Below are 109,321 nucleotides of genomic sequence, written 5' to 3'. Positions count from 1 at the left end.
ATTCATGTCATATTACTCCATCTACTCGTTTCGAGCTTGAACATCTCTTTCTCCTCTCATGGACAGAGGAATGATGTACTGTAGCCGGACCTTTTTACAATAGATCGGCCAGGTTTGACCCCATGGCAAATTAAGGTGAGGCAAAATACACTCCGCTTTATTAGGAATACCTGCACGTTCATGCAGTTATCTAATGAGACAGTCATGCAACAGAAGCACAATGCAAAACACCATTCTGTGTAAACTCTAGAGACTGCTTTGTGCGAATTTCCCAGGAGATCAGTCATTTCTGAAGTACTCAAACAAGCCAATCTGGCACCAACTTTCATGCTTAATGTCACTGAGATCACAGTTTTTCCCCATTCTGATGTTATGATGTTTGATGTGAACATTAACTGAAGCTCTTGACCTGTATCTGCACGAGTTTATGCATTGCTCTGCTGCCACATGATTGACTGATTAGATAACTGCATGAATGTGCAGGTGTACAGGTGTTCCTAATGTGTACTAATGTGTGAGTGTACTAATCTGCATCCATAGAAATTGATATAATGTAGCTACCCATATCTGTGTATGGCCTGACATAAAATGCACGCACCTAAATAACATCTGTTGGTCATCAAACAAAGGAATAAAAAAAATCATAGCTAACATAACATTAGGCTACATCTTTTGAAATATGCTAGACATATGAATCCCATTTCACTAGCTATCTATTGTGAATGTGAAATGATTTACCAGTGTTTGCTCACCTGTTTGGTGGCAGGTGGCATAGTGGCCTAGTGGTTAGCACTGTTGCCTCGCACCTCCGGGGTTGGGGGCCCTCTGCCCTGTGTGAGCAGTACTTGCATGTTCTCCCAGTGCTTCCTGGGGTTTCCTCCAGGTACTCCAGTTTCCTCCTCCAGTCCAAAGACATGCATTGTAGGCTGACTGGCATTTCAAAATTGTGTGGTGGTGTGTGCAGTTGTGCCCTGCAATGGGTTGGCACCCCGTCCAGGGTGTCCCCCGAGTCCCCTGGGATAGGCGACTACCCCGCGAAATGGATGGATGGATGCTCACTCGTTTGTCTGCTGGGGCCAGGGAATAGTTGGCTGTGTTAGTTATGCTTGCTTGTTCCATTATACAAGCTGCACTGTCTTCTACTACAACTACTAATAGTCTTACTTTGGTGGCTAAGGGTCCACTCCTTAGTTACTTATTCTCATGCTTATGGAAAGTAATTATTCGATGGAGCTTTGTACGCTTGTAATGTTTTATGGTATCTTCACTTAGCCGCCATGATTTTAGTCCAGAATTCCCCACAGTACTTGAATCGCCCGTATGTGTTTAATAGTAATATAAAGTTATTCTTTTCTGGAGAAGCATTAAAGAAATATAAATAGTTTATATTTCTTCCATGGGTAGGACTCGTCGGCAGTTGCATATTTACACTTCTCACCCTGGATGACAAATTTAAGGGAAAAAAACAACATGAAATGTCTTAATAAGATGTTGGAACATATAATACAGTACAGTGCGTGGCATGAAACACAAAGTTGAGCAGCATTTGTATTCAGATTTTTCCATTTGTCACCCATCTGTATATATACTACAGTTAGAGAATAATTTACAGTAGTTACTGAATAATGTGCTTTTAGATGAACAACTTAGTTAAAGGGGTGAAGCAAATATTATATAATACATACATAATATTCAAAAGGAACATTTGTGTGGTGGTTGTGAGTATGCATGTCATTTAATGTGATGCTACATTTAATAATGTTACATTCATTTTTTTTTCTCTTTTTTCCATGTTCTCTAGAGTGAGACTGCAGCCAACACAGCAGATGTATTTACAACGGTGTGGGCGTAAAAGTGGCTGTGTAATTAGTTGTAGGCAATCTGTCAATTCAAACAAATAAAAACAAACACAATTTTTTTTAAAAAATATATATTTTTCCCCTCCTCAGTACAGTAATCATCATTGCAGTGAAATCTTTAGCCTAGTTAAGGAGTGATTCCAAATATGGACCTGTTGGGACCTCCACTGCTTAAAATATGCTTTCTAATTAATGGCCCTTCAAAACCTTGCTCAGAGTTTAGCTGGCTACTACCCGGATGTCTATTGCCTGTAAAAATGGAAAATGAGAACAGCTGTATATTGTCTTAGCAAATATTAACATAACACTATCTCACCATCACCCTCATGAAGATAGGATTCATTAAAGCAGTTATCTAACACCTCTTGTCTTTTCCGAACTAATGCAAGCACAAGCATATTCCTGGGAAGAAGCAGAGGCACTGCTTTTGTAACTTCCAGGATGATAGATATTAAAAGAATATCTGCTAGTGCTCTGAGTACAGCTCACTTTAGAGTTAATTAGCCCACTTCCTGCTTGCTGGAATGCAATGAAGGCTCGGACATTGTCCGTTACATCACCATTCAAAGCCTCATATAATGACAGAGAAAATTGCTAAAAAAAAAAAAAAAAAAAGGAAGGCAGGGATGAGACTTGGATACACACATTCACACACACAACTCATTCAACTTTTCAGATTAATTTCTTCAGTTAGACTCAAAACCAAGATGCCTTAAGGCTTGACACCATAGTGAACCACAGTGTCTATAGTTTCTCTTCACATTCCAAGAAATCATGAAAGACCATCTGAGTTGGGGTAATCATCTTATTTTTCTGTCCAAGTGTGATTATCCTTGCATTAAAAAAACATACAGGGGAAACTGTTGCCCCATGAATAACAGTACGGAAGCTATAGAAAAATCCCCTCCAGTGGATGGACGCATGTGGTTTGAGCTTTGATACGTATCAGAGCAAAGGCCACAGCTGCACAGCGATCACAGCCGGCTTTCGCTTTGAATTATTCTCTTTCATGTGTGCTGTGTCTTTCTACAGCCATTCATTCCTATCTCTTTCTAGCGATCATTTTTCATGTCTTTGCTTATACCATACATCCGCATAATCCTAAATCACTAATGTCAGGTGCTTGGATTAAGACTTCAGGATGTGATTATAATTACGCATTACATAAAATCTGTACAGCAGCCAAATATACACACACTGATCAACCATAACATTAAAACCACCTGACTAATATAGTGTAGGTCCCCCTTGTGCCTCCAAAACAGCTCTGACCCGTCGAGGCATGGGCTCCACAAGATCTCTGAAAGTGTACTTTGGTATCTGGCACCAAGACGTTAGCAGCTGATCCTTTAAGTCCTGTGAGCTGCGAGGTGGGATCTCCATGGATCGGACTTGTTTGTCCAGCACATCCCACAGATGCTCGATCAGATTGAGATCTGGGGAATCTGTAGGTCAAGTCAACACCTTGAACTCTTTGTCATGTTCCTCAAACCATTCCTGAACATTTTCCACATGACGTAAAACAAAACATGATTCATCAGACCAGGCCACCTTTTTCCATTGCTCCATGGTCCAGTTCTGATTTCACGTGCCCATTGTATGTATATATAATATATAACCTGAAAAAAATGGGCCATGAAATCAAAAACTACCCCCAAAAACTATACTTTCCTCATAAGCAAAGTTGGACAACATTTAAGATTAAAAGCAATGAACCATGAAGGATATTTACAGGCCACACACACACGATTAGCTTTTCCCACTTTAACACTGACAGAGCAATCTGAAATATGACTGTATGATTTACTGCTAAGAGGAAGTCCCATTTCAGCTTCACTAACATATCAAGGTCGGCTGCTACAGCTCCAGCACTTTCTTAATAAAAACCTGGTGTATATATCTGATTCCCAAACAAAGGGATTAGTTCTGGCTCACTTCATTCACAGATTTACAGCTGATAGGACTGAGAAGCCAAGCAGAACTCCCTGATCACAGTGCTCCAGATATATGCTCACTAATGCAGCCATTACAAAGACGTTAAAGTGGTTTAATCCAAGTTTAGTTCAAAAAGTCAGACTTTTTAGGGATTTTGGAAATTTTGCATTTTAAATTACCAACAAGCACAAAGCTGTAAGTTTACATACAGAACCAACATTTATTTTATTTACAAGCATTTCCCCTCTACTCTAATTATCCTTTTAACATGTTTTTTTTTCTGCTCACATTTTCCAAATGCATACAGTATATCCAGTACCTTTATGTCTAAGACAGGAAACAGGCAGCATTGAGAAAACAAAAGTCCACCACATTATTTATAGAACATTCCTCTGGAATACTGCTAGTCACAAACTTTACTCAGTAGTGTTATGGTACTAAAAGTGCACATGATCTATTTAGCAATTGACATACAGACATTCAACGACACATAGTCCTTATAATGACATTACACGATGCATTTCACACATTCAACAAGGCAAACCTATAGAAAGGCACAGGACTCACATCATGGCAATAATCCCTCAAAAGTAAAAAAAAAAAAAAAAAAAGAAAGAAAAACGAAAAATCATTACTGTACACTCATTAAGTCATTTCAAGTCTGTTAAAGGTTTCAAACTTCATCAAATTTGTTTGTGGCACAACAGGCTATAACTTCATTGTATAGTAGTCTAAACAAAAAGACTTCCACTGGGCCAATATTATGATTAGTAAACATCTACTACAGAGCATCTGAATTATTGTTTTGGGAATCTAAGCACTGATACACACGTTTAATTTTTTTGTGGTTTTATCTACCTATCAAGAACCTGAATTAATACACAATTAGTTATAGTAATGATAAGAATTTTGCTTAATAATCTTTACAGATGAAAATTAAACTGACAATTGTAAGGACATTTACAGCAATACATATTTGCCATCAGTTAAACCTTACACGTGTGTGAGCAGTATGTGTGACTCAAGACATAGGACAAGATAGGAAGGTTAAGGATAAGGTTAGTGTTTGTACTTTTTGAACAAAATCCAACCAGATCAACCTTGTTCATTTGAATTTGTGCACATTTCTCATGAAATCAGATTGATTACACCAGTGTTGTCAAATAATAATAATAGTAATAGTAATAGTAATAGTAATAATAATAATAATAATAATAATAATAATAATAATATGTGTTGAAATAGTAGTGCATTCAGTTTAAATATGGCATACTGTCCTTGCTCTAATGTAGATACACAGTTACGTTTGTACTATTGCAAGTTATTTGGGGTTTAACATATCAACATGCCACAACAATTATGCCAATCTATATCCTATGTAGATTTTTGAGTATGATTTTATACCAATTTAATTGTGTTTCAAACCTAAAATGCCATTTAAATAACTCTGTGATCACCCTATACTGAGAATTGTGCATTGTGTATTGGTACAGGAGATTGTTCTGTGGTTATCATATAACATTTCTCTCTTTTTCAAAATTACCTGAAGATACTGAAGGGATATGTGCATGTAATTTGCCTTTCACAGCATGTATGTGTTTTGCAATAATTGCTATTACATTAAAACAGTGATTATAGACCAGATTACAATTTAAGTAATAATAACATTCAGTGCCAGATAACATTTAACAAATGTGCTTGTAAGACATCAGCAAAATGCAATCAAAAGATCATCTAGTGACACACACAGGAATATGGTGAGGTTTTTTTTGTTTGGCACAAACATTTTACCACAAAAGGGGCAGGTTTTTTACTCTAAATTGTCCATGCTTGTCAAGGTGATCTGGGCTGAGTTTCCCAAAGCACTGTACGTTAAGATCATCATAACCTGCTCACTCTACCATATAACAGCGATCTTTGTGCTTTCTGAACACTTACATTTTTGCTATAGCTTTCTTTATGCATATTAAAGTTATTATACTCACTTGGTCACACGTTGACAGCAAAACCAAAGACCTTGACATGTAATTAAAGTATAATTAAAGTACAATAGATGACTAATGAGCAGTATATGACAAATATTCTTCATACACTTCTATCACTGTGGTCACATTAACATAACTGTCTTTCTGGTCTTTCTTAGCTGACAAAATGTTATAATATTTACATTTAAGAGTATGCATTTTTTTTCAATCTCTGTGCTACATACGTAACATTTACAAGTGTACAAAACCATGCAATTGACCCCGCATTCCTCAGGTTACATTAACATGTAGTGTTTGTAGTTCTATTTATAGGTATAAAAAGATAAAAGAAAAAAATAATCAATAAAATATTCAACTTTTTTTTGTAAAACAGGCTTGTTGTATTTTGTGTTCTTTTAAAAGAAACAGTAGCAGATATTGTAGTGCTGTGGTGAATATGGGACAGAGATCTCAAACCCTCTACAGTTTAAAGCTATTTATACAGCCTTACTCTGAAACGATTTTCATAGTTTGCCTTGCAAATAATTTCCCAGGCTGGGGTTGATTATTAATGAAAATATAGAAATAATCCCTAGAGCTTAACTAAACTCAAACAGCAGCATAATCAAATTTGTCAGTTTACAGTAACAGATGTACAAATTAAAAACCTAATGTTATGAAGAAACCAGAAGTATTCTTGCTGTTGTTCAAGTATGTTATCTCAACATTCTGTCAAACACATCGTACCTTAGTATTATAACGCTCTATAAGCATAAAGAATGAATGGCAAAGAGAACTTTGTTACTCAAGTCACAAAATCCTACAGATAGGTGGAAACTGTCAGACACAAACAACAGCCAACACCAGGAACACAGATGTTACAAAATCTTTACATATGCTGATGTGAAACCCAGCGTGTAGTTCAGAGAGAAGTGTCGAACCCCTTCTCTGCAGAGTCCTCATCTGCGTCCTCCTCTGACTGGCTTGCTTTGTGGTTCAGGTTCTCAGCGGTGGATGAGGTGCTAAGGCAGCCCGGTTCCCATTCGTTACTTAGCTTGCCTTTAGCGTTTTCCTGTACAAACTCTTGGATCTCCACTGGGAGTCGTCGGAACTTGTCCTGGTATTCCTGGTCCAGCTCGGTTTGATGCTATGGAAATAACCAAAACAAGATTTTAGCTTATAGGAAGCTATTAATTTCTATAACCTTATACATACCGTGTGATACCTACATCTTTAACTCAGATTAACTCACCCTGAGTGGTTTTTAACCATCCCCAGAGAGCTAAATACAGCCTGAAGTAAAATGTTAAAAGGTTTATAAATGGCATCTAACAGCATCGTTTGGGTGATTTAGCAGTTTAATAGTTGCACAGCGTGAAAGGAGCCTGGGTTCTGGGAGTATCCTACAATGCAGCTGAAGAGCACTGAAATGGCAACAGAAATCAAACTGAATTGAATTAAAATGATAGTTGTGTCACTATATCGCTCTGTCCTGTACCAGCTCTCCAAATTCACTTCTGCAGAATATGTTTTTTCTCCCAGGCATAGACTCCCCTAATGATTAAACATGACGGAATTGTATTCATTCTGACCCAATAATTGCGTTAATGCTTATTCAACTAGTTAACTACCCTGCTCAGTCTTCTGGGAGCATTGTAATTAAAGAAAAGCACCAAAGATGAATTGTGTCAGAGGCAATGACTGCGAAGCACACTCACTGTTCTTTTGCTTTTTGAGACTGTCATCATGTTTAAGGATACTTCAGCTGAAATCTGAGACAAAACTAGAGCTACTACTGTGCTTAATTATCTTTGAAACGTCTAAAAAAAGCATATTGTGAAGGCCTTGAGCTTTCTAAGGTCTTTATATGGTTTCATAATCTCATACACAGTAAGTCTTATAATATGCACTGAGCCTGTATAAAAATATTGGTAACACTTTCAGTAAAGGCCATATCTATAAGTACATATGAATACATTCATAACATACATTCATTTAGGCATTATACACATCATTATAATTATTCATGATACATTTTATAACAGTGTTTATAAACAATGCTATATATGTATTTTTGTGATATATCATATCACCAATGCAAAAGAAACCTTGTTTGCACAGTGCATAGTGTTTAACTGTAGACACACTGAGCTCTGCCCTATCTGCCCTATCTGTTTTTAATCGCTTAGTCATTTTTAATACAGATTGTAGCACCTTTTAAAAGCATCATCACATAAATTTTATCCATATCATTTATGAGTGTAGAATATTGAGGAACCAACTGTAATAACTTCCCACATGAATTTGTGTGTTCCAAGTAGTGCTTTGAACCAAAAAGGTTTATTAAACCCCCAGCATTTCCAACATTTTATTTATAATAATTTTATCAAGCCACAAACTACACAGTTATTAATAGTTATAATCATTATTGTTATTATATAGTTATTAATATAGTTCAAGTGTTCAATAAAAAAAAAAAAAAAAACAAGCAATGGCAACCATTCAACAACTAAGGATGGACACTGGGTGATATCTGAAGGGCTGCAACTGAATTTCTTTACCATTGGTCATGTGTTATGAACACTACTTATATCTTACTTATGTTATGTAAGGAATAAAACATGATAGGGCATGATGTTATAGGAAAAATGATCAACAGTGGGGTGGTCTGATAAGGCCTGACACAAACCATGTTGAATATTTATCAATAACATAACATCCCAAAGTGATTAATTCATCTAATACCACAGCAATTTGCCAAAGATTACTATTTTTATCGATTAAAGAACTTTAGTTCTAGTTACATTTAATGTCACATTTAATGTAACATTTAATGGAACGTTTGTAAAACATCTGGTCCTGTTATCACTTAACACTCTCCAGCCTACCTTTTTTCTCTTTTGTAAAGTTAATAAAATGGAAAAAAAAAAGCAGAAACTGCAAAGCCCTCCATCCTGAATACTTTCCTATGTTGGAAAACTTGAACAGTTTTACCTCTGATTGTCACAGTGCTGACGCCGGAGTCTTTTTCCAAAAATGCTAAACAGGTGAATAGAAACCTTCACCGTGTCAACAATTAAACACATTTTTTCAATCTTTTTTTATTTGGAGCGTCTGCCATACGATTTAATATATAGGGGGGCATGGTGGTTTAGCGCTGTTGCCTCACACCTCTGAGGTTGGGGGTTTGAATCCTGCCTCTGCCCTGTGTGCATGGAGTTTGAGTGTGCTTCGTGGGTTTCCTCTGGTTTCCACTGGTTTCCTCCTCAGCCCAAAGACATGCGTTGTAGGCTGGCTAGCATTTCCAAATTGACCATAGTGTGTGAATGTGTGTGTGCGTTTGTGCCTATGTGTGATAGCTCATTCACAGGGACTTGTATGGCAGATCCTCCACATAATCTAAGCCTAGTAATAAACGGATAAAGAAAATTTGTTGTTAGTTAACAAAAAAATCTGTTAGAAGACTTTTATCTAAATTTAAGGAAAGAGTCACAAATGTCAGCACTTTGCAAAAGTCAGTAAGTTTTCCACCACAGGTGAGCCTTCAGGACAGAGGACTTTGTGCTTTCCAGTTTCTCAGTAACCTGATAAGCTGCATTTTTGTTGGATTTTTTATCTTATTAACTTAAAGAAAGGGAAAAAAAAGAGAGGCTGGTGAAAGAACATCTGCTGCTATAACATTACAGGAACTAACATGCCTTGTGGACATTCAATTAAACAGTTGTAACTATAACCGGTTAAAAAGTGTGATGTGTAGCTAATTAATAAATTATTACAAATTGCATTTGTTTGCAAATCACTGTGATACTAGAGGAATAAAACACTCCAGGAAAATCTATAACAGGAAAGCAATTCACTTCAGCGTGGTATGATACCGCTTCATGTTGGGCCGTATCACACCACCCCAACGTGGATTATTTTTCTATAACAGCAGGCCTGTTGTGTTTCATTCCTTACATAATGTATTACATACACTGCTATAAAATGTTATGCTTTTTTTTTAATAATTTTTTTTAGAAATTATTTACAATAATGTGTATAATGCCTTATGAAAGCATTGTAACATGTACATAATTTGTGGTCTCTTATCCTCTCAGGTCCCTTTATCGCTCAAGGTGCCTTGTAGAAAATCATATTTTCACACAGCTGACAGTGACAGGGAGCATCCAGATGGCTGGAGATAGATGCCACATAGACGTCCCGCACAAAGCGTGACCTAGTTAGGTGAGGGACATCTGCTGTCCCCCTGCCAGCCTGGGCACAAAGACGATCGGATTAAAAATGCCACCTCGCCACTTATACCCACTCCTTAGCATGTGTGTGTGTATGTGTGTGTATGTGTATGTGTGTACATGAGCTGTATCTGTGTGTGGAGAGGGAACAGAGTGAAGCAACTGACTGCCAGGATGCCCAACTGTGTTTGACGGTAAGCTGAGTCACCTGCAGGCTTGGCTGTCCATGGCAGGCTTTGTGCGTGTGTATCTGTGGGTGTGTGTGCATGCATGCCACCTCTTTATCGCCTGGGGTGGTTGTGTGACAGCAGTGGTACTTAAAACTCAAGGGGAAGGTGAAAGGTTCATAGCCATGTTGGAGACGTGTGGGAGAGAAGTTACGATCTATGTTATAAAGGCAGGCATTGTACAAACTGTGTGTCACACCATCACTCCTTCAATACTTAACTGTCATTTTTTTTTAATTTCCAAAAGACTTTTAGACTTTGATTCCCTATTTTTGCCAAAACAGCTTGCACATTTTTTTCTATTTACTATAGATTGCTATTCACAATAGGCTAAGTCAATACTGGTGAGGTAGTAAACAGCTTCAAAATCATCTATAATGCAAACAGAATTAAACAAATGTAAACTGATCTCACCTGAAGGCATACCTGTTTTAGACATTTACGAGTCACAAGAACCACAAATACCCCTGTTTATATTTAACTTCTAGAACTTAATAATGACCAGAATGAAAACACTTCACCCTCATAAGCCAGGCTGCTTTAAGGAAAATGCTCAAACAATTAATCAGTCTGAATATGAGCTTAGTTGGTAGCTAGCCTATGTATCCATGTAGTCATTAGGTAAACATGAAACAGACCAGCCACCTGTTTCATATTTACAGAACGCTCAAAGTGGGGCTTGGCTTTACTTCCTTGAATAAAGTCTCAAGCCAAAGCAATTGGATTGTGACAGGTTTCTATGATTGATATGTTTGCATGCTCATACTGTATTCCTACAGTGTAATGAACATTTCATGGTCACATGAATGAAAGAAAAGCTCTAACCTGAAACAGCAGCTGTTAAATAGCAGCCTATGGGTAAAAAGCCCAGCGCTGAGGCAGCAGTCTGCAGGGTGTTGTGTTCTGGACAGGATGAACCAAATTAACTTGCTCACCTAAAGTGATCTCGAGCGATGAAAGCGTGACACAGTCTAGTTTCCACTCCCTCTTGAGTAGGGGATGTTAAATGTGTCTTCCCTCAAAAGACTTGTCATCTGTCAACTAACCAGCCTCAGATCCAATTCTTCAGATCGCCTAAAATACTTTGGGAGGATGATGACCTTCTTCAACATCTGTCCTAATTCTAAGCTACCAGTGAGTGAAAAGAGGCATTTCCACACTACACTGAACTGCAAATTAATTCACTGCCTTTTTTCCCTGGGATTATACTAGCCAAGACCCTAAAACTCTCACATATATACAGCAACCAAATTTTTTTTTTCTGTTTTTCATTTTTCATATTGTTTACATATTTATAGGCAAACATGTCAGTTGTGGACTAAAATAAGCAGTCCACCTGATAGATGGCCTCTGTTTGCTTCCAAGAGAACCCTAGCACAGTTTGATTATAGTCAGAACATGATCTGAGAAACATGTTGCGTATTTTGGGTTGTGGACAGATTTTTCTTCAGATGCAAACTGGTAACTAACAAATAAGCCACAGACTGAGCCAAAGAACATGCTGGAATGCTGCAGAAATATGAAGTGTTTTGGATATCTGGACCAAATAGAAAAAAGGTGTTTGACACTGTACAAGATTTTTGTAAACTAGTTATTGATATTATTATTTAATCATTTATTCAGTACTGGCACCATGTCCTCTGTGCCTGTTTGATTTCTGTAGCCAAAAGACTGTTTACATTTTCCGTCACTATCTTTCTGACCAACTAACAAGAGTTTTATGGTTACATTTCCATCCTTGCCCATTCCAACACTCCTCACAGCAAATGTCTTTTTTCCTTATTGGTTAGTTTAATTATTTTCAGAGTTAAACCAAACAGCAAACAAACCAAAAGCATTAATTTTCCTCTGATTCACATTCAGTAAACAGACTAATAGGTGAGAAAATGTCCCAAGTGTATCCGAACACACATTTCCTAATTGCACTGGTTAAATAAATGCATGTCATTTACCAAATACTTTATTTTCACTTTTTATTATGAATCAATTATCCAAAAAGTTATAATATATCAGTATGAGTCCAAACAGTGATAAAAAAATGTTAACAACAACCTTACTTGAAGCTGTTTTTTTTCTGTGGCTGAATCTCTATTGCCATTATTTTATTGCTCTACATAGGTTCAACAAGACCCTTAGGTCATTCTGTATGTAGTGACTATATACAGGAATAGAAAATCATTTGGGATTTGGCCTAACTGAGTGTTGGAAGGCCTTAAATAAATAAATAAAAAAACTCTTACTGATGTTATTTTTATGTGGATTACTGGTAGCCTATAAGAAATGTAAAGATGCCAGCCAATGGTCAGCATTATATGGCAATATACATTATATTGCCATAAGTATGTGGACACCTGATCATCACATCCATATGTGGGCCTTCCCCAATTTTTGCCACAAAGGTGGAAGCATGAAATTGTCTAGCATGTCTTTGTCTTTGTATGCACTGGCACTAGGATTTCCCTTCACTGGAACTAAGGGGTCCAAACACGTTCCAGCATTACCCTGTGCACAAAGCGAAGTCAATAAAGATATGGTTAGGCTATCAGGGCAATGGTAGCCCAGTGGTTAAGATGTTGGCCTACTGATTGGAAGGTCATGAGTTCAATCCCCAGCACCACCAAGCTGCCACCACTGGGCCCTTGAGCAAGGCCCTTAACCCTCAGCTGCTCAGTTGTATAAATGAGATAAATGTAAGTCACTCTGGATAAGGGTATCTGCTAAATACGATAAATGTAAATGAAGAACTCGAGTGGCCTGCACAGAGCCCTGACCTCAACCCCACTGAACACCTTTTGGATGAACTGGAACGTTGACTGCACCCTAGACCTCTTCACCTGATATCAGTTCCTGAACTCACTAATGTTCTTGTGGCTGAATGGTCAAATCCACACAGCCACACTCCAACATCTAGTGGAAAGCCTTCTGGGAAGAGTAGAGGTTATTATAGTTGTAAAAGGGGCACTAAATCTGGATGTTCTAAAAGCACTTTTTGAATCTAGGATGTTCAAAAAGCACACAAGGGTGTGATTTTTCAGGTGTCCACATACTTTTGGTCATATAGTATAGTAACATGATTCCCAAACATTTCTGATCTTAAATAAATAAATAAAAAAAAGCCAACTATGTTATTTTCCTGTAGTTCCTGAATTATGCACATCAAAGTTTCAAGGCAGTCATTAAGCTCTGGCAACTAAACTTCAAGTCCAAACACATTTACAGCTATTGCTATGCAAATAAGCTGCATCTGTAAGCAATCTGGATAGAAGTGATGATATGTATGCAAATTGTCTAATATTTGCTTCTAAATGAACAGCCTTCATGCCTTTTTGCTTTCTCTCACTTCTTGTCTTTTGCGATTCCCAACACTGCAGAGGGAGATGCTCATATAAATCCAAGTAATGTATATTGGAAGGGCACTATTTGAGAACATCCAACACAAGACTAGGGCACAACTTAAGAGTCTCTGATATAAATATAAATGAGAAAAAATCTGCAGATGAATGTATCTCAGTCTGAATCCCTTTGTCAGTTCCCTCTGCCTTTCAAATAAATAACCACTTGAGCCATGGCAGAAAATCCTCTCTACAAAAGGAAGGGGATTGAGTGCTCTCCTCACAAGCAATGGAATGAAAGCAAAGTATTTCCAGAGCCTCCATCCCTCTGTGGGAATGCCAATCATGGTTGGCACAGGAGTTTAGGTTCCACTGGTATCTATCGAGCGACAGTGGTTCCCCCAGTGTGAGGAAGAAGGCAGGCCGTGTGCATTATTAATACTAACCAGCACACATGAAACAAGCCTGGTGAGCACTGTTGAGGAAAAGCATGGCCGAGGCAGAACAGAGGACTTTAGCTGCTGGCCAGGAAATCTGTGAGGCCTATGGAAAACACATGAAGTGTGTGCCAGTCTTTATCTTTCTGTTTCTGGATGCATAACCAAATGCAAGGGGTCACAAGCTGTTCTGTGTCCATGTCTGTGCAGAGACGGAACACTCCATCTGTCTCCCTTGATACTGTCAAGCCATAAAAAATCCATTTTTCCCCCTCATTCTCCATATGACTCTTTGATCTTCGGGCAATCTCATATTTTCATATCCATATTAGGCTATATCTGTGTATTAATGCATTCATGTACTTATAACTATGTACTGGCATTATTTCAAGATCTTGAATTATAAGGTTATCTGATAATCATGTGATTTTAAGATACTGAGCCACACAATTTTTGACCCTCAATAAGGTAAAGGTTTTGGTGTAAACCTTCTTACACAAACTGATATACCGTAAGGTCCAAAAGTCTGAGACTATATGGAAAATCTGGAATTTTTTTTATATTTAAAATTTTGAAAATTCTAAAAACAAAAAATGCAAGTGTGCAACATCTTGATTACTCAATATTCAAGATGTTGCACAATTTCTAGGTCACTATTTAAATGTAAGCAAATTTGTTGTATTGACCATGTTAACTACTTTGTACAAAAGGTCAGATTTTTCATGAGTCTTATCCCTTCCATTGAAGCACATATTCAGATGACACACTGATGGATTTGATCTAACATGGATCATCAGGTTTTACACAAACTTGTGGAGTCTGTGTCAGCTCGAGTGCATACTGTCATTAAAGCAAAAGGGGTCTAAGACTTTTGGACCCCACTGTTACTAAATGTCATATTTAATTTATAGTATTAACTCACTTTTTCCAAAAATAATTCCAACCTCTCTATTTGTTGCCTTGTATCTCTGCTACAGTGTTAGACCATATTTAGTTCTTAAAGGGAACCACAGCTGAATTTTAAAGGCCAAAAGTCCTAGAAGTGATTTTACATGTTGTATATTTCGAAAAGGCACTTGATTATGTAGAAATGGCATTTTATGTTAATGGCATTTAGTGGCATTTAATGCATACATACATCATTTTATGATTATGTACTGCAATGGCATTATGTTATACCCCATGTAGTGTTCATATTGGAATTATTTGTGTTAGCTGGGGCTTAACATGTCCTAGCATGTCCTTCTCTGAGGTCAGAACATGCTAACAGTGCAAGATCTCAGTGCGTCAGTTTCTTGGCAGCTCAGTGGAGGAACAAGCATCCGTCTCCACTCCAAAGTGCCCCATGTGTCTATTCCTTCAGTTCTAATCTCTGTGCTGGACTATCTGTATTGGGCTGTTTATGTAGGCTTGTTTGGGCTGGAACTTTGTGACTTTCTGTATCAGTGTGTTGAGCTGAATCAGTGTACTAGACTATATCTATCTGGACTGTATTCCTCTCTGTTTGCGTTTAGCTGTGTATCCATGTTTGTTAGGCCGTACGTCTCTGTGGGTATCTATGTATCTACCAGTGTATCTTTCTGTATTTGCATGCTGGACCTAATCTGTGTGTATTATCTATCTGTGTAGGGGCTGTCTCCATGCTCTGGCCTCTATCTCCAACTTGGGTCAGGGTGTGTGGTATCTTGTCCTAGAAGCCAAGCTGTTGAGTGAAGAGGGGTTCAGGGCCAGGATGAGTGTTGCCATGGAGATGGCACAGAGCTGCTGTGTGTGAAGACGCACAAGCATTTTGTGTCAGGTTTTGTATTTGTATCTGGCCTCTGTTACGCAGAATAGGGCTGAGTAGACCATGACATTAGAAAAGAAACGTGGTTGATAAACTAATCTTGGTGTGACTCAGAAGCTCTATTGCAGAGTCACTTAAACTGTCCATTAAACAAACCAACAAACCAGAACAGAGACCTTACATTACGTGTTTCAAGAAAAAAAACACCTAAACCTAAATTATGTGCAATTAATCACATTTAATTTCATATTTCGTAGTAAATCTGGAGTATTGTGCAAATTTTATTAGTAAAATATCCCAATAATGTTCATTTGGGAAGTCAAGTTTTGTAAAAATCATAGAAAATTAAACGTCAGCACTGCAGATCACCAATAAAGAGATCAGACCAGATTTAACTAAACCCTGAGATCAGATTAATTTGGCTGGAATTTGAACTGTCTTATTTTAATGAGGATCAAAATGCTTAGCTTGTCGCAACCTGCTTGTCTCTTTCACATTTTCAAAGTGCCGCTGAAGGTCATTGCTCATTAGTTTATGCCACATGCTGTGCAGCTGGGAGCCCCGGTGGCCATTTTGATTGGAACGTTAGCAGGACACTGTCACCTGTGTGCACACACACCGAGGTGTGACAGCGTTCATCTGCCATTCCCCATTCCTCCTCCAATCTCACTCTGTCGGGCACTGCGCAATACCCGCAACACTATGGTTAAAGGTGTGATAACGGGTGTAGAGATTCAAACAGGAACATGTAATTGATCTGTAAAATGCTTTCGAAGATATCTAAAAGCCTGTGCTAATAGAGCGACTGCAACAGATATTAATTTGCAGTGTGCAGTCTCACTATATGAGCCACCCCCTCCCTCCAACCCCCACCTCCTCCTCTCTCTTATCTGCTTTCCTTGGTGAGCTCAAGGCAAGCAGAGTCCAGAGACCGTTCTCCAGCAGGTCTCCAAAGACCCAGGGATGGTTATAGCTGTCCATTAGTGGCTGCTCTGAGGCGTGAAAATGGGTCGGGACTACTTCTCTCTCTCTCTCTCTCTCTTTCTTGCTCTCTCTCTCTCCCTCTCTCTAGGATATTAGCTTTGCCCTGGTTAATTTTACTCCCTCCTATTTCTGCCTGCTGATGTGGGGTTCAACCACAAATAAACAGCTGAATTTGTCTGACCTGATTTGGTGTGAGGGAGATTTTTTTCCTCTGAAGTAAATCCTGAAAATATCTATGAAGTTAGATATTTGTGACCTAAGTTTTAAAGTGTACATAGGGCTCTACCCATATCATCAAACCACCACTAGATAACAGAAAATATATATGTTAAAAGCAATAGTAGCTATATTAAATAGCAATAGCGTCCACAGGGGCAGGTGGGGTAGATATACTACTATAATTACCTCTTTTGAGTAACCAATGGTTTAAAAACATTGCTATTTGACAGATATAAGCTAATGTTCCATTGATTTGCTCGTCTTTCAGGGTGGTCACTGTCCCATTTAGCTCAGTAGAATTGGCACCTAGTGGTCAGAAATGGGAACTGCAACAATCACTAATTGAGATCCAGTGTGGCAGGAATCACGCTGCCCCATGCTCGCTCTATGGACATTTTTAGTGTAGGAGGAGCAGTGGACAAGACAGGTAATGACAGTGTTACCAGTCACGGATCTTGTTTTATAGCAAATAATCGGAATTAAGTCTTAATCGTAATACATTTCTGCAAACAAAGGCAAAGTGTAAGTACAGACAGTGTGTCTGTGATGTACAAAACCATTTCTATTGTAACATACAGTATATTGCAAAAATTGGAAGAGCGCAAGGGGAATTGTAGAGTCGATTATGTTCGTACATGAGAAGTGCATGTGCACTATGTTGACCCTGCGTCCCACACAAAGGCTGAGTCTCCCTTGTTCAATCCCCAGATAGTTTCAGTTCTTTTGTGTGGTTTTGAGATGGCTGGATATTTACTTAAACCTGGGAACCCTAGTGAATTATATTATTTCTTCTGCATGCGCCTTGCTCACTGTGACATGGCAACATAAACACACCTGCTGTATCACACACAGTTGCACGATCTACAATCACTCAAAACAAGCTGCTATAGGCTGTATGCTGGATGACTATATGTTGTCCACTATCAATGCATATTATGGGATTACTCTAAAAATTCCCTAGATAGCAGCCTATAGTCATCTGTGATAGCCTCTCTACTTATATTTGTTTGAGGTTATGTAATTTTCAATGTCATTCAGCCCCACCAAAACCTATGGTCTCTAGCTGCTGCTGAATAAAAGATACTTATAAACTGAGTGAATGCGAATAATCCATTTACACATTAGATCACAAGACGAGGAATTAAGGTTGCCCACTAAATCAGCAGTAACTAGACTAAAATCTAGCTTACGCTTGCATAATATTGCTATCAGTTGCTAAAACAGTGGCCTACATGGACCTTGTTGATACATCATTGGGCTGAGGAAGTAAGGCTTTAGCACCAAAGTTGTGCTGTAGTGCCCTCTTGAGTCTGCTGATGTAACTACTGTCCCTCATCTCTTCCTTCACAGTAGAGTGTGGTGCAAAAGCACTAGATGTTGAAACACTTCAGCTCAACGTGAACCAAAGGAAACTTAACTGGGAATGAATATCCTTATTTTCATGACACTTTAAGCAAACAATGATGGCATTAGCACATGTAGGTTTGGCAGACATATTACTGGTATTTTCATGAACTCTAAAGTAGGTGGTAACCTGGTGGAGACCAGCATATGTCAAAAAAAGTGCTTGGGTTTGAAGGAATACCTTACCAAGAGGTGTGTTCAGATATGCTGCTGCAATATGCAATCAAATCAGCTCCTCTTAAAAACTCTGTGCCATTTGCTCAGTGCAGTGACATTTTTGTAATGACAGGATGAATCCAGATTTTATATTAATGTTTTCTGTGGTGGAAATGACCAGCTGGCTGTCCTAACACACAACAAATGTATTCTGTCTTTTTGTGTGTGTTATTAGGTGTTCACTCATGTGAGACAGTCTAAGTCAATGTTTATATCGGATCATTTCTTGTCCTTATTATGACATACAGTTGGCAAGTCTAGTATGAATTAATTTTGTTAGACATTCTGTTGAGTCTGTTAATTACATGATGTTCTGTACCTAATCACACATCAACTGCTTCAGTCGTATATTGTTAGTAGCTGGGTGAATTAGCCTATTTACACCTTTGGCAGTGAGTACTGACAAGCTCAATTTTAGACCAAAGTGGATTGGAAAATGCATCTGTGCTGGCAGATTTCAAATGCCACACCTCTTGTTTGTGATGCTCCACCTAGGTTAACACAGGCACATTCATTTGTGTCCACAAAAATAGCAACAGGATGAAAAGACGAAGAAATTATGGTAACAATTTATATGAAGCCCATATTTATTAATCATAATTGTACTTATAAGACTATGTAAGTCTTATAAGTAATTACTTAACTAATTACTATAACTAATTCATTGATAACCTATAATCATGTTGTAATGCAAGTGTTGATGTGAACCAGGGTATATTCAGATACATCATGTAAAGTGCACACTGTAGTATCTTTATACATTCAGTGTCTTAGGACGTTCCTTACTATATCCTATTTCACACATCAACACATTATTTACACATAGCGTTAAGCTGTACAAAATCTCACCTCATGCAAATATGACCAAGACTATTTTTTACTATATTTTCTTTGACCATCACTGTTATTTGTCTCCACCATAGTTTGTATGTTTCCTATTTTTATTCTATATTCTTGTTTTGCTCCAATATTTCACTACATCTTGCACGATATTGCACAAAGCTTGTGCATATGACAATCTTGAATATTGGTGTATTCCACCACCTTTATAAGTTTTAATGACCTGGGCTTTTTTTTTTTTTTTACTTATATTCTAGCCGTTTTTTTTTTTTTTTTTTTTGGAATTAATCTGAAATGAAGCGTTTCCATATTTCAATACAAAAATGAAGTTATAACTAATGTTTAAATAGTGTCTTAAAACTAACCTACAATGAATAACATATTCTTTACTCTACAAACTCAATTATGACATTTGCAATGTTTTATAATTGTTAATAACGATTTCATTTGCTTCATAATAATCCAAGGGTCATTATTTTATTTTTAATAAATCTTGTGCAGTAGAACCCATGGCATTATAATGAATGGTGACACTTGTGTTACAACATGATACTAAGATATCAAGGAATTACTTACAGCACATTATTAAAGCTTTATGAGCCTTTATTAGAGTTTATCAGAATGTTTAGAAGGAATTATAAGCACAGTTATAATGATTTATGAATATTGGCTTCATAGAAAGCGTTACCAAAATTCAAATATGTGTAACTAAATTAGCAATATGCCCGAGTTATACCATTAAATCATGGCTGTGTCCGCATGAAAATAGAGTTCTTACATAATATGTACCATGTATTAAATTAAACAATGGACAGCATGGCGGCCTAACCATAAATGCTCCATGAAGCAAAACACTAAAATGACTTTTCACAATCCATCCAAGACTTGTGATGGAGAAGTCATTTAGTCAGCAGGAGCATAGGACATCACAAAACTCACCTTGCTTTGGTTAGTCAATAATGTTACGGTCAGGGAACAAATAGATAAAAAAAGAAGACAAATTAAAGGTTAAACTCAACAGTGTACAAAGACTGGTCTTGCAGAATGTTACAAAACAGGCACTATAGATTTACCTATAATCTAAATATGCCTGTATGTTAGTATGTTACAGGATATTTATATAAGCCAGATCAACACAACCCAACCCAACACACATACACACCAGCACCACGCAGACACAGCCCAACTAATGACAGCACCCAGGGGTTGTCCCAGATGTGCCACAGCCCAGCATTTTAGAGAATGGTTTTCTAACAGAGCAGAGTTTTTATCACTGGGTTAATGTTATACCGCTGGTAGAGGTTAGGAGGTGGAATTGGCACTATGCTTACTTACAGCAGACAGAAAACCTCCACTCATTCTGAGCCTAAGAAGCAGTGCAGGCTTTTTTAGGATTGCGTTCAGTATTAGAGCTTTGATTTATGATATGCTTGGATGCGAAGCGGCTTACCTTCTCCATCTTGCGAACAGTCATCCTAAAATAACAGTGACAATGAGGTGATACACACACTGTCCGTGTGTGCTTTGGGTGACATGCAGAGTGATTTCATGGCACGTTTAGTGTGATGGTGAAGAAAAACAGATTCTCTCATACCTTCGGCTTCTCCTCCAGGATTTGCTGCCGAATGAGTTTGTGTGCTTCGATCAACTTCTCGTGCCTTTTGCTTTGAGCGTCTTCCAGCTTAAAAAAGACAAAACAAATATGGAGGAGATGAAGCTGTTAATATCTACACCACGTGATTAATAGTTCTGTTTGAAGCTTGTGGACTGTGTAATAATGTTTCTTTTTACTCACCCTTTTGATATACTGTACAACCTCATTCACATGTGACCTGTTGATTTCTAACTTCTCTCTGTAAGAGACACAATGAATACTGTAACAAAAGCAGTCTGAATTAAAGTGCTATGCAGCAACTACCTGACTAACTAGGAAATTATTTGTCCACTGGAAATGTTACATAAAAATGTAAATACAGCCTCAGAAAATAAGTAGTGAACTATACCTTTTCAGATATGATGCTTGTCACTGGGGTGGAATACTAGTTTTTGTATATTTTTAAATCTTTCACTTCTTAGTTCCTTTTCTGACTAATGCCCTTCTTACCTGGTCACTGATTTAGTGGAATTTCTCTAGGCACAGTGTTGGATTGTGCCATATTCTTTCCATTTTTTAATAATGGATTTAATGATGCTCAGTGGGATGTTCAAAGTTTGGGATTATTTTTTTTCCCCTAAATCCTGAGTGATATTTTTCCAGAGCTTTGTCCCTGACTTGTTTTGATAGCTTCTTTGTCTTCATGATGCCCTTTCATAAAAAGTTGGGAATAGGGAACAAAGAGGGTGGATTGGGGAACAAATATTGTTTATAGTGCACAGAAACTTGTTGCTGGAGTAGAGAGTCAAAACAACAAAAACTGGGTCAGTGTCTAATTACTTGAACTGCGCTGTACTGTATATCTCAAAGGGCCGTTGTAATAGTAGTGAACCCTCTCAAACACAGTACAATGACTTACTCCTCTGTTAGATTCTTCTCTTTCGATTTTGCCTCATGTATCCTCTCCTGTCTTTTCTTGTCCATCCTTTTCTTCAACTCTTTCTTTTCTCTACAGATAGATCATAGAAAAGTGTTGCACAGGTCACATACAATAATGATACAATATAAACTAATTCAAGATTCAAAGCATTTATTGTCATGTGCACAGTGAGGAAACCAAGTTTCCCTGTACAATGAAATTCTTTCTTTGCTGTCCACATTAAATGCCACATTAAAACAACGTAATAAAGTGTAGACTTTAAAAAATAAAATCTTAATAAAATAAAATCTTGCTTGAATCCAGTCTATTTATAGTGCAATGCTTACTTCTCACACAGCTCCTTAAGTTTCTTCAGCTGGTTACTCTGACATTCCTCAGCTACAGTGGTCAGCTTCTCCACCAGCTGGAAGAGTAGATAGTTCAGAAACACACACACACACACACACAAGCAAATGAGGAGAGTGAGTCATACAGAAGTAATATATTTAATGTAACAGTACTTCAAGCTTTATCTCTCCTGCCTGACTGCATGTTATGCTCTCCAGGCCTGGTCCTGCAGGACACTCATTAATTTGGGATTCTGTCAGCTCTGAGGCTGCTGCTTTTAATGAGGAAATTTACTGAGGTTTCTGCTCTTAATGAGGAAATATATATAATAGAGATCTTAACACATAAAGCTATAAAGGTATACAGGTAAAGTCCACATAGACATCATAAGGAAAGACCTGGTTAAACGCTGCATCAGTCCCTGTGTGACACAGATCCAAATACATGCTGCATTAACTGCTCAGCAATGAAGCAGAAATATATCGTACCGCTGAGCTCAACAACCTTTAGCGAAAAAAAAAAGAGATGAGCTTGTCTTGCACAGTTAGGAGAGTTTAGTTGGGGAACACTGTGTCCACTGTAGTTGGAAACTGGCCAATTTTAAGTAGGTGGGTTCAAGAGCATGGGAAAATACTACAAAAGTTATAGCCGGACACACCACCCCATCGTTGCTCTGCAGCCCTTGGTTTAGTTGTCAGTGTATTTGCCAAGGCATTTTACAACCTCAAACTGGACTTTTGTCTCTGTTTCAGTCACTGCTGCCAACCTGTAACCCATTTGTCTATATTTCTCATATTATTATATCCTTTGAAGTTCTTGTTATTTGATAAGATGTGTCCAAAAATGGTACTTTAACTAACATATAACACCGAAAGTCAGCCACGACAACACAAGAAAGCGATGTACTTTGGTGTGTGACTTAACTCGCAAATTTCGCTTATTTTGTGCACATTTGTTTACTCTGATAAGCAACACTTACTAAAAATCATAGTCATATGTCTGGTGACATATGAACACATAAAATACTATGCCTGAGTGTCAGTTCAAGCAATATCGTTTAACTATAGACAACTATTGGCTATCATTGTCTATGGTCAGCTGTGGCTGCAAAGCATGTCTTACTGACAGAACTGTGGTGGGCTATATGCTAAATTTATTTAAATAATAAACCTGAAGGTGATCATTCGAGTGCAGCCGTTAGTGCTGTTTGCAGTCTGAGCTACATTAGCTATAGGTTGACTTTGCTCAGCTTATCAGCAATAGCTAGCAAGTTGTTAGCTGGCTGGCCAGCTCTAATTCTTATCCCATCATTACAGCTGTATAAAGCTAAATAGCTAACCTAGTATATAGTAACAGGTATATAGTGCGTTTTGTATGTACTGCTGTCTAGCTTAGGTAGCTTGCAAGCTAGCCCTATTTTGGAAATGACAGTAGCCTAAATGTGTGACAGTTTGTAATAGTACGTGTCGGTCCTGTGCTATGTGTGAAGGCAGTGATGGCTAAAGCTGAATGTAAGTACCTGTTTGATGTGTTTGCCTTTGAGGTACTGTTCACTGTAGTACTGGTCTTGTCTGAGAGTGAGCAGCTGATGCTGCTGTTGCTCCTTCAGCTCGCTCAGTCTCTGCGTGTTCTCGTCCTCCAGAGCGGCCAGTTCCTGTTCCACAGCAGACAGAGCTTGCTCCGAACCTGATCTACCACACACACAAACTGAGTTACTTCACACTGGATACTGACGTATTACTCAAACCTACTACACATATTATTCAGATTACACCACCACTCTAGGTATCATGAGGCAATAATGTGATAATGAACCTGTGAAGAAACCCAAAGAGAAGCTGGAAGAAAACGGTTAGTAAAAATAATCACAAGAAAAACCATAAGACTGGAGGGTGAAAGAGAGGAAGGGTGGGAAAGAAAGAGTTAGTAAAGGGGAACCTACCTTTTCTTACCGTCTCGTTTGGCGCTCTTTTGCAGGGCGGACTGCCGGCGTTGATATTCGCTCTTCAGCTCACTTTGTCTGGCTGTGTGCTCTTTGATCATGTCTGTGGTTTTCTTATGGTGCTTCCTTACTAACTCCTTCAGCTCTTTATACTGTTTCTTCTGCTCCCGAACAAAAGCCTTCTGCTGCTTCAGTTCCTCCAGTGTCTGAGCTTCCACCTCTACCACACACACACACACACACACACACACACACACACACAGCATATTTTATTGATTAGAAAGTTTTGCAGAAAATCATTACATTTTCTGAGAGAATTTGTTATCTATGGTACCTGCCAAAAAACTCTGAATCACATCTTCAGTCCTAACAGCTGGTTTCACAGATCCTGGAATAAACATTACATATAAAATGCATCACAAGTGTGCATATGCACACACACACTCACACACACATACACACACTGTCATGTCGACACTGGAATCGGCATCCAACTACACATCCCAGAATTCAGCGGTGCCCACAAACATGGCTGCTGAGGACTACAATACCCAAACTCTTTCACGTTCATGCTCACTAGATTACTGATTACACACACATGGACTCGATCACCTTCACCACACACTCTCACAGTATAAAAGGACTCTCAGCACACACACGCATTGAGAAGTATATGCTCAGTGTTTCATACCTGTTGATACCAAGCCTTTTGATTCCTGTTTGTTCCTCTGGTTTTTGATATTGTTCTGGTTTCCTGTTTTGTGATATTCTGCCTAGCGCTTGAACCTGACCCTTGCCTGTTTTTTGACCTCACTTTTGGATTATGTCTTTGTCTTGTTTGCTACAGATAATAAAACCACTGAGTACCTTCACTTGTGTCCTCAACTGTTTCCTGACACACACACATCTTTGAGCTTTAGTTTAGATGTAAGAGTAAATTAGAGGGATGTCGATTTTGCTGAGCCTAAGACAAGTATTTAGTGGTCAGAAATGAACATGGCAGCACTGATGTTGTTAGAGGGCTGCAAAAAGGTGTGTGACGTTTGTAATATCGTAGACTGGAAACTCACTTTGGTCCAAAATTGTGCTTGCGTTACTGCCTGCTGAGATCCTGAGACCCGATCTTAGCATAAATGTAATCCCAAAACTAAATAAAAATTACTTCCTCCAAATATTATCTACACACAACTGACTGAATTATTTTATCTGCAGCAAGAGTAAACTGTCGTGTGCATAAAGAGTGCTTGAACATCTATATACAATGAAATTCTTGTACTATAGTTGCACACATCTACCCATACACAGCGCAAAAATAATAAACTATGTCTGAGTAGGAGTGTGCAACTGTAGCACAAGAATTTCATTGTATATAGATGCTCAAGCTCTCTTTATGCACATGAAATAAACTTTAAACTACTCATTACTGTCAGCTAAATGCGAAGGCTGACACAAAAAATCATTAACAGAATCAATAAAATGTCTAACAAAACTAATTCAATATCATATCACTAATTCATAAAACTTATTGCCATCATAGAGACAAGGAATTAGGTGATGCACAGGGCAGATATAGTGAACACTCATGAACTGCATTAAAATATGACACATACTTGTTTTCACCCAGATGGTTATTTCTCCTACTAATCCCCTAGAAGATCTATAAGTGAAATCTAATTGTATGTAATTGTGAAAATGCAACTGAGATGAGCCACTATAGCACATTCAGATTTTAAAAAGAATAAAAAGACAAAAATTCTGATGCCTAACTACACCTCTTTATAATTTATTTATTCTAACTGTACTCTTGAGCAGGTTAAAACTCGTTCTATTGGTATCAAAAACACAACCACATTGGCCAACACCATGACGTGCCTTATCTTTGAATTTGCACTGTAATCCACTAAAACAGGGCCTTCTATCTAATACAGTTCGCTTACTGAATAAAAAAAGTTGATGTTAAATGCTACATTGATCACAAAGAGCAGAACATTTATTTCTTAATATAAATGATTTCTGAAGCTCTAAAGTGAAAATGCGGCTTGTGTACCTGTGGAGTGGGCATGATGGCTGACCAGTGAAGGCGGTTTTGGGGAGATGAGAGGAGTATGGCTCGTTCCATTCTCAGCTGGAGGGCGTTGGGCCTCGCTGTTCGGTTCTGATACAAGCTCCCCACACGCATCTATCTGCAACACACAAAGGAAATCAAAGAAATCAGAAATCTTGGCAAGCTTGATGACAATTCATGAGACCAAAAAGATGGAAGCCTGATCTGTGTTGTGCAGACAGCTGACTCATTGAGGGCTATTTTGACCACCATGAAAATACTAAATAAATCTGTTCTTTTCATTTTCAGAACATTGAAACATGCTGAATATCTCAAGACTGATATCAAAACTTCTCAAATTACCTCCAATCCAGTGCAGACTTTGTAGATGTAGCGCTGGTACCCCACTCTTATCATGGCTAACTGTAAGCTTGGATTGTTTTCTACTTTTCGCTCCTTACCCCTGTCTCCTTGGCTTTACTCTGCTCTCTGTTTAAATGTTTGTTCGAACTGCAGCTGGTATGGTTCAAAAGACTGAGCTAAGACTACAACTTCCATGAAAACTGTTGCCATAGCATTAGCCCAGGGTAACCATTAATTGCCTCTTCCACTGCTGCATCAGCTTGATTGGACAGGAGTGAAGGACAGAGAGGTCCCGCAGGTCCAGCCAATCAGCTCACGCTTCAGTCGGCAGAGTGCTGACAACTGTTTTGTGACTGGGGAACTGGATGGAATATCTCACATGCACACAAACACACTCTCACACACAGACAGTATAATAGAGACACACAGGTACACACACACACACACACACACACACACAGCCACACAAATCAATGCACATTTACACAGTACTGACCTCTTTGTTGTTCACCTCTTGTCCTCCCTCCTCCAGGGTGAGAGCTGCAAGCTGACTGGCTCTCTGCTCCATCAGGTTGATGTAGCGGATAGGATTGGACAGTGCCTCAATCACATCTGCTCAGGTGATATCAGACCACGACGTCAAGGCAGTGTAATTTACAATTAGACTCGAGTACAGCAGATTATTAGAAAAAGCGTCTAATTTTTAGAAAAACCAATAGTGCAGTATTTCAGCCTGAACTCATACCTGCAAAGGTGTCAGGGACATAGTCTTTGACTTCGGTGTAGACAAAAACAGCAGGTAGTGTTAGTGTCTGGTTCTTCTCATTTCTTAGCCCTATGTAATGGTAACCTGAAACAGAGTGGGGGAGAGAGAGAGGAGACAGACTGTTTATCACTGCTTTTCACTATTTATAACAATACAGTGATATCCTAAGATTAAACATGTGTAAGCAATATCTTGCAGACAGAAGGAAGTTGTGATGTGTACAGTACAGAAGGATTGTGAGAGCAGTGTGATGGCCTTATAAGCAGAGCAGAGTCAGGGCATAAAACAGAGCTACGTACCAGGCCGGATGGCGTTCACTGGGATGATGCGATGGCCAATAATCTTCCCGCTGTCCTCGTAGACGGCTATTCTCAAAGACGCAAGAGTGGGAAGAACCACCTTGAAGAAAGCACCAAGTACAGAATGGAATGGTGACCATCATTGTGACCATATTTGAAATGTATCTATGAAGCACCAGTGTATAGTAGATACAGTGTGTGTATAGTAAATCCACATGCTTTTGGTTTACCTTCTTAAAGACTATGGGCTCCTCATCCCACACAGGGTTCACGGCGTTGCCTGGGGATGTTTTTGTCCGAAATGCTTTCCTTTTTGTGTCCACTGGGAGGCCAAACATTTCCACCTCCACATAGGTGCCAACCTTTTTATCGGACAGGAACTGTCCTGATATGATCTGTTAGAAATATTGTGAGACAATCATGATGTGCTGTCTGTCTAATTGCGTGTCTTATATTTGTACTTAATACATCAGGGAGTCGACCTCATGATTTCATCATTTTTGACTGACTCTTTGGTTTGGTAAGTAGAAATGTGGCCAATTAGGTGTGAACCAAACAAATAAAAAAGAAATTAGACTGAATTTAAAAAGACAGATAAAATGTTGGTATTTCCCTAGTATTCAAAAAATATAAACGTCTGAGTCAAAACTCGATGACCACTTTTATAACACACTGAACAAAAATCCCCCAGATAACCACGCTTTATTACAACAAATATTGCTATTAATTGCTATTGGTAGTTTTTAATGTGAAACGGGTTTCTATGTTTCTGATGTCTGTTTAGGAAAAATCTGAATATCCCTCCAAATCATATTTCCCAAATGGAAAGTTTGTCAAGAGCTCAGACTTCTGAGAGTTGAAATTCAGTAATGTCATATTAATATGGATGCTCATATAATACAAAATAAAAACAAAAATAGTAGCATGTTTTAAGCCTATTTGTTTAAGATTTACTTGAATAGTCACTAAACACATAAAGATAGATGGATAATTGAAAGTTTAGTTCATTTTTAGTGAGATTGTTTGATAATACTGCACATTTGCTTGTTTCTTTTTGTCAGTGCTACTAATGGTGAATAACCATAGCACACTTGCATCCACTTTTCACTACATCCAAGCAACTCTTCTTTGGCATTTTGAAAGTTATCTGACCGCTGACAAATGCTAGTTTCCTGTAAGCATCCATTTTTCCAACCTCAGCTGAGGCTGTGTGAACAATCTGACATGGAAAGTATACAAAACAGCATGCTCTGTACCCAAAATAATTCAAAGGGTTACCTTCACTGAAAGTGTGTGCGCTACAATCCCATCCACTGTGCTCTCAGTGAAGGGGTCAAAGTTTTTATCAGGCCTCCTCATAAACTCAGGCTTCAGCCTGTAGCCACATTTTCCATTGTACTCATACATGCCCAGGTTCAGCTGCATGGCCAGATCTGTCAAGCAACATACAAGAGCAATGAGTCATGACTTATTTCCAACTGGACTTCTCACATATTCTCACAGATTGTGTTCACATCTGGAATAAGATCAGAAAAGTCAGTAAAGTTTAACCCAGGCTTGAGGGGAAATAACTTGGCTGAGAGACTGATACCCATAGATATAAGAATGAGCCCTTACAAGTGATTACAACATTGAATGGTTGACAGAATATCTAATGCCCATGTTTTTCTGAAAATATGATTGTAAAAATCATGCACAAAAATAAATACATAATATATACATACATAAATACACAAATCTTTTGCATGCTATTTGCTTATACTACTTTGCATGTACTAATAGTGATGTAGTGGCACTAAAGTCTAACAAAAAAGTGAGATATGTAGTTTCTGTCATTTAAAAGTGATTTTCGGATCATGTGGGAGAAAAATACGAGTTAACATAAACTGAAGATGAATCATTTGTATTTGACTAGCATCATTAATAGTTGCCTAAACCCTGAAACATTTCTGCTATTTTTCAGGCTTTAGTTGCATTTATGCACAAATTATGTGAAAAATGAAAATTATTTGATTGACAAAGAAACACATTTAACACTACCATGATTTGAATAAAAATAAGAATGAAATTTTATTTATCTTTATCAGTACCATTATATATGCTATACAGGAGCAAGTTTCATATACTTCAAAACTTTCCTGCCATGCATCGATAGATATTAAGGCTAAATACATACATGTTATGAAACCACGATTTAGTAATCTTATAGAAATATCAACAATTTATACTTTCAGTTGAAATTTGACTATTAGTTGTCTATTATATCACAAGTTCTGATTAACAGAACATATACTACTAAACTAAAACCACTCCTTAAAAAAATTATATAGCTGGTAACCTGTTCATATTCTGAGAAAAGTAGGCCACTTAAAAAAATGTAAATAATAGTACATAATAATAAATAGTAAATAATAGTAAATCATTTCCTAGAAGTCACAGGCAATAAATTTTTGATTTTTGCTAGCAAATGATATGTTTCCATTTACTAGCACGATACTATTTGTGTACTAATATTTAATCTACTGATTAATTAACATTTACTTCTACACAGGCTGACTCTACAAGTGACAGTAACAGTAGTTTAATTATGAGCATCCTGTTACTGTAACCTTAATGAATTACTGACTGTGATCTGCTTACTTTGACTTTTATAGTTAATGTACCTATGGTCTGGAAGTTCAATGCCACAAGCTGACATCCAGCGTTCCAGAAGACCTGAGGCATGTAGTTGGAGGAGTCCACCCTAGTGCCTTTGGGGTAGATTCGGCTAAGCTGGAGTTTGTTATACCTGTGTGGACTTAGTTAAGGAACAGCAAGCAGTAATTTCTTTCACTGATTAATCTTCATTATGCCACAGAGCTCTCAAATCTGAGAGAATGTTTTTAACCTTTTTGTCCTAACCTGCTGCTACCTGCCCCTGTCCTTAGCCATGAAGTTACTTATCCGCAGTTGTACCCAAGGTCTTGTATTTCTGATGTTACTGTTCACTAGTGGTGTTGGTGCAGAGCCTCCCATGTCTCCTTTTCTCTGGTGGTGTCCAATATAGCGCTGTTTTGGGGATGCAGTCTTGTGGCATTTTCATCACATGTCCTAGCCATCTGAAATGTTTGATTTCAGTTGATATGTTGGTACTGCTGAAGATTTTTTTTTTCTAAATCTGTCTGGGAAAAATATTCCACAAATTATCCTTAGGCACATGTTGTGGAATGCCTCTATCTTCTGTATGCTGCTTTTCACTATTTGGCAGCATTCAGGACCATACAAGAAGATGGGTTTTACATTGCTATAATATATTCTCAATCTGGTCCATAAATTGTATTAGTTCGATATCGACACTGACTGGTCAGATTCACAGATTTATATTAATGTGCTCATAATAATACTTTATTGTTTCTACAGTAACAACTCATTCACAGGAACTTGGATGAAGTATGTTCAAACAGACTTATTGAAACTGAAACAAATTGATTTCTTGGCTTTTTGTAAGTACACCGTTCTCAGCGTTAGAACTAAGAAAGTATTTAGGACAGAAGAATTTGTGCTTTGTGGTTTTTTGGTAATAAAACAAGCTGCATTTTAGCCTTACTATTAATTACAGTATAGTGTGGAGAAAAAAAGAGAGGCTGGTGAGGGACTGACTATTTACAGCCACTGTAACACATGATAGCTTATCACGTGTTATATTTCATGGACATTCCATAACACTGAATGTAACTATAAACAGATAAAAACGATCCTAAATAAATCAAAATGTGTATTCATTGGTGAACTGCTGTGGTATAAAAGGAATAAAACACTATGGGAGGTACTATTATTGGAAAATAATCAACTACAGGCTGGTAACAGCCATCTACTTTGCATCAAGCAGCATCACGGCACTCCATCGTTGATTATTTTCCTGTAACAGCACGTTCTGTTTTGTTTTATTCCGTGCTTTATTCCATCCTGGATGCCGGAACTGGGAAGCAACAGCATGACACCCTCAGTCACAAAACTATCTCGGATAAAAGTTTCACTGTAATTAAACTGCAAAAAGGATACTCCACAAATTCCACTGGTGACTTTGTCAGCTGCTCTAGTGCCTTTGTCTCCACAAATGATGACATGTGATAACTTTTATTTGACTCTGTAAAATAAGATGTCATAGATGTGTCCGTAAGATTAGGCTTATAACACATTGTACTTACAGCATGAAGCATGTTGTGTGCCTGCTAAACTATGGCACATGATGTAAAATACTGCATATAGTCGATTATTGTCTTATTAAAAACAAGTAACTTACTTTTAGATGCTTCAAATGAGGAGAACTTAACCGGCTGGACATAGTTTACTAAGTTGGACATCTCCTCAGTGGCAAATGCTTCACTTCCTGCTGTCCCCTAAACAAGGTGCATAGTAAGCAGAGCACCCACACGTACCTCCCTGCCTAATACTGATCAGTCTTGGAAAGTGAACGCAAGCAAATTCTTGCTTTTGGAAAAATGCAAAAAGCTGGAACGCAGCTAGTCCATGTTTACAGGAACCAGCTGAATGCATGTAAAGTAAATGTCCTATTCTGTGTAAGTGAGCTGGCAGTTATGTGGGATTGACGGCAGAGGGTTATTAAGACATCTTTGCCATAGAGTAGTGTGTAGTAGTAGGGCAGAGTTTTTATGCCATGCCAAATCCATGGCAGAAACTATAGTGAAACTAGCAGAAACTAACAGTGACAGTGCATGATAGTACATACTGTATCTTAATATACTAAGATCTTATAATAAGCCCTTTATATACATAGACAGCATTGTCTACCTCATCCATGGACTTTTTACAGTCGTCATCTTCATCATCCTCATCCTCGCTTTCTGCATCAACCTCACCTGTTGAAATAGGATATCAATTAAACTGTTAGTATTTCTTTGTAATCTGAATGTCAGGGATCTCATAATGCAATGTAACACCTAAAAACAAATATTCTAACAATTAAGTTAATACATGCACACAATGTAAAACTAATAAATACATAAATCCTAAACACATTTCAAATGAGTAAATGTTTTAAATCCAGCTCGATTTACATCGTACCAACATTGGGTCTTCATAACACATTTATAAGCCTTTATAAAATAATAAAGAAACGATGGCTAGATGGTTAATGAAAGGCTTGTCTCAAAACATGTGAGGCCACATTAAAGGTTTTATGCAGCATGGAAAAATAGAGAAGGAATATATATTATCATTATGGGTACATTGTTTAAGATTGTGAATTCGTAAGTATCATTTCCATTCCCCATTTCCATTCATTCAGTTGACATCTGAAATAATTTACAGTAGATTTGCACTGGTGTTTCATAAAAATGTTATAAATTGTTATAAAGTTGTATAAGCTATATATTACAATAAAATGGCACTTCTTAATGGTATGTAATGCAAATGGACCACCACCACCACTTCAGTATAAAATCCCATTCTCCTATATTAGTAAATACATTTGGTATTTGGTACATACAGGTGGATACTTGATGACTCAAACCTTCATAAACCTTCACAAATGTGCTGTTAGTTAATAATATGCCTCTGAACCTTAAAAAGGATTTAAAAATGTTTACATACAGTAATATCACACAGTCAGCTCATAATAATACTTTTCTATTTTTTATGTCTGCTCATGTTTTCAGATTTCTAGTGCTTATAAATGTGTTATAAAGACTCAATACATGCACCCTTCCAATAAAGTGTTATTGTTTTATGAACTCAAAATGTGATGCTTCATATTGCACACTTCTAGAGTACTCTTCTTAGTGTAGAATAAATAAACAAGTTATTTTGGTGTGTGTAGCTCAGTGGCGTGTGTCTCACCAATATATTTTCTCCCCTGCAGCCTGCTGTCACTGCCCGTCTCTGAGCTTGGCTGACTGGAATCTGGCATGTCGTGATTTGTGGAGCCTGTGAAGAAGTCCAGTTTCAGTCATTCCCAGAGCAAAGGCCAAAACCTTTCCCTCAGGATACTCATCATGTGCCTTCAGTACAGATTTTCAAAATGTTGTTCCTTTTGTTTTTAATCACATAATCAGTTTATATTTTTACAAAAAATTAACAGTGAAATGAGGGAAAAAAAATAAACAAAGTAAGCCCTGAGTGAAGGGAAAGCTGGAGGCTTTAATATGATGTCTGAAAACTCTGTTCACAAAATGTTCCCATCTGTGTCCTCATTCTTTAGGGACACAACTTCTGCAGTCAGCTTTTTGTTTTTCGTTTTTTATTTTAAACTGCCATTTGTTTAAACCACTTCTCTTTGGAGGACAATAACGACTTTGTTAGCAGTATATAAGGGTTTTTGGTCTATTAATTCCACTCCTAAGAGAGAGAGAGAGAGAGAGAGATTGAAAAAGGAAGAAAGAAAGAACAAACAAACAAATATGGAAAACAAATAAAAACATAAAAAATAGAAAAATAAAAACACAACGTGACAGCAATACAGAAATGAACACATGGGAGAGCAGCAAAACATAAAAAAGATTTTAAAAAAAATACAGAGCAACACAATAAAACAGGGACAAAAACTCTAGAGAATGAAAGTTACTGAGGAGCAAAATTTAATTGCGGAAGAGAGAGTCATTTGGCCCTGATCTTAACAAACTCTGCTTGTGCATTTCTAAGAGCATGACTTACATTTCTATTTTAATTTAATATTTTGAGTCAATCTACAGACTGATCATCTTCTAACTAAATTCACTGGAAGTCTTAATTAGTGCATACTGGAGCACTTGAGAGACTCTTAACCCATTTGAGTGGCTGTTTCTTGGTTATGTGTTGGAGCTGTTTGTCCAGTAGAGGGCAATATCAGTTCAGGATAATAGATGATTAGATTCAGCAGGGAAGCTCCAACTGATTGTGGATGAAAGCTAACGGTGAAAATATCGACCAGGCTGCCTGCTATCATTCACCCCTGAGGATGAGCAGCACAAACAGCAGCCAAATGCATCCTTGCTGAAAAGTAATTACAGACTCGCTCTACAGCGGAAGCTGAAATATAGATAACCTAACTAGTAGGAGGGCAAGTGTGTAGAACATTTATTTCCATTGGTTTATTTATTTGCAATTGTTTTAATAGCTTTATTTTTTTAATAAGATACTCACATATTATAAAAAAAAATAAGATTTCTGTCCTGTCTTACAGAACAGTTGTATTTCTGAACAAGAGAAAAAAAAAAGAAATTTAAGAATTTAAGCAGAGTTTATTTTTCCACATGTAAAAGCTATAAAGCTATTCTGGTGATAAAGATGCCATTATGTCATGTGACCAGTGACTAAGATTCACTTACCAAACGTAAGTGCTAAGGCATGTTGAAATAAAGAGGACAGGTACCTGCACTTGGAGAGGACGGCTCACACACGCTGGATGTATCGCTGCAGGTATTAGAGGTCTGCTCACAGAGCTTCTTCTTTGTGCTGCTCTCATCCTTGTGGGAATTCTTCTTGTTCTTGATGAGAATTTTTCCCAAGAGGTCCATGGGACTTGGCAGAGGATTTCCTGCTTCCAGCTGAAAACAGAGGTATGTTAGTACTTACTGGATATTAATGATATCAACTAACCAATAATTAACATGGTTATAAATGCATAACACTGCAATCTAGCACTCTATGTACAATCTAACAATTAATTTAGGGAGTAAATGAATGTATTTTGTTCATCTTTTGTATTTCCCATGAACTCGTTTGAACCTTTACAGGCTTGTTATATGTTTATGATGACATTAGAGTGAATATATGTTTCTTGTAAGCAATTTATTGACAACACAGTTTAAAGCTTTTTTTCCAGTTATGTTTTGTTTTTGTCATTATTGTTGCTTCACTCATATACTGTATACTTACACTGTGTATTAACATATTTAGTAAAGTTCTAGACCTGGAAAGGAAAACTAAGACAATTTCATTCATTTTCACATACTCGCTTCCTCTTTATTTTAAAATACATAAATAATTAATAATGAAATAATAAAAATAATCTATTCCTATAATTTGAAATGGTTCTGCAGACTTTGAGCTGCTATTCCTAACAAAGTTTAAAACATGCTAAAGGATAAAGTATGGTATAGAGTCCAGGACACAGGCCACAGTACAGGTGAGTTTGGGGGCATGTTTCTATAAAAATGTTCCATGTGTTTGCTGGACATTTTATTAGAAAAATACCTTTAAATCTTATTGTTTACAATCATTAATAATATATTAACAGAGAGAGAGAGAGAGAGAGAGAGAGAGGTCAGGAGTGAATCATGTGACTCAAAGCAATTAACCTTATCCTGATCCCAGATCTTTCCATGATGATTTCTAAAGGAATAATAAGGTGCAAAATTCTGTGCCCCCCTTCAGTCTTGCTTCTCTTTTACGAAATGCATTTTGTGCTTTCTCTTCCCTTGCTCTTGGGAGAATGGAGATAACTTAGATCTAAAGCCCAATAAGCTTTTCACAGTTGGACAGTTGGTCTGGCTCTCACAGACAAAGCTAACTTCACATGGTCTCCTACACAAAGGCCACAGTGACACTGCAGCCAAGATACAGGCCTTTCCTACCGCAATAAATCTACCAGCACAATGAGTGTATTACCGCAAGTCATTCACAACCTTCCCTAATGATTGAAAGAGTGGGGATGAAAGGAGGAAAGCAGTTACGTAAGGACAAGTGACGGGGGCTCAGAGTTCCTCTACAGGAGCACAAAGCACGCTTTTGACTGGTTACTATGACAACTGTTGGGGTGGGGGGGGTGTAATGGGGTACAGATAAAGGTTTGCCAAGCACTAGCATTTAGATCAGTCACTGGCATATTTCCATTTAATCTGCTTCAAGTGACAGCCCTCTGCAATTTGATAAACGTGTGGCTGATTGAGTACACCGATTCTAGGGAGCGTATGATTGGTTGGAGATGAAAACAGAACTAAAATAAACGGCATGATTTTCTTCTCCTACTATTTTTTTACTATTTTAACCCTCATTTATGCATTCAGATGCATTGTGTGAAGTGATAGAATAGTGGTTAATGCAGTGTTTATGCAAGTAGAGTGTGTGTATGCTAGTAAAGTGAGGGGTTTGTGTAAGTGTATGTATCTAGATAACTTCTAGAATAAATACAAATTCAAAATTCCTCCTGAAGTTAAGTTGAAGTTTGTGGAATATGGTTGTGAACTCACTGCATATTTCTCCAGTGGCTCTGTGAGCAGGGCGTCTCCAAATATTGATCTGCAGTATTCAGCCATCTTAGCTTGCTGCTTGGGGCTGCGGAGACAAGACAAACAGAGAGAGACAATCAGCGCCAAGGCCATGACCTCACATACATTTACATTAACTCCCCACTGTCTGACAAAAGACAATTCAATTTCTTGTCTTTGTCAAGGCAAAACCTATTTACACATATGCTCTTAAAATTGCATCCCATGAGCAATGTACCTGTCTTCTATGATAACTGAGACATCTTTCACATTGCCTCTATGTAATGCTGATCTGGGAAAGCATAAGTACCATAGTCGAGTCATTGAAACCATCATTATCAGCTTACTTCTGCCTCTTCAAATGATTTTGGAGGAACAGCATGGTCTGAGAAACTGAGAATTGCGTAGTCTGAGTGGTGGGAGTGCTGCTTTCACTTACGAGTCCACATGGTTCTCAAATGAAAGGATGACAGGAAAAGGAGATGTCTTGAAAGCACTCTCAGCAATGGCCTCAATCACTTCCTGAAAAAGACATGTGGCATTGCACAATCATCATCAAGCCACAAAACACTTTCAGGACCCACCACGGACCTCGTGCTGCAGTGATGAATGCTGATAATGAGATATTTCTAATGCCACTCCAGATGGAAATGCAATCTTATTACAAGTCAATCTGGGTTGCTTTAGCCATCTCATCAGAAGTGGGAGATTAGCTATGATGTCCTAATAAGAGAGTGCAAATTATCTTCAAGGTTTTTTTTTCCAAATCCATTGCTTTTGCTAGGTCTAATTGTGCTTAAACAATTTTTCCAATTTCCTCTGGCACTCTCCTCTTTGCCACTGTACTACTTGATCTTTTTTTCTCATTCTGGCTTATCTTGTACTCAATATGGCTGTAATTCTTTTGTCTCTGGTTGGTGAAGAAATCAGAATCTTTGCATATATTCTGCATGTGTGATTGTGTCACAATACATTCTGAGCAACAAGGTGGGTGTTGTACAGATTTGACAAAATTTCAATTAAAATTTGGTTGAATGGGGGTTGTGATGGGTATTGAACTAACTTTTCTAAACAGAATGACAAGAATGGCAAGAAAGATTCTTATCCTCACTCTCTGTATACCAAATTCATTTGAGGCATGTTTTGCTGAGACTTGCTAAAAACTTAAAAAACACAAGCAAGGTGGTTGAAAACCACCATTATGCTAAACTGATAGCAGCTGCTTTTCACACTCTGCAAATTTCTTGTTGTTACAATAAAGTTTTTACAGTAAGGTTGTTACAGTAAGGTTGGCAAATACATGCATGCAGAGATTTTCCATAGAGTGCCGAGTTTTGGTGTTCATTAACACCTTAGGAATTTGCAAACAGAATAAATGAAACTGGACCAACAAAAAACGTTGAATGCACAAAACGTTGCATCCCCCATGGTTTTTGAATGGAAAAAGGCATATGAGGTTTAATTAACAATTTACCTATATATTTTAAAAAGATTTTTTAAAATATACAGATAGACATATACAAAATGAGACTACAATCCTAAACATGTGGCAACATAAACAAAACGCTGAACCGTTTCAAAAAACTTTTCAAAAAACCTTTTTTTTTCTCCAGACCTGATCTGAAGAAGGCAGTGTATGAAAAAGCAGCTGCTCAGAGTATACAAATGACATGGAAGTCAGTTGTTAGTTAGTCTACAAGTTATTAGAGAATTTTCAATCATATTCAGAAAGGGAGATGCAAACATCTGATCATTTGGATTTTTCACTATTGTTATCTTATACTTTATTTTTGTCACTTGGTAATGAAGTAATGTGAAATATAAAACACTAAAGGGCTGGTTGGTGTAAAATAAATTACTTTAAGGGTATGCAAAATTTTGCACTCAACTGTATCCATAGATAGTGTTTCTTCTTGCTTGTCAGACCTTCATTCATTTACAGATCCTCTATTGGCTTCAATATCTCTCAGTCCAATCAGTGCCATGGTTACAACATTCACCTGTACCCATGTTACTGTATCCTGCTATCTGCCCCTGTACCCTTCCTGTCCCAATGTCCCAGCACACCAGAGTGCACCTTCCTCATATCTCACTCACTGTCTCATAGGTTTCTGACCATCTGGCTAGTGTCCCCACAGTCACTGCCAGTGCTAATTTACCTTAAAGGAGATCTCGGTGGTCATGGTGAAGCCGTGGGTGATAATGGGCTCCTCTTCTGCTGTGCGTCCCTTCCAGCAGTCCAGCTCCACACAGCGGCAGCCTGACAGCAGCACCTGCCTGTACATCTCAACTGAGGAGTTTCCCGCCAGCTGCCCCGCTGCATAAATCACACTGACACTCAGAACCCAGCAGAGCCGCCGGACCACACATCAAGTGTACACAGCATCCGAACACAAGGCTGATTCAATTTTTTGAGAAAAATCATCTCTGAGTGAAAATGCAGTCTGTTACATAAAATACCACTGAATTTAAATATTATGCAGTGCTGTGCATCCAAGATAACACTGCTCTCAGGATTTTAACAAGTCTCGGCTGAGTTTGTAAATTCAAACAGACACTTTATTTGCTGTGAAAGAAACAGTGCATTGTCTAAAATTTCCAATCAAATAGACCATATTACATATGCTACAATTCTTGGAAAGAATGGGAGTAATGGAGCTGAATCTGAATGTATTACCATCATTAGCAAAGCAATTATGTCCCTATTAGTAGCACAATACTACAGCAGAGTGAGAAGCCTTAGAGACATTTGAGGGGTCATTTTCCAGGCAAAAGCCTCTTAGATTTTATTATTTATTTATTTATTTCCAGAAAATGCATTCTGTCATTTCCAGAAATGTCTTATTTTCTGATGCATTATCTCCTAATAACTGTCTGCAACTGCACATTCTTTTAATGTCTTTATCTAGGACTAAAACAGTCCATTAGAACAATCATTTGAAGTATTTAATGACACAGTCCATTAGAAAAATCGTTTGAGGATTATTTTTTTTATTAGCTCATTTCTTTTTTCATTTTAGTCATTTTATTCGGATTTCCTATAAAGAACAAAAACACATTATAAGCTTTGCAAATATAAAATGATTTATTATAAAATGTTAGATGTTTAGCTGCCGATTTCCGTGCATAAAATGTAATTTGCTTTGTAGTCCACATTTTATGTCACCTGTCATTTTTAAGGGAGTGTCCTAGATGCAATTAAAAACCCATCCCTGAGCTCTACTCAAGAAAATTCTGGAGGCGTGAACTACATGCCGGGAATTCTCAATGTCACAGAAAATCAAGTTAAACGCCTACAAATCAACTTTCCCTACAAATGTTTCTGGTAAGACGTAGAAAAAAAACAAGCTTTGGGGTCAAAAGAGGGCATGTGCATTTAAGTTTTCTCTCATTACCATTTTAAAGGCAAGTCTCTGAGAAGGACAATTATCCTTATCCTAAATGTGCATCCTGAATATTTAGCACCTACTTAGGTACTTACGTAATTATAGGATAATTCTAGAATTTAAAATAATTGTACTCTTACTTAAATAAATCACGATTCAAATCATGATTGTTTTTAATTTTAAATTTTAAATTGTTTTTTTAAATACTTGATACAATTCTCAGAAATTATGACTCAAATAGCTCATGCCCAGCTACCAATTCAATCAATCACATTTCTGTACATTTAAATATTATTTATTAACCATATTTAAAATGTCCAATCAAAACAAATCCAATTTCTATGATTTTAACCATTCTGCAGTTGTGCTATTACAATGATACAATAAAGTTACTGCAATGAAAAAAGAACCTGATCTCATAATACATTTCTACAAATTTATACAAGCAACAGTAATGTGGTTGGATTATGTGGATTAATCTACAATACCCATACTCGCATTTAAGTACAGTTTAATTGTACTTGTTTACCATGTACTCTGCAATGCTCACTGGGCCCTAAGAGTTTATGATTCAGACCTGTAACATTCTACACAGGAGAAGGAGAGAGGATTTGTAATTACAGAGGACTGGGATTGCAAATGCTATGGTCAGACAAAGCTGACAAAATGTATATCTAATAGAACAAAATGAGAGATAAACCAGAGATGCACACAGTCTACTTCACTGACCTGTGAGGTAAGTGTTATGGGAGGAGTTGATGAAGTAGTGGGACAAAGGAAATGTCATGTCCTCACTTTGGTCCAATTTCTCAGGAGGGATGATGCTATTCTCTTCTCCATTCAGATACCTGGCAAAACCTTCCACAGAGATCTGCCCTGAGGAACAAAACAGTGTGTTTACATACTGTACACATTAAAGAAATTCTCCAGTGTGTAGCATACTGGTTTGTAACTGCGTGACTGGATACTACTACAGTTATAACAGCACTATCTGCAACTAAATAACTATTACAAACAGTGAGGCTAAAGTGCAGAACTTTAATTCAGTGGTATTTACACATATACCGGGAAAGCATAAAGGAAGCATGGCTCTTTTTAAAAAAGAGTTCACTTATTTCAGGAGAACATTAACATTTGGATGAATTAACATTCTTTTAGCTGTTTGCTCGATGCTTGCTTGTTTTGCAGATTCTATGCTTTCAGTCTTGTTTTTAGTGTGTGTTCACGTCAGGTAAATGCTTTGGCCCACCAAGAAAATTCCAATTTTTGGTTATAAGATGCTTCATAATTATTTTGGTAGTAAGTTCTGGGTTCTTGTCTACCTGCAAGACAAAAGACTAATACAGGGAATTTTGAAACTTTGAGTTCGGTGTGCTTCTGAATACCTCAGAATTCATGCAGCTATTGTATTTTATATCAAATTATCAAGACAAGAAAGTCCAATGACAACCATACATGCAGCATGTTCCTGATACAAATACAGTACCATATACTGTAGCTGTCTTGTGTGTAATTATTCTGATATTAAGTAATACCTGACTAGACTGGTGGATTATATAAAAAAGAGTTGTAATTTCTATATACTTCACCTTATATGAACACAAATGAAAGCTGACAGTATGCACTTTATAATAACCTGACAGTGACATATTTTCTTACAAAGCCAAAGAAAAAGCATAGTTTCTACTAGATACAAAAATCACAATCTAGATAACATTTCAACAGCAACCAGAACAAACCTATCTCAAGTTATAAACCAATTAGTGTGATGGTCAGTGACAGCCAAAGCTTTTTGAACATTTGGGTGTCTCGTCTCCTGGGAAGATAAAGACAGCTGGTTTTCAACACCCCCAGTTCCTCAGGTAGAGTTCCAGTCTATGGGAGATCTCCTCAGTCCCTCTGGCCACTTCACACTAATTAATCGTGCCATGCACTCGGAAGACTTCCACAGCCTAATTAACAACGTTTTTCCTCTGACATATGAACATAGTCTCTATAATGAGGCAACGGTGGGTGACTTTCATCTCAGCAGGACCTCACCTTTTCAGCCTTGCAACAGAAGAACCTGTGGATGTAGATCATACTGAGAGTGTCATTGTTTGAATGTACTAACCCTCATTATGGAGTAGAGTCCTGAAAATACTTCTTCCAATTATAGCTTTTACATTTTCTTTTATTCATTGGACAGGTGATTTTTATCCAGATCGACCTGAAGGTTAAAGGCCTTGCTTGAGGGCCCAATAGTGGCTTTGAATTTAATTCATCTTCTGATCACTAGTTAAGAACCATAACCGCTGAGCCACTCCTTAGATCACCTTAAAAAACTATAAACTATTTAGCACAAACAAAAAGTCTTTTTAACTCTCATCCTAATCTACACTGGAACAGCAGGCATAAACAGCAAGTAAACCACTCTTTATTTGCAATGTGCTTTTATTAATACTTTATTAAAGTTTTTGTAGACCTTTTTATATGAATATTAATAAATCTACTTCTTCTGTGGATAAATATTTTTACATGATAAAGTGTAAGTTTCAAGTTTTATACTTTTCCATTAAAATACATTTTACAACAGTTAGTTCCAGTCCACTAATTTGATTGGTTGAGCCGTGTCCCAAGAGTGCCTGTATTTCCTATAACCACACTTTTCACTATAATGCACACTTTTCACTGTGTGCATCACTCCACTCGTCTGTGTTTCCCCTTCCTAGAACGAAACGGTTGCTACAGTAGTGTTAGCGACATAATCAATGTAATAATCAAAATAATAAGCTGCTATAAATTGAGTGTGGCTTCTTCTGGATCTATTTTTCTAACAAAGGCAAAAATAAACTGAATATTTGTCTATATTGTGTCCAAAATGTCACTTACTCGATATTAATTTTTTTTTTTTTTTTTAAATTCAGGAACATTCAATTAATTAATGCGTTACTGCGTAAATGAATTTGAATTCCATGTGTCACCTGCTGATGTCTTCATAAGCTTTAAAGCTGAACAATCAGCAGCTTTGCTTAAAACTCACTCATATAACACACCTGTACCTTGTAGGGCTCCCTTTCTCTCCCTCATTCTCTTTTCGTCCTTACTCTCTTCCTTTTTCCTTTCTCTTTTCCTCTCTCTCTTTCATCTTACATTTCTTTCATTTTTGTACTAGATCTATATAAGTTCTACAGATTTCTCTTTCACAAGTATGGATAAAGGCACAAGTTCATGTAAAGACTTGACAGGACTTTCAGAAGAGCCTGTGGAAGCACTGTTACACAGATGGCAGTAGCAGTGCCTCCAGGAGCAAAATTAATTTTCAAACATACTTCAAACCGCTCTGTGGATCATGAGTGATGTACTCCTGGCCAATATTGCTTGTCTTAACAGAAACTTTTTTTTTAGTATTGTTTTATGGCCAAAGTGTTTCGTCGGTTTTGGTTGTGCAATATAAGCTTTTGGTTCAGCAGCTGCTGAGAATGAAATCAGACACAAAACATAAACTGAAGGCATTTCTCTTTCTGCACCATTCAATTACTGAAGGAAAAAGCACACACTGAAAAAATGAAGTACTGGCCCTTGTACGTTTTAAGAAAACAAATCAAGTTCATAATAATTGAATTCATACATTTTTTACATGTGACTCGAAATATTTTTGTTGATGGAACATAAACAAACCAATTATTAAATCAACAAAAAATGCTTACGCAAAATGAACACAACTGTGGCAAAGAAATCTGCCAAAATCTGCTAAGGCATGTCACACTGCAAGCGGTGTTGCCTGGACAGGCGTTTTGAAAAAGAAGATTTACTAGTTGATGAGTATCTTACTTATTTATTTGTAGGCTACAAATAAGTCCTTTTCTCAGACCTAGCCCTCGCTTACACTGGTAAATAAAAAAACATTTTTAATTATATTATATATATATATATATATATATATTATACACAGTGTATAAAAAAATGCTTTTTTAAAATATAAGCTGTTATATTTAGTGTTATAAAGTTAGTGTGGAATAGGCTTCAATTGCCATAAATACTGTTAAATGTAAACTGTTCATGTATTTATTCACACTATTTGATTTGTCAATAATGTGATTTTAGTGTGTGTGTGTGTGTGTGTGTGTGTGTGTGTGTGTGTGTGTGTGTGACAGTTTTAGTATGTTACTGTAAAAAACTGCCCTTCAGGACATGTCTTTGTACTGCACTTTTAAAACACTTGATTTTACCTTGAACACAGTTGCAGTTATTCATTCATGACATGGAAGTATTTTAGGGGGTCACCATTATTTCAGTGGCAGGTGGCTGCTCTAACCTCTTTGATAGAGCATGGTGTCAGGTTCATACTTCTCCACCAATGCCTGCACTTGCTCGGGCTTCAGGGGAGGGTACAGGATCTCGTTCAGCCGAGGGTCCCGCTGCTTGTTGTTGATGAAGTCAGTCATCTGATCTACTGTGAGGTATGGCCTGCTCTTAGCACCACTACAGAGATAGAATACGTGACAGAGAGATAAGTAATACAAAGAGGCTTAAGTACAGCAGAGTACCAACAGGAAGCTGACAGGAGAGATGAAGAAACACAGTCAGGAAAGAGATTGCTCAGGGAGAAATACATTACATTCAGAATTTATATAATTTTATACCACATCATTGTCAAATTCTACTGTAATAAATTCAGTTTGCTCAGAATGTGTTAAATAATTTTTTTAATAAAAAACATAGCTCAGACAATAGTTCTAGCTGTAATTAAATTCATTCTGAAACATTATCAGTTCAACAGTAAAAACTCATTAAGAGGGACTCTATAGTGAACGCTCCACATAACTAATAAAAAATGGTTTAAATATGTGCTATTTAAGAAAAAAAAACTCTGGTGAGGTTTTCTGTAAGGAACTTTTATTTAACATTTATGGAAGTAGTCTCCAGTGTTAGGGCTTTGTAAGTTAAAGAAGAATCTTCAGTACAGAGTGCTTTCCGGTTTCTCTGTAACGTTTCATTTGGGAAGAAGGTGAGGGAACGACTATTTATATCTGTTATAACTTGTTTCAGGAGCGTTCCACAATACTAAGTGCAACAAAAACCGGTAAAAAGCATGGCATGTTCATTAATAAATTAGATTTTTTAATTGTTCGCAAAGTGCTGTAGTATAAGAGGAAAACACTTTGGAACATGATTCCACTGAAAATTAAGAACTTTGGGGTGGTGTGCACCACCCCATCATTGATTATTCTCTTGTCAGAGTCATGGTGGGTCTCCAGCGGAAACACTACTCACTCCCTCACACACTAATTCACACCAAGGGCCATTTTAGAATAGCTAATTTGATCATAAGATCATTCAGCATGTTTTTGGGTAACTGGTTATAACCAATAACTGATTCTAAGCAGGATATCAGATAGACAGGAGGGTCTTTGTCACCTTCAATTTGTCATGCAATCTCATGCAAGACTCTCCTTCATATCATTCATATCTCTCATCCAGTGCTCAATTTGATGGGTTTAGTTGATGGGTTTAATTTGCAAGCTTGCTCTGTTCAGATTGATGGGAGTGTCTGCGTTTCTTTCTTGGGCTATTGCATCCTCCTAGCTGACTATACATCCCAATTTGGAGGGACACAGCAATAAACCTGGACTCAGCATGAACCATGAAAGAGGCTTACATTTCTGAGAAGATGGTATCGATGTCCTTCCGGGGACAAATGTTATTGAGGAACACTCTGAATATATCTGGAGTGAACTGTTCCTGGGGAATTAAGTCACTCTGAAAGAGAAAAAAAGAGATCATAAGTGCACTTAAGTGCTATTTCTAGAGCAACGTGAGTGGAATTTAATTGAAAAGAAAAAGAAAGACAGGGAAAAGGGAACTCAGCATAGCCAGTTACATGAATAATTTTTCAATGTAGCAGAATTTATTCACTTTGAAAAGAAAATATTAAATGGATTTTATATTTACATTTAATTCTGGAAGCCACTGTACATTATTGTATAAAAAAAATGAATGAATAAATATATAAAATGCTGTATTCAAATTATGTCTCAAAAACTATTCGAATTATGTTTCAAATGATGTGCACTCATTCATTTGCAAACTCAGAAATTCAGAAATATTATTATTATTATTACACAATAACTAAGGTAACTAAATGTATGGTTTATTAAATTGTCTTGTAGTTTAGTAATGTTTTGTCATGTCAATGCCGGAAGATCCCAGATCACATAACGCAGAGCGGCCTACAAACATGGCTGCCGACCACAACTCCCAGAGTAGAACGCGGCCTACAAACATGGCCACTGAGGACTACAACACTCATCCATCACCAACTCTCTCACGTTCATGTTCGCCCTCATTCTGATTGCACACACCTGGACTCAATTACCCACACACACTATTTAAGGACTCTCGTGCCATCAGTTCATTGTGAAGTACACACTCCGTGTCATGTACCTGTCTATACCAAGCCTTCTATTTCTGTACTGTTGTGTTTATGGACTATGTTTCTGACCACGTTTCTGGTTTCTGGTTTATGTCTTTATCTCTTGCCCTATTAACTCTGTTTGCACATCGCTTTACTTCTTCCTGTTTGATAACTTCTTTGATAACAACCAATCAACTTCTTGATTCTGCTTCTCGATTTCAATTTGTTTGCCATTGTTATAATAAAGCAACTTAACCTGCAACTATCACCATCTCCGCCACCTGGCACATTTATTATGTAGAATCTAAAGAATGTAACATTTTAGCAATGTAGTTCAGCTAAATTAAAAGCAGTGGCAACATGTCTCATCTAAAGTAAATTAGACTATAACTATAACTAAATGGAATCTACAGGATTAGTATTTCAACCATTAATTACTTTAGTCACTGTCTAATAGTGCTTGCTTTTATCTCATCTATTTTGGAGAATGTAGGACTTAACAGAACATGAAAGAAACAGCGCACGAATGAAAAAGAAAGATTAATCTTAACAGTAGGCAAAAAAACAAAACGGATCTCGCACACTTTGAGCTGTTTATGTGATGCTGCAGCCATGCAGGGTTTTATCAGAGCAAAAGCAGATGCGCATATACATACAGACGGCGGGGTTAAAGACAGAGCAGAGGGAATAGCACTGCTGACATTTAACTCTAATTAACTTAACATTACAATAACAACCACAACAAACACAAACAAATAACAGTAGCCAGCCTCTAACACAACAGTGCACTACTCTGTTGTAGACAGAGTGTGTGTGTGCATGCTGTATATCAAGTTAGGGTTGTTGCAAATCAGATACTAGTGATCACAGGAGCAGATTTATAGCTCCATGGTAACCATAGCATGCATATACGGTATATATGCAGTATATATATACTGTACATATACTGTATGTATGTGTATGGATATTATATTTGTATGTATATATGTATGTATGTATATATATATATATATATATATATATATATATATACACACACACATTTACTAACATTGGGTATTTTTATCCTTTATGAATGGGCTCTCCTACGTAATTTGTGGCAGCATCACAAATAATCAGTTTTATAAGGGTTTATATATTATTTAAAGGTATATTAAGAGGCAATGAATTCAGAATATCATTCAAAATCAGTACCTAAAATATTATATTTGATTAAATAATTATGTTTTAAGGTACTCTTAGTTTTTGTGTAATTTGCAAATCTGAACATAATCTCATAATGTATCTGCAGAATTGAAGCTGAACATTGCAATTATATAATTACACATTTACACACTACAGTATCTCAAAGCCAGTAAACAAACCCAGCAGCACTGACAGACATAAACCAGGGCTTACTCTTCCAGATGGAAGACCGCAGATTTCCAGTGCATTCTCAACCCGCTTCCTGTCTGCCGAAAACACACGGAAGATGCTAGAGCAGAGCACACAAGAAGCTCTCTTAGGGAAGTGTAGAACATGGCAACAAATAGTTCATCAAGGTGTGGAATCTGTACAAATCTACACTGTCTGCTACAAGTTTTACTTAAATAAGCAGCAGTATAAATTCTATAGAGTACTGAACCCAAATATTTACACAAAAAACCCTGAAACACTGTGTAACCTAAGAATCTGTTATATGTACTATCCAATTAACTATTTACTCAATTTTACTTTATTTTCATATTATTCTTATTTCAGGCAATATTAAATGTGAGGTGGACTGATGGAACACGTTGGGTGAATTCTGGCAAACAGCCAAAAATAACGAAACATCAGGTTTTGACCAAAATATGTTTTTTCTGCTTATAACATACACTGACACCGCTGACTTAAGAAAACTTAAATATATTTCCATAAATATATTTCTAAATCTGCCAAGGCCTTCTGCAAAAATCACATTTGATAAATAAGGACTGTTTTAAGTTCTGACTAAGGATGTTTTAATTGCGTGCTTGCTAGCTAAGCGTGATATTCCGCCCAAGCTGCCACACAGATGGGATTAAATGATTTTCATTAACTGTAGGTGCATTTGTTACAGATTCAGTAAGTGAGCAACAATCATAGACAGTTGCCTGAGCAGGTTGTGTTACTTATGTTATGTACTTAGTTTGGGTTGTGTTACTTACTTCTTCACAGGAATAGATCCCTCAGGAGTGAGCTGCAGCACTAGTCTAGTATACCTGTAAAAGGAAATGAATTCCTTTCAGAATCGGTCACTTTTTGCAAATTACAAATAGTCCTATCCGTTGAACAAAACCATAAACTGTAGAGGCATTTGTTGCTTCACTCTATAAATATTACTGACATTTTGTATATCCCTGTGCATGAATATCAGCCAGCCTCATTTGCCTAACCTTAACAAGCCTTCTGTCAGAGTTTGTTTTTGTGCGTGCAGCAGTGCATATCTGTCCCCACGTGTTTCTAATTATAGCCCGTGTGTGAAAGTGTGTGTGTGTGTGTGTGTGTGTTTGCACTGCAGGTATTTACATTTTATGCATTGCTCCACACTCATAGCAGGATGCTCTGCATCAGCACTGGACCACAAGGACATACTAAAATTAGCCTAAATGCAACTTGAGCTATTGTTATGGATGGTGCATAACCTTTTTTTTTTTGCAAATTATTAATGACAATTATGCAGTCGCCCATGCTAGCATTAAAGACTACTAAGGCCAAAGTTATGCAGGTATTAATTAACCATCAGGGTGAAGGTTCTGAACTCAGCGAACTCTTTCTCAAGCCCCAGCCCTGGTCACACACTGCATGATCAGATGAATCTGGTCCACAGCACAGGGACATGCTGCTGTAGGGACCTCAACAGATGATCACATGTTTTTGCTGTGACTCTGTACATATTTCATCGATGAGAGTTGTGCAGGAAAGGGAAGAATGACTGTTTTACGTAAATAGAGAAGAAGTTATAGCATTTATGAGTATTGCTCAAATCTGACTTGAAAAAAAGTATGTATATATATATATATATATATATATATATACACACACACATACACACATACACACATATATATATATATATTCATATTCAAGTCAGATTTCAAGTCAGATACTCATAAATAAGTATTGCTTAAATCTGACTTGAATATATATATATATGTACACACACAAATACTTTTTTTTTTCAAGTCAGATTTGAGGAATACACATAAATGCTATAACTTCTTCTCTATTTACCTAAAACAGTCATTCTTCCCTTCCCTGCACAACTCTCATCGATGAAATATGCACAGTCACAGCAAAAACATGTGTATATATATATATATATATATATATATATATATATATATATATATATATATATATATATATAAATAAAATACAGTGTAATATTTTTGTTCTGTACTCTAACGACACAGTGTTTATCAGTTTTTGCTTTCATAGTCATTTTTTTAAGTCTCATCACATTTTACATATATACATTTAATTTCAGGAATGCCAAAAGTATTTGGCTAAACATTTCAGTAGGTTTGTACTGTACATGTTTGATATCTGGCTACATGTGCTGCTTATAATATTCTAAATGCTGTAACTCCTACAGATTCTCAGATTCTCTGGTTATCTTCCACAGCAGTGTTACAGATTTTACCCTTCAATTCATTTCTAATTCTTGAGTCTTTCTACATCATCAGCGTGAAAAATGCACACTCCATTGAATTTACACGAGGTGTTCCTTTGACATTAAGGAATCTTCCACTTTTAGCTGAGAAAGGAGTATTTTGTTGCCAGAGCTATGCGTTTGCTGTTACTTACAGAAGCAGTCAGTAGGTTTTAAGGCTGTTGGTTGTATCTGGGCACACTAAATCTTCTCAGACATAGGTTATCCAAACTAAATGCAGGTGAGGTTGGCTTGGTGTCTGCCATGTATACAGAAACCTTCACCCTGCCCACATGTTTCACAGATGTGCTACACTTCGTAATGGAGGTATATCCTAAAAAATATTCTAGAACTGGACAGGTTCCTTCAATTATTCCTTTTAGAAAATAGCAATCTGAGCTGCTCTGTTCTTGAAATCTATTGTTCTTCCTCTCATCATGCATTGTTTATATACATATATGGTACATCATTTATGTACACATGTTAGTGACTGAGAACTTTGCTAGACATCTGGCATTGTTATGTCTATTCACATTTTCTCCATGACACACACTGGAATTTCCTGCACTGGTTATTCTAGAATGCAAATAATTGTGGCTTGGTACTACAGATGGATATGCTGGAAAAGAGCATGGGTGGTTTGAAACATGATCTAATAAGTCAGAGACTTTCCAGGCCCCAGTGATTTTATGTTTCAATACCGATCTTACTTGACATCAGTGTAAATGTTGTTATGTCACAACAGGACTTAATGTAGCAAGCTACCGCTGCAGAGACTTCAAATTCATAACCTGAGGTAGTAGTGATTCAAAGTCAGATGTTTAGGTCAAATGTTTTGCTATGACACTTATTCATTTATTTTGATCATCACTTACATTCACCACTCATCCACTTTATTAAGAACACCTGTATACCTACTGATTCATGTAATTATCCATGTGGCAACAGCTCAATCCATAAAATCATGCAGATACAGGTCAAGAGCTTCAGTAAACAGTCACATCCAACAAAATGGAAATAAAATGTGATCTCAGTCACTGACCATGGCACGTTTGTTGGTGCTAGACAGGCTGGTTTGAGTATTTCAGAAACTGCTGATATTTTGGTAGTTTCACGCCCTAGAATGTCTGAAGTTTAAACACAAAAAGTATATAGTAGGTAGCAGTTCTATGGGTGGAAACACCTTGTCGATGTGAGGTCAGAGGAGAATAGCTAGACTGGTTCCAGCTAACAGGAAGGCCATGTTAATGCAAATAACCACTCTTTGCAACCATGGTGAGCAGAAGAGCATCTCATTACACACACTGCTGTCAGCCAAGAACAGGAATGTAAGGCTACAGTGGGCACAGGCTCATCGAAACACATGGACAGTTGAAGAACGGAATAAGATCTGAGAGGAGTGGAACCCGATGTGGTCTTCCTCTGTTGTAACAACTCTGTCTCAAGGTTCAGCATGTTTTGCATTCTGTGATCCTTTTCTGCTCACCACAGTTGTAAAGAGTGGTTATTTGAGTTACCATAACCCTCTTGTCAGCTTGAACCTGTTATTCACTGGATATTCCTAAGAAAGCATTCCTAATCAAATGTTCCCTTCAAGGGAAGGTGCAATCCTTTAACAAAAGCAAATATAGTCCTTATGAGCTTCCTATTAATAGTTTTCCAGAAAATATGCAGCAAAATTTGTGACAACCTTAAAAAACTTTTGAGAAAGAGTGTAAAAAAGAATATTTAAATTTCCCTCAGTTTACAGAAATTATATTGTTTGATTTTTTCCCCCAATGATTTTATGTGTGGAAAATACAGAGCCCCCCTTTGATTATGGTTAATTTTTTTTTATTGCACGTGCCAATGATTCTAGACTTGTATAAAGAGCTATATAATGAATGGTGTGAGATGAATACGTTGCTAAACATTTCCTTTAAACATTTCACACTGGGGTTACTAGTTGAATATATAGTCCTCATCCTTAATCTCCATTTCTTTAGGCCAAGTATCGATTTATGAACTCTTGCTGCTCAGCATGGATGTGCCTTCTGTGTAGAATTTTTATTATTATGGGGGAGTCAGTGCAGTTCTACAGGGTGCATTAAAATGGTGGTGAAGTGACTGATAAATGTGAAACTGAGGACAAATCACTGGATCCAGTGAGAATGCACATTTCTCATGTACTGCATGCCTCAGAAGTACCTTTATCTGAATAGGTGATTTCAAGGAGACTGATAGCAGACAGCTGTAAAAATGGTGAAAGAAACATGAGGTATTGAAAAGGGTGCACTTACACTTTTTCTAGACAGGACTCCCGGGACATGTTTTGGATCAGGAGGTTGGAGGCCAAGCTGAAGAGCTCGTCTGACCACTCCTACATATCAGACATAAAACTTACATTGGTCCAAAAAATGCTTTTGCATGCAGTATATTTAATGTTTAACAGTGATGTATCTGTAACATTTACCTGCAGGCATTATACAACGCACAGATAGCAATCTATATTACTCCATGTTACTATATAAGAAGTCTTCAACGTGATGCCTTTTAGTCAACAAATTATTTTAAACTGTTAGAATCTTAAACTAAAAACTAAACTAAAATGACTTTCATGGGTTTAATGATTTTTTTTTTAATGTTTTTTGTTATTGTGGATTTTGTCATCCTATTAATTATTATAAGTGTAAAACACTCTTTTATATTAACACAGGGGTCTACAAATCAGTAACCCAGGCACTCAGGACAAGCAGATTTCATGTCTGGGCTATTTGTTTTTTTATTCATAGTTGCCCAGTGGTCAAGTCAGCTCAGTAATGGTCACCAGTGTTTTTTTTTTTTTTTTCTCTCATTCAACAAAAAGAGAAAGAAAAAACCCTATTCACGATTGACTTTTGCATGTTCCTGATTCTGAAATATCTGCATGGTCCTGATTCTGAAAAGGTTGTACATCATCTAGGCAACCTCATTACAAACCTAATGTCATCCATGCAACCCAGTAAAATGCAGATATGTGGAAACACAGACAACATTGAACAAAATAATGTCCAATGCAAAGCCATTATATAACTCTCCCTCTATAGAACAACACACATCACCTCATAGTTAAACATGTTGAGAAAAAGTAAGATGCTAACCAGACTTTAATAATATCTTCTATATTCAATGCGAACACCATAGCTCATAGCTAAAACACTGGCCAGAGACTTGCTGACTTTTTGTTGAGGCCAAATTTATATAATGTGTGTCTACGAAAGTAACACTCCATACTTTAATACATTATGTTAGCTGCTATTTTTAGCCTAATCAATTATATTTCTGGGAAACTATAACATACGACTGGGTAGCACACTGGACAGCACACTTTTACTTGCCTGGTGGGCTACTGAATAATGCTATGATCTGTCCACCCCCGTAACATATTAGTGATATAATGAACCATGTGTATCTATATCACATTCAAACTGATGTGCTAGCTTTCAGATGATCAGATTCAGCCCCATTACACAAGTACTAAAAATCTAAATAACAAAACATACAAATAATAAAACCTTTTGTTTGCATTTACCTGTGTTTCATAGGAACTTGATTATGCAGTGTTTACCTTAGCCACCTCATCTTGGAAGGCCATGAAGTTCAGTAAGGTGATGTTCACCATATCTGGACCAGTCACCACTGTCAGCATCCTGTTCTCAATCTTTCCCACCACACCGGCCACACCCAGCTGCTCCCGCACTTTAGCATCCTGTAAAAACAGAACAAACTGGATTATACATGCAGTTGAGTGTAAAAGTTTGCACACTCTTACTTTACAATGATGAAACCCGCAAGACATTTCACTGTTATTATTTCATTTCTTCATTATCACAATTAACAAGAATGGTCAGAAAGTGTATGTTATGATATTAATATTGAAATAGTTACAAAAAATGTAATTATAAAAATGTGATTTCAGTATGGACTTTAATTGCACTTGCCTCTAAGGGCTTCTTTATGAATACTGCATCTTTGTTTTGGATTTTTGCTGATCTTTCTTGCAATTTCTTTTCAGTTATTTTTCTGCCTTGGTTGTCTCTTTGTGGCTGTGTTTCCTCCATTTTTCAATTATGTTTGTCACTGATAATGGTACCCCTCAACACTTTGATATATATTGTAGTTCTGCGCAGTGTAAATATTTTTTTGAAGTCTTATGATAGCTGTTTCTAGACTGTTCACAGAAAACTACTTGAGAGTTTGAAAGTGGGTGAACTTTACAAAGTTAACGTGCTCTGACATCTTAATGAGGCACTCTTAAATATATTAACTAGAGCATGTCAGTGAGGGTGCACACTTACAGAGCTTACTCAGTGATCTGTACATTTCCCCCTGAAACTAAGTACAGGGTGCAAACTTTTGCACTCAACACATCAGAATAACAATGTTGATGGAATTATAGATCCTTTCATTAATTGCTGCTATAAGAGAACTTTAAATGAATAAATACGAAGCAAAAAAAAAAAAAAAACATAAACTGTGGTTTTTCTTAAAAAAAGAACTAGGTAAAATCTATTTAATAAAATATTTTTTCATAGGCTTAATATACTATATTTTACTTTTCAGTGTGGAAGGTAATGACTACAGATAGCTACAGCTTTGTCATATGCCCAGATGATGAATCATTTAATACCACTAGACACATCTAATGTGACTTGTTACGTGTGGTCCATCTTTCAGACACCAGGCCTACTTTAAAAACCGAGGATATGAAATGAATGTGAATGCTTTAATAACCGTAATGATGAGTTTGGAATTGACTTATGTCGGACTTGTTATTTGCGAAATGAACTGAGCATTTGAATTTAAATTCTTCTCTGTCCAATATGACCGACTAATGAAAGCAAAAAAAAAACAAACAAAAAAAACTGAGTCATACTGAGTAGCCATAAAAATATGCATGTTTTTTCCCCTAGCACAGGCAGTGAATAACATTGCCTTTTCTTTTTCTCCTCTACCTTGGACTAGCATCCATGGGGCATACTCAGTAATTCTTGTGTTAATCAACACACAAAAAATCTGTGAAGGATTCAGGAGCAGAAGCAAATTAGCTCCCACTAATTTACTCAATCAAACAAAGAGTGTCGATGTGCTGTGCCATAGTGATAAATGTCCTCTGTGTGCCCCCCAATCACGTCAGACTGTGGCTTCAAGGCGCTCTGTTATATTAGCATGAACTTTCTGCAAGTGGTGATTATTTTGTTTTCCTTTCCTCATTTTCAAGGTCTCAAGTGTGATTTTAGCTCCAAACTTCTAAAGTACAGAAAAAATGGCAGAATCCAAACCTTTTTTGTAGCTCGTTATACAATATATACAAAGAAAAAGCTATATAATCAACGGTGTGAGATGAATACTTTGCTAAAAGTATGGCTTTCTGTTTGATTAAATGTTACCTCTCTACCTTCTTAAACATTTCACTTTGGGGCTACTAGTTGAATATATAGTCCTAACCCTCAATCCCTATTTCTGTAGGCCAAGTATTGGTTTATGAACCTTTACTGCTCAGTATTGATGCTCTTCCTGTGTAGACTTTTTATTATTATGGGGTTAGTCAGTATAGTTCTACTGAGGATACTGAAGACAAACTATTACAGCCCATTAGAATGCACATTTCTCAAGTACTGCATGCTGGAAATGTACCTTGATTCTGAACATGAGATTTAATATTTTGGTGGCAGTGGCTGCTTAACCCTAGAATAGGTTTACTGTATGACTCTATATGACAGCTTAGTTTATTCAGGCTGTAAATCGATATCAGAAGGCTATTGTAGCCTATTTTGGAGAGTTTCAATGGTACATCCAGCAGCGCTGCATTGCAGAGGTTCCGATGCAGAACCAAGCTCCATTTTCATGCTACAATCATTCCTAGCAGAGCATTGCTGCAAAGCTCCAGCCTCTGATCCGAGAGAATGTAAAAATTAGCCAGGTGGATATGGCATTAGAAGTCCAATCAATAAAGAACAAACTGACAATTTACATGCCAATAAATCACACATAAATATGTACTATAGAAATTTGGATTGCCATCCATTTCTGTCTGGAAAAAATCAAAGCAAGTTCATTAGAGAAATGAATGAAATGAGCGGGAGTGGCTGCAATAAATGATATTTCCCAGTAGATAATCAAGCTTATCATGCACAACATCAAAACCCTCAAAGAGCAAGAACCATAAAAACATCACATCTCTTGTTTATTACTAATGGCAGGATTCAGAGCAGCGCTGCTCAAAACCACCTTGAGCATACTGCTTATTCCTCTGCATTAGCATTTTCATCTTTCTTATTGATTTGTATGTGACTGTGAGGCAAGGGAGGAAATGTGTGAGCAGACCCAAGGCATCATGCCTGACTGCTCATGTCTATGAATTTTGTCACTGTCCAAATGGCAGATCACAATGATGATTATTAGATGAGGGCTGAGTAAAAAACTACTTTGACTGCAGGAATAGAGTCACTCTCTGGCTCTGTGGTTTTGTAGGCAAGAAACACTGAAAGAAAGATGTAGAAAAACTGTTCATGTTTCAAAAGCCTCCTTCTGGAAAAAAAAAAAAGATTTAATTAGTGTACTGGTGCATTGTGGAGCCTGCTGGTTGTCCACCTCAAAGCCCTGGCAAAAGAAACTCCGATCTCTGTAGGATTCCGGTGTCTCGCTGTCAGCAAGATCCTGCCAAGGTTTTTTTCAAAACTGAAAGGGGAAAACCATTTCTTTGTGGTAACTGAGGTTAACATTAGGGTTAGATTTATGTATATGTAGTTACATACATACAATATATAACCTACATCTGCATAATCCTATGTCCTGAAGTGTCCCAAAATAATGCCGGCATTTAGTCAACCCATTTGTCTTATGATAATACACATATTACTCTACTACTTGAAGAAAATTACTTTTCACAGTTTTTTTTTTTTTTTTTACAATGTTCGTGCTACTGCCAAATATTTGGTCACTGTTGAATATGAAAGAGACCACTATTTTAGTACTTTGGTGTTTTCCCTATAACAAAGTCAGTCAGTTCATCAAAATGTGTATACATTTAATTATTACCCAAAACGACCCATTTGATAGAGTCAAGCGTGTAATCTTCAGGGTGGACAAGGGACACTGGTGCTTACTCACTCTCAACACAGCAGATCTGCTGCTTTGCTTATACAAATTGCTTACTCAGTTACTTCACTAACAGGTCACACACAAAACAATGCATGTAGTAGTGTAAATAATGAGTATTAAATGAGTAACCTTGTACTCTGTGTATTAAATATGGTGAAGGAAATACGTTATATACTATCTTTATGTAATCTTTTGGTTCCCATAATTATACTACAACTGAATGCTGTGTTTCCTTCTTTGCACCAGACGCCACCAGGTCAATGTCATTCATGGCTTTCTGCTTCATATATTTACATAATTTAAATCCTGTTATTATATCTAGAGGTGAAATAGAGTGGAATACAAGGGCATCCAATGAATTACAGGAAGTTATTACAGCCCTGAAGAGACTGGGAGCACACAGATTTTGGTGAAAGCTCACGATCCGTTCTCTCATTTTGGATCCCGTCCCTCCAGCAGATTGCACTGCTTAGCCAGGCATGTTTTATAGATTAGCATTTACTGTGAAACCATTAACCATTTCAATGCCAATTAAGTGTGATTCCAAAACCTAAATGCTTGCTATGATAACTTTCATACTTCATATAATAAAATTAACATAACATAAAATTCTCTTCTTTCCATTCTAGAGCATTTAAATTCAAATTGAATGAAAATAAAGCATACTTAAAATCATAAGAGGTTAAATCTACTTTACAGAGAAACCCCTGTCCCATTACAACCATGTAATATCATGACCGTCAGGCTTTTGTATTTTCAACAAATGCCTCTAATGGTCACCTAAATGAGATAGAAAGCAAAGCCAGAGCTAATGAACACAGAAAAACTCCTGAGAAGTTTTAACAAACAAATAAACAATACATAGAAATAAATGTAGTTTCACAGACCAATATACAGTCATTACAGTGCATATAAATAATACCTTTTACAGATACTTTTACAGTTACAAATCTATACAATAATTTGAATAAAATATAAAGGTCTCATTCAACCTACACCCTAAATCCAAACATTTTTCCAAATATGTTTATCTAACCCTACAATAGTGCACAAATGTTGTCACTTTACCACCAACAGACTCACAGCCACCTTGGGAAAAAAAAATCACAAAAAATCAGCTGAGCTTTTTCCAGCTGCAATAACTTGACATTTACAACCCCAATCAGAAGGTGTTACACAATATCTTCCAAATGTATCCACCTCTTGGGCTGGTGAAACGCATAATTACTTGGATGTAACTGTCCATTCTGTCAGTTTACATAAGAAATAAGAACAGTTTTTTATACATTCATCTTTGGATTAATCTAAATTAATTGAAACCTAGTGTTAGCAAGGACCATTGTATTGAAAATTGAAACATTTCACAAAATTTGTCCCAAGCCAGGTTAATATCATCCAACGGGGTCGGAGACAGATGCAAGTGCAGGTTAGCCTTTTATAAAAAAAGACACTGGCAAACAATTCCAAAACGTGAGGCAAGGATCAAAAAGTGACATAGACAAAAGGTCAGGCGATCTGCAAATAGTACAATGTAGACAAAACCAAAATCCAGGCAACAAGGCAAGATCAAAAACCAGAATTGCGAGATACAGGCTTGGTAAGTTAGGTGAAGGCACACTGAGCGTTACTTCGCAACTGGGAGTCCAAAGTCCATATACATAGGGTATATGTGTAATTATAAACACGTGTACGAACTCGGGAGCTGGTGAACGTGCCGGTGGAGTGTTGTGCTGGGGATGTGGCGGCCATGTTTGTAGGCACAACATGTTTGTGGTGTGTTCTGGGAGGTGGATTCTCTGGTAGATTTTGGGGTTTGTGTGACAGAAACCATAACCCCCACACCCACCAAAGAGCTCCCTCTGGGAGCTGAACTCTTCCTAGGTCTACCTCTGGGGCGAGGACCAGGGCCTTCTGGATGCTTGATGTGAAATTCTTGGCAGAGCAGGGGGTCATGAATGTTGTGTGCCACAATCTAGCACTGTTCCTCTGGGCCATAGACCTTCCATTTGATGAGGTACTTCAACTTCCCATCTTTGCAGTGTGAGTTCAAGATGTTCTTGACCAGGTAGGTGGGTTGTACTTCTATGTCCAATGGTGCGGGTGGTGTGGTGAGGGAAACGTCAGCTGCAAGTGGTCCAGGTGTGACAGGCTTGAGGTGTGATACATGGAATGAAGGTGCTAGTCTGCTATGGCATGAGAGATCTAGCTTCAACATGATGTCATTGATGTGATCTTGTAAGGACCTATGTGTCAGGCACTGAGCTTCTTGCAACCTTGTGTGCTTCTAATTTTTGGATTGATAACCATACACGGACACCTGGTAGGAACTGTGGGGTTTCTCCTCGATGTTGGTCAGCAAATTCTTTGTTTCTCTGACCCACTTGTTCCAAGTGTCTGTGTGCACTCTCTTGTACTTGTTCACTCTGGCTAAACCATCTGTTTACTGCAGGTGAGGCTGTGGGGTTAGTGTTACAGAGAAACAGGGGTGGCTGATAACCCAGTACACTCTGGAAGGGTGTCGGTTGCGTGGCTGAGAGGCGCAGTACATTCTGGGCATATTCGGCCCAAGGAAGAAACTGAGCCCAATCCTACTGGTTTTCAGAGCAAAATGTCCTCTGTAAACAACTGGTTTCCTGGTTGGCCCGTTCCAAGTGAACAGCATGCCTCAATCACTCACAATGTCTTTGGGCATCCCAAAGTAACAGAACACATGTGTGAAGATAAGCTTCGCAGTTTCAAAGGAGGTGGGTAGGCCGAGCAAAGGGACAAAAAGTAGGGATTTTGAGAATCAGTCTATAATGACCATAATCATGGTGTTACGCTGTGACTTGAGGAGGTCTGTGATGAAGTCTATTGAGAGGTGAGACCAGGGTCGCTGTGCTGTGCTGGGAGAGTGTGTGGTACCTTGGCTTGTGCACATGCAGTGCACAACAAGATGAATTTATGAATGTAATCATGTTAGGCCACCAATACTTCATCTTCAGAAGGTGATATGTTCGCTGTGTACCTGTTTGTCCTGTGGCCGGGATCATGTGTGCCCACACGAGTGTGAGTTTGCATCTTAGCCTGGCTGAAATTGGCGTCATAGGCTTCGCCAATGACAGTTCCATTTACTACGAGTCCTCCATGAATAGTGTGAATTTTCAAGGTGTGTTGAAGTGGCTGTTGTGGGGATGTTGAGCCTTATGACTGTGTCGTGGTCCATGAAATTCCCTGCTGCTCTGGAATCAATCAGCGCTGGGAGAACAGAGACATGGTCTTAGTGTTTTATCTGCACTTTTAGGGTAAAGGACTGGTGAGAGAAAAACTGACATGGACTGACCATGGAGGTATGGGTGGATGTGGAGGTTCTCTCAATGAGGCTTTGGCTGACTGGAATTCTCTCCCAAGAGGGGCACTGTACTACAAAATGATTGGGGTGGCAGCAGTAGAAACACAATTTTTCTTTTTGATGTTTCTCACGTTCTGCAGTGCTTAGTCTAGTCTGACCCAACTGCAAGGTCTCTGAGTGGTCAGGTTAGGGAGCAGGATTAGTAGCACCCTTACACCCTTGGTGGTTGCAGTTGAGGTGATCCAGACAGATAGCCAAATCAATCCAGGAGTCAGGGGACATTTTATCTTCTTGGCAGGCCAATTCTATGAGCACTTCCTGTTTTAACTCCTGGCGGAGAGTGACTTTGAATGCTGGCTCATTCTATCCACTTCCTGCAGCGAGTGTGCGGAACATTAGAGCATATTCAGCTGCATTTCATTTCCCCTGAGTGAGGAGTCATTCTCCAATTTCTTTGCCTTTGGGGGAAAAGTCAAAAACTCTTTGGAAGAGTTCAACAAAGCGGTCATATGATGTTAATGGCTCCCCTCCATGGTACCAGACCGCCGTAGGCCAACTGAGAGCTTTACCAGTGAGCACGTTGAGGAATTGTGCCATTTTTTTTTGGTGGTCTGAGACACCCTTTTGGCCTGAGAAATACAGTGAGCACTGCAACAAGAAGCCCTTGCACTGGGAAGTCTCTCCCAACTATTTATCGGGACAGGAGATAAGTGAACTGGGGGAACTGTTCACAATGGTGTTTCGCAGGTTTGATTCTCCTGCTGCATCCATGGGGATGGCAAAGTAATCTGTCATGCAACAGAGATAGATGCAACTGCACCAAAATCCAATAGTGAGATACAGACACAAGGCTTGGTAAGTCAGGTGAAGGCACACTGCGTTAGTATCCAAAGTCTGTATATATAGGGTGTGAATGTAATTTTGAACAGGTGTGTGCGATTATAACTGGGGAGGTGGTGAACGTGCCAGTGGAGTGTTGTGCTGGGGATTGTAGTCCATGGCAGCCATGTTTGTAGGCCACAACGTGTTCTGGGAAGTGGAGTCTTTGGTGGATTCCAGCATTTGTGTGACAGTTAGCAACATTTATTTAAATAGGAGGGAAATAAATTATATTTAGCAATTTTTCAAATTGCTTTGAGTTATAAGCTTTGAAGGTGAGCACACATTAAAGCATTGTTTACCTCTGCTGAATGCCATTTGCTGACCATTTGCCCTGCTCTTTATGCATTAATCAGTTTGGCAGTGTGGCGATAAGCGATGAGGAGCAGCAGCATCACAGCTCACACAGGCAGGTTTCTGCAGCACTGTGGAAAAGGTCAAATCTTTATTGGTTAGCTGTCAGCTAAAGCTTCACTGACCAAAGAGCAAGTGGGAAGGCAATGATGGCTTAAGGATTACTCATTCTCCTCCTTCATTTAGACTGTTTAATTAAACTGAGGGCAGTGGCCGGAGGAATCAAGGCACACGCATGGACTCTTCCTATAACCGCGGAAACATTTCTGTGTTTTGACAGTAAAAGGCAAAGCTTTGCAATAATTTTAATTGTTATATTAACTTTAGTAATGCATAGTGATGATTTAAAACACACTACAGGCACATTATGCATATCAGTACTCAGACCTCAAATATAGCTCCAGACTTAAGAGCTATTTAGACAGCTGTGTGATAGTTGTGCATATGGGGTGGAATTCACCTACAGCAGAGGTGTGTCAGTTTTGTGCAATTATGACTATCAGCCTAAGCAAGGAGAAGTATTATGTCCAGCGCCACTGTCTGATTGTTTGATGTAACCACAATATGACACACTACAATTTATGTTTTGAGCATTTTAAGTGCACTTAAAAAACTATAGATTGCCTTATTAAATACAATATTAAATACAAAAATATGACATTTAAATTAATTTATGGTATTGCACCTTTAAAGACCACAAAAAAATTAATATTGAGGTTGTCAGAGGAGACAGCATTTTTATGGCAGACAGTGCTTATCTCACAGACCGAATTTTTATGGATAAAAACCAAAAAAACTAAGTTTTATGAACTTAGTTCATTCAAGATAGCCGTTAGTGTAGCAGATTAGTGCTCAGTCAGCTTATCCTTCAAGCTGTCAGCACATTCTCTTTACAAGAGAACATATCAGATTAAAAAAAAATATCACCAGTGATGACTTAATTAGCTAATGAAAAGCATGATTAAATAGCATATACCCCAATTTCATCACCATGATTTAGTATCTCATGGCTTCAATAAGTTGTGTGCACATGATATATAAAAAATTAAATGTAAAATAATAGGATGTGCTGGATCAAGTGCTATTTTATGAGCTGGTGAACAATGACAGTGCAAGTTGTGTTGGTAAATTAAACTAAATTTGCACTGATTCCTGTGATAATTCAGGGAGTATTCATGCAGCAATGTACTAGACTACTATTTGATATTTATTTCAGTGCTTGCCATCTTCTATTCCTAATTTTTTTAGGGGTCGCTGGGGGGTGACAGTTTAAAAGCAACTGTTTAAAGGTGGTGGTCTATGCCTATTGAAAAACCTACTGACGTGTCCTTAAAATTGACATTGCTTAATCTCAAACTGAAAACATATAACTTTACCTGCGTAAATATTGACACAACCTTTGGATTCTGAATACAGCACTGTATTAGTATCACCACACCACACCTTTATATATTTTTTCTTGATGAATTCCTAATTCTGACAAACTACAGATCCATTACATAATTTATAATTCCAGTGTATATATCTCTTTTGATAACCACTACCCAAAAAATTCAGAGAATCATTTATGGCATTTGGCAGAACACCCTTATCCAGAGCGATGTGCATTTATCTCATTTATGTAACTGAGCAGTTGAGGGTCAAGGGCCTTGCTCAAGGGCCCAGCAGTGACAGCGTGGTGGTATTGGGATTTGAATTAATGACCTTCTGATCAGAAGTCCAATGTCTTAACCACTGAGCTACCACCACCCCACAAGAATCAAGCAAAACTTAACCTTCTGTTTGACATCCTTCTTAGAAAGTGTTAAATAGAATGAATATGCTACTTATCTGAAATACTGAATCAACAGAATCACAGCTGTAGCTATAAATCATCCCACTTGCCAATGCTTTAACCATTAAATAAAGGTACAAACAAAGGTATCTGGCTATCTGCCATATTTCCTGTATGTGGACAATAAGACATGGCTCTTTCTGAATGATGAAGATTTGGAAGCTTCAAAAATATGTGATAGGCAAATTTTATTGAGTCATGAAAATAAGAGATAATCCTCCAATAAGGAAATGCCAGGTGAAGGGGGCGGGTGTGTGCTGGGGGAATTTCAAAACTGTATTCATAGAGTCTGAATTTCTTGATACAATATGTGTAGGAACTTCTGTGCAATTATCTGCTGTCTAATAACATTGTGGTGGAACTATCACATCATTTCTTTTTCAAAATATTTTAGTGCTTAATACTTTGGGTCTTCAATATGTTATATGCTCAAAATAGGTTTCCCTCCAAGAAGATAAGATAAGATAAACTTTATTAACCCCTGAAGGGAAATTCAGGTAACTAGAAGAACTTCACTAAACGTAATAATCTTTGAGCTAGAGGAGGCAGAAGACCAGGCCAAATTAAATGCAGTACATAAAACCGATACACTTAGAGGAAAACCTGAGTGTCATTATGCTAGGGGAAATGCACACACACTGCGACAGTGTCCCATATGTCCAAACAAGCACTGCAGAAAACCTTTGCGCTAGTAATGAATCTTGGCACCAATCCTTGCTAGCCTGTGAGAAAAAGTGTGTCCTCTCTGGTGCCATACAGTGACTGAACAATACCAGCTTAAGAGGGGGAAAAGGTAGAGGAAAAAAGTGTTAGAAAAGGTTGAGGTGAGAAAACTCATTCCAACAAAGGAGATTATGGAAAAATGCCAGCCCGATGACAGGGCAATGTGCTGACTGATCATTAACCATGCATCATCAGCAGTGGCTAATGCTGAACTCAGTCCTCAGGACACAGTGTAGAACATCTCCTACAGGGAGCAGCCTGGTCCCATGCCAAGCCATAACCCTGTTTATTCTGGACATTCAAAATAAAGCATCCATCTTTCACAGAATACAGCACTAATAACCATGGTCATATCTAGGACTATAACAAGAAATAACCATGGTCATAGCTAGGACTATGTAAGAATTAAAACACAACAGGACATGCAGTTATAGGAAAATAGTCAATGACAGGTTGCTGTGTTACCACCCCTAACTTGACTATTTTTCAATAACAAGTGTTTTATTCCTCTTACACCACAGCAATTGCCAATAGTTACAGTTTTTAAGTTATTATTTAGAACAACACATTCAAATGTGTAACCATTTGTAGTTACTTTTAAAGCTATGCAACGTCTGTGAAACAAGTTCCTGTTATGACTTACATTACAGCAGCTATAAACAGACATTCCCTTGTCAGACTCTCTTTTTCTCTCTTTTGATGTTAATAAGACAAAAGAACACAACTTGTTACTGAGAAACCGCAAAACCTTCCATCCTGACGAAAATTTGCTTCTGACTGTTACAGCGCTAGCACTGGAGACTCCTTCCGAAAATGCTAAATAAATATCTCCTTCCAGAAAACTTGTCAACAATTACACATATTTTTAATCTGTTTATGTGAAGTGTCCACCATAAAAGTTCCTGTGTAATTTGGAATTACAGCACTTGTTATATGTTTATATGTGGTCGGCCCCTCACCCCACCCCCTTTTGTTTGACCAAAAGTAATATCAGACATATTTTAACATAATCATGAACTAAATTGTCCTTTGTAATAATTGGTTGTAAATCCTTTGCAATCAATGATTGTCTGAAGTCTGGAACCCATAAACATCACCAGATGCTGGGTTTCTTCGCTGGTCATGTCTGCCAGGCCTTTACTGCAGCTGTCTTCACTTCCTGCTTGCTCTTTGGGCATTCTGCCTTCAGTTTTGCCTTCAGCATTTGAAATGCATGCTCACGCCTTAAAAAAGCCTCAGGCTGCTTTCAAAGTATGCTTTAGGTCACTGTCTGACTGCACTGTGAAGTGCCATCCAATGAGTTTTGAAGCATTTGGCTGAAACTGAACAGATAATATAGCCCTATACACTTCAAAATTCATTCTCAATAAATACAAGGGAACCAGTTCCATTGGCAGTCATACATGCACATGCCATAGTATGATGTGGTATGCTTCGGATCATGAGCAGTTCCTTCCCTTTGCCTTTTACTCTTCTCTTCCCATCATTCTGGTACAAGTTGATCTTCGTCTCATCTGTCCATCGGATGTTGTTCCAGAACTGTACAGCCTTTTTTTTTTTTTTGTAGATGTTTTTGGCAAACTCAAATCTGCTCTTCCTGGTTTTGAGGCTTACCAGTGATTTACATCTTGTGGTAAAACCTCTGTATTTATTCTGGCGAAGACTTATGAATTGGCACATATAAAAAGTGCTGCAATTCCTACACCATTCATCCACTCAAATTAAAGCTGAAAGTCTGGAGCTGAGCTTCAGCTCCAATACACTTTGGTCAAAAGCTAAAATAACAATAAGTTTGTCAATGTCCAAATATTTGTGGACGTGACTGTATGTGAAATGTATACGGTATATCAAATACATTTTGAAATATATTGGGCATTGCCTTAGACACAAATTTGAACTGTAGGTCTTTATAAAAATGTAAGAGAAATTTAAGACAATAAAAAATTATATATTCAGTCCAGGGTGTCCATACCTTTGACTGGTTTTGTATGTACTGTATGACTACTGTATGTATTTTATTGATGCAATCAGATTGCTTCACTATCATGATTTAATACTAATTCTTAGTCAAATGCATTGATCTAAAAACGAATTGTAATTATTTGTCATGAAATAGGAATATTCAGTGGTAACAACACTCACTAACTAGCCAATGTTATATGGTTGCCTGTACTAAAGGTCCAATATGCAAAATCCATTGTTTGCACTGCTCAGGATTTTTCCTTTCACTCCCACAAAGATGGCTCCCTGTTTTCTTGGATGTGGCCCCAAACCTCTGCAGGATAATAATTCCTAAAGTTGCAGACAGTTGCAAGAAAGTAGCCACAGGCTTCAGAAGAGCTGCTTTGTTGAACAGTGACCTACTGCCAAGATTCCAGAGAGCAACGATGTAACGTGTCCCTTAAAGTGGCTACCTGGTGGCTATTTCATTTCTGTAGAAGTAACTGAAGGAAATAAATCATTTATGTAGTGGTACTATGAACAACTGAACACAGTGCCCCCCTGTTTCTACTCAGCAAAAAATAAAACAGATCCAAATACTTATTGAGATGTGTTACAGACTCCAGCCTCAGGAGATAGTTTAAATGGTTTTGGACATGACTGTGGTTTATTTGAGAAATTCTTTCAGGAACAAATGGGTAAAAACAGGAAACAGATACAGAATAACATGCAAGAACTGGATAATATCACAATAAAGAGGACGACTGCTGCTGCTCAAACTCCATTTACTACTGAGGATAGATATTAAACCCAGTTCCTGTATAAACAGAACCTTTTTAAAGGAGAAGTTGGAAATGAATTAGAAAATAAACAATAACTTTAGTTTTACCATGTGCTTTGGACTGTGATAAATGTGCTGTCATTGGAGAAAAAAAACTTAAAAGCTGAGCGTCGGCATTTGGAAGTGTTTCAGTTCTACATGTCGTGACCTTTGCTGAAATGCTAGTGAGAAGTGAGGCTGAAGACTGACAGGAGAGGAAGAGACTCATTAACATAAATCTTTTGCTACATATATTGCATACATACTCTTAGAAAAAGGGCACTCTTTCTGATGGGGAAACAATCTGTTCTACATAGACCAAAAGGTTCTATATAACGGTTCCGCCACAGGGACAAACCGAACCACTGAACCACTGTTTCATTAACCTTTGACATCAGTGACATTAAATCATTATTAATTGGTATATGTACAATTAAAATCCAATTTTCATTTCCAAGGTTAATTTCTGATGACTTTCTTTTAACATTTTGCTCATATTTATTAGCTCTCATAATCAAGCGACCCTTCTGTTATGAGAGAGGACATCCATCTGTAAGCATACCATGCCAGCTTCACACATATGAACTGCGTTGAATATGCCTTAATGGGACATCTGTGTAGGTGAACTTGTGAGTCTCTCTATCAGCCTATGTGCTAGAGTGATCATTAGAGATTCTCTGGAAACTAGTACACATAGTGTACTAGTACACAACTAGTACACACATAGATGTGATCAAATGGTTAGATGTATTCAAAATAAATACAACTGTAAATATAAATATTAGTAGGTATAGAAGTAAATATGATTCATGATTCAAGGTCATGCTACACCTCTAATTTTCCTTTTTCACATAACCAGTTTGTGATCAGTTTGTAACAAATCGCAAAGTGCGAACTCTATATCCATCAGGAGCCAAGTTTAATATTTCTAATTAGTGTAGAATGTGCCTCAGTCTGAATGGAGCTGGAGAATAAGAGAATCTATTACATTTATCAATGTTTATGAATGTGAAAGTTCCACACACAGATTGATACACGTTTGTTGTAACCTATGATACCTGGAAATGAAAATAGTGTTGATAGCCAATTGGTCAAGCATTGATTTATTATTATTATTATTATTATTATTATTATTAGTTGATATCCAATATGCCAAACATTGATTTATTATTATTATTATTATTATTGGTGTTGTTGATTACCTAGCTGGTTAAATAAAACTTTTGATGGCTGTATTTTTAAAGTTAAGTGTGTAGCTGTGTGGTTTACAAATAGAAAAGCAAAATTCCTGTGACGGCATGCAGTGTACAACATATGTAAATTGTGTGCAATAAATTGGCTGCACAAATGACTGTGGTATTATTTTATCTCAGCTTGTCAGAGTAGCTTCAGCAAAAAACAAAAACGAAAAACAAAGTAGCTTCAGCAGCTACTTTATCAAAAGGGTAGTTTGGCTGTAGCTTAGCTCACGGGTAACTTGTAGCTTGACAAGTATTGCAAAGTAGCTTCCCAACACTGCCTAGCATCTTGAGTGAGCTGAGCTCTATTACTGGCCCACATAAACAACTGCCTAGCTTTCAGATTTGCACATGCATTAGTTGTACATAGAGTACTGAAGGATTTAGAGTGCAAGATAAATTGGATGTTGGGAGGTGACAGCTGTTATTCTCAATTCAAATCTATATAAAGCCCAGCTCTGCTGAGCTTGGTGCATTCCCTCAATTTATCAGCAGTGTACGTTCCAAGAATTTCAAGTTTGCTTAGAGCTATGACTACACACAATTTGCACCATGAGGCTCAATCTATTTTTTTTTTTTTTTCAGGGGGGCAGCAGAAACATCAGACATATATGCACTGTCCCACAGTGTGGAGTGTGTTCACATTTTTAATCAGTTTATTTCCTGTGAAGAAACCACCCAATAGAACTTATATGAGAAAAGAAAAAACCTGGACATGGCTGATTGCAAAGAACAATGCCTTAGACCAGTGATCTAGCAAACCAGTGAAGTCTTACTTGTTAAGAACCACACAGATACTTGGTGCAAATACACAGTATCCAGGTGTTAAACACTGCCCCTGGTGGTTATCTGTTGTTCACAGAACCCTAGTTACATTCATAGCTATTATTTTTCTACCTATAACATACTTTGATACATCAACTGTAAGAAACAATTATTAATCATCAATCTTTTAAACTGTTTTATGCTTTCTGCAAAGGTCACAATGGGTAAACAAGAAGCCAGTTTAACAAAATAGCTGCAAAAACTGTAAAAAAGGCATGTAAAATTGTACTGTAGTTTTCATGGTCATATTTATTATTTTTAGATTGTATTTATTACATGTTAATTCAGTTTATAACTGTTGGGGTAGATAATCAATTTGTTGGTGTCTTTCAGTATAAATGTTCATTTTAAAATCCAAATTTCTCCCCTTTCACTTTTGGGGTACCCAGACATTAAAAGTCTGTACTTGTGATTGAGATACGCAAAAAATATTTCGGTTAAGGAACCTGTAGTTCTTAAAATTTTATATAGTAGAAAATGCCTCCATGTTAAGGGATTTACCAGGCCACCAAAACAAATACAGCAGGTAGTAAGGGAGGCAGTAGATTTCCAAGGCATCTATGTGCCCAAGAAAAAATATGCAACATGGCATTTAAATTTCTGTCATTACATTTCTGCACTCAGAGATACAGATACTCATTAACATTATTCATTATCATTCATTCCATTAACATGAAGAGCTCAGAGGCCCGAGACTATATTGTCCATGACTAAACAGCACTATTCTGTAAATCTGCTGCCTAAAACTGCTCCCCGGGCGCTGCAGCTAAAAAAGGCTGCCCACTGCTCCGGGTGTGTGTTCACGGTGTGTGTGTTTGTGTTCACTACTGTGTGTGTGCACTTGGATGAGTTAAATGCAGAGCACAAATTCCTAGTATGGGTCACCATACTTGGCCACAAGTCACTTCACTAACAGTTATAATAATAACCTTTATTTAACCAGGTAAGTCAATTGAGAACCAGTTCTCATTTACAATAACGACCTGGCCGTCATATATATTCATATATTCATATATATGAATATATTCATTCATGCCTCTCACTGGGGTTCCCAAACAGCACAACAGCAAAACCTTTGCCCTATCATCCAGAGATTGCAAGTCCGAATCCCAACAATGCCACTCCAAAAGAGTCTCTGATCTATAATCTCTGCATTATCCATCACAGCAACATTAGCCAACTGTAGGCGTCTGTGAGCTTATGTATGCAGAAAAGAAAATGGTGGATAGCATAACAAGTGTGTTGAGTAGCAGTTTAAATGATAGGAGAACATGGGGTAAAAACAAATAAATTAAAAATAAAATGAATATTAATCTTCATTAACTGCTTTATCATTTGGCATGGTGAATCTGGAGCCAGTCCTGGTAACATTGGTCATGGGCAGGAGAGATCCATCCTGTCAATTGCAGGGCATATTCACAACTAGGGGCAATTTAACATAGCCAATCCACCTACCTGTATATTTTTGGAAAGTGAGAGGAAAGTGGACAACCCAGAGGAAACCCATGTGAACATGGGGAGAACATGCGCAGACAGCACAGATGGCAATCTGAGCTAAAGATCAAACTGAGGATGTTCCCAACTGCACTACCGTGCTATTTCTTTCCTTCTCTTCAGAGATTTCATACCAGTTAACAAAACGGACTAGTCTATGGAAATGGTAAGAGCAGCTCAGCTCAGATATGGAGAAGCCCAAGCTGATGTTTGATTCAGTCAGAACTGTGGCCATTTCTAGGAGCACTGAGTGCCTAGTCTTCCTTTTTTCCCCTGTGAGATTTATGACTGGAATTGAATCAAGGCAATGGCTAGCCGCTCTGCATCACTGAGCTTGATAGAAGAATGGAAAAAGGTGAAAGGTCACACTACTGCCATCATTACACGAACACAGCAGTGCAACCATCTCACAGTTAACTCTCTCCATGTGAAATATGGTGTGCTGAAAATAGATGAAATAATAGTCGAGGTTTACTGACTCTAATAAGCCATAAGCTACAGGCAATTTCAAGAGAAAATGCTTTAGAGGGGTTGAGCGTGGCATCATAATTTGATGTGTCATGCTGGATTCAGAGAAAATCAGAGGTGAATCACTTAAAAGAAAATTCACTTAATTAAATCATTCAGAGCACTCAACATATAAAAACCTCTGTGGCAGCTGTTTTGAAGCGTTAACTTGTTTTAAGACATTTCATATTTTAACATGATTCTTGTATCAGAAGTGGATCAATTATAAACACACAACTAAGTTAATAGTCCAGCATGCTCGCCCTGTACCGTGTTTTGGTTACCTAGAAACTGTATAGTTAATATTGCACAAATGTAGAAGAATTGTCTTGCAGTTCAAGTATTATCAGGTGATATCATTGACTGCTTGATTCTGAAACCCTAAGGGGGACTGGATATGTATTCATTTATTCATTCTTTCATTCATTCATCTTTAATAACTGCTTTGTCCTGACCAGGGTCATGGTGGACACTATGCGAGGAACTCTGAACATGAGGCAGGATGCTAGTGCATTGCAGGGTACCATGCACACATGTAATCAAACACATGCTCACACCTAGGAGCAATTCAGCCAATCTGGTTACTGGTATGTTTTTGAGAGGTGAGAGGAACCACTCTTAAAACAGCAAAATACAGTGCAGTGCATGTTTGCAGCACAAAACGATCACATAACACAGAATTAGATCACATTTAAATGTGTCGAGAGACAATGAAGATGGCAGTCAGACAGTCAGAAGGTTAGTTATAGAATTGATACTATTTTACATTAAAAGCAATAGAGGGTGCGGTTTTCTTTTCTGGTTGATCGACTGGAAAATAAAAAAGAAAAATCCCATGACACTATATCAGTAGGTGAATAAATCAAATTAAAAAGCCCGCATACATAATCTGCTTGTCACATGCACCCTGCCTAGTGACTTGGCCTCCCTGTACTGTAATGTGGAATTATTTAGAATACTGGACTGCATATATTACTTATAAATTAATGGGTCCCAAACCAATCATCCAAGTGTCATCCATGCTTCATACACCTGCTATCTTTGTTTTAAAGGAAACATCTATCATCAATACCTTGCTTATTAATATTTATAATTAATGCATGATCTTCAGTGGCATCCAAGATTTATTTTGTAACGAAATTTTCTTCTTTTTTTTTTTTTTTTAATTTTTAATTTCTTTCATGTTGGTGTATTTTCACTTTGTTTAATGCCTTCCTACATTAGTATATAGTACAATATACTAGTAGGAATTAGTCCTTGCTTCATCTGTACCTAAAGAGAGTGATGCAGCAGTGCTTTAATCCTTTAGTCTGTCCAGCTCTCTCACCTCCTCATCAGTGCACTCTGCTCAGATGAGAGATAAACCTTCATTCTAAAATCGCCATTAACAATATCGTGCTTGTCATCTCATAGATCGCTAACCAGCTGAACCAAGTCTCTGCCATAATTGCGTTGTTTAGCTGCACTGCATTCTGGAACTTTGAGTCCAATAGTTGCTGTTTCCATTTCTTCTACATTGGATTTCTCATTAATATGTGTATTAACATACAGTGGATGCCACTGTAAAATGGTGAGTGAGAAAAAAATCTCTTGCTCTTGTGTTTTTAACTGCTAACGGTAAAACTTGACTGTTATCCCTTATGTTTGAGACTGTTTAAAGCACCAGAATCACTGAACACATCACAAATATTTCAATATAGACAAATTTAATGTATTTTATTGGTGTACCTTTCCTTAAAGAGTTTTTAATTAGCTGAGTTTTTAATTAGTAATTATTATTACTTTCCTTTTCTTTTAATTAGCTGTGTGGTGTCCACAGTGCACAGAGGCACCTCAAGGTTTAGAGCACTCTTCTGCTTGTTGAGTAAAGACAGAAGTGGACTGAGGCTGCGGTTGGGACATGGATTATAGGTGTGAGAAAGATATGTGCTTTCTGACGAATTTGAAGTAGATACGCTCAGCATGGCCCCCAACAGTCTTTAAACACACATTAAACCATTTTCTCCCTCTTCATCTCTATGGTAACTGACCAAAAGGGCAAACGTCTTCCCTCCTCCTTCTAACCTTCCCAGGTTAAAATGCGGTGTAATATCTGTAACCAGCACAGAGATGGTTCACCAGTCATGCACTGGTCCTAATAACGGAGGCATCCAAAAGGTCATTTTACTGACTGGACAGCAGTGTTAAACAGTGTCTGGAGAAATGTATTGGAGTAAAAGTACCAATTTTATTTGTAAAGGTAGTGAAGTAAGTAAAAGGTATTCAAGTAAAGTAATAAAGCTACACTATATGGCCAAAGGTTTGTGGACACCTGACCATCACACCTGTATGTGTGTCTTCCCCAAACTGTTGCCACAAAGCTGGAAGCACACAGTTTTCCAGAATGTCTTTGTGCTGTAGCATTATAATTTCCCTTCACTGGAACTAAGAGGCCCAAACCTGTTCCAGCATGACAATGCCCCTGTGCACAAAGCTACTTCCATGAAGACTGGAGGTTGGAGTGGAAGAACTCAAGTGACCTGCACAGAGCCCTGACTTCAACCCCACTGAACACCTGTGGGATGAGCTACAACACAGACAGCACCCCAGGCCTCCTCACCCATCATCAGTGCCTGACCTGACTAATGCTCTTGTGGCTGAATTGGCAAATCCCCATAGCTATGCTCCAAAATCTAGTGGAAAGCCTTCCCAGAAGAGTGGAGATTATTACAGTAGGGACTAAATCTGGAATGGGATGTTCAAAAAGCACATATGGATGTGATGGTCAGGTGTCCAAAAACTTTTGGTCATATAGTGTACCATTCCATCATGTGATTAAAGATTTGTATTAAACGTTAACAGTAATCTTATTTTTTTACTCAGGAAATATTGCTGGTAATTAAATATTCAACATATTATTTAGTTTGTCATGTTATGTTTGTCATGTTATATTACTTGTCATGTGATAGAGTGTGACAGTTCACTCCAACTAGCGTGAACTTTATGAAGGACCTTGCCATATCTATGATACTATGTACTCTAAGAACTGGACATGCTGTACTCTAAGAACTGGTCTGGTTCTGATGACAGAACCTTCTCTACTCACTTCTCTATCTCAACACACCTGAAATACTGTACATAGTCCCAAACATTCTGAAACAGAGATGAAAGTTAATGCACCTAGATGAGGTACAAAAGCACCAGGGAACACATGTAGTAATCCAAACTTCTACCAACTCATTTTTCAGGAGCGGGATAAGCCCTTTCTAAAGTTACTCCATCTCTGACAAACAGGCAGCACCTAGTCAGCCTAGAAGGTAAGCCTGAACAAGGGTCTACTGTATTGTGTGGAATGTGAGGAAAGATTTTCATCCAGATAAGCACAGTGAAGAGCATGGTTAGAAGTCCTCTCTGGTGTCCTGCTATATCCGCTGCCACTGAGCTCCCGGTTTTCTGCCTTGATAAGACATTAGAGTGAGCCTGGACGCTCAGCCTGACACAGATAAGGTGCAATTAAACTGATTGAATGCTAGGAGAAAATGAGATGCGATGTCCGCATAAGCATGCTAGTGATCACATTGCTCCAACTGCTTCAATGCAAGATTTTATCCAGCATTACCATACATACCATAATTTACACCTCTTTTATTGCTTTCTCTCTTCTTCACTCTCCCTGTTATATTAAACTGACATAAAATATATTTAATTTTCTTTAAGGTTTAAACCTTTTCCTAACCATTGCTCCCTATCTAGTGCTAATGGAAATCTCTCAATAATTTTTTGCTGTGTTTCATGAGTGATTAGAATGAAAAATGAATTAGCCTTCTACCACAGTTCAGTGAATCAGATATTATTATTATTATTATTATTATTATTATTATTATTATTATACAAATTCCTCTTTATTTTTTTTTGCAAAAACCATAGCTTTCAGAAAGAGGGCTTTCAAAATGATCACTTCTACCTGTATGTATGAACCTCTTTTTTTATGTTGCATTAAGGTATTAACTGAAATTTTATATTTCTTTCAAAATGTTTTCTGCTAAAGCAAGCAATCATGAGAAGATCCTTCAAAGGCCTAATCTGAACCCATGTGTAGGTTAAACACTACTATATGCTGTACTGTAATAAGCACTACTCTAATGCTGTAATAGCAGCCTCCTACTTTACATATAAGAGTATTACATTGCCATTGTTTTTATTGAGCTGGCTTTTTTCGTTTTAAATCACATGCCTGCATGTACCATACACTAAATTTGATTTCACTAATTAGGTATCCAATTCCTTGTTACATGAAGCCTCGCTGGTTGCATTTAGCTGAGAATTCTTTTTACTATTTAAAACAGATAGAAAGTTGATGGGCTGAATGAAAAAAGGGAACAACAAAAGTCTTTCTGTGAATTAAAGGAGTATCAGACAATCATGAACAGTCAAGGGGACTCTGACACAGTGAAAACAATTAATTGGGCGAACAGTTAATTGGGGCACTTTCTGTCCATATCAATGCAAATCCAAGACTATTAACAAAAGGCTGCAGATGTAAGAAACATCTTGACACTTAATATAAGCACAAGGTTATGCACAGACACAGACACACTAATTAAAATGGTCAAGGGCTCAAGCATAACAATCATGGAAATTCAAAAACACCCTTATATGAGCAGACACACACAAAGCCAGATGGTTATTTCATCACTGTTTTGCTTACCTGACACATACTAGGACAATTAATTTAAAGGTTATGCAGCAGCTGTTGTCTCATAAGGGATACATCTAAGTAACATTAAATATGAGTGGGTGGACAGATGTTAATTGATATAGCTAACATGGACAAGATTCAGGACAGAAGAGACTTGTGTTCTTTTGCCATTTCCTTAATTCCCTAAGTATCCATTAATATAGTGCACAGGTTCATTTTAAAAACTTAAAAATGCCCAAGCTCAGCATTATGTGAAGAACAAAACATGAAAGGGCATGTTGCTATAGGAACATAATCAGTGACAGGGGTGGTGTGGCAAGCTGTTAACACTCTGAAGCTGATTCCTATTCCTGCACTTCCCAAAGTGTATAATTCCTCTATTACCATAGCAATACGCCAACATGCAATTACTAATTTTCTTTATTAAAGAATGACATGTTGTACTTTTTAACCATTTATAGTTACATGCTGTGGAACATCCACAAGAATAGTTAGTTCCTGTTATCACATTATAGCAACTATTAACACTGGTCTCGTCTCATTTTTTTCTCTTTCAAAAAACACAGCGTATCATGTTACCAAAGAAACCGGAAAGTCCTGAAGACTCTCCTTTGGTGGAAAACAGTTACCGGTTGCTGACACTGGAGACCCCTTCTATAAATGTTAAATTAACATCATACAGAAAACCTAAGTAGATCAATGATTATATGTTTTTCTTTGTTAAATAACAACATATTTTTTATTATTAGGCTTAGATTTTGTCAACCAGATAAGTCCCTATTAATGAGTTTTTACTATAGAAATGATGAAGTGTTAGAAAAAAGCACATGAATATGAAGCTGTGATTTGTGTTTTAGCCAACTGCTAAATAAATCAACATCTTATGACCAATCAGAACTGAAAATTCAAAAGAGCTGTGGTATACAATATCGACTAACTTCAACATGCTCTTCTGAGAGTTTCAACAGTACTTCTATAACACTGACCTTCTCAGTTAAGTAGCGGACTAGACATTAACGAAATAACAGTTGTTTTATGTTCTGCTTGCAAACCTAAAAATCATGATACATATCATGTACCATAGTATATTTTTTATCATACGTATGGGTCAGGTATTTGAGAAGCACTATTGTGTCCTCCTATCTGACTAACAATACTGTTGTGCTGCTCTTGTAGTTATAGTTGTCTCTTGCATGAGTATTTGCATTGACACAACCACTGGCTTGTTGTGGTGAGGAGATGCAATGTCTAGTAGTATTCTAATGGAGTAAAATACAAGAAAAGTAAGATTAACAGATCCTACAAGAGATTTTAGTGTGGTGCAAAGAACAAGAAATCATGTGGAAGGTCAGGATTGACATGCGATGTTGATTTTGTGTGTTCGAAAGAGAAATACAGTAATGTGTATGTATATACAGTATGTGTGTGTGAGAACAATTGTATTTAAATGTCGCTAGTTGATCTCTGGAACAATTTATTAGCACTTTATGCATTCTGCTTACATGGGTATTGCATTCTGAGATGATTACAATACTCTTAGTGAAGCTGAAGTTTATCCCTGACACTATGTTTAAAGCTAAAACTATGTTTAGTTGAGGCTCGCTGATTTTTATAAATGGATTAGGGCGTGTTTATGGATACTGTTAGTCATTTGGCATGTCTGGCTATTTGCGCCTGCATGCCTCTAGCAATACTGCCTGCTGTGTTCAGTCGGTGCTCAGCAGAAGGCTGATCTCTCATATGGTTTCAGAGAGCAGGTGTGTTGAATGATAAAAGCAGCACAGGTTATGCATATCCAAAATAATGAAATCATGCCATAGCAAGTGATGTGCTTTTTTTGCCAGCGCTCTTTTTGAAAGCTGTAATGGGATTGGGACATTATTGCTGCTTGTTCTGCATGTGTCTGGTTTCATCTCGTATTCTCTTAATGGCCTTCAACATGAAAAGCACAGCAGCTTCCAGGTTTCTGCTCTCTACTGTGATACTTCCACATTTGAATATAATGAGTTCAGAAATCTTTTCAGTGCAGATAATATACTATTCATGTTTAGGTTTCTCTATTTGACCTGTTCTTCTTCCAGCCTGTATGCTTTTAGTATCTGAGACAACCTGAACCATTCTGCTGAAAAAAAAAACATAGTAACAAATTTTAGTGTTAATAATTTATTATAACCATAACTGTTTTCTCCAACAACACTTACACCACACACCATGGGTGTAGCTTGTTTATTTTATTAGGATTAATCTGTCTAAAAAAGGATCTATCTGTGTAAATCGCAATGTTGAACTTTATCATGGCTCACAAAAAATTTCCTGGCAAATACAGCAGAGAAGGGCTGTGGGTTTTATCAACATGTTCCTGTCTAGATACAATTTACATGAATATTTATTTTACTACTGAGCAAAGAGGTCTGTTGACCTTCAAAAATCATATGGCGTTTTCATCAGGAAAACAAGTAAAGTTAGTGTTTTTACAGATTTAAGATTCTGAGGAACTCCATTTGAACCACATGAGATTAAAACTTCAGCTTACCTTAGGTGTCCTGGAATATTTCCCAGTTCTAGCATCCTTGATATAAGCAATGTCCAGAAGGTCTGTCTCCTAACAGTAAAAAAGAAAAAAAAAAAGAAATACAATCTTAATGACACATAGAGCATTGACCATTTCTTAGTCACATGTATATAAATACTTAACATAGAGCACATTGGGGACAAGAGTAAATCTAAAATCAACATAGCATGAGCCTGATGGGTGGAGAGTCAAGGGAACAGGAGAAGCTAATAAAACATCAGCATTAGATTGCAATGGCAGGATGTTATCTTAAGATAATTTAGCTGGAGTTCCAGCCACACAAGACACACTAAAGTCACTTCTTAAATCCAAATGGTAGATCCGACCACTCTATACAGTAAATATCTCTAAAGCCCTATTATTAATGGGGGGAGAGTCAGCGAGAGGTAGAGATGAAATGTATTGGAGACTTGTATGAGTTTTCTGCTGGATTAATATTTACATTTACTCATTTGGCTGAGGCTTTTCTCCAAAGCGAATTTCAAGTGAGGCAGTATACGATCCAGGCATCTTGCCATTATATGACTGAACAGCAATACAAGCACTGCAGAAGTTCCACCAAGTGTCCACAAACTGATCCATCAGCTAAACACACCATAATTGGATTAAGTGCTAGTGCACAGTTGTGACACATGCATTGGTCACAAAGCAATCAGTCAAGCTATAAATGATATAGCCATGATGTATAATAATATGATTGAATTAATGGAATGCTATACTTGGACTGGTGTTAGCCATAGACGGGCATTGCAACATGAAACAGCGGGTGCAATTGCACACATTCTCACAGTTTAATGTTTTTTTGTCAGGGAGGTCTAGGCAACTGCTAGCTTGTAGCATACTTTTTCCAAAAATTGTGATTTTTTAAATTTTATTCCTTTATGGGATAAAGGTTTTTTGGATAAAGGATGGGCTAATATAGTGTATGAAGATCAGAAAATGTAACTTTTCATTCTCCATGTTTTCATCAGAATAAGGCAGGATACTGATTAGATTTTTTTCCTGTTAGAATAAGCCTACTATCATTCTGAATTGTGTCACTGTAACATACACTCTTGTGACTATGTAATGGTCCTCAAAAGGCTAGGGCTGGCTCTGGTATTGACCATGATGAGTTTTGTGTGTCCATAAAGCAATAATGAACCCTGGTTAAAAAGAACCAATAGTTGTCAGTTAGGTTTTATTTCATCTGTGGTGGTTTAACATCTGAACTGGTAGGTAAGCCAACAGAGAGCTCAGAGTAAACCTGTAAGATCAGGACAGCACAACAATGTGGTCTGTAAAGCCAAGCTGGTTGTCAGTTGTTACCCCCTGGTTCTTGGTGGACCTTGATGAATGTGGCAGCTATGAATAAGGGCTGATGATAAAGTTGTGTTGGAATGAAGGATGAGGTGACAAGAAGCAATGAAATGGTAATGAATGAAACTATAAAGTTAACCTCCTTCTAACTACTTTTAGGAGAAGCTTCTTGCAGCTCTAACAGATTGTGAGTAGCCCACCGGGAATAACATTAGGAAGGTCATCTTAAACATTTGACAAATGTTGACATTGGTCCACAGCAAAATCTAGTCCTATATTTATGTATGTCTGTATTTTCTCATAGCATGAGTCCTGACACAGTTTGAAACATTCACCCTGAGAAAGTTAAATCATTTGCTAAGCTCCAGTTGTTGCATGGGTGATTGACTCCTGTTGCGAGTCTTGAAAAGAACACGGCATTTTCGTGGTTCATGGATCAAGTCAACTGTTCCACTAAGAGCTGAAGGGAAAAGCTTACTTTTCACCCATTCATTCTTCTTCATTAAGAGTTTTTGGTTAGGGTGCCAGTAGATCCAGAGCCTTTCTTGGGAACACAAGGCAAAAGGTGGGAATACACCCTGTATGCCAGTCCAGCGCAGGGCACCATGCACACTCAGGCATATATAATAATATACTCATTCGTACCTAGGAGGATTTTAGCATAGCCAAACCACCTACCAGCAAGTTTTTAGAGGTGGGAGGAAACCAGATAACCCCGTGGAAACCCACACAGACATGGGGAAAACAATAACAAAAGCTCAGGATTGAACCAGGGACCCTGGAGCTGTAAGGTGGCAATGATTCCCAAAGATAGCTTTTTAAAAATCTTATTACATATTTAGTAAAATATTTTTTTAATGCAATTACTATGACTGCATAACTGATGTAATTTCTTAGAAGGAAATTATTCTGAAATGATGCTTTAATCCAGAGAAACTGCAAAGCTGATACATAAAATACACAAGACAGCAACAGTAAAACATTGTTTGATTACATATGAGAAATTAAAAAGGCATTTTAAAAAAGTCAAAACTGTTACAATAGTGTCTCTTTAAACAGGCAAAATAGTTAGGTCCATGTTGAATCTGGCTGTGTAGATATGCATTCAAAACATGGCTTCAAATGCTGACACACCACAAGTGTCCCAGAACAAGTTGTTTTAAGTTAATAAATCATCAGAAGGTGCAGAAAATGTTTGCATAAACATAATCTCCATTGCATAACAGATCTCACTGAATGTGTGAGTAATGTTGCACAGAACAGAACAGATGGTTCAGCGACATGGTTGCTTAGTGTGTATTCTCATGTCTGTGACTCTTCCGCACTGGCACAAAGATCTTAGATCCATAAGAAGGTTTGACTTAAGAAAGCTAAGATAAATGTGAGTTATTAGGGCATGACACTCACAGTCAGCTGCTATAACTCAAGCCACATTTCAAGCATCCTAGTAACAGCAATATTTACTTTTTTAAACTGGTGGTGAAGTCTGTTGTGCCAAATTTACATAGACATACAATCAAGCTGGGTATTAACAAGCTCTCATATCCCAGTAATTGAAGCATGATGTTGAAGGTTAACCTGTCACGGTTCTATAGCTCTGTATTGGCTGGGCTCCTTGCCATCTCTATATGTGATGTGTGTTTGCATGTGAAAGAGAGAAAGGGAGCGAAAAAGGGAGAGAGATTGTCCCCTGACTACAACACAAAACTTTAGCCTCTCTCATTACCATATGACGCATGTGGATCTTCCCTCTAGACAATGTACATGCGTGGGATTAAGCAAGACTACTGATTTGACACAATCTACTTATAACAGAAGTCATTGATGCAACAATAAACATTTGTGCAGAAATTTTTGAGACTCCATCAGTCAATGGTATCTGTATATTACGCACTGCATCTGTATACTTTGAATGGTACTATGACACGTTACTGCCTGACTGAGCATGATTACCATGCAACCACAAGAAACATGCAAATAATCAGTATTTTTTTTTTTTACTGTGTTGGTGTTCAAAGGTTGGATAAAACTACAGAAGAACAGGTTTGGTAAGACATTCTCTCATATCTTTACTGTTAGAATGTAACAGTTTTAAATGTCAGGTTTTACATAAAATTTCACAAATGCTCTTAGAATTTAAATCAATGAATTTTCCATTATGTTCTCAGTACAGGAAAATGTATTTAAATTCTTCAGTGTGGCAGTCACACATACGCTACTGATATGGTTAAAGTGGTTAAAGATTACATTGGAAAACAGTGGAAAATTCACTTAAGATCTTCATTTGAAAACATGTAACATAGAGCACTTTCCCCCCTGAAATCAGTTTAACAATCCCTGTTTGCAGTGTGTGATGCTTTGAGTCAAAGGTTAGCATTTCCAACTCCAATATAAAAGCTGCTCTTTGAAGTGTGTGTATAAAGAGATGCCACACTGTGTGAAGTGAGAGCTGCGAAGCCTCAGGAAAGAGCAGCACAGTGAGGCCTGTACCCCTCAGGCACTAATCACTTACTGTGTGGATCACATGCTGCCTCTCATTATTGTAGACATGTTCTGCATTTAAACCAACAACCTCGTTACTGCTGGTTTGTGCATCCATAATCATTAGCGCTGAATTGTACTACAGATCAGATTCAAAATATAACCAACAAAAAAATACCATTTTTGCTTTATGTGTGAGCAATTAATTTTACTAGAGTGGCTCTGAGCTCTTCTGTTCTTTTACATTCACTTTCAGCCATTTACGAAATTCCTATAATTGTAGAGTGTCACTAAATCACTTGTGAAAAGTCAATGGCATAAAATGTGGGGCAAATTGTAGCACACACAAAGACAGATAGGCAGCTGCATTCTTAATATTTTTTTTTAGTGTTTTAAATCCGCAATGCAGTTTCTAATGGGTACATGCTGTGTTTCCTTGGAATATTAAACATGGGGGTGGGTGCGGGGTTGCAGGGCAGTAGGAGGAGAGAGATGCCTAACCCTGCTAGCCCATTTATACCAGCCGCCATGGATCATCTTTATGCTTTCAAAGATATTTAGCAAATACAGAAAATAAGTAGCCTGCTTCATTTAATGACTCTTATTTTCATTTAATCACTCTTAACCCAGTATAATAAAAGATATTTTAAGTTTTAGTTTTTTGTGTGTAAATGAAAGGGGACCTCGCAGATACTACTCCTTGTTAGAAGAGATCAACTGTATTCATGTAGCTGGTCTCCCTTGTGTCTGGCCCAAAACTGAACCATAAGCCTTGAACACTCCAGCAGCACTGCACCTTATTGCAAATCAATTCAGATTCATTATCACCACTATCTATCATCACCCACCGGTGCAGATACACTCAGTAGCAAGACTGAGTCAGCAGCAGCAAGAGCAGTAGTCACCATTATATTAGTAGTAAAATGGTCATTAACTGCTTTATCAATGTCAGCGTATGTCTGTTTAAAGTACTGTTCTCATTACAGACAGATGCAATTCATGCACATGGCCTCAAGGACAAACACCTTCCTCACTGCCATCTACCTTTGCAGTGACTGGCCAATAGTAATATATGGAGGGAGGGTTTGGTGGTACATTCGACTCTGCTGCTGTGACGATACAAACATGTTAAAAACGTTAAAAAAGGGACTTTATTCAAAACACAGTGCTGGGCAGTTTAACTGCATTTTCAGGTAACAATGAGGAAGCATTTTAACCTCTGAAATCAAGTAGTTTGTAAAAAATGATTTGACTGTGTAGAATTAACGACAATTTTTTTTTTGTTGTTGTAAAGCAACTTTTAACTTAACTAACTACATTTTCAAAGTAGTTGCCCTAACTCTGGGAAGACAGTTTAATCCTACATAATCTTCTGCAGATGATGACACATCAAGAACTCACTGTCTCACTCACTCATTTTCAGTATCCACTTTATCCTGGTCAGGTTTGTAGTGAATCCTCTGTCCCGGGAACACTGGGCATGAGGCAAGAATACACCCATGGTTGGGATGCCAGACCTGTTTGCCTCCTGACAACAACTAAACATGCATTTTCACCTATAAAAACTTGCTTTTTTACTACTTGCCTTCCTTATTTAATGCACAGCCTGCAAATGGCACAGAAACGTCTACTGTTCTGAAGGACCACAAATGTTCCAAGCTTTCAAAAAGGTTTGTTTCTTGCCGTTTTCAAGTGTCTCTGATGAAGCACAAACCAGACATTACTGGAGCCCCGACTCCCTTGTTATATAACAGAAGTAGCTAATGTAGTTGATGAGTGTTTTGGAGTCCTTTCCTGTGTGAGGATGGGTTTGGTCTGAGAGAAAGAAAGCAGATGTGTCCATGTATCAAAGACTATATTAGTCCTGAAAGGTATGACATATGGCCCTGATCCTCACCCTTTAGAGGTCCAAAATAAACCTTGTCAAACAGGGTATCATGTACACTGGGCCTTTCCCCATAACATGTTTTGAGAGGGAGAGAGAGAGAAAGACAGACAGAGAGAGGGAGAGAGAGAGAGCGAGAGAGAGAGAGAGCGAGAGAGAGAGAGAGAGAGAGAGAGAGGGAGAGAGAGAGGGAGAGAGAGATGACTTTATACTCATACTCCAGATACATTTACATTCAAAACATGAATATGAGTAAACTCAAAGAAGGTCTGGCTTCAAGCTCACATTGGTTTTGAACAACGAGTATAAATGTTTGTGTTCTACACTGTCATATTTACAATCAGTGAAGGCTCATTCTCTCTGGCTGAGGTGACACACTCCATCTGTTATATCAGTAAATCAATGGGTCCGTCAAGCAAAGCAAGGACACTGATACTCATGGTGCACTTCATGTGGCTGCTGAAGAACGTTAATGAAGTCATGCACTCAGATTTCCTTTCGTACAAGTGTCATGTCACAAGCCAATGGGTGAACATGATCTCATTGCTTACAAAAGTCAGCAAGCAAGTGTAAATACAGCACTTCTGAAGTTGATAGTTAAGTTTATGATTATCTCTCCCACATGTTATTTGCTTTCTTGGAGAATCAGAGCAAATAACAACCTCCAGTTTTCAAAAAAAAAAAACAAACAAACAAAAAACTTCCTCATAACCGCATGCTTCCATATCCTCTCTACTACTGCAGTCCTTGCAAAGATCAGTCATGTCATGGTCGCAGTTCAATAGCAGTCTTAAAGCTTTGGCTCTCTGTGGCCATCATTTGTGGATTTGCTGTGACAGATAAGAGTTTGGTGTCAATGTCTGCATGACTCTATTGCCTCCCAGAGCAGGCAAGAGCAACAGATGGGAAGAAAGCTTCACTCCTGATAATGGCTATCAGCTCTACCCACACATTACTATGTCATGGACAATAAGATAAGCAGGCCACATCAGTCTGAACCATGGCATTTATGATTGGATAACAGCCTTGTGATGCAGACGACTGATGGTACTGTTGAAGTAAAAGACCATCAGTCAGGAGCACACGGAGCTCGTCTTATGACATACCTCTCCAAATGACAGATGCTTACAGATGACCCCGGCCTTTTTTCAACTAAGAATCAGCTCAGCACAACTATGAAGCCTTGAGACCATCCATCCATGCCAGAAATTCCCAAGAGGTGAGAAGCTTCCTGAAGTGGTCTTCAGTCTCAGGGAAAGCATGTCCTTGTCAATCATTTGCTCTGCCCAGGTCTTCCTTGGGGACAGGTACTTCATTTTGTAGACTAATCTTCCAGTTTAGACTTGATGCCTGGGAGAGACATCCCTTTTTTCCCCCTTGCCGACAGAGATTAGTAATCTTTTCCCTTAAGTCAGGGCCTCTCTTAATGATCTACATAATATGGATGCATACTTCTGGTCCACATCTACACAAAATGATACATTATGACTATAACCTTTTCTGAAACTGGACTACCTTACACCACAATTGTGATAATGTGTGCAACAGGCTTTGCATTTACGGTATTTAGCAGATACCTCTATCCAAAGCCACTTACAGATGTTAAACTAGACAATAGTAAACGATAATAGAAGCAGGACCTCCCACAGAAAAGAAAAAGGTGATGGGATTGGCTGAGGAGGACTGAGTGTTTAAACCACACCCCAACAGATCTTTCACAAAATATAGTACATATCAGTAGTGGTTATGAAGAAAGAACAGAGAATCCAAAGCTTGTAGGCATCACACATTTACCAACTACAAATGAACAATTCATTAACAAAAGGGTACAAAAAATTCCAACTGTGTTTTTAGATGAAAGAGATTTTCGTCAGCGTGTTTCATCAAAGAAACTGTCCAGATTTCTCCTTTAATTATATTAATATCCAGGGGTCTTTGGAAACTAGGACAATAGCAAGAGACTAGAAAGCAATTTCACAGACTGTTCAGTCCACTGCTAGAATGGAAACCAAATCAAAGTCATGTGTATGAAATCACTTTGAAGACAGATGCCTCACTCCTACGAACATTCACAGATAAAAAGCTAGGTAAATCCTCCAAGGGTTACAGTTTTATCAAACCAAACTTCCTGATGCACCAGAATAAAACTCTTGAGGTAGAGCACAGCAGTGTAGAGGGTTAAAGAGAGTTTAGCACACAACATATCTTGAGAAACAGATGATCGATTCAATAATGTAGACACAAGTGCAGTTCAATCATAGTAAGTGGAATCACTCCTTGGGGGAATTTTGAGTGCCTATTTTTTTGTACGTTGCAGCTCTTCGATTGTCTGTTCGTGAGATGTGTAAGTCCAGAAAGTGATGATCCCAAGAAATGTGCCACCACTCAAATGGAACATAACATGGCATGATGCCATCAATCCTTTTCTAAATTAAACATAAAGTCAGCAAACTTTACCTTCTCCACTTCCCTGATCTATCAGCAACCTATTTGTACTTCCTGTTCTCTCTCACTCTCTCTCTCGAGGAACAGTGACACGAGGGAGCCAGTATTTTAAGTATGACAGACTCCTGTGTCTCTGCCTTGTCTCAAAGCACTTGAGCGGCGTTTAAATTTGATACTTTTTTATCATTTTACCAAAATTGAATTGGCTGAAGACAAAAAAAAGACAAGTGACCTACATCTCTGACATACTTAATAGTGAAGACAGAAATGGAGCTGAGGATAAGGACATGCAGGAAATTCAGGGATGGACAAAACACACTGCTTACATAAACCTCAATCACTACATTATTAAGCACAGAATTACTAGTGGAAAAAATAAAACTACTTACCTCTTCCCACTCTTTAAAAGAGTGAAAATATGCACACAGAGCTAGCCATTTAGTGTTTTATTAGGGGCAATAAATCCATTTCTGTTACGCTGGCTAGATAAAATTTAACAGGGTGCTTGTGAATCTTGTAGAGTAACTCAAGGCTTTACAGCCCTGGGAAACAGAGAAAACTGATGCCACTCCACTGTGCAGTTTTATTCATTTTAAGGTAGAAAGGAGAAACCCACGTGACTAGGTACAACAATCCATTAAATGATATTTCTAAAACAATTAGAAAAGATTGCTGATTCATTCAGAAAATGTGCTCAGCTAGCTCAGTTGGTTAGCATGGGACTCTTCATCTCAGGATTGTGGGTTTGAATCCCAAGTCTGGATAAAAAGGGCTGTGTTAGGAAGGGCATCTGATGTTTTTTAAAAAAAAAAAAAAAAAAAAAGAAAAGAAAGAAAGAAAAAAAACCTGTGCCAAATCAATATGCAGACAATGGAAGGTGATCTGCTGTGGTGACCCCTAATGGGAGCAGCTGACAGAACAACAACAACTGACTCATTCAGCATTTCAAATGTCCTCTATTCTTAGAAAATCAAACAGTTCTGCTGTAGGGTTCTATACAGTACCATTAAGGGTTAGACCTGATGTCTGGGAATTGACATATAATTCTTATATGTGTATTCTTGCATTTTAAACAACTAGCATTATTGCTCATCACTCAAAAAATCTATGTATTCATGAAGCATTCTCACTAAGAGCATGTGGGTAGCATATTTAAAAGCTGTTAAATGCATTAAAATGCTTAGAATAAAGCCTGTCCGTGATTTACTGTTCTCCTCACATTCTATGTTTTTCAAGTCATATAAATACAAACAACGTGAACCGAACATGCAACCAAACAGGAGAAGTAAGCATGCCAAGAATGTTGCCAGTCCATTCAGAAAGCGCCTTCCATTGCACTAGCATTCAGCTGTTCTAGCCTAGGCACCTGTTATGGGGTCATGGTTTTCCTCAAAGTAGGAGCTAAATTTGATTGGGTATTGAGTTTCAAAACAGATAGCTACAGCTGACTGTACCTTTAAATACACTTACCTGTAGCATGACATCATACATACACACACACATACACACACATATGTATATATATGTATATATATGTATGTATATATATATATATATATATATATATATATATATATATATATATATATATATTTGTATTTCACTGGTATAAACTGTAATTGCTCAGATTGCTGTCCAAATTTTAAAATTCAAACCTTACCTAATCCATTCAAAATAGGTCCCAATGGATAGTGGATGAGCTGTCAGCAATGCCAACCACTACAGCGATTCTAATTGTCATGGCAGCATGGAGTGGTCTGTGTGACGTGAAAGTGCGTGTTGGCGCTGGCTAAATGATGACTCAACAAGGTAAGAACACAGGCAAGTCGTACACTATTACACCAGATAGAAGAGAAGACCCATACACACACTGACAGCAACTTCCTGCTGTTACACGCAGCTGTTGTTCCAGGCAGATTCCCAAAGAGGAAGAACCCACTCAGTTTATTAAATGCACTATAAGACCTCATACTTAGTGCAGATCCTGCACAATCTTGAATAATAAGAAACAAATAAGTAAATCATGCAGGTCTGAATGAAATATGTGTTACTACCTCCTCTTAGTAAAATGCCACCATTTGACATGGTTCAGTTCTCAGATAAACTCCCACTGATGCTAAATAAATATTTTGCTATTTATATTAAGAAGCCAGACACATAAGTGTTATCCGCAAGCGCACAAAAATTAATTTATTTTTCCTGTAGATCCAGATAACCCTCTGGGTCCATCAATAGCATCAATTGAACCATCCATGAACTGAACATCAAAGAAGACTGTTAAACCTATTAAAAGTTCCTACCCAGTAGCTATCTGTCCCTCAGGGGCAATTGAGGACATGTAACAAACACACACGACGCATGATTTTTTTCCCCCTCCAGTGTTCCATCACAATTGAACTTTAGGTTAGTCTGAAAAAGGCATTGATCCTCCATCCCTCTGCAGGCATCGTTCTGAGAGAGTCAGCGTTCTGCATGCTTTGTTCATAATTATCCCTCCTACTGAAGGGTAATGCTTCTCCCCCGATGCTGCCAGTCTGTGATAGCCATGGAGTAAAAAGGTCACCTTTCGCTCTCTAAAAGCTACTGAGAAAATGATTAAATTATCACAATACAGCCAGTAGTTAGGATATTGGTTGAATATGTGCAAGGACACATTTTTTTTGAGAACTGAAGGACATGTTTACTGTTTTGTGTCAACAGGCTATACGTTTTGCTCTCTTGTCTTGCCTCCCAGCAGTACTTGTCTTTAATTTACATTATTCATAAGACGTCTTTGTCACCATTATTTACCTTTATCTACAGGGAAATACTATCCATAGACAATCATGAAGCTTCTCAGGGTTCATTTATACCATTAGTACAGCTCTGGCATTCCATCATGCAAAGTTTCACCAGTTTAAACCCTAACTACAGAACACACTGGGCCATAAGCAGTGTCACGGGCATGTGATTGCTACAGTGCTTTGCTGTATTGGCATGACAGATACATATTTCCTAGGTACATAGGTCTGTCTCGATACCCACTTTTATTTTTTTTTTATCTTTTTAACCATTTTATGATGATGCTTATACTGTGTTATGTTACTAGGAAACTGCAATGTAGTTGTGGGTGCTGATCTCACTATACATTTTATATAACTGTGGTTTCACATCCACAAGTCTACGGATGGATGATGTATTGGCTATCAATGTTATGCAAGAGGTGGTGGCATTCCTAGTGACAAAAGTGGTGGCACTCCTAGTGACAAAAGTGAAAACAACTCTGCAGTCATACACACTAACAGTATTAGTTGGACTAACAGGCTCACTGGGCAAATAAACTTTATTTGATCGTATACAGTGGCAAAGCATGTGTGTGCTAATCTGACTGTCAATACAGAGATGTAGATCAGACAGTTATATTTACTTACACATAGAGAGAAAGCACAGAAGTGAAGCGCTCGTGTTTGAAACAGCAGGTGTGACAGGTAGACAGCATAGTAAATAAAGTTACATCTCCATCCACGTACATTTATGTGGATTTATTTTTTGTTGATTGTTACTTTATTCAATATAAAATGTAAAATGGATTTTATTCAATGAAAAATGCATGCTATTTGTTAAGGCAAAAAATGTGTTTCTTATGATGAATCATTGTCACTCAAGTATGGTAGTATTCATATGTTTATGTGCATGATTTGCATTGTGACAGTCAACATACATGTGCTTATGGTAGGGTTGGGTGATATAAGAAAAATATCATATGATATTTTGTATGATGTATTATAAACATGATATACAGTATACCTTTGCTAACAAACTACCAGTGAAACAGTAGTGCTACACATAATAATCCTGTAAAAAAATCTTCTTTTCCTTAATAAATGTCAATAAGAAGAAATGATTTAACACTAAAAAGGAGAAAAATGTTTTTATATCTGTAGAAATGTTACCATTTTACCATTTTAAAGATTCTGTACAAAAGTCTAACATCAACTCAGCTGCTTTTAATCAGTGTTTGCCTAGGATATCGTATAAAAGTGTAACGTGTGTATTGTGACAGTATATCACAATACTGATATTATATTGACATATTTCCCAGGTAATGGTATAAAAATGTGTGTAGATCAGATTTAAAGTATTCTTTTTGATACTGATGTTCTATTTCAGTTCTAAGCCAGTATTGCCTGTATCAACTCACTATCACTAGTTACAGCATAAGAACAATACATTTATTGTTAATAACATAAAGCATATACAGTAAATTAAGAGTGAAAACTTTAATCTGCTGCTTCTACCAAGTGAGTGACTTGAATGCCAGTATATTTGCAATCGTATCCTTCTGGTTAATGCTGGTATGTTGTTAATTAATGTTACAGTGTAGTAAATGTTTTTTTCCTTTCAAATGCAATCTTTTCAGAAATGTTTTATTTTTGTAATATTGTGCTGCAGTTCAGTGCTCTTATGTCCTCTGGTTTTGTTTTCTTTGCTAATGTGGTGAAGCTGTGTACCCCATGGCCAACTGTAGATTACTAATCATTACATTAATCAACAAACAAGCAAAGTTACTGTCAGCAGTGGGCATGATATGCAAATCTGTGGCTGCCATTTTCAGTTTACTGCTGTACACATTTGAATCTATTCAAATGGAAAACTTTTTTATGAGTAAAGCCTTGTGTCATCGAAGGGGTATCGGACATCAAAAATGAGACAAGCCCCGTTCCTCTTTATACATCAGAGTAGTACATTGTCAATGACTTGTGGTTGTTGTGCTCTCAAAAAGGGTTTTTCTGCCCACAAATCTGCTGCTCACTGGATATTTTTTGTTGTATTTTTTACAACATGCTCTGTAAACACTGGAGAGTTTTGCGTGTGGAGTTTCCAGGAGATCAGCAGTTTCTGATATACTCAAACCAGCCCATCTGGCAGCCACAAACATGTCAAAGTCACTGAGATCACAATTTCCTCCCAGTTATGATGTTTGTTGTGAACTTTAATGGAAGCTCTTAACCTGTATCTGCATGATTTTTATGAATTGTGTGCTACTGCGAAAAGTTTGGCTGTTTGGATAACTCCATAAATGAGCAGAGGTACAAGTGGTCCTATTGAAGTTGCCAGTGAGTGTAAATCTTAATGCAATCTTGAAAATCGCAAGACATTCATGATAATGAATCTGAAATTTACGAAGCTGGACTCAGGAAATAAATGGTCAAAAATGGCCAAAATAATCCTGTTATCCATAGAAACATCTGTGAAGTATTACACATGCGTGCATCTACACGCACTCACTCACACAGCTGTAGACACAGGGGAAGAGTCTGACAAGGCCACAATAGATGAGGCAGTATAAAGACACAGTCTGTTCCATACAGATAAAAACTAATCTGCCTTTTATAGACATCAGACATCAAATTTTCATCACACCAGGCCTTCAGCATAAGAAAGTACATCAATAATTATTCCAGCTATGTGAAAGGCATTAGCGAGGGATATTTCTGAGCCACAGTGTAAAACTGACAGCTCCTAAAGAGGTTTTGGAGTGACCTGAGCAAATAAAAGTAAAGAATAAAAATATGAATAAACCATTATCAGCCTTGAGTTGAGTGCAAAAGTTTGCATACCCTTAGAACAATATTTATATCAACAAATCTTTTTGTGACAGATTGCTTATCAGTTATTTCTGACATATCTGTTATAACTGTACAACAGATGTTCATTTCTCTTTTTTTCCACACAGAAGCCATGTTGGATGTGAACATTTGCACTTATGCTGCATTTTATGATTTCAAGGATGTTGTTAAACTGAGCTGGAAGGACTGAGGCTCAAAATAGCCAACCACTTCACAAGGCTTTGGCCATAAGACAGACACAGTAGATACCCTGAATGTCTCTGAGTCACATCTTATCATGCTGGGTCATTCCATTTTCTCCTACTCAGATAAATAAGATCTCCCCACTGGTTCCCAATTCACTAAAATTTACACTAAGCTTATAGCAGTTTAAAGCTGTGCTTTATTGTACAGCCTTTATGAACATGCCATGGGAGACTTCTTGGTTTGTTATGTTTTGTGAAACTCTAACCTGTAGCTCACACACTGGATGAGGGTGTAGTGCGTAATTTGATGCCATGGACACCAGAGCTGTATGCACTTTCCGGTTTCTCTTTCCTTTTTCATGAATGGGGCCTGGCATTACTTTTCAGGAAAAAAAGGAGGAGATTGTGTTCTGTGTGGCCTGATCTGAATATCTGGAATATCTGGAAACCATGAATGTCACCCAACGTTCAGGTCAACACTTCACTGTTTCACATGACACACTTTTATCAGAGGAAGGTAGGCGTGATTTGTGATTGGTGGGTAGAAGCCTCAAATACAAACAAGAGCTCCCTCAGTACAGATACGGACACGGCTTATAATAGAATTAATTATAATCCATTTCATTGAACTTCACAGGAAGAGTCTGGTGGAAAGTGTGTGTCTTGCATTCTAAACACATTTGCCCATACCCAAGTGCCCAGTGCAAGCCGGAAGCCAAGTGACTCAGTAAACTCTTCGCCCTGAGCCAGAGAAAGGGGCGCAGTAAAATCTTTTGAAGGGCCGCTGTTCAGGCAGTCATTGACTGATTAATGAGTTAAGCTCTTTAGAAAGAAAAGACTTGTTTGGAACATTGTCACCGTTGAAGCTTTCCAGCTTGAAAATATTCATATCTAGCCATCTTCTTCCTGACAGTGAGAAGAAGCATGCTATATTGCTGATACACTTGTCCAGTCTCAATGTCATTGTGGAAAAAAACCCTGCAGTCTTCTGAGTCTTAGCAGTAGCTGTTTTCATCATACCTGTCCTCATCTCACTTGAGTCAGCTGAAATCAAGTGAAAACAGGGTTATAAAACTGACAATCAAATGGTCTATTAATGTTGTCTGATCACCATAATCAGCTGTGGAGAAAGGTCAGATTTCAGAAAGCAATCAAAACACAGCACCTCTTGTTCATCAGCTGAAGTAATGCAGTGTGATGGTTTCATTAAACAAATGAACCATGACACATCTGGTGTCTGATGCATCAGACAGGAAATGAAAAGGAACTACTATCAGGGGATAAATCTGACACCATCAGGCCAGTGCACAAAAATGCCAGCAGAAATTCCAAGTGTATATACAAGACTAGAGTCAAGGCCTATTTATTTCTTTCATTCTCCCTCTTGATCTGTCTTTTCTGTCAAATCCTATGCATGTTAAGTAGCTATTCCTCCCCCCTCACTCCTTTTCCATTGATGGAAAGGTGACCAGCAGTCCTGGCTTTACATACTAAGGACTGACTAAGGATTTACACTTTGTCCACTCCAATAATGCTGAGTGAGATGGGGGGGGGGGGGGGGGGGGGGGGGGGCCTGTCTTCCTAATCAGAAAAAAAGTGCAGAGCTGGGCAAATGCAGCCCTTTCAACTGCTGGCCAAGAAAAGAAAGGAGGAAGCGGAGGAGGAAGCTGGGGCACAGTCATTAGTTCCAAGGGAAAGGAGGCTCATGTCCAAATTCTTGTAAAGTATAAGGGGCATTAAGTGTTGAGCAGCACTTCGAAACACTTTCTGCTCTACATCCAACTGCCGGGGTTATATGCTCAGTCCAGATCAAACTCATTACTTTATACACAGCTCTTTTAGTCTACTAACTTCATTTTGCTGTGGGCATCTTGGTAAAGTTACCATCACACTGCTATATGGAATGAATTAGGATGAGTAAAAGTCCTAATTAATAATAATAATAATAATAATAATAATAATGATAATAATAATAATGTTTCTTGTACAGTGTCTTAAGAAGGAAGTTTTATGTAGCAGCATTGAATCTACCTATATTAGTCAAATGTTACACAGCAGGAGCTTTACTAAAAACATCTTGTCCTCTCTTCTATGTCTGACTCTAACTATGACCAACCCATCTCCTTTAACTAGTTAAAGATATTGACATAAACCAGTTCACATTTAACCAAAATTTAAAAAGTCACACTTTACAAAGCTTGCTCAGTTAGGCTAGTTTATCACTTTTGTTAGACTACAGAGCAGATGTGGTATAAAAAATGGCAGAGATGTGACAGCTCAGATTTAATCCCAGCAATAAAAAAAAATGTAAATCACTGGCGTGGGAGCTGAAGGGGAAAGTAAAGGAAAAAAGGGAAATAATTTTATCCATAAAAAATTTTGTTGTTTTGGTCTTGAGCTGCACTCTAAGGGTACTGCATGAAAAAAAATCTGGAGCTAACTGACTAACAGTTACTGTGTTATACTAACTTTGACCACAAGGGTAAGCTGTGTTTTTTTTCCCTCCTTAGTCTGCGTGAGTGTGTATGTGTGGATCTTGTATATAAGGTATTAAATTACATTATTGATTGCAGTTTAGAGGACTCAAGCTAACACCAGAGTGTGGCCCATGCAAAATTGGAGTAATCAAGACCAGCCAGAGTGCATACAGAGCCTGAAATCTGCAAATATTATAGTATTACAATGCATTATTAAATGTTGCTGTAATAATCCCTCAAAAGGAATGCAACACTTGCTATGTGTTGCTATCTTTATCCATTTCATCTCTAAAGCATGTGATAACTATTAGCTATTAACCCATGAGGTAAGTTCTCCCCACAGTTTCTTTCACACAAATCACTTGTGGCTTGTAGTCAAAACAGGTATAACACCGACTTTAGCAGGGCAAAGTGTATTTGTATGGCTAAAATGGTACGTTTGAAATCTGGAAATTAGACTCAAAAACACCTTTATTTTTTACCCTTACCCTTTAGGCTTTCCATAGTGGAAAATCAGGGGGTTGGCTAAGATGATGGATATCCAATTCAAAAAGAACAGAGCACTGACTTTTTTTGGGCTATGACTTTGGGCTAAACATTCTTCCTGTAACTGGTCCTCGCCACCATCTACTGGCCTGGGGGTTAAAGTAAATAACCTGTAAATGACAAAGTTCTGAGTGAGTAGAGAGATTCAGACCTCTCCCAGGGTTTTCAATTGACGACCATAAATTATTTCTTTATTGGCAAATATTACCTTTGTCTACAAAATTTATTTTATTCAATTGCAAAATTGCACAAATACACACAGAAGCTCACCCTAGCAAAGTATTAATTAGTATATTGGTATCATTATCATTAAAAGTTAGTTATTTTGCTTTTGTCCTCGTTAGCTCTAATTTTCTCTTGCCAGTGTAGCCCCTGGCTTGCTCACTGAAAGATAAGTAAATTGAGACAATCTGTGTTTTAAAATTTGTATTCTGTTTTCTTCATTTCTATCTTATTCTCCATGCAGTAACCATCAAGTTATTTGTGTGTTTGAACAAGCCACCTATTGACAGTTGTTGTCTGTTGCTGCAGTTATCAATCTGTGGCTTCAGTATTATGCAAATAATTCAGGCAAATGCCCTTCGATGACAGTTTTAGTCAGAATGGAGGGTCTGTCTGCTTTATGCAAGTCACTGAACAGTAAAAAAGCTGGCATACTTACAGTTAGGAATTTCATACAGTTAAACAGATTCTGCACTGCTAACAGAAATGTATTAGCCAGACCTCCCTGATGAGTACAGGTAAAAGGTGCAGGAAAACTCGCATAGAGGTAAAATAGTTTCTTCCTTCTTCAACTTTCCACAGTAAACTCTGCTTTCTGCTGCTTGGTAGGGTAACACAATGATGCCAGAAAATATGTACAGTATACAATTATTTTGTGATTGTGAAAATGAACACTACACGCATATCTGGGAGTAGTGATTTCAGCACTAAAATCACAGCTCATGGGATGTAGTGAGCATACAACTATGCACTGAATGCACTGAGCCTTCAGTGATTACATAACGACCAAATTGTAATTTTGATTAATATTTGATTCATTCTACAGCCTTAGGGATGAATCATTAAATAGTTTGACTCTACTATAGTACACTGACATCACTATGCACTCTAAATTAAAATGCTGAAAAAGGAAACATAATTAGCTGCAGTCATCTGTCCCTAAATTTGCAATTTGCTTATGACTGTTTATAAGGTAATGTTTTGCAGCTTGCTGATAGTGTCATAAAACAATTTCAAAAATCCCATAAACTCTCCAGACAAAAGAAAACAAAACAAAACAGTGCCACTAGAAAGAAGACTATGACAGCATTACCCGTTCAAGACATGTAAGATGTCCTGTTTACATACCACCATGCTGTTTTTAGAGATGCTCTATACCAACAGTACGGCCAGACCACCTTAGACAAATAAGCCTTCTCATACCATATTCAGCAGAATTAGCAGTTAGCAGTTTTGGGCAGTTTTTTCCCCCAAATATCATCAGTAAGGATGCAAAGCTAGTGATGACAAATAAGTTTCTGTTCTGGTGCTAATGTTAAGACACTTTTTAATCATTTGAATCATTGAGTATACTTAATAGTATATTATGAAGATATAAGAATATGTTGTAGGATCTATGATGTAAATTATTATCAGTCAAACACTTAAAAAGCTGGAACACGTGTTTGCTCTATCATATGTTCAACAAATCTGGTCCTATTTTACACCCTTTTTACATATTTTCTTTATCAGTACTCCAACTTTTCCATTTCATTTACAAATTGCATGCCACAGAGTCATGACTAAATGTTAATCAGAGCAGTGGCTTGTTTCAGGATGTTCATGCTGTGACTGTTTTAAGTGCAGTACAATGTGATTCTGCGATCCAGGCCAGACCCTAGAGAACACCCTAGAGAGCATGGAACTGATCCCTGCTTCTGAGGAATCTGTGGTATGTAGCTGCTCTGAAGGCCACAGGGCTGCTTTAGACATACACACACACACACACACACACACACACACACACACACACACATACACAGCCAGTCACTCACATTACATATCCAAATGAATACAAATGCATGCACTGTCAATCATATGGTATCTGCACATAAATATATTCACAGATGCATCTGTGCAATAATTTTTCTCTAAATTAACAGAATCCTATCATGATTCAATACCCATGCTTTTGGATGACGTGCTCCTGAAGTTTTTAAGGTAAAGCAAAGAGACCCAGAACACCTACACTATCAAAAAAAGAGAGAACAGCTTGTGTTTGACTTATTTTTAACAACTCTTATGAAGGAGAAAGCTACTTCTCAATTGGAACAGCCTGCCCAAGTGTTCATTTAGTATTTTTGATGCCTCTTTCATGATTAAGTCATGAAGGAGTAGCAACTTGAAACTATGAACTACGACAATATATCTTTATTTTCCCTTTATAAGAATGGCAGTCAAAAATGTCAAGGATGTAGAAATCTTAATTATGTAGAAGGCAAGAACTCCTCATGGACAGGCATGCCATAAAAGTTTTTCTAGTTCATTGAGTTAAGTGGATTGTCAACAGACTAGAGAATATTCAACATACAATTGTTTCTGCATTTGTTCACTGTTTTTGACACACTGCCCTAAATTCAGGGCCAAATTCTTTATTAAGACTGCTTATTAAGCTTATGCCAATGTACTTAAAGTTGCATTGTGCAATTTTAAAAAATGTGTTTAACTCTCTTTAAATTTTGAACGCTATTAATAAAGGAGAAGCTCTGATTTAAAAATTTCTGTGACTGTCCTAGGCTCTATACTTACTACTGGGAAAGAGCTGATGTTCAAACTCCAATGATAGCCATCAGGAGCCCAGACGAACATGGGCTTCACATGACATGTTGAAGGTTGCAATGTGATTGGCTCAGATTGTCTTCACTGCACCAGTATCCAGCATGAAAACAAACTTTTGATCACTATGACCTTTTAACAATTAGCAATTTTAACAATTAACTTTTTGAAACAAAATAGTCACTGGATTTAAAAAAAAAAAAGTTCAAGAAACCCTGTTTTTTAGCATAGAGTGTTGTGTGAAGCACTTAGTGATGAGTAAATGAGATAATCTGCCATGTCTACAACAGGCTGCAGGAAAAAAACACTGCATGATCAGTAGATGAAAATGAAACAGTGGCTGGCTTCATGTGTGTAAGAGGAAGTGTGTAAGAACATGTGCTGGCCTTCCCCCTCCTATATGAGTAGGTGTCAAGCAAAACGAGACACTCAGATAGCAGGCAGGAATTGGCTAAGACTAAATTTTACACATGGACAGTGCATAGTGGGCAGGAAGGCAGGAAGGCAGATTGGCTAATTTTCCCTTAGGTGTGAAGGAGTGAGTGTGTGAAAGTGTGCCTTTTGCCCAGTGTTGACGGGATAGGATTTGGATCTGACCAGTGCTTACTGAAAGTGAGTGAGTGAAGAGGAAAAAAGCCCAAAAATAAACATCTGTGTAGCTTTTCATTGCTGGAAAGAGCTGAGGGTGAGGAAGGAAAATGAAAATTACCGTGGAGAAGAAATTAGTTTGCTAATATAATATTATTTTTGGCAACACTTGTTATCATTCCAAACAGTATGCCCTTGTGGCTACTGCCAATCTGTATGCTAGCCAAATATTCAGATCTGTAATGTTGTCAAACATTATGTTAGATAGCTGTGTGTGTAATTTTTGTTGTCTGAACATTTGACTGTGTGTGGAAGAGGCTTTCGACAGAGATCTGATGGGAGGGTGTGGAATCTATAGCTGTTTGTTGCTCATGCTAACATCCAACAGAATTGCAGAGTACAGCTCAAAGGCACAGAGCAGTTTATTTCTAGTCAAAGATAAACAGCAACGTAATCAGCATCCTAATGACAGTGTAAAATAACAGACAGACAGATAGACATAAATAATTGACAAAAACAAGAGTTATTATGTCTGGACTGGAGTTTGGATCTCCAGATGGTTCCATCTCTTCAGGCTATTGCTGTCGTGATTCCACTGGTGCTTTCATTGTGATACACACTTTGAATCAGGCACAGCCAATCAGAAACACTGCCACAGGAAAATTAATCTCACAATGATCTCATATTGCCTATCTGGTAGAAGTGAATGAATGGTGACACGAATAGGCATGCAAACACAGTTGGTCTTAGAATGCCTTGGCGTCACATTCCAAACATGGTCAGTTCTGCAGTTAACACAACGCATCCATCAGTAATTAGCTAGGTTTGGTATAGGAACATGTTTCATGTAGAGATAAAGGGTACACCACCCAGCATCAAAACTATTAGCAACCTCTTCAGGGTATAAGACTGTGCTCTGTCTTTCTGTCTGTCTGTCTCTCTCTTAGTATCCTACAGTAACCTGATAACCATACACAGCTTGATATGCTGCTTCGAAAACATAAAACATTATCAATTGTTATCAGAACACATATTCTGCAGTTCAAAAGTACCTTCACAAGGACAATTTTATTATTCCAGCTCTGTAGTCCAGCACATTGGACATAAAATAAAGCAATGACTATGGAGTTAAGGAGCAGAATATAAGCTCTAATTCACTCATAACCGGAACTCATAACAGGAATCAGGGACACCAAGTATAAGCTAATAACTAAATCCCTAACAATTTAACCATAAGTCTTTCATATAAATGTAAAGACACAGAGATGGTGTACAACTCTGTACAACTATAACAGTGCTGTAAATATATTTAGAAAGCCTTCCATTGATTCCACTATGTTCAGAAACATCAACATTGTGTGTTGCTTCATGACATTTCTCACAGACATGATTGAAGGCACCATACTTGAAGTGATGACATTATAGTATTAACTTACATTGTCAACAGTTTAGTCAGCAGTATTTGTCCCAGCCAGTCACTGTGTTTATTGCAAAGGACAAACAGGTGGATGAATAAAGCTAGTTTACACTAGTTTACACTATCACAACAAAGCTCTCCCCATTAGCAAATTTCCTCCTTGTACTGAGTCTCTGTTTCAGTAACCTGATCATCTAGTGCAACCTGTCCCATTACTACCTCTGGAGAGATTAATAGCTTAAAGGATCAGACTCTGTCAAGGGAGATAGGACAGTCAGATTCAGTGGCTTGCCCTGAACTCCTGTGCTACAGGAGCTCCTGTGTGATTTGGGTTCAGGAACAGATCATTCTTCTCAGCTCATCAGAGAGAATTATGCTCAGAAATGTACAGTAATATAACCATGTTAGTGAAGGCGGGTTTGTGATATTGCTAGATATTTTTGAGCTATAGTTTTGTGAAAATCATCCAAAGTTAATGTACTTTTCATGCTTTTACCTTATTCTGATCAGTCCAGTACAAGAAGTAGCCTTTGGGGTCAACCCGTAATGTCACAGGAGTCACAGTGGTGGAGTCCTGTAAGCACAGAGAGACAAACAGGAAGTTTAAGGACAGTGGATAGATCAGAACCAGATAGGGATTGCTTTTAAAATACAGACAATTTGTACTCTTTTAAAGCTTATTAGAGGCTTGTGTGGGGAAAAACAATTTCTTAACTCTTTTTTTTATTAAATACTTTCAGGGGAGTTAATTTAAGTGAACAGACTAAGATTCAAAGTGCAAAAATTGTCACTGCAGCAGGTTTGCTGCATGTTTTTAAAAAATGGCTGAGCTAAAGGTCTCATTGGACAATGCTTAGAGTTTGTATTGGAGTCTGTATTGAACTGTATTGACAGGCAAGTATTATTGTTCCATAAAATATGAGGGCCAATCATGTTTTAATATGCAAATTAAGGCAATGCAATTATGGTTTACTTGGAAAATGGGTAGATGTGAATAGTGCAGTCTGTGTTTATACGCTTTGCATATTCATAGAATCTGGATTTCTGGTTGAAAGTAAAAGTGGGGCTTATAAACCTTTTCTTATTTCAAATTTTTGCCAGAACTGCAATGAGAATAACATACTATTCTATATTGAAATAAACTTGTTTAAAACAAGTTATGGGTGACTTCAATGATAATGATAAACCTTGCAAAGATGTGAGAAAATAAGCAGTTTGTAAGTAGGTCAGTGTAAGTAGAAAGATATTGAGAGAGAAGCTTGGGATCCCATGCAAGGAAGCTTGCTTTGAATGAAATAAACCACCCCAGTGTGACCTTTGTCCTGTGCCAGCCTATGAAAACATCAGAGCTGAGATCTCACGTTATGGCATGCTACACAGCCTTGCCAGCTCGAAAATAATATTGAATGCTTCCACTGAAAAATAACCACTTCTTTTCATTTGGGTTCCAGAATATGTTATAGTGATTAGCTACAAATATTGTGATGCTGATGTTCTGGTCTCTGACAGACACAGAAAACACTTGCAAGAGCTGAGGTGAGCTGCTGGAACAAAACAGAGAACAGTTCAAAACACTGTGCAGTTGCTGTTAAAATTGTATCTAAATGAGAATGGTGGCTATAAAAAACTACTCTACTCCACGGTGTCACTTGGTTTTTTTACTTCCTTTTTACTTATTTACTACCTGTGGGTGGGACTGGACTGCTAGTTTAAGGCTAACAAGCTTTTTACTAGAAAATTCTCCCACTTTATGAAAAACAGGGGAACAAAAGCTCTAATGTTTACTGGTACTTTTGAATTGCAAGACTAAGTAAGCAGGCTAGACTTGCAACACAATCGTTTTTCACTTTTAATTTCCTGCATTAAAACACAGATAACAATGCTCGGTGTAGCCTTCCTACAGTGGACTGAATGATTCTATTTCAGGTAACACGGTTCACTTACACACATCCATAATGAGACGAGGGAGGGAGAGATAAAGTTGGCGATGGAGTAAGTGTCGAGTTAACTGATCCTTCTGATACAGTGCGGGAATTCAAAGAGGCGAGCTGCAGTTGTTTTTGCTAGAGGGGTTCCAACATGTAGGCAGCTATAGAGGAAATCAATCTCTCTATCTGAAAACAGAGCACTAGGCAATTAGAATGGCTGCTTCTTATTGGGGAGGCACTGAATAACCAAAGCCCCAGAGACAGTGTGTCATATGCAATGAATAATCACGCTCTTGGGAACAGACTGAAAGGGATGTATAGGCCAATTATTAACATCCTCTGATTATAAGATGACACACTCCATGATGCACATTGAACAGCTCATGGTGTTACATTCAGCTCACATGCTGAGCTAAAACTGACTGTTCTGTCTGAGAAACCCCCCAAAAACACACTCCTGTTATGAGCATTAAGCAGCATTGCAATTGTCATAATTAACAACAAATTATCATTCAATTATCATACCACTATCAATCATTTTATGTGGTTCATTCGAATGAACATGAAGCATTATGTGCCCATCATGTGACATTACAGGCACATCTAACAAAATCTAGCAAAAGCACCTTTCACACAGCAAAAAGGCAAGAATGAAAACTAAATTGTAGAGTGGTGAAAAGGAAATAAGGAAAGAGTGCACAGGACAAACGTTTGAATGAGGGGAAATTTTGGGAAAAGCTGCTGGATATGTGGTTTGGAGTGGCGCCACAGGAGGGCCCACGCCCAGCGGCATACTGGGAAAACAAGGGAAAGAGCCGAGTGCCAAGGCTCAGAACAGGCCAATGCCGTTCTAACACTCAAGCTCCACAGGCTGATGGACAGCTCTACACACACACACACACACACACACACACACACACAGATACACACAAATCCAGGAAAGGACAATTGGGAAAGAACATCATGAATGCACAATTTACGACTTCCTTTTGCTGTTTTTGTGTATCTCTGCTGAATGATTTCTGTTTCTGTCAAAAGTTAAATCTCTTCCTTACATGTTACAGAGGAAATGTAAAAATACATCAGACATATGACAACTCATACAACTACAAATACTTTCAGGGGGCACTGGGTAAAATTAGACCTCTAGTAGTTACAAGGTGAAGTACAATAACTTTGGAACTATTTGTTTCCTCTTCGAATTCCTCTCCTATGAAACATCCCAATGATTTTTATGGCCGTGCATTATTTATTCATTCATTTTCAGTAAGCGCTTTATCCTGGTCACGGTGGTTCTGGAGCCTATCCGGAATCACGGGATACTGGATATACCCTGGATGGGACGCCAGTCCATAGCAGAACACCTCACACACACACACACACACACTCACACACACACACACACACACACACTCACATACTCATTCATACCTAGGGGCAATTAAGAGTATCCAATCCACCTGCCAGCATGTTTTTTGAAGGGGAGAGGATACCAGAGAACCAAGAGGAAACCCACGCAAACACGGGGAGAACACACAAAACTCAGTATAATATGTAACCCAAGCTCAGGATTGATCCAGGAACATTGGAGCTATGAACAACACTACCGGTCCTTGACCATCAGTAGTCAAACTGAATTTCTTAGCAACAAATCCTTCATTAGCTTTGTTACCTATCTCACTAGCTAGCTTATAATCAACAATACTGTGCATTATACTGAGTATCGGCACAGCTGTGATTCGGCCGTAGGTGCCGATATTCAGTACAACAGCACAATTGTGATTGCGACATTGCTTTTATACAGTTGTTTTAAAAACAAGAAATTAATATAGATTAACTGACATCTGAGACACAATATGGCCAAATAATTTGTTTATTTTTGGTCCGCGAACAAAAATAGGTCCGAAGAATCCGCACTCACTGGTAGCCCACTGGCTAGCTGGAACCCACAATGAATTGAACATTCCCGTTAAACGTGCATCTGGTGAAACTGGCTTCCATTCTTGCTTCTCATTTTAAGTAAAAAGTTATATTCCTGAAAGTATTGTTTACCATGTCTGCTGATGATGTTGCTAACACTACTGTAGTAACGGTTTCAGTGGGACTGTTGCTCATACACAGTGAAATGTCCCAGTGCAGTTCTACTACATATAAGCACTCTTGGAACGCCTGAACTAACTGTTGTATAAAAACCACAGTGTTGCTGTTCTCATATCTGATTGGTCAGAAGGTGTTGATTAATTTTCTATAACAGAAGCTCTGACAGTGGTAATGTCTTTATTAATACATTAGTTCTAATATGTTGTTTCTATAGTAACAACTCATTCACATGGTCAAAGCCCCACATAATCAAAGTTTAATAATAAACACAAAAACCATGTTATTTAACAAAGAAAATCTGTTGATATTGTGAAGCTTCCTGTTATGAGATGTTTATTTAACCTTGATGGAAGAAGTGCTGTTTAAATGCGAAGCTCCTACACGTGGCAGGTCTTGGGAAGATATTGGCACAATGTCAGTCACTCGTAATGCATGTAATTAATATTCTGCATTTTATAGCTTGTACGTAATTTGGTGACTGTTCTGACTAGGAGTGTACCCAAATTATTCAGACTGAATGGAATTGTGTTCTAAATGAACATGAAAACAGATATGTACAGTTTTTTTTTTTGCTTTGTTTTGCCAGCTTTGGGGAATGAGATCCTGCCAGACAAAGAAAAAAAAACACCCAATTAAAAAAACAATCCTGTAAGTGTTAGGTTTTTACTTTCATGCTGAAGCTTGTGGAGAGGGTTGCCAGGTTTCCACCAAATTCCCACCCCAACTACAACTCAAAAAATGCACAAAAAGAAATGAAACCAGCCCATAGTATAGAAAAAGGTAGATGTATTTTTCTTCTTTTTGCGGGAACAGTTTCTGCACATTTTGCATGCACATTTCTGATTTGCGTGCACATTTCTGATTTGCGTGTACATTTCTGATTTGCATATCTGTAATATATTGATAAATCATATGCTTAACCTGGCAACCTTGCACACGGAATTATGAGCAATTTCAAGTTAATACTAACAGGAGATGAACTATTCAGTTTTAGCCCAACTGCCTTCCTGCCCTCCCAAATAAAACCACATTTCTATATTTCTATATTTTCTATACTATTGCACAAACAAAAATAATTATGCTTTCATATGGCTTACATGCTGTACACAAAGCTGCATATCTCCACTGGATCCCCCCAAAATAAGCATTTACTTAATTCTATTAATTATATATAAAATATTGCAAACTTGTATGCTCAGGGAGTGTGTTTTTCATATGCACATTATGTTTATGTTTATGAACCCAGGAACCTGAATCAGCATACAACTTCATCCCTTTCTGGGTTAAGAGGTTTACATCTACTTTTTTATGCATCTATGTTTTGTTTTTGTTTTGTTTTGCTTTTCTTTCTGAGCAAGAGGGAACAGAGTGAAGTGGCCACGGCAGGAAGGAGTGTCTATAGTCACACTGACAACAGGGACAAAAACACAACATAAGCACAACCAAGGAGTTCAGCATGGACCTCAGTTATTCCAGGCATATGTTATATGTGCTTGGTTATTGTGATAATAAGTCAATACAAATTGTTGTACCAGCCCACCATATACTGCATATCAGCTTTTCAATAAATGTTAATCTTCATAAAGACCTCATTCACAAGTCCATATATTTTAAATTTTGTTGAAATACTAATTACCTCTTTTGAGGCATCAACAATTTTCTGCCATTTGACAAATATAAAATTGTTCCATTGATCTAATCAGCTTCCTAGATTTTGCACAATTATGGGGCAGTGTGCTCAGCAACCCACTTAGCTTCCATAAAGTTATTATTGCACATAATGAACAAAAATGGGAACTGCAACAAGTGCTACTAGTGGCCCAGCGGGGAAGGAATCATGCTGCTGCACGCTTGTAGGAAGAGCAGCGGACATGACAGTTAATGACTAGGTTGTCATGCTCGTAGCTTTTTGTCAACCTGGGCTTGTTTAAAAATACTCTGCAGGCCCCAAGATCTTATTTTATAGCAAATAATCTGCATGAAATCTAATGCCTTTCTGCAAACAAAGGCAAACTGCAGACCGTGTATCTATGCTGGTCAGAACCATTTGTAATGGCAAATGCAAATGGTGCAGTGGGTAGCATTGCTGTCTCACAGCTCCAGGATCCCTGGTTTGATTCTGAGCTTGGGATTTTCACATGTTCTTCCCATGTGCATGTGGGCTTCCTGTTTTCCTCTTACCTCCCAAAAAACATGCAGGTAGGTAGATTGGCTACACTAAATTGCCCCTAGTTGTGAATATGTGCATGTGTGTGCATGGTGCCCTGCAATGGACTGGCATCCTGTTCGGGATGTGGTACCACCTTCCCAGGATGGGCTCCAGATCCACCAGTACAAAGCGGTTACTTAAAATGAGTGAGTAATATACTGCAAAGATTGGGAGAGGGAAAGGAATGGATAATATCTGTACATCAGACACATGTGTGCACCACAGTGACCTTGTTTCTCTGGCAAAGGCTGGGAAGAAGAATAAAAATGTCTCACTTGACCCCTTGAATTTTTGGGATAGTTTCAGGTCTTTTATTGATGTAGCTGGGCTAGATAATTGGCTGAAACCTGGCAACCACACGATATTTTATTATATTAGCTCTTCTGTATGTGCCTTGGTGGTGATAAGAAACACACCTGCTGTACATCTAAAACTGTACAAAATGAGCTGCTAGTCTGCATGCTGGATGATTGTATGTTATGGGATTACTCTAAAAATTCCCTAGACTGCAGCTTATAGCATAAGTCAAATGTGATAGCCTCTCAACTCAAGTTTGTTTGAGGCCATGTCCTTATTATTGTCCTCCTTCACCACCAAAATCTACAGCCACAAGACGTTACTGCAGACTAACCTCACTACTGAGTGTGTGTGAGTGACATGATGATGCATCTCCATATCTTTATGTCCATTTCTCCAGAATTTGCTGAATAGCCTGATTTTACAGACCTGCAGATACTGGCCTTTTGTATAATTGTCAATTACAGACCACGTTGTGTGAGACAAAAGAGGCACAAGATAAGCAAACAAATCATGATGGCTTACTATTCTCTCTGAGTCTGTTATGTCTTCACTTGCATTCATACAATTCTCACCTCTTGCGTTGCGACTGGATAGTAATGTACATTCAGCAAACAGTGAATTTGAGCAACCAGTCAACTTGTAGGAATACGAATGTGGGGGTGGGTGGGTTGGGCTAGCTGTTTGGAGGGAACTCGCTGTTCCAACCTGATTTATGTTCGCCTTTGGAACAGTGATGGGAGAAGTCAGTCCGTTCACTAAAACACAAATCAGTCCACTGAATGTGTTTCTCAGGGTAGTCTACAAGTACTGCTCCTGTAACCCCGACTTCAATGCCCAGTCTAATGCAATTAACACATCTGTAAACAGCAAACATGCAGGGCATCTACTTTGATTTGTTTTTGCAATCATAAAATATTAAAGCGTACCAAACGAAGGCTGTTACAAAATATTAGGACACTTCCAAATTTTAGAGCCACAGCATGACAATGGGAAAAAATTATAATTTATGTAAATAAAATATATAATATATAGCTAATATAGCTAACATATAATCTGCTGTCTGGTTGCATGAGAGCTTCTCAATCCTAGATGTGATCTATTCACGTTGTGTAATCTGACACATGCTTGTACACTGCAACAGATCATAAACAAACAAACAAACAAACAAACTTGCACATATCTACATATCTAGGCAACAAAAAACAAAAGCCTATTGCACACCTTCCGGTTTCTGACCAGCAGCTGACCAACTTATTATTATTATTATTATTATTATTATTATTAATACATTTTATTTGTTGGTGCCTTTCATAACATTCAAGGACGCCTTACAGTAGCAGGAGAAAAACTACACACAATAAGAGCAGCATAGTTAAAATAGATACACAAAATTAAAATGGCTTGTACTTAGGTTAACAATTGTAGGTTTTTGCCTAAAATGCACACACCTCGTTTTATTCTTAGATTGTCCCTCAAAAGGTGTAAATTAAAGTTAGACCAGCTCTTAGGCTGCATGAACTGCCTCTAGAGAACAGCAGCACGGCTCGGAGTTAGTATCAGGTAGTGCACAAGAAAAGCCGCAACAGATGAGACCGCATCCGCTCCACCATTCACACTGCCAGGCCGTCCTAAACCTGAGCACTGCTCAGCCACTAGTACTTACATCCTCCCATTTCATGAACTTGTTTCCTTTTCTCAGACTCTCCGGTACGGCCACGGGTTTGAGCTTGAGCGCGTGAACTCCCGGCTGCGGCCCCGCCATCTGAGTGCGCCGACTCTTACCGCAAACGCACAACTGTCAATTTCCCGTCCACTGGGGGAAAAACTCTTAAGGCATTTAAAAAAAAGTGGATTTTAGTGCCAGTCCGTGGGAAACTGAAGCGCGTTACTGTCCATACTGCATCAGCTCCGTGCGCTTTAGTTGGGCTGTTGGACAGCAGTGGGAGAGGATGCTGGTTCACACGCTGTCTCGCTGGTTTGCGCTCCGAGTGCACAACTACAGCAATTGAGAGAGTGAGTGAACGCGCGCCTCCATTTATGAAGCGTGAACGCTGCATGGCTCGCGCGCTCTGGGATGTGGCGCCGCCCCGCGTGAGGACACACGCATCCCTGTCCCGCAGATATCCAAGCAAGCATATCCAGATTTGGGTTTCTTAATTATGGAAAAGAACCGGAAAATTAATATTTAATTGAAATTAAATTAAGTAATTAATTCACTGTCGAAGTATATATATAGTTGAGGTCAAAAGTTTACATCCCCCTTTCAGAATCTGCAAAATGTTTATTATTTTACCAAAATAAGAGGGATCATACAAAATGCATGTTGTTGTTTATTTAGTGCTGACCTGAATAAGATATTTCACATAAAAGATGTTTACATATAG

The 109,321-nt window shown here is 37.8% G+C and overlaps 1 protein-coding gene across 8 annotated transcripts; it reads right to left on the bottom strand.

Moving 5' to 3' along the window:
* Positions 1 to 3,885: 3,885 nt before the first annotated feature.
* LOC113545247 (1-phosphatidylinositol 4,5-bisphosphate phosphodiesterase beta-1) lies at positions 3,886 to 108,953 on the bottom strand. 8 transcript variants are annotated; one of them, XM_026944487.3, is made up of 34 exons: positions 108,601 to 108,952; positions 100,897 to 100,974; positions 78,613 to 78,681; positions 53,920 to 54,060; positions 52,613 to 52,692; positions 48,847 to 48,900; positions 48,077 to 48,152; positions 45,923 to 46,023; positions 44,579 to 44,745; positions 41,011 to 41,157; positions 39,055 to 39,212; positions 37,335 to 37,417; positions 36,878 to 36,962; positions 35,059 to 35,233; positions 33,549 to 33,635; positions 32,502 to 32,569; positions 31,993 to 32,089; positions 31,752 to 31,836; positions 30,374 to 30,498; positions 28,989 to 29,143; positions 27,941 to 28,105; positions 27,711 to 27,810; positions 27,391 to 27,495; positions 27,142 to 27,257; positions 26,286 to 26,421; positions 24,573 to 24,626; positions 24,239 to 24,458; positions 23,816 to 23,987; positions 22,296 to 22,372; positions 21,949 to 22,038; positions 21,231 to 21,288; positions 21,030 to 21,116; positions 20,886 to 20,910; positions 6,668 to 6,905 (listed from the first exon to the last, which is right to left on the bottom strand). In XM_026944487.3, the coding sequence occupies exons 1-34, from the start codon at positions 108,697 to 108,699 to the stop codon at positions 6,820 to 6,822; spliced, it is 3,621 nt and encodes a 1,206-aa protein (XP_026800288.3). In that variant the 5' UTR covers positions 108,700 to 108,952; the 3' UTR covers positions 6,668 to 6,819. The 8 variants fall into 8 exon arrangements, 7 of the variants coding, with proteins under 7 accessions (XP_026800285.3, XP_026800286.3, XP_053098092.1 ...); XM_026944484.3 differs by lacking the exon at positions 20,886 to 20,910 and having other exon boundaries at positions 3,886 to 6,905; XM_026944485.3 differs by lacking the exon at positions 20,886 to 20,910 and having other exon boundaries at positions 3,886 to 6,905; positions 23,816 to 23,982; positions 24,249 to 24,458.
* Positions 108,954 to 109,321: the final 368 nt, after the last annotated feature.

The sequence above is a fragment of the Pangasianodon hypophthalmus genome, chromosome 19, assembly GCF_027358585.1.
Source record: "Pangasianodon hypophthalmus isolate fPanHyp1 chromosome 19, fPanHyp1.pri, whole genome shotgun sequence".
Lineage (NCBI taxonomy): Eukaryota > Metazoa > Chordata > Actinopteri > Siluriformes > Pangasiidae > Pangasianodon > Pangasianodon hypophthalmus.
The sequence above is the reverse complement of the archived record's forward strand: the minus strand, read 5'-3'. Positions and strand labels throughout refer to the sequence as shown.

Coding starts and splice junctions, on each gene's coding strand:
- LOC113545247 (XM_026944484.3), bottom strand. CDS start 108,699: ATGGCGGGGCCGCAGCCGGGAGTTCACGCGCTCAAGCTCAAACCCGTG. Junction 26,422..27,141: donor AAGAGGTGAACAACAAAGAG/GTCAGTACTGTG, acceptor TGTGTGTTGCAG/ATAGATGCGTGTGGGGAGCT. Junction 22,373..23,815: donor AAGGCAAACACATCAAACAG/GTACTTACATTC, acceptor CTACTCTTCCAG/CTGGTGGAGAAGCTGACCAC.